We start from the raw sequence: 144,179 nt of genomic DNA, 5'->3' as shown, positions 1-144,179 counted from the left end.
TTTTCATTTTTGACCAGCAGTGGGCAGTCTTGGACCAGCTATCCTAAGATCAATCCTTAGGAAGCGATATCATGCTCAAGTATTCTGAAGTCCTTTCACCGCACAAAATTATCTCCCTCACTAATGAGGTATACTGAATTAATGCTAATAATTTAATGCTTGTAGTTAAAAAATCTCAAAAGCCAAACTTTAAAATAGCATCAATTACTCTAATATACTTTTATGAAAATATAATAATAATAATCAACACCTGTTGATTTCTTCTAAAAGAATCCCAACAAGGCTAACTGTTGACCTGATGTTTATTATATTACTGCATATTTACAATGATCTTATGAAACAAGGTAACATCTGGGTAGGAGAATCCAAAGGTATACCAACAAACCTTATTTAAAGGTGCAGAAGAGTACCATTAATGTACCATCAACAATCAAAATGATTTAATTTTCAAATTATTTGTCACTCATAAAGAAGATGAATGAGAAACATCAATGCTTTAAGTAACTGGTGTCAATTATTATACTGTAGAGTGAATCCAGATATAGTACAAGAAACTAAATCTACAGAAGTTTAGATACAAAATGGTCAGTAAAATGCATTGTTTTAAAGCAAAGTATAAGCTTTGGAATCTGACTGTATAAGGAATGCAGAGAGCAGCTTTCATCAAACATTTCACACAATGTCATCATTCATCACCACCTTAGGTGAACATCTTGTAAGTGGCATCTGATTAAAAATACATTAACAACAATAACATCACCTGCTAAACACAGCATCTTGGCAGCCCATCCAGCAAATCACCACGTGGATGCATCTCGTGACATTTCTGCATTAGAATTCCCACTGATTCACAAAAGTTACTCAGTGAGTGAGGGGGGAGTGTGGTGTGTGGGTATTTTTTAAGTTATTGTTTGAGGCCATTAGCCTCAGCTTTTATCCCAATCTGCTCCCTCCTCTCAGCCTGTCTGTCCAAGCTGGGGCTGAGGCCCCTGAGTGCTGCAGAGGGCAGTCGCGAAACCCCATTCATTGTCAGTGCTCCACTGTCTATAGGGCAGATATAGTCCGCAGATTCATCAGGTTTTCTCTTTCTCAGGTGACTGAATTGGGTGAAGCCCAGCTTCTTTGGCTGAAAACACAAAATAGCCCAACCCATTTATAAATCATGTTAATTTTGTGCTTAACAATCACAGTACATTTTGATTCTTAGTTTGCGTCTTTACCTTCACTTTAGCAGTGGTAGTTAAGGGAACGTGGCCTGTGGCGTTTCCATACTCTCGCTTCTCCTGTGTGGCCTGAGGCCCTACCAAGGCAGAGAAGGCAGTTGCGAGGTGACGACGGAGCAAAGTCTTTTGAGGAGGAATATTTAACAGCAGGGCCAAAGTCTCTGAGCTGAAGCGAGGCTCCAAGATCTATGGAAGAGTATGTTGACAGCAAATTAAGCGAACACATTTACTTCTCCAGGCATGTATTGTAAGCAGGCAACATCAGTATGCTGATAAAATTGCACTGAAGCTCAAAATTTACAGCACTTACAATCAGCCCACCATGAACACCGCTGCCCCGTAGATTAGGAGCATACTCAGCTAGATCCACTGCTCTTAGCCACTCCATCACGCGATGGTTAGACCACTGCACCACTTCTGAGGGAGTGGGCTGTTTCTGCAGAAAGGTGTGAATACCCATGTTAATTGGCATTAAACTCCCCTCCATCTCACTCCATGTCTTTGATCCTTTATTTAAATACACTAGAAGTGGACAGAATGAAGTTTAAACAGCACTAGGGATTTGGATGTAATTGTCTGAAAGGAAAAATGCTGTTTTTGGAAGCATTTAGCATCTGTCTGTCTGTCACCATCTTGTGGACAACTAATGTGATTACACCTGTTCGCCATCTAAGAGCAGTATCTCAGTAAAAACACTTCTCATAGAAATCTCCATGTGTATTTCTGTATTATATTACAGTCTCTCAACTTTGAATTTTAATATTTTGAATTTACAAACAAAGTGTAGTACAACATAAAACTGCTACATACAATACACCCAGGCACAATCCACCACTTTAGCTTCTACCTACTCCTCTCCATCTTGGCTTACCTCTTCCCCCGGCCTACGTCGAAGACAGTGGGGATTAAACTTGTTGGCATGAAGGACATGGATGGCACATTTAATGCTGAGATGATGAAGCTGGCTGGTGACCTTGAGAGTCAAGAGGTCATTCTGGGTGAACAGCAAAAGAACATCAATAAACTTACAAGTTCATAACATAATTTCATGTTTTTACATCATGTCTGAAATTTAAATAAATACATTTGCAGGCCTTCGCCTTAATAGAAAATGTTACCATGTATGCAAGATTAAGCCTTACCACTGTGAGGTATTGTATCATTCGACCATCAACTCTGGCCTCATGGAACTGGTCTTTATACTGAGGCAAACCAATGTCATCCAACCAGCCTAAAATGGGTGAAAAATCAGACAAACATTGACTTCACTCACTAAGCTGCTTCAGCTGTCAAAACATGATCCCTGTAACAGCTCAATTAAGATACAGTCCTGGTGTTGAATGCTGACTATATTTGCATTTCTTTCAAATACATTTCCATCTCACACATTACACCTCTTTGTTTGTTTTGTGTCATGAGAAGTCTCACTCTCTATGTGGAGATCTGATTCAAATGAGAACACACAGCATCAGAAGTTCAAAATGTTCCATGTGGAAAGAGTCTTACGGGTGACCCAGATGTGGTCCAGCTCCGATGATTTCTCTATAACTTTGGTGGTGAATGCCCTCAGAGCCAGCTGCAGCTTCTTCCTGTGCAATGGATTCTTCATACCCATCTCCTGAGTTCAGAAAGGACTGTTTATCACAATAAATCTAAACACTGGGGTAAATAATTAGTGGTTTACCCATACACCATGCAAGTTAATTCACACTGATAAACTTTTTAAGTGTATTTGATCTATAGGACTTAAACATATCAACAATATTGGCATTAACCATCCTGTTTTATTCTCTGACCTTCTCAAAGTCCTGAGGTGTTGCAGACAGTAGTGTCTGTCCATTTTCAACCCACTGTCTGGAGAGACTGACGTACTGGCCTAGTCCATAGTCCTCTAGCCAGCCACACACCTGCTCCTTGGTCCACTGGCTGAATGGAATATTCATATCACTGCCAAGAAAAAAAAAGAAACAAATTAGATGTTGAACTTGTTAATCTATAAAAAAAAAGGTAATGTTTTAAACTATTCACATATACTTAAAACAGTTTATTATGCTAAAAGAAGCCCTGTAGCCTTTTCTCATTTAGGAAATAGCGGAGGTGGGGATGAGGTGAAAGAACTAAACCAGACTATTTTTAAAGCAGCGAAGCAAAAGGGTGACCTCGCTGACAAACAGAGTACCGAAGACTACTAGACTACTAGATCAGATAGAGGCACACAGAGTTTTACCGTGCAGAGTCATATGATTCAGGGGTCCTGGTCAGTCTGGGTCCTGCTGTAGCACGCAGTCCCCCTCTTTTGAACTGACCGGCATCTGGATCTGCTGCCTGGAGCCCTCCAGACTGTGTTCTTCGAAGTCTGTATGGACAAGGATAAACTTTCTGGGGCTGCTTTCATTCTCAGAGTATAATAATCAAAAGACTGATCTGACACATTCACAAAATCCACTTCTTATCATCTATTTTTAATAAAAAAATAAATAGTATGATAAAAAAATATAGATGGTAATGGAAAATACTGTTACTTATTCTTTATTACTGAAATAGTAATTCATTACTCAACTCAATAATTCTGACAGTTATATTACAATGATTTTAAAGTCTTTTGTTCCACTTGGGAAATGTAGTAGCAGGGTAAATGTATTAGCAGAAGAATCATTTATTACATTATTATCATACACAAAATACACAAGCCACCAACTAATCCTCCAAACAAACATATATAATTCATGTTATTTGTACACAATTTATAAGTTACGTTATGCTATATACCATATGTTATTTAAACTCATGTATGTTATTAAAAACTGCCAGTCAAAGTTAGGCTATTGGCTGTCATTTTCTTCTTGTTTAAGTACTGATAATCTGTGTTGACATAATGTTGATGTAACAATCTATTTTACCACACTCACTTTCCCCAGAGTCTCTTGAAGCTCCTGTTATTCTTCATGTATTCTGGTGAGCCCACAGTTCGTTGGCCTGGCTGTGTACTTGCCCCAGAATGAGCAGGGGAATTATTGCTTGAAGTGCTGTCATCAACTTTCTCCAACTTTCCTTTAAGCAATTACAAAAAACATAGTCAGTGTAATACTACTAAGTACACATTTGTTAAATTGTTTGAGTGTGCTGCAGAGGGGTATATGGATTTTGCATAATTTTTATAGAGGGATCTGATAAGTTAAAAATGGCAGTTTACTCATAACAATTTTGAGCAGACAAAGCCCCAGTGTAATCTTGCCAAATTAGCCTCTCAGTAATGACGCCTTTGAAAAGATCTGATCTGTCTACACATGTAGTTTTCTGTGGTTGTGAACTGTTGGAGACTTGGTCTTGATGACTGATTAAAAAGCAGCCAGAAACTAAACAGCACACTAAGAGCTAAAGTTGCACACATGTGGCGGTCTGCCTTTTCACAATGCTCTATTCAGGAGAGGTAGCACAGGTTACAGACCATTGAGTTCAACAAATAATTCATTGGTTAATGTTCCATGAAAAAAGAAGGGGTTTAAGTTAAATTTTACAAGGTGTGATCTTTATGATACAGGCTGCAGTCAGTTTCTACTCTACAGCAGAGCTTGGCAGAGAGAAATCAGGGTGGGGCTCAAGTTAAAACTGGTCAGTGAAGTTGAGGAAGGGTGGAGCTGGGATGAATGTGGTCAATCAGAGCAAGAGAGAGGGCGTGTTTGGTGAGAAAGTCTATCCCATGATCCATCTGCTCTGTCAGGAGACTCTGCAATTAGTTGTGATCAAAGGTGTAGTGGCCATCTGGTCAAAGGAGAGCGGTTTTCTTCAAATATGAATACCACTTTTGCTCGTGAGAATTACTACCCTCACGACTATTCCACAGACGAAGTGAGTCTGATCCTACATCGGGGATTATTACTGTGCACTATCAATCATGTCATAAATAACATAGCCTGAGTTAATATGTCTGGGTTTACTTTGGCTGGAGTCTCCATCTTCGCTCCCATCTGGAGTCCTGTGGCTCTGGATTTCACCGCTGCTGCCTCCGATCCCATTTTGCTCTGACAGAGAGGAATTCACAGGCAACGTCTGACTTCTGGTGTCATCCAGACCATTCTGGAAAAATCACACAGATTTAAATAAAAAAGACAAGAAATTAGCAGAATAAACAAATTAGCTGTTATTATATGTACTATAGAGGTCATACAAATTAGTAAATGGGGAATTCTGTCACGCATCCATCATATAAGACACAGTACAGTGCTTATGTATATTGCAGAAAAAATAACAAGGGAAGTATTCAGGGGAGATAAAGGACAAATTCTTAGCGTATCAGATTTGTATGATGATTGAAAAGTACCTTTTGTGAAGGTCCATTTGTCAGGTCATTCATGCTACTTGACAGAGTCTGTGGTTCTGTTCTGAGAAGATAAAAGCACAATTATCTCAATAAAATCCGACTAAAAGACACTGGAGTCATCCACAGATGAATAGCTGCTTCAGTACCTAGAATCACTATCCTTCTGGACTGATAAAAGTGACGTTTGTTGGGAGGAGGAGCTGTTTGTGGAAACCTGTGATGGATAAAGATTACAGTTAGAGAAAGTAAAATGATATTTAAAGTCCTGCTCACTTAAACAGCAAACCTGAACTAGTATGAATGCAGTTAAAATAGTTTCTACCCACTTCAGACTTTACATCCTCGGATTTTGCACTGCCAGAGTCAGTATTCTTCATCAGCCCTTGCTCCTCCTCCTCACTGCTGCTTGAAGGAGTCCTGCCATTTGACAATGAACGAACAGCAGGTGGAGCTACAGTAACAAAGAGAGGGAATATTTTTTCCTCAACTCAGGCAGTAGTACACATTTCTGCCAAAGAGGGAAGTGTGGTGGCTTCCATTAAGCTCAAATGTTGTTGCTAAGATAATAGAATATATAGATAGAATATATTAAATGAAGGATAAAGGAGTGAATAAGGTAATTACCTTGCCTTGTGGTGTGAGTAACCTCTCTGAATTGCCTGCACTGATTAAGGAGCAGAGTGAGCTCTTCAATACGTCGGTCCTACAGAAAAGAGAGTAACAGGAGGTTCAAGGTCAACAAAACCCAATTAAGATGTTTATCAAAGGTTAGGAAACACATATGGACTATCTGCTTCAGTGTGCTACTGACCGATACGCCACATAACACGATCGTCTTTCACCATATGGCCTTTACATCAAAGTAATGGATAGGGAGGGGATTGACACGGGCCTGGCTGGAAATCTTAGTTGTGGTAACCAGCTGCGTAGAGTGTGTGTTTTTTGAAGTGGTGCCCATGCCTGGTTTCGCCATGGTTCTCTTAATGCAGCTCACTCCAAAATTAGGCTTGGCAGATCGAGGCCTACTTAAGTGTGGCTTTGCCTGAAATGGCTCGCCTTGGGGTGTGTGTACGTGTGTGTCTTCACTAGTGTGCCACATGTAGGGCTGTGTCTGTAAGTCTTTAAAGTCCAAGATTCTCTGGAAGGGAGAGTACAAAAGCCCCTCTGTACTATAAATGGTTGGAGGGTGGCGCCTCTAAGAAATGACAACATCTAAAAACAGTTACCCTCTAACCTTACAAACAGCAGCGATCATAGCACTTCTATACACATGCCAGTTAGACGCTTTACATCGTAGCAAACAATACACATGCCGCTCTATACTGCTTAATCACATACAGCTGTGCTGACCAGAAGGGGGAAGCATAGGTTTCCAGATTCCCGGTAACTTACCTTTTCATCGTTGGAAGCAACCAGTGATTTCATGCCACTCTTAAGCCTCTGCAGTTCCTGATCTATAAAGAGAAACCCCATACTGATTATTAATAGGCAGCTGCTCATGTCATATAAATTATTATTTTATGTGGACACATTTAAACACGTGGTTATTTAGAAAGAGCGGAAAGGCAAAAAATACATGCTAACTAGAGTGCCATCTAAACCATATATTTTTAGATTCACCAAAGCCCTTCTGATCCACCAATCATAGCTTTTTCCATGTCCGCTTTTACATATTTGGGCCAACGGTCCACAGACACTTCCTTTGTAACAACTGTAGGAATACAGGCAGCATTGCTGGTGAGTGACAGTGATTATACTGAGCAAGTGCCCCAGAGATGTGTTTATCTATGACAGACAAAATTAAGAATAAACAAGAGATTATGCTTCCAGGAATCCATAAAGACAAATGAAGCCAGAGGGGGGAGAAATAGCGTATCAAGTAATTTTGGAAACCAAGTGGTGATTGTCAAATCTGCCCCTAAGAGCAGAAGGAAACAAAAGATAATAGAATAAAGAGACATGTCTAGAGAAAGGAAATAAATGAAAAATCTAAAGTAGACATGGCCCATGGGTTTAAAATAATTTTCATTAAATGCTGTTCAGGCTTACATTTGGCGTTTAGCCTCTTCCTGTACATTTCCTCTGAGAGAGAGACAGACAGAGACCCACGATTAGACAGTTTATTAAGGGCCAAGGCAGAGTTTTCCCACAGCTGTTACTACAAGTTAATGAATGCAAATAGGAGTCATTAACTGTGTCACCCATCAGGATTGGTAACTCTCACAGTGAGAGGCTGTTGTTGGCAGGTTGTTCAAGGGCTTGAAGCTGGGTGCTTTGCTTACCTCTCTCTGAGCTCTCTGTGGATAGAGTGGGTCTGGCCAGCAGCTGAGTGTGCAAGCTCTCGATCTCAGCGTTCTTGCTGAGCAGGAGCTGCTGAAGGCTGCTGATCTCTGCCTGTGGGTGCCACACAGTGAGGAATCTTAGCAGAGAGGACACACAGTTCTGCACAGGCGTACTGTATGTGCCAACACGTCTGTTTGAACACGCACAGCTAAAAGCACTCTAACATTCACAAAAACAGGACATGTACATGCACCTTGATTTAAAAGTCCCAGCACATGTCCTCACTTGAAACCCAAACTGTGTAAGATCCACAGTCACCTATATATGAAACACCCACAATAAAGCACACAAATGGTCTCTGAATTTTAGAGAACCAAAATATTAGGCCACTTTATATAGTTTATAGTTTGTTTTGAAGTAAGTCACAGAGTATAAGGAAAAAACAGATGGTAATAAAGTTAGGCTCAGGCTGATCTATCCACCAGTGTGGTTTGTCTGTGTAGGAGAAAAGTGGAAGAAAAAATACACTTCTTGCCTCATATACTGCGTGGTACCTCTGTTTGACTTCATCAAAACTTTGCTTCCCACTGGTTTGTTTAAAAAGGTAGAGTATGCTACATAAAAAAAAAAAAAAATTATAATGTAGCTCAGATCCTGCCACATCAACATATGTCACCAATTATTTATGTCTGCATTTAGATTTCCCTCACTTGATTCAAAGAATATTTTCCTAATGATCTGGTGCCTGTAAGTGAGAATAACAAGAAAGGATATTTCTGATAAATTTAGAATTTGTTCATTTTTTAATTCTGGGTAAACATCCATTTGATAGAAAGTGATGAAGTTTAAAAACTAAAAATAAAGAGCTTCACACTGCACTACATCACACAACAAACCAGGTGGACCTCTTTTGTGAGCAACCAAAATGACTGAGGTAGACACTGTGAATAATGTTCATTTGACCCTCATGTTGTGACTGTTGGTCGACCAGGCAACACTTGTAGGTGTGTTAGTTTGTTAAAAGTGAATCAGCAGATGTGTCTGTTGAAATGGTACAGCACACTGAAATATAATGTAATATTATACTATCTAATATAATATAATATAATACATACACACAGACAGCTTTTATATCGGAAGGGAAAGAGCAAGTTGGTGATTTTGTCCTAAAGGAGGACAAGAGTCTCAGGAAAGTCTAAGACGTTAATGCCATGGGATCATAACAAAGTATGCAAGTATGACATTAAAAAAGGACTAAGCCATTATTAACTTTATTTCAGCAGTACTTTAAAACAGAAGGTTTAAAAAAAAAGCTCCCGGACTTCTTAAGAAAACATAGGTGTCCATGAATGAGAGCATGTGTGCAAAAGAAAATGACTCACTTAACTGGCTGGAACATCACATTGGACAGCATTTAGGAAAGTTGAGTGGACAGTTAGCAGTGGAATTTGGGCACTGGTGGTGTATTTCAAAGTCCAGACACCATGAAAATTAGAACTTTCTTTTACCTTTGTTGCTTTGAGTTTCTTCTCATATTGTAACTTCTGATCCTCCAGGTGCTCCACTTTGTCTTTAAGGATCCTGAGCTCCTTGAGTAAGCCCTTAAACATAACACATGAGAAAAAATCTGCCTGTTAATTTCAGCTGCAAACCTTCACTCTAACAGCAGGATTTAATAACAAGGTGAGGTTAGTAAATCTGCACTTAGTTCTTTCATAGCACATAACATATATAGTTACATGAAATAATAGAGTTAGATGAAATGCACCTAGATAGTAACTGTGTCACCCACTGATGCATAACAACTTTGCTGTACAGTGACATGGGGCTCTGCTGAGGATATCTGGTGAATCCATGTTTCATTTGCATTGGAATCAAAGGACTACACACACTAAAGTGAGACAACCCATGCTGCAGAAGTCATGCAGGCAGGCTGTGCCTACACTTTCTCCTCCACAGTGGTACTGTTGCTCTGCATCTGAGCTACCAAGCTCTTCCAGGCTGTGTGTGTTCCCATCAGGCCCATCTGGAGCCTCTTCTAGTTCGTGCATCACCCTTGAGGTTCTGTCACAGGGTGGCCCGGGGTTCGAGCCCTTGCCCCCAGTGGGCTCGGCGGGGCACACTGCTGAAGAGCTGCTGTCAGACGGCATCTCCGAGGCCTTTTTCTCCTGGATCTTGCTATTGATCTCCTTCTGAAACCTGCACATCTGCTCTTGAAGCTCACTAATGAAATTCACCACGGTCTGACAGATGCAGTGGGGGAGAAAGAATTGAGAGAAATGTTTAGAAAAAGGAGAGGAAATGTAGAGAATGTGTCTGTGCCTGTGTCTGTGTGTGAATACATCATAACAGAAATAACTTGTCAATCCAGTTTTTTCCCATCTACTTCATGTCTAGGTAATCTGATACTCCCCAACACAGTGTAGATTAGGTGTAGGTCTTGAGCCTGAATACATAAATATGATCATGAACCTGCATTAGAAACACAGATCCTGGGCTGGTCCCATTTACAGAAACACAGGGCCAGTTAGTTTCACGTGCTGTTTTGTATTTGTTCATTAATCTGAAATAACCCTTTGTTTACCATAACATGCATATCCAGTTTATTAACCGGGCTTTACAAATTGTTAGAGGGGTGAATAAGTTTGCCATCTTTTAGAGGTGATCAGTGTCTGTGTTCCTTCAGAAACAGTGTAAACAACAGCCAAGTTATGCTCGGACTGTGGACAGAGGAAGTCTCACTTGGGGTCCGGTACAGCGGATATGACAGATGATATGAAGTGCCTCCATGGCTAAATTTAACTATGAGCTTACTGGCTCCACAGTAAGGAGGCTTGCACACGTTGTATGTGTGTGTGTGTGTGTGTGTGTGCCAGTGTGCAAACATGCATATGTGTAGACATGTTTGTGTAGTAGAGGCAGCACGTGGGAGGCCAGTAAAGTGTTGAAAGCAGATTTTTCCTATTCTCCTTAAGTCCAAGCAGCTGTTGTAGGGAATGTTGGGTTTGTACCCATAATGAAAGCAGAATTAAGAAGTGCTGAAACACTGCCATCTACATAAACACACCTATGCTATTTCTTCCTACTTAGAAATATAGATCAAATCTCAAAGTTCTCAAACATATTCAAATTAATCTCTTTTTTTTCTTTTGATGTATTAATGCCAAATACTTTTGGAATTATGCATTCAGTCAGGAAGAGGCTCCTTTTTTCAGAATGGCCAACTCAACCTTTACCCACCACCAAGAACAAAATTCTCTGGGCTGAAGCCTACTCACACTCATATTTGGCCCACCATCCATCATGCCAGCTCCGCTACGCCTGAACTCTCTTAACCTGACGACACAAAGGCTCTTTGACCAGCAGTGTTTTGACAGTAACTACATACATTACAGTATCCTGTCTAGTAATAGCGCAGCTTTTCCTGCTTTCCCTTTCCCCAATTCATATGGTCACTAAAAGCCCAGGATGCCTGCTGGTAACCCAACACATCGGTCTTAAGCAAATACATGATTCAGTTTAAAATGACAAAAAATTTAAACACCCTGGAGACTTTTTTTCCTGCAGACTTTGCCCAGGAACAACAGAGCCAGGAGTTTGGTGAATGTTCCCCTACATCCATCCAGAAAGTGTTTATGGTCTTCCATAAAATCAGCAGCTGACTTCAAGGTTAGATCCATCAGAACACAAGGCAGATTTTTGTGTGTACCCTCGTCATTCCTGGCAGAGTTAGGTTCAAATTTCCAAAGACTGAAGCAAAACAGAAGTGTTCCGAAGGATTTTTGCTAAACTAATTCCTCCTTGCAGGCTTTCCTCACTGAAACCAACTAAGGTCATTTGGCCAGGAGCCTGTCACATTCACATAAATAAATATGCAAAGTTTAATTGTGAAATTATACTGAGAGTGAAATTAGTTATAGCTTAAACTTAGGAAAAAGAAAGTAACTGGTACCAATAAGGCAAGCTTGTTTTGATGGATACATAAGTAAATAAGTTCTGACAAATGAAACAACCAAACAATATCTACATACTGTAAATAAATACTTTCTGACCACAAGCACGTGTAACAGTCAGCTCTGTAAAAAGCCCTACCTCTGCTTTGTGCTGCCTTTCAGCCCCATGGCCCTGTTTTCCCTCCATGTCTGCCAGCTTTAGTTTCAGGTAGGACACCTCCCCCATAAGACTCAGCTTCTGGTTCTCCAGCGACGTCCTATGCAGGAGCTCCTGTCATCAACAACAACATACAGCAAGAACGTGAAGCAACACAGACAGTCATGTAGGCAAATACAAACACACATAAACACATTATCCTTTCAATCACACACAATACTCAGTACTCACTGATTAAAGACAACATTAGGTACGAGGCACAGCAAACTACCAGCTCTGTAATGACAGTCCCCTCAGACAAACCCACTGGTTTCAGACGCTGTTTGAGTGGCTAAATATACACAACCCATGACCACTATTTATAATGCCTATTTCACAGCTCACTCAAAGTACACAGCAGAGGGGGGGGGGGGTTGTGTGTGTGTGTGTGTGTGTGTGAAAGAGAGAGAGAGAGAGGTACCAGAAGCATGCAAAACATTCATAGAAAGAACATTTAAATAACTGTGACAGGTGCATTTTCCTGTCAGTGTCTGAACCTTTGCCAATCAAACCTGGTGCTGAGGGAGACTATATGGGTCTGCGATACAGTTCTGTGGCTGTGGTTCTGTATCTTTCTTCAACGGCTGTCAGCCTTGACAGTTAAACCAGGCTATGCCAGCAGATGTATTACTAATTTGGTTGATGTCAAGCAGGTGCTAAATCACTTAATGTCCAGAAATGAGCATCCGAGGCAGGCAAACAGTACGTATGGATCCATCCATTTAAAACTCAGGCTTCGGAAAATATGTGGACTTCTTCTAGTGTGCACATGGAAAATATTAGAGCTTTGTCACCAGGAAGAGATTTACGGCTCAGGTCCAAAGCCTCATAATGACCATGTCTCCAAGAAACCAGCCCTGCCTGCCCTTTGATACGCTGCACACATACAGCACTGCACGTAGAAGTAGACTCTGAGCATTAAGTTAACATCTCATCAGATAGCTAAACAACACATTCCTGGAATCCATGAATTTGTCAGAAAAGACTGCAACAGTCTACCCATTACTACACATGATAAGAATGAGATACCTGGTTCATCGTACTCCACTGTTTGCTTGTAGTAAAGGAAGAGTGAGTGTGTTTCCCTCATGGATGCAGTGGTTTCTTGTAGTTTCAGTAGATTAAAGTTTCATACATCCATTCCAATAAGTGTCCTTTGTACCGTTCTCCGTTGTGGATTTGAAGTCAAAAGCAAACAGCTGAAAGTTGTAGACATACACTTCTAACTTCTCTTAAAGGAGCACCACCCCTATTCTTTCTCCCTCCCATCTCTCCACCTTTTTCAGTTGTTCCTCCCTTCCTCGTTTGTCCCTCTCTCCCTCCTTCTGTTGTCCTCTCTTCCTCCCTCTCCCTCTTTTTCTCTCTCTTGCTGTGTACGTGAGCATGCAGGGCCTCAGTCATAGTGGTTACAGGTTGGGGGTGTGGCTAATGTTGCTGTAATCACCTGCCCAGACAGACCAGTCTGGGCCCTACATAAACCAAGCATACACTCTGAGACACTGTCTTGGAATGAGTCTGAGCGTCCAAAATATTGTGGTTGTCAAGGTTATGTGCAGCCAGATATGCTGGAATCTTAGAGAGGAATTTCTTCCCCAGGAAGCAGAACTCATCCTGAGCTACATACTGCAGTTTATTAGAAAAGATTGGATCTGCAGGAGGAGTCGCATTAAAAGATAGATGGAGAGTCTGGGGCCTTGTCACATCTCATTAACTGGAAAAACAATATTGATATAAAAGCCCTGGATGTCTCCTGGTGAAAGTCAGAGTTTCCTGACTTTGGTCCAGTAATACATCATGCATTTGGTACTGAGAAAGTCCAGCGTAAGATGTTTTGACTCAAAGTCAGCGAGGTCAGTGAAGCTGTGTACCTGCTGTAGCATCTCCTCTGTGGAGTTGAGTTTGTGCTGATGCTCCACCAGAGAACTCTCTAGATCGCTGATCTTCACCCCCTGAGCTTCCACCTGGTCTGTCAGCACACTCACCTGTGTGTATTTGTGTGTAGGGACAGAAAAATAGTAGAGTTGAGAATCCTTTTTTTTCCCACTCCAAACTGAGTAATAAAACTGTTTAATCATCAGTCTCACATTTTATAGCATAATTGCAGTTTCGGTCTTGCAAAATTCTTAAGGGCCTCAGATTTGCTCTGTTACCACAGAGTTTCTCACAACACATATTCATTAATATCAGCTATTTTCATTTAAACGCTCCTACTCCTTTTTGTTGAAATTTCTACATCTGTGCCAGATCAAACAGTGCAAACATTTCCTTTGAGAAGAAATGAATGATCCTTTGTGCCTCATCAGGTGTTTGCAACACTCCAGTGGCTCCAGCAGTGTCAGCAGAATGCAGGTTAAATGTAAATCTGTGGAGAAACTATTAAGGCCACATATTAACTAATCACATGCTTAAATGGCAGGCCCAGCCAGCCAGCTGGAGAGGATTTTCTAAAGGAATGTTTTATCTGAGGCCTAAAGTAACAAACAGGGCACCTGCTCCCACCCACACCTACATGTTAAAGCTCATGATGGTGCTAGCCTCAACCTGTCTGAGATAAGCACTAGTTCCTGAGAGCTACACACACCTACATGCGTATATACTTAGACAAACAAATCGCACAAAACAAGACATTCTAGTGTTGTTACAGCACCAAACCCACTTTATAACTGTTGCTTCACCCATGTGGTGGAAGAGAAGCAGGCGATTATGCAACATTTACAACACAATGCTCTGACCTACCTTTGCCCTCTCACCTTCCTTTCCTTGTCTTTTTCCTCTAACACTGTACTGTGATATGGGCACTGTTTAGAATAAGTTCCCACTAGCAGCATGGTGTCATATGTCCTCTTTTATTTGAGTAGGCTCACATCCAATGGAATGGATTCACCTTTATAAATGAATGTCCAGGCATGCTTCGGGCTAACTGATTAACCCACTACAATAACCTTTTAAAGGTCACATAAATCTTATACAAAAAGAGACAAACAAAGGCAAAATTGTTTTGTGTTCAACAAGATGCACCCAAACAAAAGAGAAACATATCCAGAGGAGTGTCTAAACTCACCTGCAGAATTAGTGACTCTTTGTCTCCCTCCAGACGTGATAACCGCTCCTGGTAGGATTCACTGTTGCCGTTTGACTGGAGGTTTACCTTCAGAATAAAGGTCAGCTATTAAGTTCAGTAAGTACACCGTTAATACAGAACAGTTGCCCAGTGGGTTGAATTTGGTTTTCTTCAGTGAAGTTGCAGCCTTGGACTCCAGACAGTACATTCACATGCATGTGCACATACACACATACAAATTACCTCTCAGACTCAAACTTCCTTTTGTGTCAGTCTGTAAGAGGTTTACAGGTCCTAATCCGGCATTAAAAGTTGTGTACAACATTTTATACTGGCTGATTAATGGAAAAAAATGTTGGGTGAAGTCTGAGCTCAGGGCTGCCTGTGTAGTCAGGGATATTTCAGAGCCATCAGTGTGCAAGGGAAGTAAAGTGCAACCAAATGAGCTCAAATTTCTCTGAAATCCAGGCTTTCAACCACAATCATGGAAACATTATATAGCCCAGCGTGCATCATCCTGAGCCAGCCAGCTCAAGTGGTTTGCAATAATTTAAAAATACCATTAAGCCTTTAATAGACTCTTTGCATCAGACTTTAAAAACACATAGGTCATGTGTTTTAACAATCTAATATTTGAATATATTGCAATTGCATAATTTAAGTGTTATGACAGATATTTTTAACTTTTAGTAATCACTAGCATTTGTGTCCCACACAAGTACCTCCTCCAGTCCACTTGATGTTTTTCTTAGTTCAGTATTTGGCAATAGCAGGTTTTGGCATAGTTGAACATTTCACTTAGTTCCTGCTGTGTGCTTAATTATTTCAAGCAAGCCTCGTCTTTTTTTCTCTTTCTTTTTTCTGCCAATCCAAACGTAGAGCCATTACCGCCACATTACTAGAGGCATATATCCAAAAGTACTTTTATTTCCAAAATTTTGGGGAGCGAATTTGCCAAAGTGCTTTGTGACTTCGACTATGATAATGTGACTAATCTCCCGTGAGGTTTAGGTCGAATGAGCAGCAATGAAATTGATCTTCAAGAGTTACACTGAATAATAAAACAGCAAAATAAAACTTCATGTATTGCAGTTCAATTAGAAATAACATTCATGGAAGAAATATTTCATTTGTGAAACTTCACATTTGAAATTGTTGTTGACGCTTTCAGAGACATTTTTGAAGCTCTAGTGTGTGGTGTTGTCACCCTGAAATGATGATGAAGGGTTTTTGCAGGGTTTTTGTATTGTATTGTATAACATAGTACAGGTGTTTCTATTTTTATTCATGTGTTTTTATATTTTATATCTCTGGTTCTTGTACAACACCTTTGTATTTTTGTTTAATAGTCTGTCATATCATCATATCTAGTAACAATTTTCTCCTTGTAGATTATCAGCTAATGGCAAACATGTCATCGCTGCAAATTTAAATCACTGTTGTAACAATGATTGACAAGTGTGTGCATGAAAAGGCTTCCTCTGTGGATAAAACCTAATGGAGGCAGTCAGGCCTAATGACTTCTTAATGGCAGCAAGATGGTATGTACTGTCCACAGACTCCCTATAGGTCCAAGTGGCAGGAAATGATCTCAACTAACATGTGTACCCATTTATCATTCTGCTCAAACACTTTAACCTTATGACCTATTTGTCAGACTTGTTGTGCATTCAACAAGTCACCCACGTGTCCCCACTAGTGATCCATTTAAACCAATGCTCTGGTCAGATGATAGATTAAATCTGGTTCCTTTATTTTATAGAGTTAACTCTGTTCAGTCAAGAGGAAAAATGATGTTGGCTTTAAGAATTTGATAGAATCTTAATTCTTAACATCTAGCCTAAAGCAAGACGTGCAGCCTTTCTGTAACATCTGAAATACACATGTTAATTAGCTGCTTATTTTCTTACATTAGTGTTTCCAGCCCACAAGGCGCTTGTATATCAGAGTACATGTTTTACATATTCTGCTGCACACCTCTTCAACTCACAAACAAAACACATCTTCCACCCAAATTATCTTCCATGGCAACTGTAATTATGCTGTAAAAGCAACAACACTGCAGGAGCAAAATAAACAAACAAGATCTTTTGTGCAGTTATGGTGCAGCATGAAGGTAGGACGAGTAGATGTGCAAGTGGAGAGTGTCTTACCTTTCTGAGCCAGGCAAAGTGTTTGTAGAAGTCAATGTCATACTCCATTCTGCAGGCCCATTGTACTGTAGGTCTGGCTCTTATTGTTAAATACTAGCAGAATTAAGCCCGTGCAATAAAGCATCCACAGCAAGACAAAAAAATTACTCTCAACCATGCAGCTCTCTCTGTCTCCCTGAATCCAACTCTCCTCCTTTTACAGACCCACCATACTGAAGTTGTAGAGCATGCAGGGAGGACCTTGGTCCGTGTGGTTTGGAGTCCAGGCCGCCTGAGACTTTTAGAGCTGTGCCGAGTAACTCAACTATGCCAGTTGGCTGTCCTCCCTTTCTTTCTTCTCTTCACTTTTTTCTACCTCTTTCTTACTCCCCCATTTTTTCTCTCTCCTGCTTCCTCTCTCAAGCACACTCAAACTGTTTCAGTATTTATTTACCACTATCTCTGCATGTTTGCTGAACCTCTTTATCATTCATCTTTTTCTGTCCTCCCTTTCTTTCTCCTGTACCTTTCTCCGTCTGCCTCGAGCCCGTTCTCTTGCTCTGTCTGAAGTACCTCTCAGTCAGGCTGATTTTGCGGGGCTTCCTAAAGGGGCACAGGGGAGAGGAAACTTTCAGCAGCACATGCTTGTCAGATGTGGTGCAGGGCAATAAGTCAGTAAAGACGACGCAGAATGGGAGGAGGAGGTGGAGGAGGAGATTCGAGGGCGAACGTGAGTGTAAAGTTGACAATATAAAATTTAAGTAGAAGTAGAGTAGAAGAGAGTAAATGCAGGTGGTAGGTAATCTGGATAACAAACAAACAGAGTACAGGAATAATGCAAGAGTATAAGAATGAAGGAAATAAGTGAGAGCAGGACAGTAAAATGGGGGTGCAACTGCTTGTGCTTTAAACAAGAGCTCTGGATCTCATTACCGGTGCAGTTTGCAATAGTTCCAGCTTCCAGCTCACTACTTCTTAGCAGACAGGAAAAAGCCCTCCAGATGTTGATGACCAGGATCAAAGGCCACTGTGTCACGCAACTAATAAAACCCATGGACTCTGTAGTAGTTGAGTGTAGTAAACTACAGAGGTAACTAACAGAACCCTTTCTCATATATTGGATTTTGGATATTTACAGCATTTTATAATCCTGTTATGGTCTGTCATCTATCCCTGTGTGAGTGTTGACAGCCTTCAGATGTGAGTGGAGCAGTACTCACCGCGTCTCTCTCCAGCCATTTTAGTATAATGTTTGCTGTATTGGTGGAGATTTGTTTTCTGAGAGAGTCCTGTCCTTCCTCACTCCCCTCGCCCTCCAGCACTGCCCTGAGGGCCTCAGTCAGCTGAAGGGCCTTGAGAGCAGGGTCCTTGGGTGGGGGAAGGGTCTGCTGTTGTGTACACTCCGAGGACTGGTAATCTTGGTCACCTAATTGCATAAGAGCACTGAACAGCCCTTCACTAAGTTTGCCTGGAGGAGAGAGCAACAGGAAATTAAAGGTACTGCACAACAGAAAAGTAATTCAGATGACTTGATTATTCTGACATCCTAACTTCTTGGTCATCAGTACTGAGAATACAGCTGATTAAGAGGTGACTGGCAGGCAAGAGCATAATAAGAACAGTTCCTGAAATGACCTCTTGAGGGCACTGTTGTGCTCCAGTGTGGCTTACTGGATGTAAATAGCATCAAATGGCCCTAGCACTGTACACTGTGGTTTCTGAAATCCACAAATTAGAGGTTCAACTTGTAGGTTACTGTAATTATTGTGTCTAAGTTACAGAAAGCATTTTTCATATATGCTATGTGAAGTTAAATCAAAGGTGCAGCAATGCAGTCAGGACACAATGTGGACATGTGGACATTTTGTATATGTATTTTCACCAACAGTGTGTGATTATTAGTTGCTATCGGTGATGTAGTTTCTCAGTAAAGTGTGGTAATGCTTGGGCTGTCACCTCTATTAATAGAACTTTCCCTCCTGACCTTGTGCAAAAACTCTGCTGTGGTTGCTGTTTAAAATGTATCACCTCTGCTAGAAAATACACAGGGAAGGCACTGAAAAGTAACTTGGAGTGTATGCAGTCAGTGCACTGTGGGAGATGTAAGCATAATGAGAAGCAATAAAAGTACAAAAAAAAAATGCATAACTGAGTGAGTGCCTGAGTTCAAAACACTCATCTAATCAAAAACCTGCTTACTACTGTTTCAGTAAAACTTCTCCAACTGATACAAAGTGGTGTCTCATCCTCAACAAGTGCCTTAGGAACTATGTTCTTTTCTAGCTCTTGTTCATAATTTATCCATCACAATTTAAATGATCTGTAGAATGTTTTTTGTTCTATATATATATATTGTGTATGTGTGTCTGTGTGTGTGTGAATCTCCCAAAGGGAGTCCATGTGGGTAGTGCCGGTTTTATGGAGGGCTGCAATTACAAACTGGGCAGTCTATTGAAGTTCTGATAATGAAGCAGAGAGTCTTACCAGCAATAATGTCGTCCATTTGCTCCAAGGCAGCCTCCAACATGTGGCTGGCATTCGACGCCATGGCAACACACTGTTTTATTAAGCAGCACTAGTAGATCCTCATTCACTGGTACGGAGAAGACGAAGTGTTAGCTGGTGGAATGAGAGGGAGAGATGTTCAGCAGAAAGACAGGACGTTGCAGACTACTCCCCTTCCTTGTTGCACTTAGGTCTACTTTTACACCAAAGCTACAACAGCTGTCCTGACATCTGAGTGACTTCCAAGTAAATAACCTCCAGAGTGTGGCTTTTGGGTTTAAACTCTCCTCTCATTTTGTGGCCAAAGCCTTACCCATTGTCAGTGCTGTTATCCACATGAGGCCGAAGCTCATATTTAGAATAGTTTGTTTCTTTGTTTCCTTAACTTTTCATTGTTTGTATATATTTTTCTCCCACACCACCTACATCTGTGAGCTAATTTTGATCTGTTGGTGTAAAAAACACAGTTGTTTTTTTTTTGTTTGTTTGTTTTGTTTTTTACACAGTTGGTGATAAAAAAACAACAAAGTTTTAGTAGAGCCACAGAGGTCACTTCAGCACATTGGACCATAGTAACCAAATTTTGATTGACGTTGATGACAGAGAACACACTTCATAATGATAAGCAATACACAATGAAGCTGGAAAAAGTAGCAGCTGACTGAGCAGTCGCACCCCATATATATATATATATATATATATATATATATATATATATATATAACCCAGGATGTACTGATATTGAGTATACTACCACGTTTTATTGCTGCTCTGTCCACAGTGAGTTCAGTTCCACAAACTAAAAATGAAGACTTATGTGTGTATGAAGAAGTGGTGTGATGTTACATTACATACAAGATTTAAAGCTGCCGTGTCGTAATACCTTATTAATGGAGAATCTATGGAGAAACATTATTTCTAACTCAAAAATGCTAATCCATAATTTCTACACACATGGCTACATATTTTACTGTAAACCCTAAAAACTCCATGGAAGTGCAAAATGTAAAGTAAAATAAGGAGAATTAGTCTACATAGTTATACTCAATCAATTTTATTTATGTTGAAAATATTAATCAGTTATTAATCTTTCATCTGTTATCCATTATCTTTTGGAGGGTGACTGTACAATTGCCACAGTATGTAATCTACTGTAGTTTTTTTCATCTAGTCTGAGTAATCTATTTGGCTGGTTTAACTGGTTCAGCACTTCGATTTACTACCTTACCTTTCATATTTTGTTTTAGTTCATCAACTGTGCTATATAGTCTGGCCAACAGGGTGCATCACAGGTCAAGGAAAAACTAGCATATCTCCATCCAGAGTTATCTGTCACACAGTAAGTTCACTACAAAAAACAATTAAACATAACTATTTGGCTGAAATGATTAAAAATAAGGTTTTGGAAATGTACTGTAGGATTCCAGTATGTTAGATAGTTTAACATCTGCTGGTGCTATTATGCTATTAGGGAGCATATTTCAAATATTCAAATTATTTGCAACCACTGCAGAACGCTGCAAAAAATAAAATAAAAATAAATAAATAATCATTGTTACTGGGAATGTGCATGTGCTGTACAACTATTAGTACTGCTATTAATAATATACTGTAACAATATATTTTTCAAACACAGTATGCACATGTAGCATTCACTATATAGATGTCTCTTGTCTATTAATCTCTCCACCTACAGTATCAATCTGTCCAGCCCTTTTTTTTGACCAAGCACCATGTGAAAGTACACTAAACTGCTGTTTCATATTTATTCACACTACAGTGCTATGCAGTTTTTGAATTCCCAGAGCACATACAGCTATTGGAAGCGAGGAGGTCAGAGCCCTGCCTTATGCTTTGTAAAGCTGAACAAACCCTGGTCACTTCCCTGATCAAATGATGTGCTCCCATCCAAATCCAGAGGACAGCAATAAAGAGAGAATAAAAAGTAGAAAACAGGTATTTAAAATCGCATAGACCAGGAAACATTTGTACCCTGCCATCAGGATTATGGGAGAGATGTTCCTGGTGCGCCTGTTCTGAATACAGACTTAAACATAAATAGTTTCAGAGTTTTAAAAAAGCCTCATGACCTTACCAAGTAACACATGGCAAGCTTTCATATAAGTCTGATCCTATGTATGTCTTTAGCTGTGGCTACAGTATGTATTTAACATATAGATATGTTACAGATATAAGATTTTGATGCATAATAGAAAGTATGGAAGTGCCACAGTTTTTTAATACTGATGCTTTTATACAAATACCCTGATAACACAGCATATATACACTATATTGTAGCATTAATTCATTTGTAGGTTTTCGTCTCTCTTCTTCAAAATGTTCCATTTGCTATTTAGTGTATTTTATACAGTCACTGCCAGATTTCATAGTTGGTAAAGTTCTCTTTCCTTTTCCTTAATCTATTAGTTCTTCTGTGTGCTTTGGCAGCTCAAATGTGTCAATGTCCTGCCAATAAAGAAAAAAAAAAAACTGCACTTGTGTGCCAGTGCATGCCAGAAAGAGAGACAGTGAGAGACAGATACCTGAGGCAGTGTGGTCAGGTGTGTTTATTCCAGGTTTTAGAAATATGAATAATATGAGTTCTAATATGAGTTCTGTTTGTTTCAGTTCTGTGACTTGATTTCAGGCCCTGTGCTTGAATAACCACAGTGACTAGCCAAACTGTAAAAGCTGTCATTTCTTAGTGTTGTGACAGTAGTGTCAAGATTTAGATGGAATATAGAATTACAAATAATTTAAAACATGAATTCTCATCATTTAGCCAACTTTAAACTATGTGTGCTACAGAAAATGACAGTCCCATATGTGTACTGTGTACTGTGGATTTGACACTGACCAAATGAGAGACACCGACCGTGGTCTCACCAGTATGTTCAGGCTAATGCAGTTTCTGCAGAGTGGAGAATCGATCGTCTTGAAGATGAGCTACCAAAGCATGGTCCGTCTAAGGATTGCTCTGAGCAGATCCTGTCCTGGTTGATGGGAACAATTATTGCACTGAGGGAGAGAGGGGAAATGCACAGTATGAGAGGTTACACTGGTTCCTAGTTTATATCCGTCACACTCACACAACACCAACATCACTGCAAGACACTAGAAAATGGAAAAGACAGCTCTTCCTGAGGATGAGATATGAGGAGAGACAGTCTCTTTCAGTCTTCCCAATCTCCCTTTTCTATCTTTTTGTTCTTTGTCCTCTTTCTGTTCCCTTGTTTCTTCTTTGTGAATAACTTAGCAGTGATGCAGTTGTAATTAAGTAAAAGGATTAGGGCCAGAAACTGTGATAAAACAGTGGTGATTTTTCTATTTTTTTCTAATTGAAGTTTCCATGTATAGATGACCCCGATACAGAAAAACAGTATATGGAATTTTAATGTGAGGTTCAGTCCACTGTATACTTTCTTCACATCAAAATATATGCATGCATGAACAAAATATAAAAATTGATGACCCTAGAATTAATTTTATAATCTCTTATCATTTAATGAGTCTGTTCAATGGCAGTGGTTTACAGTAGATCATACACACAGATGAATGAATACAGTTTTCCAGTGTGCTCTTGCTTTTATAGTCATCCGTTATGTCGATCCGATATGTCATGTTTCTGCTTAAATTAAGTGGATTCAACAATTGATGACTCTTCTCTGATTTGTTGTACTGTACTTTCTTGTAGTTTTATAATAATCAAGGTCGGTTTAATTGGTTCATGACTAGTATGGAGAGGCAGATTTATGATTTGAACTGAAGTGAATAGAGGCTGCGTAAGTTTGAGTACTTAGTGTCAGCTCATAAACAGTCAACCACAAATGGTCTTATAGAGCAAATGTGCACTCCAGGTTATTATACATGTATACAGGATACTGAAATATGCAGCCTGAGGGGCTGCACATCTGGAACAATACACCCCTCTTTTGCATCAACATCCACACACAATACAAAATATGTTCCTCTGGTTAATTCATGATTGTCATCTCAGACATTAAAGAAAATCTTTCCCAGCTGCACACAGACAGAATATGTTACATATGAGATGTGGATTCTCACAGTGTTATGATATAAACCAGTTTAAATATTGTATGTGTCCACAGTCTCCATTTCAGAAAAGTAATTAGACACTGACATAATCAGACTTGCATACCACAAGACAGAATTGAAATGCTAAGCACTGTAAGTGTGGATAACAAGACACTCAAAACCTCATCAAAATGAAGAGGCCATCCCAGCATGCAGCTGAAATTGTGATATACTGTCGCCTCTGTTACTAATGTTATTTACAGTTAATAGTTAATCACATCATTAAAGAATTTTGACCTCTGCTCTCTCAATTTCATTTTTATGCATACACAAAACATATTATCTATTTCACAGGTTTTGAAAAAGGCTGATAGCTGAAAACATAATGACCGTCTTGAAATTCAGCATAATTCAATAAAGGGAGGCAATTAAATTCTGTAGGATGTTTGTTTTGCTTGTTATACAGTGTTTTATCCATGCATTCTCTCTGTTTCAGTAGTCTACAATCCACAGGATTAACAGAGGTGGTTCCAGTAGCATTTACAGTGTGGGTTCAGTCTCTACATTAGCAGTAGAAACAGAGACACAGGGCAGTTGCAGCTCAGAAATATTTATGTTTTATGCTATAAGAGCTTTATGCCCTGGAGCAGCTTACAGAGGAGTGTAACATACAGTAACTAGGATGAGAATCTGCACCTCAGAATCTTGGACCACTTGGCTCACCTAAATATAGGTAGATATCTAAATTCAGCTGAGGGTGGAGAATCTAAGCCGATTGGAGATTTCAGGGTCTTATTCACATGTGAGGTTAAAAGGGAATAAGACTGAGCACTGGACAGGGTTCCTCAGCAGTAGTAGTCTGCCCAGGGTCCTGGACCCAGACCCTGAACAAAATACATACATACATTACATCTCCAGATCTATACCTGTGTTTACAGTGATGCTCTGATTATTAATCAGTTTTTCTTGTAGATGCTTTTCTATATAAAAACAGCAAAAACAACAAAGTTGTATTTCCAGTTGAAATACACGTAATTACATGCTCAAGGAAAGAAACAGCTGTCTGAATAATAGTGTTGACTCATCAATAACATTCTGCTCACTGTAAATTCTGTAATTCTCTAAAGTTTTGGCAAACTGCATGTTTTATCTACTGTATATTTTAAGAAAAATCTTTGTTTGGCTCAAGAAATGCTTGTAATTGCTTGTCTAGATCCACTGAGGAGAAACAGATTTTTACCCAAGTCCCAGCGGAGAATTCAACATCATCACAGCCATTTCCCATATGGAGATCCAGTAAAATTGGTTCTTTAAAGTTAAAGAGATATTAACATCCTATCCCACTTTGTTTAATTGTCCACAGGTACAAAGCACTACTCTCATGTCATACCCCTTTCAACCTGTTTATCTCTGCCTCTGTTTCACTTATTATTCAATCAACAGTTACATTAAAAAAGGTCTCAATGAGATTTAAAAGAAAGTCACAATCGGTAATAATCAATGTGCACAATCAGCCATGAATCCCTGATCAAAATCCCTCGCCTTGAAGAGCCTAACTAACACTGAAACATCAGCTATGAGCATAATGTGACGATCATAATGTCTGTGACAGTCATTGGTTAAATTTACAAGTGCACTCCTGTACCTTAAGGGTTGAAATGCCAACCATGAACATCAATGCACCCATTTTGACTCCAGCTGGGGACCTGTGTTGTAGCTCTCTTCTTTGTTTCCTGTCATCTCTCTCTCTCTTCTGTCTATAATAAATGCCATTATAAAGTACCCCACAAAATAACCATAACCTTGGTGCACTTGGTGAACACAAAGTCCACCACATAAACCCCGGTAAAACTACAACCTAAGATTTTTACACTTCCATTTTTGCATCGATTTAACAAATAAATACAGTTTCAAGAACTGCATTGCTAAACAGTTGTAACAGCAGAGCGTCTGCAAAACTCGACTTTGTTCATGCACTGTGGAAAGGGCCATACCTGACTGACCTGTTACCCAGCAATCTAACAACAGTGAGGCTTTCAGAGCATCACAAATATGCCTGTGTGCTGCTCCACCTGCTCCAAAGTCTGATGATAAGAATGATACTTTTGTCTTTTACTTTGCATCTTATACCTGTTTACAAGTTAGGTAAATGTAACAGGTCATCAGACTGTGCTCTGTAAACCTGTAGAGTATGGTTATTGAGGCTGTGTAGTATCTACACATAATTTTAACATAATTATTGTGAAACAAGTTACTCTTCCAGTCTACTAGTGTCTTCACATTAGAAGTGGTACTGTGGCTGCCCATAGAGTTGATTAGTATTATTCTAATTTGCTGATTACATACTTGTGGAAATTTAGTGCACAAATGCCTTTTTTAGATGGCTTCTCAGATCTAGAGTTGTTTCAGAATCGTTCCAGAACAGCATAAGAGGCTCCTCTGTGAAAAATAGATTTTAAAAAATTCAGAATCACAGTTGCAATAAACACACAAAATTAATTAATTTAGAATAAGTAGCCACACTTACTTTTCAATGATCTTATTCTTTGCCTATGTAAAGTAAATGTCAGACAGATAATTATATCACCAAGTAAGATGATTTGTGAAAAGTGTGCTCTCCCCTGCCTTGTTACCATCGGTCTGGCTGGATCACAGTACAGCCTACCAGAAATGTGTCATATACAGCGCCCACTAACAAGACCTTAACAAGCAACCCACACACCTCTGTCTCTGCAGTGACAACGCACACCCACCCTCCCTTTTCTCTCTCTTTTAGATGATCTTCCATCATGGTATACACAGAAGGTGGGTTATAATCAGGGGCAGAGTAAGTGAACAAGGTCATGGTTATTAACCAGATGGCAGCAACTGAAGGTTACAATAGTTGAAGGCACTAGGACACCCTTGACACTTACACTAAGGAGACCTGCATTATTCATCATTGGCCCCACAACATCAAACCATCCATAAAAAGCAGCCCTCATGGAATCCTGAGTGAGATAACTCATCAGTGAGAGTGACAGATGGAACAGTTTGGTGGTGAGGAAGACATTCATAAAGAAATGGTATTTTGTTTGTTTTGTCTGTATAATGACACACATTGTCAAACATCTGGAATACAACTGTGGTGTCTTAGAAGAGAAATACTGTTTTGAGCAGATGTCAACAAGGGATGGCATCACATCATCGCCAGTTGTGTTGACAAATTTCAAAGTTACAGATCGTAGATGGTGGGAGTGATGGCTGAAGGTTAGGAATGCTTGCTTGCATTTTTCTGAAAGTCCCCAAAGAAGTTAAAGCCAGTAAATGGTAACATATAAATGTGAGTAAAAATACTAACTCACAAGGTAGAGTATATACAGTATGTACAGCATACACAAAACAATTAACTGCTAATCAGCTAAAGAAAAGAATGATTGACAGAAGTCTCTCATGCTTTCAGTGTGTTTAATGACTGAGAGTTTGGTTTTTGAAGATCCTCACAGGTTTGTCCTGTGCTCTCAAAAATGTTGTACTTGATGCAGCAATATACAGCAAAGCTTCAAGCACTTCACGCTTTCCTTGATAGGCAAACTGTAGCAAACCATTTAACCGATTACAGTTTCTTTCAAGTGACTCAGAGCAATCTTGGCAAATGTCTTAACTATATGGAAATAACATGTTCTGGTATGTTCTGTTCATGCATAGATATGGGAGATTAAAAATGATAAAGCATATGATGAAATTGGTTTATACATGTAATGAATATCAATGAAGTACAAGGCATTATCAGATTCAGCTATTTATCAGCCTCCGCTCTTTTTATCCCGGTTTTGGTCCTCCTCTCTCTGACACCTTAACTTAGAAAGAAATAGTGTATCTATGTCCCCAAACATGAAAGCATACTCTCATAACTTAGGGTTAGGTTTTGAATATCTGAAATAAATAGTTTTTATCTGCTCTGAATATGGAAAGGGTCCAACCATGCCTTCAGCTTTTAACAAGTGTGAAGAGAGTACACAACAAAACCCCAATTTTTGACCTCCAGAGTGGTCTCTTATAGACTTAAGCTGTTGTAAGCTGTACACGTCAGTAGTCTGGCTCCATCATGTATATCAAACTTCTTACAGGAATCCACATGTAAGTCACTGCTTTAATTTCCAAAGACTTCTCTTACACGTTTCAAAGGAAGTTTGAGCTCCTCAAGTCAAACTTTGAACTAACCCACCTATCTCAATAAGTCCTTTCAGTTCCTGCATTTAAATCTCTTTTGATTTTCCTGTTCTTGTTTTTTCTCCACACATCCTGTAAATATTTTACTCTTCTTTTATTATTTTACTGATGCTCTTTTTAATGGACTTTACATTATATGCTAGTGCAACAAGATAAATGTGATAACAAAAGGGAAAATCTTGCTGTGACAAGAACTGGTTACAACCCACAGTAACAACGTCTGCCACAATTTGAAAGCATAGAACATATTTGTTTATATGGCTGTAATGTTTTGATGAAGAGGCTGTGAAAGTGGCAAATGGCTTACAGCATTTTAATGTCTTTTCCTACTGGCTATTTTGAAAATGCAATTACTTTGAGGATTGTGCTTACTGTAGCTTTCAGTTCTCCATTAAAACTGCATACACTATGCTGTATGTAGCCAAAACAATATAGTGTGTGCATGTTATAATAAATGAAAGGCATTTTATTGCAGTTAGAAAATTTTATTGTAGCTTCCACTCACCACCAGGGCTATAGCCTTTCACCAATACACAAGGCAAAGGAAACAGCAGAAGGCTAAATGCAACAACAGCATTGGCACAGTGGAGAGAAGTGCTGGCTGTAAGCCACTGAAGCAAATTAAGTGAGTAAGGAGCATGAGGGGAACTGAACTGTTCCAAATAGAAAAGAGGGAAAATATTAAAACAGGATAATGAAGTTGCAGGTAAATACGTTCCAACTTATCCACTGAGTCAGACAAGCTCCTGGATGCAAAGCGATTTCAGCAAACTTACAGTCACTTCCTGTTTTATGTGCAAAATAGAGCCACAGCACACACTGTACCCACCCATGGTTATCTGAAGGGTCATTCTGAATCCCACAGTTTACAGCTAACCAACTACTTGCCAAATTATGAGCAACACTTTTGACTGCTTCCAATCCACTGTCTAAAATTAAATCAATTGCTCACTGCAAAGGGAACCATTGCAAATGTGCAGTGTGATAAATGTTTAACTTTTGTTTAGTTTCTAATTTGGCAAAGGTTCATTTCAGAGCTGTGCCTACAGGCATTCATAATCTTCTTACACAAGCAGCCTTTCTTATGTGATTCAGAAATCCACTTGGCTGCATTTTTATGGATCATACTTCTGATTCACTAATCTTAAACAGTAATAGAACTGACATGCTACAAAATAAATCATAACTTTTAATATTGTTTTCTAACTTACGGTCCATATTTTATTGTTTCACAGATATTCTTGTTCACTGTATAGAACTGAAATCAGTTAAATTTATAATTAACTACCAGAAAATGAGGAGAAAGGTTATTGCACAATTAAACTGTATTGCACACAAGAATGGAGTGGGCAAAGATCAACAGTGTTTGTTTTTTATGGAATAATATTTATTGTTAACATTTAACATATTTTACTTACAGATACTTTGTCTAGAAATTAACTGTCACTGCACATCAACTGACAGAACAACACTTTGTATTCCCAAAATAGAAACAGAAACAAACAAACGAGGAGGAAGATATCCCATCAAACCATGACCTCATGCACCAATTCACCACCAAATTAAAAAACAGTATGGCAGTTCAACTGGTTGTAAGTACATTGTGCAAATACAGACTCACCTCATTAAAACAAGTAACAAGACTATGTAAAAAAACAGTAACTACTGTATAAACCCAGGAATAACACAGACTTAAAATGTCTGCATATGCCTGTTGTTTTTCTTATGGAACATTATAGAAAAGAAAACATCCATCTTTGCGGTCATTCAACATGCAACTGATCCAACTGAGCAGAGCTCAAGACAGTTTGTCTCTCTTTTCCATAGTAGTTTATGGATGTCTGCATTCTTCTTTTAGGACCATGTGTGTGCAGCACTCAGCAGCACTACTGTCCAAAGGTACAGCCGAGGCTTTGGGTTGATTGGTGCTCTCATGTGAATTGCTGCTCAAAGCTACGGAGAGGGAGGCGTCTTCAAAGAATTACAGGACCCTCCCTGGCTACTTCCTGTGGTCCCCTGGTACTGCAGAGCAGAATAAAGCAGAAACAATGGAATAATAGTGTTAAATGCACACACAAAAATATCCTATCTCAAACATTCATATAAACAGATATACAGTCAAATGAAACTGTTGTTTTTAAATCACAGCTTTTCATCTTGGAACCTCCAAACAAATGTACTAACCACCTACAGAGTTGAATGAATTGAACTGGGCAGTACAACAAACAGTGAATATCTCCCATTTCATTTTTTATTTTTGTGTGGTCAGTTTATTTATGTATTCTCTCCATTTTTTTAGAATACACTGCACGACTGTGACTGTTTTGTTGTTTGCCAACTGCAAGCAAAGGGATAAAAGCTTTTACAGACAAAGTGGCTTACTTGGCAAAAAAGCATGTAAATAGATCTGCATTTGAAACCTATCGGTGTGTTAGAGCTACAGTACTTTGCAGTTTAGGTGGTAGCATGAGGATGAAGGGCTTGTGAAGATAGTACAGCTTTGACTAAAATTACTTGGGAAGAAGTAAATAATAAATGTAGTTTCTTGAGGCCAATGAAGATTTCAAAGTACTACATACTCTAATAGCCCTGAAAGAGACATAACAAGCTCAATTTCCAGTTTTCCCTGACTCCCACTGTCTCTTTGTATTTTGAAGGCACAGACCTTTGATGTGCACACAAATACACACAATAAAGCCATTTTTCCAGGCTGAGTGCACAGGTCAGAGATACCATCCTTCAAATTCTCAGCATGATTTCCTCTTCTCTGCTGTCAGAATATCAGCTCTATAGTCTGTCTAACTCTGTGCCCCATTCACTCTCTAAAAAAAATATAATATTATATATATATATATATATATATATATATATAACAAGACTATGTAGGTTTGGACAGATATTTGGATAATTGCATTTATTTTATTTTATTTACCACATATTAAAAATGAGAACTGCGAGCTGAGAGCTGAGTTGGTTTTTGTGTAGGACCATGTACTCTAACATGCCTGGGGCTGATCACATCAGAGCATTGTCTACTTCATTGTCTCCCACTGCACTATCTAAAAAAAAAGAAGAAGAAAAAAAAAAGCAGATAAAGCATGGATATAAGTGAACTGGCACACCCTCAAAGATAAGGGGCCTGCAAGATAACTATGGGATTAAAACTGGCTTTTAGTCTCAAAAACAAACAAACAAAAAACACAAACAAATTTTACCCTAGGGACTGTGCAGCAGAAAAACAAGCCCATAGGTCGTCTGTGCAAGCAGCTAAGTACAACCCATAGTGATGTTTTATTGTTAGGTGACATCTAGCAGCCATAGAAATCATGACATGAGAGGAGGAAGTTAGGCTATATACAGCGGTGTAGTCTTGTGCAGGTATATGCTGTATAACTTAAAAACACTCCTGGATATCAACATAGGTTTGTGGTTTTCACATGAACAAGCTGAATTGGCTGAATCAGGTGCACGTCACTGTCGTCATATGGGCACTAATTTGGGAGACAGTATAGTAAACAGTATCACCCTTTCGAGGGAACAACTTTCTTTTCGCTGGAGATTATTAAATCAGATGTATAATTTTTCTGGGTGTTCCAGGCTATTTGTCAGCTCTGGCAGGAAATAATGGCTTATATCAAATAACATGTATTCTTTTTTCTTTCTTAATGGCTGGGCAATGATAAGCTTTATCACTCATTCATTTATGCTTTCTGGATTTTCTCTTCCAGCAGTCCTCTTTTTGCGATACAATCTTTTGTGTCACTTACACTTAATTTTATCACAGTTTGTTTGTCAGGAGTTGGTCTTTTTGACTCCAGTAATCCTCTTTTGTTAGAGTGCAATGTGGTAAAATTGCTGACAGCATACTATTATACATATAATTTACTGAATCCCCGTAATAGTCCTTCTGCATTTACCTTTATTCACCACAAAGCTAACTAAAGCCATATATCATTTTCTGGAAAGGTACAGTTTACATGCATTGGCTATTTCTAACAAGCCCTGCTTATAAAAGTTAAAATAAAATAAAATTGTATTAGAGTTGTACAGTGTTTCTCTCCTGACTGAAATGCTTCATTGCACAGGATGTGGTTGCAATAGCACCACATTACAACCAACTGCCAAATTTTTCACTATTCAGCCTGTTTCTGCCTGAGGACTGGAACCTGCAATTGTCAAACTCCATATCAGCTCGCTCTTTCGGCAGTGATCGCTTCAAATTATAGTTAGCAAAAACAAAAATATGTTCATGTTCAAAAACTGGGCATTCCTCATACATGCATGGAAACATACGTCACACCAATCACAGTAACATCACCTCACCTCAACAAGAGGATGCCAGTGGGCGACAGGTTTTCGGGGATATGTGAGCATTTCGCTCCAGTGGTCTCGACCGAGGCTGTCCGCATCATTGCCAACTCGACACACACCAATGACCTCATTATGGCCTACACTGTGGGCGCATGAGGGAGAGAGAAGGGAAAAAATTGTGATCACCACCAACCTTGCATTCCAAAAATAATGATGCATTACATCTTGAGCGTGGAAAGAGAAAAATAAACTGAGGCTGTCAGTCAGATCAGTCAGGACAAATCATTTCCTCCTTTTTGTCCTGCAGCAAGTATAGATTAAAAATGACAAAATAGTCTGTGACTTATATAAATGAATATGAAAAGTTTCTAACCGGTCATAGTCCATCACTGCAATCAAAAGGCTGATCTGCTCTATGTTTTCTGGAGGGACATCAAAGACAATGGCCTCATTATAGACTGGATTCAAAGTGTTCCTCTTTGTCGATGTCTTCCTCTTCTTCAGTCTCCGACCATCGCACATTAGAGAAACCTTCACGTATGGATCTATGAAAGAGAGGGAAACGGAATAGGAGGACATTCATTTTCATTCAGGTTACCAGTGAGACCTGTAGTTTTGGACAGTAGCAGTTTTTCTTTACCAGAAGCACCAGTGATATCCATGGCCTTGAGATTGCGGGCCTTTATCATGGTAATAGTCAATCTGCCTGCAGTAGGCAAGTAACAGAGGGAAAACATCAGGTCTCCAAGGTCCACATTATCCTGAAAGACAGCACAAAAGACGTTTACTTGACCATGAGTTTCATCTTGATGATATATTACTGGTCTTTGTCGTGCAAATATCTATTTTTTTTATATTGAGGAAAACAACTTGACAGTCATGCCATTATTTCTAGCAGTGCTGCTTTTCGTTACTGCACATTAGCCAAAGGTGAAGAATAGTGGCATGGCCATCTGACTTTTGGTTTCAGAGCTGAAACATTTTTTCCGTCAAGGAATACTCTCCACTGTCACATAGCTCTAATAAAAGCCTCCCACATTTCGCCCAACACAGAGACTTCTGTTCAGCTGCAGAGAGGCAGAAGCTCACTTATCACTTGCTCTTAAAATAACTCCACTAAAGAAGTGAGAACCAGGAAAGCACACAAACGTGTCTGGTGAAGACAACTCCTACAGTAGAATCTCTCGCTGATCTATTGGTATGTCAGGATGATTGTGTTGGGATTTTAAATCAGGAGTTGTGTGCTATTAACGTCCACTGTAATAATTTGTAAATTAATACTCAGGGAGTATAATCAGCGCATGAATATAAAACCTGACAACTAAGAATCCACGGTATTTCATTGATTTCATAGAGCTGCTTCGTTAATGGTGATTGTGATAATGGCATCTGCTTTTTTCCAATATATTGGTAAATTAAAGTCGATTGAAACCAGCCTTGTTTTGTTATAAAAACCCTGCATATGCAAATTCTCATTTACACACACTCTTTTTTGTGACTTCCTCTCAAAGGCAGATCAGTCTTTTCTACCATTTGTCAGCATTGCTAAGCATATTGTGCTCTTCTTTGATTTCTGTGTGTGTGTGTGTGTGTGTGTGTGTGTGTGTGTGTGTGTGTGTACGCGCGTGTGTGTGTGGGAGAAAGCAAGGGAGATATTGAGAGAGACACACAGAGAGAGAAAATAAGTTCAAGATTGTCCTCCTGAGACCTAAATTGCCTTGTATCTTCATGTGTGTCTTCTGTTACAATCATAGTCAAGTATTCAACAAGGCTGTGGTATAAGACATTTTAATTTGCATGATGGATTAACTGACAAGCCCTCCAGAAAATGCATTTCACATCTCAGAAGGAACTAGAGGGCTTAACATGCTCCATGGTCCATGGTCTTTGTGCACACACGAGATACAGGTGGGAAGAGAGAGATTAACGCTGCGTTTAATGTGCTCCAGGATGCCTCTTAGGGCAACAAATAGCGTTTATTACCTACAGGTCGAATGTTTCGCTGCACTGCGATTCTCGATAATTGGCTGTATCCCATATTTCACAAATGACACATACTGTACTTGCATATGTCATTGTGCATTAAAAGACAAAACCATCAATCGGAAATGATAAACAAAAACAAAAGCAAAACAAAACAAAAATAAGCCACATTCAACAATAATGAATTATATTGCTTTTGTTTATATTACCATTGCTATCCTCAAAGTCATAAAAATAACACACTCTCTTCCATCAATTTACAATCTGCTTCTACCACAGAGAAAAACAAGCCAAATCTGGCAATGAAACAACCCATATGGTCAATCCCACTGGCAATCATGGCTTAATGATAATCCTGTCATTTTTATCAATTAAGTAAATGAATCTGTACCGTGATTGTGACAAATGGACTCTGCTGCATTGGTTACAAAATGTCCTACTTCTGAACTGGTGTTCAAAGATGATTTGCTCGTTTATGAAGGCACATATATGTGTGGGGCATGTGTGCAAGTGTCTGGGAACAAGCATTAGTGCAAGTGTAAGAATCTGTGTGTACTCTGTGTGTGTGTGTCTGAACAGAGTGAGAATGTAGCGCTCCAGATACTGCAAATGTCTGATCCCCATCACCACCTGTCACATACTATTCTGTTCTAACTGGGTAACATTGACTAACAATCAATGATTAAGGGCAGAAGTGGCAGCACTGCCTCACACAACAACCACAAGTTGAGAGTTTACGCAGAAAATATCAATACTTTTGTCAATATCAATATTTCCCTCAAGTCTCTATTGGGTACACTGTTAGAACAGCTACCTGATTGTCATTTTATTAGCCTCTCCTCCTCACTCCTCACTGTAGACCTATAATCTGTTACCTTGTGGGAAATAAACAAAGACCTATTATGAACTAGTAGCTTGACCATTAAATTTATAAAGATTCAGGAGAGTTATTAGAATTATATTGTTTTTTGTTTTTTTGATTTTCTTAGAGCTATCTCAAAATTCTTAATTCTTTCTGGAGCCCATCAACACCATACTTATAATTCAAGTCAATATACTTCACATAAACTTTTTGGGATGTGCCATTTATTTTTGTCACTTTTATGTTCTCAAAACCCAGTTAAAATTTGTATCATGAAAGTGGGACGCAGCTGCTGACTTTGTGGATGCCAAGTGGGGTTATGATGGTGGTGAGGGGGATTATGTATATGTGACTTGTACTGTGTAAAGGGACAAGTTTGGCCTGGTTGGCCAAGAAATAACACTTCTAACTAAATTTCAGTGCAGTTAAGTGTGGTCTTATCAAGACTGTTGGAGGGATCCATGCAACTTTGCTTTCACCATTAACAGGCTGCACAAATATAGAAGCTGGGTAAAGCAGGTACATACAGTGTGTATGTGAGAGAAAGAGAGGGAGAGAAAGGCAAAGACAGACAGAGAGAGAGAGAAACAGGGAGAGGCAGAAAGCTTCTGGTCACCAGTATTTTTAGAGACCATGAGTAGGAAGCTGTTAATGGTCTCCAGCATACTGTATGTGAGATTTACAGTCTCATTAAACAATTGGCTGACAAGCTGATATCTGCTGCAATCAGTAGCCTACAGGATGGACAAGCACGTCACATATAATTATACATTTGAAAAACAACATCAATGTCCACATTTCAATAGAAAAAAGGGCAAGATAAAAAAAAGGTTACTATTCCTTTACCATGGACAGTTAATACAGCAAATACAGCAATCTTCACCTCACAATGCTGTAGTGGACAACAATATGGCCTCACAGCAAAGATGGCTCTGGGTTCGAACCTGCTGGCCGGATGAGGGCCTCTCTATGGTGTTGGCATGTTCTCCCTGTGCCTATGTGGGTCTCCTGTGGGCACTTTGGCTTCCTCCCACAGTCCAAAGATATTCAGGTTAGGTTAAGTGGCCACTCTAAATTCCCTGTAGGTGTGAATGTGAGTATGAATGGTTTGTCTCTATATGTTGGCCCAATGATAGACTGGCAACCTGTCCAGGTCATAAATGAGCTGCCTCCAATTGCTTGGCTTTTTCTGGGCCCGTTAGGAGTGTTCCCTTTGCAATTGTGCAGAGACCTGAGTCTGACCTAAAGCAGAGTATCCCCACCTTCATTATAATAAGAGGTGTGTGTTGTCAAGTACAACTCTATAGCTGGGTTATTTTGCCATACTATAGGACAAACATGATACATTTTATCAGTAAGGAAATACACTAGGCTAGGTAGCTAACCAAATTAGGCAGATTAGCCTGTGCAGAAAAAGGTGTGGTAGTGATTTGTAAGCCTGCAAGTGAGCAACCTGACAGGAGTCAGCAAGGGAACAAAATTTCCTTGGGCTAGTTATTTTCACAAACCTTCAGATTTTTAAGTGCTAAATTTGATTTCTGATTGTTCTGAAGTTTGACTGAAGTGTTTTACTGAAGTGAAGTGTGAAGTGTTTTACTACATCTAGTAGTTTTCAAAATACTAGTTTCAAAATCCTTAATTACTTGACATTACAAATGCACGAGTAATGCACAACCCAACCCTAACAAATATCCATGTACAAAAATCATTAAAACCTGACTGACTCCCTAATTCACACTGATGAGGCTAATGTTTTGTAATATGTAACCTTCAATTATCTCCCCATTTCAGGGGAAAATGTTATTCATTTCATTTCACATATAAATAATATATGTGGCTTTTTATCTAATTCATGTTTTTATTTCCTAACCTTAAGATTTTTTTTTCCTCTTTTCTAGATGATCATATTTCTTTACACAAATTTAACATGATCAGAATGTGTTGAGCAGATGCCTTTCAGATGTATTTCTGTTCTTGTTAACCAAGACTACCATCTGGCATGTATAACAAGATTCATACACAAAAATGATACACAATGGCACAGTTATTCTAAAAGAAAGCATGAATGACCATGAACACGAATTTGAAAATGAAATGAATTTGTTCTCTTATGTTATCAAAAGACCAAAGCAGAAAAACATGTTAACAAGTTTCAAGGTTTTAACAGGGTTTTTTTCTGTCTTTTCTCAGCTAAATTATATACATCACATTATAACAGTGGTTATATTTAGCCTGGATTGACAGGTGGATCAGTAAGGCACATAAATTCAGGTTACTAAGGTACAAAGCTCATTAAGATGAAATGGCTGCAGTGCAGACACATCATTTGCATATGCTGCAGGGAACAGAGCTGCAGGAGACAAGCCTGGACACCAACAGAGGCAGAGGATGCTTTGCTTATTAGGTACACAAGAGACAGACACACACAGACACAACACACATACAGCTGCTCAGCTCCCATGCTGCTCTCTGTACTGTACAACTGACTTAGTGTTTTCCCAAAGTCTGCTAGGTAGTTCCTTTTACAGTTCAGCAATTGTCAAGGATTTGTGAAAGAGTTGTCAACTTGGGTTCTGTTTTCATGGCTCCAGTTCCATTGGTTATAACATTGTGCTCACAAAAGATATTGCTGAGATTTCAGAACACTGCAACACTGCTAAAAATAGGCTCGACAGGGCAACAAACCCAAGCAGTCGGACAGGTTGTAAACAAACCCCACGTTAGTCAAACTTATTTAGAGGAGAAAACAGAGGTTATGATCCAAGCCGTCCATTGTGAGCATCCATCACAGTTTACACACCGTCCAACCATGGTTGTTGCCCCCACTGTACCTATTTTTAGCAGTGTTACCATCTTTCCACCAAGATCTAAGCAATTACTTTTGCAATTTACTTTGGTAAATAAAATTGCAGGCTGTGAAAATTTAACCTATGTTGTAAAAGAAATAGTCTCCTTTAACCAGGTCTGCCCCATTGATCTTGCTTCACTGACCTCTCTGGGATAAAATAAATTGTCAGTCACAATCAATAGCAAGGAGTCTTATTAATGCCACTTAAGCATGCCATGAAGAATGAGATCAATTGCACATTACAGCTAGTTTAGCACACACACTGAGATGCCTGTCAATGAAACAATCATGGGAAGCATACACCCATAAATATTTGCATACATTGTCTATGACACAATAGCTTTTGCTTTCAGGTATGTTATGTATCACTAACAGGGAACAGTCAAAAAAAAAAAAAAAAACTTTCCAAGGGGTTCTCACAGAAAGTAACAAGGGCTGGTAAAATGTAGTAATGGTGGCATTGATGACCTCCTACTAAAGTAAGACTCTCATGCTTAGGTCAGACACTCTCTAACACAAACATTTTGTTTGTACTTAATTTTTGTACTACATTATCTGGCCCTAGTGATCTTGGGAGAGCCAGCCAAAATGTCCACAATCCCTAGGAGTAAAACTCACATTGGTCCTCACAAAGACAGAGATACAACATCACAAACACACACACTCTGTCAATAAGGTAACATGGCAAAGGGCTTTAAATCTTGTTGACTTGAGGTAGTCTCACTCTGGATTTCATTTACATATATTTGAAAATGGATGGTCCCAGGATAGGACACTGAATTTAGATAAGTAGTGACAGATGCAGTAAACATGTTTCCTAATGAAAGTGTCTCCCTGTCTTTCAGCTGTAACAAGTGTCTGTAATGTGTTTAGTAATAATGGTTGTCACTAAAGGATGGAATTTTGTCAAACAGCAATCTCAGATATTATAGTATCTGCATCTGCACCTTTTCATTTTTTAACTACCACTCCTCCTACAATGTTTCTTGGCTACAGAGCAAAAAATTTTACAAATTGCTCAACAAAGAATGAAAAGGCAACAAAGCACATGTACAAAGAATATATATCTGTACAGGTACTGCAGGGGGTTTCTATTGATTAGTATTGATCAGATACCTTTCTTTTACTTTACTTTCTATCTCACAGCAGAAAGAGACAGAGCAAAGACATCAAGCGAAATCCTTTTTTTCAAAGTGAGACCTATTGAACATGCCTGTTAACTCATTTTTCTCTTGTTTGTTCAGAGCTGACAGCTCAGTGTACTTAAAAAGCAGACATTTTTATTTCATACTTTAGACTGTCAATGTGAGACACTACTGAAATGAAGGATTCAAATGTGGACTGGATATTTAGATCTCAGTAAAGTTGCAGCAAATCTGTCAGACTTAATAAAACACCTCTTCCCTTTTGTGGTTAAATTCAAAATTAATATTTAATATAGCACATCTGTCATTTTGAACTGAAATGCTGACTCACCGAGGAGACATACTGGATGTCCCGGCAGAGTTTCGTCTCCCTGGGGAAATCTGCCAGATCCAGGAAGTTGTCTACAACCACTTGGCCAATAATGTCATGGCGAGAAAAGCGGTCGAAGTCATAGACACTGAAATGCAGCTTGCGCGTTGGAAGCTCGGAGTACGCCACAGGAAACAGGAAGACCTCATCAAACACAGGGTTCAGCGTCTTGCGATGCACCTTGGTCTGGTGCTTGGTCTTGCGATCAGGCAGCAGGTAGATCTTAACATAAGGGTCAGAGGTACCAGAGAAGTCCTTAGCTGGGAGGTCCTCTGCTTTGTGGATCTTAACTATTAGCTGTTCCAGGTCACAGTCAAATTTGAGGATGAAGTGGAGGCGTCCACAGCCTCCTCCTCTGCGACTGCCTTCGTCTCCCTCGAGGGAGCGCTGTTTGTAGAGCTCTGGTTTGAGACGGCCGAGGCCCAGCCCCATTCCGGTGAGGGAGTCCTGCCTTTGGAACTGGGCCACGTTGAAGTCTGGGTTGGACAGGTTCATATGTCTGCGAATGGACCCTTGTCTGTGGGCAGAGGAAATCAACATCATTGGGTAGAATCAGAAAAGACATGTGGGCATTTATGTTTATTGCATTTATGTTTGTCTTGTTGTTATATACTAAACTGTGTTTTAGTTGCTTCACTCTATATATACCATAACCATAATTTTACTGTCATAAACACACACTTTCCCTAACTGTGAACACGCTCCAGTTGCCATGCAGAAATATTCTAAAGAGCAACAATCTGAAAAATGTTGGCATTAAACAATGTTTTGCAGAGTCATTTATTATTAATGTTTTGGTCTTGTAGTAGTGTTGAGAGCTATGCAGAACATTACTGATCAGTTCAAACATAAGTGAGCATGAGTCGGATGGAAGCAGAAATATAAAAAGTTTCCCAATGATTCTTCTTCCTAAGGCAAAGAAATCAAAGATCTCATACTGACCCAATTTCAGACATTGAGCGACCAGATGGCGGGGGCTCGGTGGTCTGTCTCTGCATACGAGGGTTAGTGTGAACCCCATTTTCCCGACTTTTATTCTGGGCATCCAGTGGGATGTCTGGAGATGTGTGGCTGATCTTCATAGCTGCCTCAGGCGTGGCCATGACCACAGGCGGTGGTGAGACGGGAGTCACCGGAGCCTCCACTGATACAACAGATGCCACTGGAGTGGGCTCTCTGGCGATGGAGCAGTGCGAGGACTCACGGCGGTTGTGCGTCGGGGGGTCCACGGCAGTGTAAACTGGCTGCCTGGGCACGGGCTGAGAGGGCAGAGGGCTCATGGTGGGGTTGAGGTGCCCGTGAGCCTCCTTGGTTGTGGGGGAAAGCCCGCGCTCCCTCCATGGTATCCAGCAGAGCTTCCAGGAGACAAAGAGGGAGACCCCAAACAAGGCCAAGCCACAAGCTGTCACTACCAGTGACAGCAGACTCACCGATATATCTGAGAAGGTGACAGGAGACACAGGAAATAAGGATGTGACTGTGAATTCAGCTTGCTTCCTGATTTGTGGTGGCTGTGGTGTCACATTAGAAGACTGTGTTAGGACAAATCATGCTTCCTTGCACTACCTTACCAAAAAACGTGATTTATTATAACTGTGGGGCTGGCTTTCTCCTTTTCTTTTCTATTGTTACAAAGAATCCCAGACAAAATTAATTAGGATGAATGACATTTATTTAATTAACCCCTGGAGCCTCATATCCCCCCCCCCACTCCCAAGTGGAGTGTCCCCCAGTCCTTCGCTGATAACAGCAGAGTAACACTGTGTTAAAACAAAAGTACTATCCTCCTGTTTATATATACACACATTGTAATACTGTAATACTGTACAGGGGCTGAACTGTTTCACAGCAATTTTGGGGAGGTGGATTGTTGAAGTAAACTGATGTTATAATATATGTCTCTGTACAGCTCTGTCTTATTGTGTAAATAAATGTTAAAGATGGCCAGCTCATCAACCTAGATAGGCATTAACACACAAATGGCAAAAAACTGAGAAATTCATGTCCAAGTAACCTTTAAAGTTGTCAGATTCAGAAGAGAAATTGTGTCTAACACAGAAATTCACAGAAACAAAACCTTGCCTGCCTGCCTGGTAAGAGCTGATAGCCACAGGTCTCCCCTGCTAAAGCAGTCATTATGCAAAGCACACACCAGCAAACTGAGGGTGTTTGCACTTTGGTAAAATTAAGGTTGTTGTTATTTAACCACAATTAATTCATAATAATAATAATTAAGCCCAACCACAAAGTCCTCTGTAGGGGTAGATTAACCAGACATTTTCCAGTAAAAATTCTACACTTACTTTCATGCACAACATAAATTTATGTTAATGTACTTGTGGGCAAGAGCAGAAACAGTGGCTGTGGGAGTATAAAAGTTTTACAGCAGTATCACACTGTAGGCCTTAGAGAAGTGAAGTAAGAGTTTATGGTTTCAAAGCACTCAGTATTCCTGCAGTGCATTTGTTTACACCATCACAGGGTGCACGAGTCACCGTGGAAAGTGAGGTGAGGTGTGGACCCAGAGAGTCATCAAGGGCTTTCTGAGTCATCTCTGCTCTCAATAAGTGGGTGACTTTCCCCGAAAGCATTCATTTTTTAAAAGATGAATCAAAGAAACTGCTAGAACACAACAGTGCTGAGGTTCAATCTGTGACTCAATGCAATAATAGCATGAATTTTGTGAACTTTTTACTAGTCAATGGATTTTTTTTCCTCCAGAACAAAGGTGATGCTACTTTGTGTTTAAGGCCAGTTAGAACCCAGGGAGATGCAGCTCCCTGTTATACCTCCTGTGAATAAACTCACGTTAAACTACATTAAGAGAAGAAAGAAGTGTTTCAATTAATGTAGCAAACTTGTTAAACATGTCATCAGATTAAAATCATGTTTATGAGCAGTTGTTATGAAATGAATTAAAGTCATGACATATCAAGCTGATGAAAGGATGTTTCTAAGATATTGTTTAAAGTTTTAATGTGGTGTGTTTTCTATGTTTGCAATCCTATGGTTTCATTAGAAGGTTAAGATTCAGAAGCAGTCCTGAACAGTCTTTTCATGAGCTACTCACATCAGCTAATAGACTTCATCAGTAAAGGTTAGGTTAGCATTTACAGGTCACATTATAATAAGGATGGAGTGCATGTATGAGATTAGTTTTTAGGACTGTCTCTCAGTATGTGTAATTATGTAATTATCAAAGGCATACACCTGCTATACGCTGTGCCCCCTCACTCTCTGTGCTCTTATGCGTGCTTCAGTTTTTATGAGGCAAAAAAATGATGATAACTGATGATTACTGTAATCACTCAAAAAACAAGATAACAGCAGAAAATTAATTCAGTTCGCAACATGACTAACCGTCAAAACAAAGTCTGGACATGAGCGATATGGTGTCTTACCGCTGAATCTTAATTAAATCTAATCTTATGCAGTACCTTTCACATACATCCACTACAACAAACACTTGCTTTGTAATTAGCAGATGATGATAATGTGGTAGAATAATAATTACTGTCGCAAATATTGTTCTGAACTTTAACAGGTCAGGCCAGCCCATCTGGTAGCCATTAGGAGCAAATGGTACTTGTATTGCTATGCACCCCTAAATTTGGTGCATGACATGTTATTAAAGAGAACGGTTGCTGCATCCTTGATGCGTCATGGCTTCATCAAGTGCATTTTATGGTTTATTTTTCATTTATTTTATGCCCTGTTCTTGTACTAAATTACAGGTCCAGATTTTTTCAATCTGTCTCAATATAAAAATCATATGCCTACACATTAGAAGAGTAATTGGTTCCCTCTGAACTGGCTTTGTACTACATTAGAAAAGATGGGTGATCCACAGTCCTCATTCTGTACAAAAATGCATTTTTGCAAGTTCCATGTTCAGTTCAACCAAACACGAGCCTGCATTATTCTGCATTAGTAAAATCAAATGTGTGTATTTCAGAGTTGCACTATTTGTAGTGTAAAATTCCATTTCCTTGCTGAACTGTGGTGTAGGGATAGCGACACAAAGAGGGAATTTTGCTCTACAGAGACTGTAAGTTTGGAAAGTAGCCACTTGATTTGTGTAGCTCAGATCATTGAAGCATTGCATTAGCTTTGTCTGAACTATATAATGCAGTTTTTATGGAGGAGGAGAGCAGAGTTGCAGTCATGTCACAATTAGTACGGACAGGAGGAATGACCACAGTGGCTAATAATTCTTTCCATGTTCATAGTGCATACAGGCATGTGAGTACTGTATGAGGACAGACTTCTAAACATATCTTATCAGTTCCCTCGCTGTCTTTTACCACAGTTTTTTGTAACTTTTGATTAATTAATGATGCTAAATTAATAGCCTCATATTAGCTACATAGCAAATTCACAGTCCATACAATATTGTACATCTTGTGGTAAATACTCATATGTTAAAATTTTCACCCAATCATTTGTGATCAATATTCATACTTATGGCACTGTAGGGTTTAGCAATTTTTTTTTCATGTTCTGTAATCACATTATTTATCTTCATAAAAATTATGTTTCTTGTGTTACATATTGATTGTTTTTTTATATTTTACTATGATGCCTTATAATGCTTACAAATCAAAATTTGTGTATTCCGGGGCAATTGAATAATGTTTTACTATAATGTGAATATGCATGTGCCGGAGGGAACTGTTGCTCAGCAACAACTGTTGTTGGAGAAGATGGTTTGAAGGTGGGAGGACAGGACAGACATTGTGGGTGAAGATTATATTTTATTTCTCGAGAAACCTGTCCAGTAATGGTTTATGTATTGTTGATCTACTGAACCTATTATAACAGTATACTTTATGTTAGTTACCCATTGTTATCCACTGTTAGTAACCCATACTGCACTGATTAACTTCCACCCAACTGCTGTAATGTGTAACTTTTATTTGTTGTTTTGAAATATGTCCGGCCTTTGAGGTAAATCTACTTTTTGACAAGTTCAGGCTTCTGCACAGTGTTTTTAATAGCATCAGTTTGCTCTGTACCCTGACCATGGCAATTTTTGGTTGTGCCTCGTTCTGTGCGAGGGCAGTGATTCTGACTTCACCAGTCTATGTGATGACAGTGCAACAGACTATTAATTGCCTGTAGTAATAAAGCAAAGGATTTTTTTTTCTGGTCCACCATGTAGTGTTTGCACAGTCAGTGTTGATGATGAAGATTTATCTAGATTAAAAAGAAATATTCCAAAGAAAAGTAATTAGTGTATAATCAGTGTGATTACTTTAATGATAGAAATTAGTAAAATTATGCCATTTCAGTTTTTAGAGACAGTAATAATTGCTTTTCATGAGTAACTGCCCTATCAGTGTTTAGCACAGCCTGTTGCTTTATTAGCCAAAAAATGTTAGGGATTTTATGAGAGATTCATACTGATATGGTTGAAAAAAGGTAATGATTATAATAATTATAATGAGCACCATAACAAGGTGATATCCTCCTAATGATTACCAGAATAAAGAATGTGCATAGATCATAACAGTAATGTTTTTTTTTTTTTTTGCATGGGCTGAAAAGCTTGCCATGTATCTTAGCTGACCTTATGAACAGCTATTAAATGAAACAACCAGTGGCCTGAAAAAATACAGTAGCAGTGGCAAATACTTTACATTAGTGACTGACTACATTATCACGCAACCAATAACACATATGTGCCTTGAGATGACTGTTGTTGTGATATGGCACTATATAAATAAAATTGAATTGAATATGTGTACATTAACTGTAACACAGTGATATGGTATATTTTAAAACAGGTAATAGGCAATAGAGCAATAGAGTATTACCACTTTGTGCTGTGGAGCTGTTTAGCATGTGAATTAGTCAAATGAGACAATACAGTACGTCACACTTACTCACTACAAATCTGAAAAATAATTTAGCATTCTTTTATTATATGTTATAGGTAAGGTAACCCATCCTCCAAATCTGACAGTGCTGCCTAATCCTGGACTGGCTTTGTGTGTGTGGGTGCTGTCACAAGACCACGCACAGCAACTCAGACAAACTGTCCTCTCTGCGCTCTGAGATTCTGTGAATACCAGAGTATGTGTGATTCGGGAGAATAATGTGGAGAAATTGAGGGACTCGCCATCTGAGGATACTGAGCCCACAGTCAGTTTGGCAGGCCGCCCGAGTGCTGCCTGGCGGAGAGGAATCTATAGACATCTGGAAGGATTCAGAGACTGCATCACAACAAATAGACTGGACCAAATTTAGAGCGCAGGACCTTCAAAGGTGCAATAGTGTAGGAAGCAACCAAGTGCAATATATGGAACTTCTACCTACTGAGATGTTATTCGCTTTGAACCTACCTCCGTAAGTGTAGACTGTATTTATATGATTACTGCTTAATTTAGTACAGTTAATATCAACACAGAGTACACAACATAGTACAGTATATTAGACGTGATGGTTCTGGCTGGTGGGCCCTGATTGCTGCTGGTTTCTATCTTCACACAATGTTAGTTGCGCTGATCTGGCTCCTGCTTTAGGAAACATTGCTAAATGTTGTCCAAATGTTGAGCTCTCAAAGAACAGTTCCAGTTTGGTAATACACTAATTTGCCCTCTTGCCAAATCTTAGATGAGACGATAGATACCACCCTCAGAAATGAAGCCACAGCCAGCACCCAGTCAGCATAGCTCAGCATAAAGACAAGAAACAAGGAGACAGAGCTAGCTTGCCTTTGTCCAAAAGGCACAAAATCCAACACATCTAAAGCTTATTAATGAAGACGTACACTATATACTGTATGATTGCAGAGTTGGTCACATGAGGAGAGTGACAATAAAGCATATTCATTAATTGTGTTCAATTATCTTGAACATCAGACTTCCATATTATTAAGTGTCAAGTCATAATTACGACATGGATGTTGCAGTGACTCCTGTTAAGCCAACTAGCTTCTGACTGTGGCTTCAAATTTAGCAAACAAATATGACTGTGGTATCTAGAGAGAGCACATAAAATGTCTAACTATCCCTTTAAATGTTATATAGTTTGATTACCATATGAAGAAGAGAGGAACATAACGATCCATCTTTATACTGTGTTTTCCAATTACTTGACTTATCTGATTACTCTGATTATCTTTGGTCTAACAGATATATCTGACAAGATCTGACAAGCTGTACCCTTAAGAAAGACACTGAATCCCAACAACTCTGGCCTACATGGTGTTGGACCAGCTCCCTGTCTCTCTTTTATGTTCTTCCTTTGTCATTCTGTCATGGATGTAGCCATTATGGTGGGTGATAGCCTACATGCCAGCTAGAACTTAAATTAAACCTCATATAGGCAAGCCATTCTGATAGCTATTCTCATACTGCACTGTGCTGAAGCAACTCCACTTGTGAGACTGACAAAGTGCAAGGGAAACAGCCAGGACAGGACTGGCCTATATGATGAATGAGGGGGAAGAGGAGAGAGCTGTGAGATTAGGGAATAGAGGAAATAACGAGGCAATAAGAAGGAAAATGTTGGAGAGGAGCGGAGTGGGAATTCACAAAGGGCTTTCATGGTGAATGGTGATAATTAATAGTAATGCAAACTAATGGAGGCAGAGTGAATTGAGTAGGTATGTTGAAGATTGCAGTAACTATGCTTTCTCACTCCTTCAAATTATCTGCCTTGCTTTTTCCTCTGCCCTCGCGCACACACACACACACACACACACACAGAGAGAGAGAGAGAGAGAGAGAGAGAGAGAGAGATTGCCATTCAGATGAATATGGTTATCTTAGGTGGTGGTGCTGATGAAAAGTGACTGTCACATTAATCCTTCACATGTGACTGAATGTCATTTTCTGCAATACAGTTATGTTGAGAAAGTTCGGGCATTTAATGTAGCCTGCGCAGGCTTTGGGTAAGACGAAGAATCAAATCTAAGGTAAACTTTCAAAGAAGTAGGATACAGGAAAGATGCCGCTATAGTAACTGCTACCGGCGAGCTCAGGTACAAGCGCAACTCATCCACAAGTGTAGCCGGTACATCCTATTGTATATGATGTGTCATTCACTGACCACAGGATATCACGGCTGGCATTTGTGCACAGGTGTCAAGAATGAACTGGACTAATACCACACATTTTGAATCTTGCAAAACGTGGATAAAGAATGTAAAATGTTGGATACAGAATCTGGCTCTCAGTAAAAAGAGGAGGCAGTTGCAGCCACGCTGCAAGGGAAATTACACAATTAAACGGGATAATTAGTGGGCTAATTAATATGAGGGCAAATGGTGCAGATCGAATTTCCAAACCAAAGATATTGGTTGTGAAAGCGTCCAAACCAGCCGCTGAGCCCACCGACTGAGTTTTATATGCAAAATGTTCAATAAAAAAAGTCACATGCACTTCAATCCGATGCGACCCTTGAATCAAGCGTACAAAATGCTGCCTCACCTGAATCCGTATAGCGTGGCCTGGCAAGGTCTCGGAAATAGTAGATAAAATCCAGGCAGTTTTCGTTCTGCACTTCCCCCTTCGAACAAAGATCTGACAGGAGTTCAAGTGCCTTTTGACAAATCTCGTCATCTCTGTCTCCAGGCATTTCCCACCAGCATCCTTATAAATGGAGGGTCTCTTAGGCACCACCACACCACTCCGCCCGCCTGACAGTCACCTATTCCACGCTGCTCGGCACGGTTTCTGGAGTCAACCACTCATCCAGCGGCACGCCTACCTACACGACGGAGTCGTCGGGAGACGCTCTGTGTTAGAAAGAGGGAAAAACACACGAGTCCAAAATTATCCGGAAAGCAAGTAGCCTTAACCACATGCGGGAAACAGGGAGTTTATATGAAACATTCAGTCAAACGGTCCCCTCACACTGCTGCTCTGGTTGAGAGCCACCGGTTGAATCCACGCGTCGCCACTGCGGCGCCGTGCGCTGTCCAAGGTCCTGAAATGTGTGCGCGCCTCAGAGCCGGACTCTCGCTACAGTGAATCTTTGCACCAGGCGCTGTGCTGTAGTCTAATGTCTTTATGCATTCAAGCGGTAACAAGCTCAGGGAAAGTTGAGAAACATGTCTTACTACCTGTAGCAAACGCCGATCACTTCTCTGCTAAGACGAACCTGGTGTGGTTTTACGTGCCAGCACGTGGCCAATCAGAGGATGACATGATTTTTTTTTTTTTTTCGTTGTGTGAAACCAGTTTCTTTTTTTTTTCCTTCTTTTTTTGAGGTAGAGGAAGCGAGGTACCACTCGAGATATCACAAATGTTGCAAAAATGTTGCATATGTTAGTTTAATGTAAATGAACTTAAAGGAGCCGCACCATTAAAATCCGCGTTGTGTCACTCCCCTGCTGAGAGAATTTCTTTCTTTTTTCCAGTGAGCTCTTCATGTCGTGGTCCTGCCAAGAGAGCCGCAGCTATGGATTCATCTGCAGTGACATCCATGATTTGTCTTGCCAAACACTGACTGAACTAATTGGAAATTAGGAACACGCGCGTCCACGCAGAGAGAGAGAGAGAGAGGGCGTTTGTTTATCTCCCTGTCTTTGTTTTTTATTGTTCCTAATCGTTTCTGGAGCGCTCTGGGCATAATTAGAATCAGCAATTCCATATATTTCTCATGGGACAATCAATGCCAATATTTCAAAGAGTGCGCGTTGTTGTACTGTCATTCCTGTCATTAAGTAGTCTTTCTGAAGGCACACAGTCAATTTCACCTTCACTGAGTTCATTTCAGTGATTGACAAGCCCAGTAATTATGCCATAGATTCTATGTAGTTTCAAGGTGCATACCATTACACTTGAGTGGAAAAAGTAATAGCCTGAGAGTGTGTGCCACACCAGACGTGAAACCAGGCAGTTTGGTGAATACAAAGACATATACTGAAGGCTAAACTATGTTAGAAGTATAGAAATCATGAATGAGTTTGCTTGGGGAAAAAAAGTAAGTTCAAAGAGGATGCCAATAGGGAACTGTGTAACAATTTCCACATGTTAATATGTTTTTATCGGTATATCAGAGCTTCAAGATCTCCCACATGTACTGGTAATTTCAAGAGGGACAAAAAGAGCATGAGACACTAAGAGAAAGAGATGAGGGGGATGAAAAAAATGACAGATAAATGGGCTTGCTGTGTTGGTGATTTTCATGCTTGTTCCACCAAGAACAAAGAGCCCAGCAGTCATCTTCCATCAAAGATAAACACAACTTCTAATGAGCTGTGCCCTGTGTGCGTTTATCAGCTGCTCTGCTGTCTTACAAATGGCGTGTTGTACTCTCCTACCTTGTAATAATGAGAACCTAGCAGGCATCCTAAAAGACTTCATCTCCACACAGCAGAACATGTGAATGTGGTTAGCATGTGATTTATGCAAAATACACTGGTCCTCTCTGAGCAGTTAAGGAGGTGGGAGTTTTGTGAGTGGAGAGACAAGTAGGGGATGGTAGCTAGGATGGCAGCAATGTGTGGTTGTTGTATGTGTGTGTGTGTGTGTGTGTGTGTGTGTGTGTTTTCCATTCAAAAAAAAAATGTTCACACGGCAGTAAGTCAGCTTTCTTGGTGTCCATGGCAACTGTAAAAGACAGAAGGCACTCTTCACCCGTTTCTTCTCTTCAACTCTCATTCTGTACGCCTCCCTCCTGCACACCGTCCATTAATGCTCTGGAATTCTTTTCTACTCCCATTCTCCCCTCTTTAGATTTTTATTAAAATATTTCTGTTCCTGGTTTTTACACTGTGACAACTCTTAACTCACTCTGGTTAATGTGAGATGAGGATTATGATCCAAATGAGGTGAAGGAAAAACACAATCAAAATCAAATCAAATAATAAATCATTAATTCATGGTGTGGCCAGAATTGAAAGAGATTATTCTCAAAGTGATTGGAGCAAGTCAATCAGTCATTCACTTAGTCTATCGGTGCATCTAATCCAATTTGGAGAACAAGGCTGTGACTTCCTCCACTGAAAGGGAAAGATTAATGAAAGAATGGCCCATTTTGGGACGAGAAACATCTTAGTCCTGGTTTGGATGGGCAATAAGTGGTGAGTCATCATCCTTTAATCAATGTCTGCAAGCTTTGCAGACATTTGCCATGTCACCAGAGTAAAAGCTTCCAAGAGTCAGAGCATAGCCTCCATGTTTGACGGTACAGTTAACCCACATCAACAGACACAGACTTCAAGCTCAGAACATGGATTGCTGGGAACACTCACTCACTCTCTCTCTCTCACACACACACACACATACTGCAATGTCTGTATTGAAAATAAAATAAGTTGTCCTATCCATGTACAACAGTTATACAAACAAAATGATTTTAAGGCTGTTGTCCAGTTCCACTTTTTATGTAATACTACATCTATAAGGTCACTGCAAATGCACCTGAAAATCATGACCCAGCAATGCATTTCTTTCTGACAGAAGTTTCTGTTTTCCCATGGGTCACCTCCACTCACCACTACCTCATTTAAAAAAATCCTGGAATCACCCCTGTTGAGAGACAGCAGCATATAGATGATATGGAAAACAATGTGACTAGATTACATCACCAAGAGATCTAATGTACAGGAAGAAGAGGAGAGGTCCCAGCACTGAGCCCTGTGGGATGCCAGTAATGAAGCTGCATTGGGTCTTTCTTTCCACATTACTTGTCATAAGAAACAAATGATGGCAGACTGAAGTTATTACCATACTGATTCACAGTTCTTCCAGGACAGATAGGAAAATCTGTTTGTTCAGTGTGTCCAAAGCAGCGGTGAGATCAGTACCACAACTGAGAACGAGGCCAGCTGTTCTAGGAGACTGAAGTACCTCCGTGGTTGGCTGTTTCTGTGAGAGAGCTGTTCTGAACCATGATTGGTTTGGACTCTTGAGACTGTGTACTCGATTTTCAAAGTGTACACACATAAATCTAGTGCAGAAGACAGAGCCTGCAGTTTGTTATGTAATATCACTCAAAATCTTCACTTGTAAAGACTTTGATAACTCTAATAACTGAAGATCCTAATGCCTGATGATTAAAATATTTCATCTGGTTAAAATATTCAGTTAAGAACAACCAACATCTAAAAAGTGCATCTTAAAAATGTGGCTTAAAACTGGATAGACAATTTTGACAATTTCTGGCAGACAACCACAACACTGTCACTTGCATGAAGGGGATATGATGCCATTTATAGGCAACCAAATAAAAAAGACCATTGCCTTGATTAAAATTACAGATTTCTCTAGTTTTGAAAATAGCTTGAAACATTTGGGATGATGTAAGAACACAACTCCTTAAAATATATGACATAGGTCCATTTGTTTTTAGACATTTAAATGCGGAAAAGTAACATATTATACCTTTAACACAATGGGTTTAGTGACCTCTCATTTTGCATTAGTGTTTGTTTGAATGCAAATGGAGCAGTTCCCTTGGTTTATCCCTACATAAATTCTAATTGATTTTTTTTGGCTGAGGACCTTCTGCACTGTGGGGTGTTTATTGTTTTATGGATCTGTCTTTCGTCCCATGTTTCCTGTGGCCATAGAAACTGTGGGAGTTTTTGCCTCTGGCTTTGCAATGCAGAGCAGATTATCTCAATAAAACTGTGCCTTGCCTCTGTTGCTGCAGAATCCGATTCATTCGTCTCAGGGCTTTGGTGCGTTGGTGGTAATGATCTCCTGAACATGTGTCTCACAGTGAATGAATCCCTGAGATGGAGATATCAAAAATGTTTTCTTTGGTTTCACTATGTTTAAAATAAAGAGGATCATCGTCAAAAAAAAGGTAAAAATCTCCCTGGTCCATTGTAATTACCAGCTTAATAGTGAATGTGTGTAGAATTAATTTTTGAATATAAAGTCAGTGCTTTCTAAATATAATGAACACTGGATTACAATAGTAAAAGGCAGTGGATGGAGTTTTCTGAAGTGCAGACATAGGAGGGAGAATAGGAAACACTGCTTTGACAAATGAATCCATCAACCACAGATAGGAGAGAACAGCATATATGTGACTAGATGAGTGCTGAAGCAATTCAGTGCTAGTTATTTTCCACAATATCTCACATCTGCTGCCCAAGCCTCAGCATTCTTTGAATCAAACAAAATGTGGTTCGTCGAAGCGCTGTGCAGAGAGGAGGATGGGATGGAATTCTCTCTCATCTCAATTGCTCTTTTTCTGCCTCTATTTTTCTCTAAAGCTAAAAGAGAGGCCTTGAGGCTTTGAGCAATGGGTCTCAAGAAAACAAAGGCACAAAGGCAAAGCCAATTTGAGATATTTTGGCGTGCGTGTGTGAGTGAGAGAGAGAGACAGTGTGTGAGAGAGAGTGGGAGATCACACTGTGTATATGAAGAACAGAATAATGTAGGGTGTTAGTGTGTGGGGGGAGGGGAAAAGAAGGAAAAACTGTAAGTAAGAGAAGAAAAACACACCCAGGCAATATAGAGAAACATGTAAAGCCAACAGAGGTTGCTCAGATTGGGATTGGTGTGCCATGCATTTATCATCCACAGATGACAACACTGCTACAAGAACTTGAAATCTAAAAATGTTAAAAATGTTTTTGATATATTTGCAGTTTATTTAGTAGTCTCCTGCTAAACAACATATGCTTTTTGGTTTAAATCTAAACAAATATTACAGAAACCAAAAAGTCCAAAATATTAACTTTGATGCTCATGTCAGTTAATTTGAAAGTAATTAGTGACGATGGTTATGGTGTGTAGAGTAAGAGGGTTTCTTTTCCATTTGAGTATTATACAACTGTTTCTCCCTCTGATAATAACACAACTGTGAGCCCAGCACAGTTGCTCTCTCGTTATAACTGATTAAAATATGATGAAATCTGACTCGGAAAGAGGGATCATTGTGGACCTATTAAAAATCTCAGGGCTGTGTTAACAGGACATTTTATATCCTCCCCTCTCCTCAGCCACTGAATTGGGTCAGAATCATTGTTTTGCATACCATCATAGCTGTGTATTTACACCTGTGTCTGTGATTTGGTCTGACTTCCGAGCCCCTCTTTGCCACAATGACCTCATACAGTATTTTGCAGAGCACATGCAACAGAGTCACCATACGTTTTCTTATGTATGTGCAACTTATGTAGCTGCTGAGGTGCTGAAAGGTCAAAATACATGTACGTTGATGCAACACTTAGCAGATTTATGAGACAAGACAGACACACTGCACTTTGTTAGACTGTTGCTCAGGTTTGTAGCAGGTTTTCAGCTCATGGGCGGGCAGTATCAGACAAACATAGCTCATGAGAGCTGAACATAGACAACATGCAGTCACAAAAGCTGATAATATGCAAGGTAATTAGAGACGCTCAAACACTAAGGCAGCTTATATGAGGTGATGAAGTCCCTCTGGAGAGAGATGCCTGTATATAGTTACATGTAACATAATGAGCCAGTGAGGGACAGCTGTGCAGGGAGCAGGTCACAAGGGTAATCAGTTGATGCGAAGCAGGTGTGCAGGAGAAGGAAAAACTTTTCAAAGAGGCCTAGTGGCCAGGTGGGGGACGGCCATAATGACACACAACTCAATGGGAGTGTACACGGGTGTCACCACAAAAGTTTGATATTTTGAACCTCAGCTTAACGGCTAGTAATATGCTTCCTAAGATACAATGCTTTGAATTGTTAATACCATTTACGAAAAAACACGCTGCCTGTGAAGTGACAAGTAAGGGGGAAAAAAAAAAAAAAAAAAACTCACAATTTCCCATCAGACACTGATACTACATAAGGAGATAACCAGGGAGCCTCCTAGACGAGCTCTCAGATGTCTCAGAATTGTCATGGCTGTCCAGAGGGAGGAAGAAAAGAACAGACAATCCAGCTGTGATGGGAACTGAGGACAGAAATCACAAGGAGCTGTAGTAAACTGAGTGTCTATCAGTGTGCAGTAATTTGGAATTTCACCAACTTTACTTATCCACCTTATTCCCAGTGTCATGATGCTTTGAATCGTGGGCATGACTTCCAATTATGATTGTCACTTACCTTCTAAGGTTAGCAATACATCATAGTTGTCTTCTTTTCTTTTCTTTTCTATTGGGGAGAGTAGATGATGTAGGAATCTGCCTATTACACCTTAAACAGGATAATGTGATCATACTTCTGCTTTCAGCCAGTGAGGGGAGGCAGGATGGGGGCACATGTTCATTAGTGAGCTTTACATGCAGGCAGATTCCTTTAGACAGAGCCAGGCTAACTGCGCTAAACTAAGCTGGTGGTGGCTTCATATTTACCATATAGACATGACTAGGAATATGTGGACAGAGCTTATCAACATCGTCAGTGTTGTCATTCCCAGTCTCGTGTAGTCACTGGATTTTTGCCACATGCTTTATAATCATTCCCCTTTTCTGTCTGACTGAGGCCAGTATATTTAATGCATTATGGCCTTTTTCAGAATTGTTGCTGCTTTTCCATGCAGATCAGACAACTTGTTGTGCAAAAGCTAATACATTAATTCAGTCACACTTCAGCATAAGATGGTACAAATGCCCTGAGCTGTTTTTCTTTGTTAGTGAACAATCCATACCACTGATTTCTCTTCCTTTAACTGCTTCATATCTAATGATAATCATAACCATAGAGCTTTGTAGAGAGAGAGACAAAAGGGAAAAGTTCCAGGGTATAAATTGTTTTTCATGCAGGACAAGAGTCAGTATTTACAAATCAGAAATTCACACTTTTATTTGAATAATTCTGTCTTGACCCCAGGATAAGCATGACCAAGTTGGGTCATTGCTTTTTACCCAGTGTAAAACATACTTGGCTCTAGTCCCCTGTGACCCTGAGGGAGACAAAGACTGTACCTGAAAAATGTATGGCAAGAATTAAACAGTTAATTAAACTATCTTGCTCACATCAAATGTAATCAGACTTGGCCTGGAGATTTCTTTTGGTTGTATAATAATCTGTATTGCTAGTTGCTTTACAAAGATACACTATAACCCCCCCTTAATACTGTATCCTTTACAAAAAGACCCCCCCCCCCCAATCTTCTGTTAAGTGATATGACCACTTCTGCATTCAGCCTCAAGGTATCAACTTACTGTCCTTTCCCTTTGTTGCTGAGCTAAGAGGAAAAGTCTTTGTTTCTCACGGGGTTTTGTGGCTTGCTAGGCCTGCAGGGAGAGAAAGACAGGAATATAACGCTGAGCTCAGCTTCTTCTACCTAGTAACCTGCTGTTAGTTGGTAATTATGCAACTTACTTGTAAGGACCAAAACATAAAGACACACGTTTCATACAGTGCAATGGTACAGAATAGTTTGCTGTGCCACATTATGAACATTAGAAGTAATTAACTCCTGTAAGATGTGAGCATGTGAGATAACTGTACTTATCTTAGTATTTATGCAGAAAAAAAGTCGATTTACAAAGACTTTAATGAGCAAATCTAGTATACAGTACATTTAAAGATGTGAGATGTAATATTCTGCTACAAGTAGAGATGCAGGTAGTTGATTGAATTCATCAAGTGATTTGAGTACCTCCCAGTCTTCAATTTTTGGTCATCTGATAATTAGTCCCTAATGAAAATTAAAGAAGAAAAAAGAGGACAAATAGCCTTCGGCTGTCATGTTTTCAGAATAGTAATTGTGATGCAGCAATAATAGATTCAGAGGAAAGATTCCACTCGGAGCAACCACTGGGTTGTATCAGTCCAGTCCCTTTTAGGAGTCTGCATCAACAACATACAATTTTGCTGTTGACCCTGAGAAGGTGTTAAATGATTAGATTACTAATAATTATTGCAAATGTGTAAATACTAATGAAACATTGTATTTTCATAATGTATGACAGGACAGATTTCTTGTGAGGATACTTTTATACTCATATTCACTACTGTCTGTCCCAGAGGACTAACAGATGTACAGTAATGATGAAGCCAGTGCACTGTGACACCTGCTGCTTTAGTAGCAGTACAGCCACTAGTGCACTAATGGTACATGGAAAATGCAGAGTTGTCAAACAGCCGAAGAATTGTTAAAGCAGCACCTACCACATAACTGCATCACTTTCCACCATTTCCACAGCTCTGTGCCATTATGTGTACGACAATCAGACCTGCATGTTCCCAAGTGTGCAACAAATTGTTCATTAAAAATACTAATAAAGAAAATCCAATCATCTGATCTGAAGATAAGTAGGGGTGGAGGCTATAGGAAAGACGAACAAAACGTCTGCTAATTAAAAAAAAAAAAAAAAAGCAATTAATTTCAGCCATGAAAGAATCAACTTTGAAAAGTTCAATGTTAACAGAACATAGAACCTCTCTACGTGCCTGAATGCAAAATAATGTGTGAATGATGCTGAAAATAATATCAGAGACACATGCAATTCTCTGTAACCACAGAGAATTGGATTAGATAGAATTAGATATTAGATATTACTCTCATTCCTTCTTGCTTTTTAAATTTCATTAACTGCTAGTGATGCACACGATCTCTGCTCTAGATTAGTGTCATGGGGTCATTTTTGACTTACAGTAGGTCAATCATGTAGAATTGCACCCACTGTGATAATTCAGCAATATGTAGGTTTACATAATTTAACTCAATACAATTCTTTATATAACTGCATGCTTCTGTCTGTGTGTGTGAGAAAGAGGACTGTAGTCTGTGTCTGTAACTGGGAGAAAACAGATGTTGGCTGCATTCACTCTGTGTCCTCCAACATTTCCTCTACATGGACATCAACCTCAAAGGCATTGTAAATGTCTGACTCTATCAAGGCAGAAGACATGAACGAAGACAAGCAAAGAAAAATGTCATCCCAGGAACAGCACAACTTCCTTTGGCTCTTGCCTGAACCTGTTTTTCTAACATAGTTCACATCTAACACAGCCATTTTGGTGCATTAGTAACACAGCAGCATGTATAGTATGTGGAATGAGACATGCTTTGAGGCTCCATATAATGCTCTCCAGCTCCCAAAGCAAGTATCATGCCATTGTCTCTGGTCAGTCTTATCTGAACGCATTGTTATCAGAAAATATTTTTTCCTGCATGATGAGATGAGATCAGCTCATGAACTGTGAGGAAAGATTTTGGTTTTCTCCCCCACAGCACTGATTTGTCTTACTTTCTGTGCACAAGATCTGAAAATTAGGACAAACTTTCCAAGACTCCCAAAACAGCAGCTACAGATTCTTCCATATTATTCTATTATAGTTAAACATCACTACAGCAGTTGCCAGACAATGCCAACGCAGGTGGCTGACACAGTGTTGGGGCAAAAATCTACTTTTGATAATTAAACACACACAGACGCAGAGCTAATTTACATAATAGTGCCACAGCAAGTTACAAACGTCTTGATTCTTGTTGTCGAAAGTCTTGTTATAATCTTAGGCTATCAGTATACACACCTCCCAGGAACAGTTATGTTGTACTCATGAGTGTATCACAGTTTCAGCATTTCTCAGTCTCAGTACTGTGTAAACATGGGGTACAAGGTAACAAAAATGCTTCCTAATATAATGCAGAGTAACATAATATTCCTTTGGTAGATCCCAAGAGGCAAACAAATTAACAATCAAACAACACCACAAATTATGGTCTCAAATTTTAGTCTAGCCCCATAAATAACAGGCCAAGAGGCTCAATAATATCTGCAGTTACAGCTAATGTAACCTAAAAGTCTCCAAAGTAAAGTACGCCTCCAGAGGCATTACTGTTGTGGAAATCATTATTTCTGCAGAAATCTGCACACACTGTTTATTAAACTATGTGTGTGGATTAGTACTATGTACAAAATATGACAGTTAATTAACAGCAAGACTGCTAAATGAGTACAAAGCCATTTCTGAGCACCGATCAATCTGCCAAGTCCTGAACGTGCAAGAAATAGGAGATGTATTCAACAACCTTGACACACACTGCATCCTGTCTGAAAACATAACACGTGCAGTCTGTGAAATCAAAGGTTTCACCAAACAACAACCTGGAGGGAAGCTTTGCACAGGGATCACCACATAAGTTGCACATATGAAAGACAACTAAAATTAGAAAGTTAGAAAGTCAAGTTGTTGTGCAGCCACCTTGTGGACTTACTGGAAAGTTAATGCCCCCCACCCCCACCCCCCCTAACAACAGCAGAAAGTAATATTACTTAGGGACTTAGGGAGACTCATCTGCCTGTCCGTCATCTCTACCTGTGTGATTGGCAGACTGCAAGCTGCTCAGGGAATGAGAAGTGTTGTGCTGCTAGACTGTGTGTTGCCTCAGGAGGGAGCCTCCCAGAGAGAGGTTAACACCTGCTAAACCTGCTGAGGCTTGTGGGAGGATGCTCCTATAAGAAGGATTTAGCTGAAAAAGAGAAAGATCAACAAAGGAACGCACACGTGCACACTCAGTTTCCAGCTCCAGTTTACGTATCTGGGCAAAGATAAATTGGTACTGGTATGAAATCAGGACTCAGTTTGAACAATTACTGACCTCTCTGTGTATGTGTTTTGTGCCATAAGATGTCAGTGTCATTCAGGGTCTTTGACTTAGTACCTTAAGCTCAGGCCAAAGCAGAAATCCTCAGAGGAGAGAAAAAAGCCTCGGAGCCAGACAATTTGCTCTTTTAACAGATTTCTTGGCCCAAGTCTACAATATACCTCTGTAATCACTAGCTCTGTGGCAGTTGTATACCAACACAGCGCAAAAATCAGTATGTTGAGTTTTCATATGACACCTGTTGATTGTAGAATATAAATTGCATAATTATATCACAGGGAAAATGATTTTGCCCTCATATTACCACTGTATGTGACACACTTTAACAAGTCGTTTATATTGCTGGTGTTTCTACACAGCCCCAGAGCTGTGAAATGGGATTCCTTTATTTGTAGACAATAAATTGAATTTACATTTGAAAGGGATGAGGCCATTTTGCAATGCTTAGTCGCTTTCTGTTTCATTTACCCATAAGGCACCAGGGAATGTCACTGCTTTGCATATCATTATTACAATTGGAATCACTTGGAAAATGCTAAATTGCTAGAAGTCACGTAGTCTGTAGAAGACTCCCTGATGTTCCATATTTGGTCATGGTACATTATAGCAATTAGAAAGAAAATAATTGGCATAAATGTGAGGAAATACTTGCAGATTCTCTTTGTCACAGTTTGATGAAACAATCAGGGAATCATTAAGGGCTTCTTTAGCAATATTTCCATCCTGAAGAAAAAAATAACTGTTGGCACCTGTAATTTCTTCTTGTTAATATCTAAGAAAACATACAAAAATATTAAATGCTCAAATTAAAACCCTCAGATGTTATATTCAATAGGAGGATGCTCAGACCTTGTTATTAGTGAGCATGGATACTTGTTAACCACACATAATAGTGCTGACATGTTTTGTGTGTAGCAGCTTTCGATTGATTGTCTTTGAGTGATATCCTTATCCTGAGGGCGGTTACTGGTGTGAACGATGTAGTATCTACCTTCTCTGTTAGTCTGACACAATCCCAGAGCGCAGGCAGGTTGGCTGCATCTTAGCGAGAAAGCTCTATAAGTAGACTCAGGGGAAAAGGGCAGAGCTAAGGTTCACATTTGTGTGTGTGTGTGTGTGTGTGTGTGTGTGTGTTTGTGTGTGCAAGCACTCATCTGTTTGTGTTAATGTGTGTACTTACGCTGTATAATGCATGTTTTCTGGACTCATATTATATTGAACATACAGAATGCACCCAGGGATGGTATGCTATTTCATTTTTGTGACTGTGTTACCATGTCAGTAATTATTTATCAGATTGAATCTGTGAAGCAGGATGAGTGTATTGCACATGTGTCCCTGGGGTTCAGTATGATGAGGGATACACAACAAGCTTTACAGACTCAATGTTCCAGACATGACAGTGGTGCAATTAGAGAATATACAACTATATGAAAGATGTGATTGAGTTATACATATTTAATTTGTTCATTATCAAGATTAAAAAAAAAAAAAAACAATCAGCTTTTGAGTGATGCTTCTTTAATGGTAAATTCTGACATGGCTGTTATATAATTGAATCACACATGTTCCCTCACAGCCTCCATGTGATTATCCGAGGCTTTCAGTTGTCAGATCCTCTGTCTGTTCCATCTTCCCATCATAAATCTGCCCGAGCTTCCACCAGATCAAGGTAGATTGAAGACCAGCAAACCACTTTCTGTGTCTTTCAGAGGGCAGGACAACCAACTAAGCTGAACCATTGCACCAAACCATCAACAGCCAATCTCGGAGAGCCGATGATGATGCCCCCCCGCACGGCCTGTTGCCGTGGTAACACTGCGGCAAGTACCTCTATAGCTCTTATGTCTCTGGTTATGGCTGTCAGTTTCCATTCTTAGGTGGAGGGATTGATCACTATTCTGCTCACCAAGTGTCGAATCAGAGTGGCACTGGTGCAGAACAGCTGTGAATGTCCTGTGCTGAGGCCGATTACCTGTTTCTTACTTGACAAACCACATGTGAGGGCATACCTGATGAATCTACTGATTCTTTCAGGGTGGAAAATTTGTGAAATGGGCCACGTGGACCTGCAGGAAATAACTAACCAGTCTCTTTGTGACTGTTGTCACTGCAAAGTTATAATTTCTTGCTCTATTTTCTGTCTGAATATTGCAATACAGTTTTTGTTTTAAATTTACAAGCAGAGAATAAGAGCATCCCCAGCGAGCATGCTTCAGTAAGTTGATCTTTTGGAAAAGCTGACATGTTTTGTAGCCAAAACTGTATAACTGGGGATCTACTGATTAAAAATGATTATTTTCTGGCTCCTTTACCTACTGGTACAGTTGAAATTGCTTAGCAACACAGAAGTAAGCCAATTAAGGAATGATATGTTTGGGGTATGGCTGTGAAGCACAATGTTATCATATGATAACAGTGTTAGTCACAAGGGCGGTAGAACCTGTTAAGATGCAAATAAGCATGACAAACAGCATAACTCTTTTCTAACCAGGAGAGAAAAACAGCCACAATACATCATTTTTGACAGGCAGCATCATATCACCATCACTGAGCTATATTAATAACATTATGTAATCATATTTTCTCAGTTCATTATAATATCATTTGACTCAATCCTCCAACTTTGATGACTGCAGAATTGAGGAAGTATTCCACGCACTTTGGAAGCTTTTCTGTGGTAGTGATGATATTCAGAGACCACTTGCTGCTTGTGTTGTTTACACTTGAAAAGGCATCTTTTCAACAGCAACACAATATTTCTCATAAGATAGAACAATCTGTTGTTTGGGTTGAGGTGCATGCTTCCAGTGTGCTCAGAAGATGCTCCGTGTCTGAATAATTAATTCCACCAATTCTACTGAAACCTTCTGGATCTCACACCATGGTCTGTGATTCAATTAAGTTCTCCTCGTGCTTCACACACTCTGATTATTATCAAAAAATAATTCCACAACACAGAAAATAGAGATTATAAGCTACCATATATTTATTACATTCAAGATAGATTACCTTGCTTCTGGTGTTCAGCTATAGTAGCATCCAAACATCACTATATTGACACATGATGTATTGTTCCCCTTTATTGAATATTGGACATAGATGGAGCAAAATGGATGTGTACGAGGGCCTGATTTACCCAGTTCACCCAGTTGCTTGAGTCTGCTTATTCTGAATATGACATAAACAAACACACATTGTCTGTATACAGTAAGGCATCAAGGCATCCTTTTTCCCATGCAAGCCTATAATGCCAAGTGATAACCAAGTCATAAAATAAAAATAGCCTGAAGCCTTTTGGTTAAAAGGAATAACACTAGAGCCAATTCAGGAGAAATAAACAGGATTTGAAGAAGCAAGAGTTATACAGCCTGCAGTAAAGAATTCCTTGGGGAGAGAGGGAGTGAGAGAGTCACAGAGAGAGAAAGGGAGAGAGAGCGAGAGAGAGTTTAAACGATGTGATATAACATTAGTAGGAACCATTACATGCTCTGCTGCTGCTCTGGGAGCCATTAGCTTGTATAAACAGGTCATTCCTCCACTGAGCTCTACTCATTGATTCGCAAATAATCTGTCTTTGCTCCTACTGCTCGCACTAGCTGAGCACAGTCTGGCCAGCTCTACCGTGCATGTCAGCGCTGCCAAAAATATTGTGGCTGTTGCATGATTTAGCACTTCCAACTGAATTATTAGCAGCACTGTTATTGTGTGCTTTTATTAATGCAGGTCATATCTGTGGTGGAGAATTAGTTTGGACAATAGGTGTCCCCAGGTGATGATGATGTAAGCTGTAAAGAGCTTCCTTACTGCTGCAACTGTAACACCATCACAGCACACTATATTTGAGGCCATGTGCTGCTTCAGGGCAGAAAAGCACACTGGAAGATCAGTTGATGTTGTGGGTCAACATATTACAAGAGGCAGTGTTTGTAGGTACATTTGCTCGTTCAAAACCTGTGTATGTCCTGGTTGATGCGATCTCCCACTCAGCACACATATGAGCTTTTTCCCCATTTGCTGGTGAAACCACAGATGGGAATTCAGTTTTTTTTAAAAGTACAAGAGACCGGGAGCCCACAAGAGGGAACAAGTGGGTTAGTGAGACAGCGAAACTAAACAGAAACTTCACTTTGTTCCTATTTTGTTGTGGTGGCTTATGAATTTAAGATAGCAGCAGGAAACTCTCAGCAACACTAACTTTCTGTCTTAAAGTCTGTTTTAAACATATAAACATATATATATATATATATATATGTGTGTGTGTGTGTGTGTGTGTGTGTGTGTGTGTGTGTATCAGCATATATATCAGCATAGAAAAGAGTAGATAGAGTTGGTTAGAGAGACAATTAAAAACTACACTGGAAATGTGTCCATTATAGATGGACAATACACAGCACCCTTATAAACCCACACTGACAGTTGGTCTGAATGGGTCAGTGCCTGCCATCTAACCTGGCCTCACAATCGTCCTCCTCTGAAGGCTAGTTGGACACTGCTTTGGTGAGCATGTGTTTTACAGGATAGAAATGTATAGACATGGGACTCACCTGGTTAAGCAGAATCCTTAATGCAGCAGCCTGGGTTTGACTTTTTTGTTAATATATATAAATATAAATATACACACATATCCTGTGGTGGCAAAGGCTGAGGAAGACATGTCAAAGTGGTGCATCTCGAGGTAGCACACATAGAGTGAGTACTGGATATACGCAGCATGTCGGTCCGGCCTGTGCTAACATCTTTAAGAGATAAGGCTTTGTTAAAACCTTGAGGTCTTAAAGCTTTTCTTGACTCTTGGCAACACTGTATGGAGTGAGACCTGCCAGAGTATTACCAGTAAAATAAATTTGCTTACAGTCAACCATATAACTTCACAAAATCCTTTTATATCCATCGCATGCACCCACAAAAATAATTAACCACAGAGGAGGTCAATGTTTTGTGTCTGATAGTCTGCAGAATATCTCAGAAGTTGTGTACAGACTTCCATGAAATTCAGTAGACAGACAGTCCTCAGGCAACGGAATAATTGATTCCATTTTGGTGGCGATCTGGATCTGGGATTTATATCCTGAGACAATTACCCTATTTAGCCATGACTATCAAAACTGTTGTCTTCATTTATCAAACTAACAGAGATATAGACATTAATCCAAATCCTAAGGGTATATTCCCAGGGTGAGCAAACTATTAAACCCAATATTTCAAAAATAGGAATTCTATCTACTGGTGCAGCCTCAAGTTAGAGAATTGTTCAGTGTTGGCGGAGCTTTTTGTTCTTGTGGTTCCTCCTAATTACCTGATTTTATATTTGTAATACTTTGGCTGACAACAATAAGAAAAGAGATGAGAACAGATGGGTGTGTGATGCTAGTTTTATCTGTGTCTCCCTCTGATTCACTGTGACCCAGACCAATCTGGAATCAACAGGACCAGTGAGAGAGGAAGGTTCAAGCTCTCTGTAGATGTAGCCACAGAAATATACTAGATACACACCCACGTATGGACACACCAACAAACAACAGCATAATCTCTATTTGGAAGCTGCTGTGAGGGAAAAATGTAAACAAATAAGGTTTGTGTAATTAGACACTACAGTGGATTATAGATTCATATCTAAAGAAAACAGCATGGGCTTAATTACTGATGTAACACATACTGGCATTATTTTTTAAGAAACATTACACTGCACCATGATCTCTGGCTCATTATATTCAGGGGCTGAAACTGCCATTTTTAATTACCGTAACATAAATTGTGGTCTCTGTTCAATATATCCAAGACATTTTTAATGTTGTTTACAGTTAGATAAATGATTGCAAGTTAAACTTGAATATGTAGTTGAAACTTTAGAGTTTGTCATCAGGTTTTTTTTTTATATATCGTCTAATGATTAACTGTTAAGCAATATGGACAGCTAGATTAAACCTGACATTAACCCCCAAAGAGTACACTGATCATCCAACGTCACGAGAGAAAATCATGTTTTTTGCTTGAGGTTTGTGTCTGTGACACTACTGATGAAATCAATCTCAACCTTAATTGAGAAATGTGTGAGCTATTTCTTTAAAGATCATATGGTAATTTAAGAGTGCTAACTATTGGGATGGCTGTGTTGTCATGGTAACAATGAGACCCTAAAGCAGAATTTTAACACTGCAAAGCATTCAGTTTACCACTGATATGTGGTCTGGCAGTGGAATACAACACACCTTTACAAATATTCTTATTATGCACAATTTTGATTTATGTGTTTTAAACAGAAATACACGGAAATGATAATTATATTCATTTTCACTCAGTTTTGTAATTAGCTAGATGAAATAAGTTGATGATCTACAGGGTTTCATAGTCTATATCTTAAGGTCAAAGTTTACATTTTCAATTTTACTTTCAAGTGCAGCCATTTCCATTCATGTTATTGCTGGTTGCTTGCCACCACTTTGCAGTATACACTGTATATACACAAGCCAACAGTGTGTGCATACATGCATGGTCAGGTATAAGAGGCAGAATTTGGACACCACCAGTGCAAGATTCCCATTAGTGCAGAAGAAATCTGACAATCCAACACACTACACCCTCAAGCTAATAAAGATTCTGGCACACAGAGTGAAAAACTATCCACCTACGTTTTCAAAATGTCCCATGGGGCATTAGGGCTATTCTAAAATAGAGCTCATCCCAGACATTTATCTTGTTGAAATTATAGCTCACAAAGACAAAGTGAGACAAGTATTAGAGTAAATTCAGAGAAGTGGCAGCAGAGAAACATAATTTGGGATTAAAACGCCTGAACTATTGAGCATGTTTGACAACAATCTTATATTATTCAATGTTCAGTTTTTCATTTGTGCTGTCACCAGCTGCAGCTTTAATTTTCAATGACAATCAGGCTCTACAGAAGCCTCATAGTGAGTCTCTATAGCCTTGCTGTGGAATGTCAGTCAATTTCAGATTACTACTCTGCGAATCCCTGCAAAATGCGTTTCCCCAGCAACGGGAAGATAACATTACAGGAAAATCATCTTGTGCTATCAGTGTAAAAGGGTTTTCCTACTCTTTGCCAGTTCTAGAAAGGGGTAACAGTAAGAGAGAGAAAAAAAGAGCAGGACAATGCAGAATAGCCATTTCAGTTTTGAAATTAAACATGCATAACACTAGAGCTAGATAATGAGCCATACCCATAGGGAGGCTATCTCTGCAGCCTGAGGCTGCAAACTTCACACAGCAAGGCCCCAGCTCTGCCATACGGAATATAATTGTTTATTCAACTAAATATTCTGAGTATACTCTAATGCTAACTGACATTTCACAGATTCCTCCTGTTCCATGTCTGGACATGTTATAAACTTAGGACAGTGATTGTTGCAGTGGTCTATAAATTTGTAGAAAACAGCCTTTGCAGGGCTAGCCACCATATTGATTTTCCCTCTGAGGTTTATTAGTTTATGAAATCCTATATTTCCTCTGTCTCTCTGCCCAGGCAGCGGAACTGCCTGTGAGGCCAATAAGGGAGCTATACTGTACCTGTATTTTCTTCCTCGTTTAAAAAACTGAAGGGCTGCTAAAATAGTTTTTATTTCCCTCTTTCTTTTTATGTTTTGTCAATGAATAGACTGACCATGTCCTATGTGCTCAGAGGCAAATCAAACCAAAGTGAACGGAATTTGCTAACTCAATCACCTGCCATCTCACTTTTACCCAGCATTTTCCTCTCATGCATCACTGCCTTCATAAAGTTAAACAAAATGTTGGCTGTCAAAATGAAAGAAAACAATAATAATTCACTTTATATAACCAAACCCCACTCTGTTGAGCTTCCCCCTGTCATTCAGAATAATTGAAAGGGAGACAGATGATTGTTGAAACTGCTCAACAAAAATTAGAGCTTGTCACATCATGAGACAGATGTCAAATCAGTGTGGGGCATGCCTGCAGTATCTGCCATGCAACAATTTAAGGACCAGACTTTGTTTAGACATTCAAAAAAAAAAAAGAAGATGTAATTAGTTGAAACAATATTGCTGATATATTCATTAGCATGTATATTATCATATATATAATACATATCAGATTACCAAAGTGGGAAAGGAGCAATTATATTAAGCTTAAATTCTTAAATTGCTTCATGATGATATTAGGTAATAGTTATATAATCATGCTGATGAGTGGACTGCCACATCCTGTAACTTGCACTGCTCTCAAAAACCAAACACATTTAGCTTCTTCATATTCAGTTATAGTAGACAAATGAATTCAATATAAATCATTAACACCCTCACCCAATTATACCTAAACATCATACAAATTCCTTTGAGATACTTTTTGGGAAGAACACACTTCAGTGTTTCAACTTTGATTCAGAGACAAAACCACCAAGGATTTATAGATGATCTACTTTCTTTCTCATTCCTTGTTCTTGAGGATCTTCTTTAGTTTAAATTTTTCCTCTGAACTCCTTGTATTGTACTAAGAACTGTCAGTCTTACCCCAATATCAGAAAGCCACACTTGTTCTTGCTTGGAATGCCAAAAAGCATAGTCGATGTAAGTGGTAACTGTTTAATACCCACCTCAACTTCTGATCAAGGAAGGAATTGAAAATAAAACCCTAGGGTGGCTGATGTTTTCAAAATGATGGTCTTTGGTATGCAAATCTGTAGTTACGATAAAGAGTTAAAACATGCAAAATCACAGTATGTTCCAGTGATCACATGCAGGAAGTTCTCTTAAGACCTTACCTCAAAAATTTCTTGGGACATGAGGAAAAATGGTAGAAACTTTGTGAGAGGAAATTCAGAGATATTTTCCCTTCTCCTGGGACAGTCTGGTGTGCAATAGGAGGCACAAGAAAAATGCAGGGAGGCAGGGAGGGCTAAATTGTTATCCACATTATCCACATATAGTGACATGGTGTGGATAAAACACCTCTCAGTGCAACACAATGTAACACGATATAACAATCAACAACCCCCAAAATGATCATAGTGTCAAACCAACTCCTCTCTTAAAAAGTTGGAACAGAAACTATAAATTAGAATCTTTCGAGTTTAAAGTTAGTGTTTATTGCGGGGCTGTAGTACTACACTGCATTAGCTTTTCTTGTTTGTGACTGGACAAATCCCAAGTCGATTGTTTATATGCATATGACGTCAGTGAAATGCAGCTGGACCTGGAAATTACGGGAAGGTTATTATTGAGTATCAAAAGTTGTTCGTAATATAAAAGGAGATTTCTTGTTGTGAAGACTGGCTGAGTGATGAGACATAAGGCGTTAAGGAGTTAATGTTTAGATTTGTGTTAGTGTTCAGTTGTCCAGTGTTACACTGGTGGCAGTGGCTTTGTGGACTGCTAACTTTGGAGTGAAGAGCTAAGTGCCTGTGCTACAACCAATGACTGTAGGCTACAACAGCACCCGCTTTTTCTCATCCTTACTGTGGACTGCTCCTGTTACCAGCTAAGGCTAAGCTTGTGACTTGGTGGATGCACTCGCTGGTGTCACAAGTGACACTCTGGACTCAGTTGGCTCAGTCTCAGTCAATTTAAGCTTTGCCCACAAGTCAAGTCAAGTCAATTTTATTTATATAGCGCCAATTCACAACAGAAGTTATCTCAAGGCACTGTATATATAGAGCAGGTCTAGACCATACTCTTTATACACAAGCCAATGACATATGCTTCTCAAATTGTTAGAAACGGTACTAAACTGCTGATTTGGGGCTAGGATTTTCTGGTTGCTAAGAGGAAAAGAAACATACAAATGTTCTTATAGTAGATGACAAAGTAGTGCCACTGGTTAGTCCACATCAGTATGTCCCTAAACTAACTAATGTTACAGTATCTTACAGTTCCAGCTATGTCAGTTATGGTCATCACTGCCAAACTAAATGTACCACCTAAAGGACTGGTCCCTCTTCACAGTGCAGGAATGTTTGAGCCACACTACACTAATCATTCACCTACTGGTTTTGTATGAACTGGCAAAAGCTGAACAGAGTTCCATCTATCTGAAAGTAGCTAATCCCTCTTGACCCTCCCTAAGGACATCATGTTACATTGTAGCAGTCTGATAGGAACTTATCATGCCACATCTGGCAGCAGCAAAGATGAGCACACTATGATGGAAAGTTCTGTCTGTAATGTCAACATTCAGATGCCTTTTATGTCCAAGCCACCTATGCTGCCTGATATTTCAAACCCTGACCTCACAAGTATGTAACATCAGAAACTGAAAGACACTTTAAATTCATTTTCAGATGTGTTCAGTCAACACTCACATGACTTTGGAAGGACACACACACTGGTCACACACAAAATTGCAACCAGCTCTGAAACTCCTATTTCAACCACCTCTCCTTCTATGAAAGCAGATATCCACAAAGCTCAGGATCTCACTGAGGACAGTACAAGCCCCTGTGGTCATAGTGAAAAAAGAGATGGCATATACAGATTTTGTGTTGATTTCAGAAAAAGCTGAACTCAGTTACCATCACTGATGCACATCCTCTCTCAGGAGTTGATGATAGTTTGGATGTCAGGTTCTTGGTTTTTCCCTCTGTTATGAACATGTGAAGTGGATGCTTCGCAAGTTGAAATGTATCCTGCAGACAGACCAAAAACAGCCTTTACAACAGGTGATGAAACTCAGTCCTAAGAAATGTCAGTTTTGCATATCTGCAGTCAAGTTTAGAGGGTAGTTGATGGACTGGCTGTGAACCCAGTCAGCAGCCACCATTTATGTGAGTAGCCCATTCCAAGATCACTTACCAATGTATCAGCTGTTCTGGGATCTTGCTCTTATTCTAGATGTTTTGCATTCACTCTTCACAGACTCTGACAAAAACATTTCATTTGAATGGACTGAAGAGAACTCAACTGAATTTTAGACACTAAAATATGCACTCACCACCGTCCCCAATGATGGCATTTACCCAACTTTCATCAGGCTATAGCTATGCAAGTAATGGTCTGACTTGCACAGATAAGAAATAGTCAACATATGACAGAGAACTCTGGGCTATTGTCTGGTCATAATTTCAGACACTGCTTGAGTTGTACACCATTTGTAATCATCACTGATCACCATCCACTCCAATCCAGTCACCAGAAGACTGGATGTCATGCATTACCCCACAGGATGACAAAGTCATTGGGCATTGGAGTTGGATCCGTATCACTGCACAGTAATACAGAGATGGAGAGAAACACAAATGCTGACATTAGAATTTCTCTCTTTCTTAGAATTTGTTCATCCTGAGTCCTGTGTGATTCATCTGTGACACACAACCTTGTTGCTAAAAGGGAATAATTACATTTTTGACATTCTCTTTAGGCTGTCTTTGAACAAAATTGTGTCTGTAGACTGTGCCCCTACAGTTACTACAGATGATCAGCAAAGACACACAGATTGGATCTCCATGAATCACTGAGATGTTACACGATCTAGAAGGTAAATGAATTGTATTAATAAACATAGCCGTGTGGTGTAGCCACTAGCCAGTATCTTAGATTACAATTGAATAAGGCAGACATGATTCTGATAACAAATGATATATGTAAACTTTGAATTAGGTGTACACAGTAAGTTCTCTGCAGTGGTGGTAGAAGTGTTCAGTTCACTGAATACAAGTAGAAGTACCAATACCACAATAATACAACAAAAAAAAAAAAATGTACTCCATTACATCTAAAAGTCCTGCATGAAAAGTCATCAGATAAATCTGACAGACGTCATGAGATGATTATTGGGACACAAAAGAAGAAAAACAAAGTTCTGATTCACAAATCTGTTTCAGTTTTTGGAATTTATCTTTAATCTTTAATTTTTGGTAAGATATTGGTTCATTTGAAGTTAAATAGAAAATAAGCTGTGTTTGGAGAGGAAAATCACTGTATTGTGAAGCTTTTAACAACTCTGACATCTGAAATGTGACCCTGACTACACACTGGTTTTTGTAAGATGTCATATTCCAAAAATGTTAGAAACCACTGGTTTAATCTGTAACAATGTGTTGTTTTTAAAAGCTTGTTATATTATCACTCTACCGCTATGTCCAATGTGGACATGGTTGTCCTACCTGTTATCAAATAAGTCAAGTCAGTAAACAAGTATGCATGGTAGTATCTTTCCACAGTTTAAAATGCTTTCTGTCATTCTCCATGGCAGTCACAGGTGACATTTCCATCAGGCAAGGCAAAAGGAGAAGCCCTTGTGCACCAGACACATCAGCTTTTCATACTCTCTACAGTAAAGAGCTCTCTTTCAAAGCAACTTGTTGAAAGTTAATCAGTCAGATGTTGGATGGATGGAGTTAATGTTAGCAAGCTAGGTAGTGAGCTAGCTAATTAATTCACTCAAGTGAAAGTAGCTGCCATCCGGTGTCGCAACAGACGGCAGCGGTTTAATGTAGCGTGACCTCCATAGACTGTATATATATTTTTATATACAGTCTATAGTGACTTCACAGGAGCAGTTGGTCAGATGATGCAAAGCAGAACATTGGAGTTGCTGGAATACCACTGCCTTGATCTGTTAATTGGTTTGTGTTGCTGTGTTTGTTTGTGCTATTACCTCTGTAAATGATCTGAATATGTCCTCCACCACTTAAAGCCACACACTACACAAACATGTATAGGCCTATCCAACTCCACTTTCCACAGCATTTGCTTTTGCCTCTTTAGTAACAAACGAATTTTGGTAATCAATAAAAGCTTCTTGTGATTGGTCTGATCCATTTGAGCAGCTATAAATGACGCAAGGCATGGGCAGAGGCCCTGTGCTTCTGCTTCCTGTGTAGAGAATCACTTCCAGATTGTAATGTTGTTTTTGTTGTTGTTTTCAGTTGCAGTGCTCTGACCTTCAGGGCCAGTGCATGTTTGATCAAGATGCAAAATTTAAAGTTGTACTATATTAGAGACAGATGATCCATGTTTGATGAGTTTTATAGATATTGTAAAACCTCTCATACATAAACCCACTGTATCCTGCTTCCACCGCAGTGTTGTGCCTGAAGCATTTTTGTAAAAAGGATAGGATGTTGCAATAACCTACAGTACATGAATCTTGCCTTCCAAAGATTTTGAGGCACAAAAAAACAGTCAATCAAAAAGGTGATGGATCCGCTGGATTCTAAAAGATGCTGCCTATCCCTTGTGGCAGCGATGTTTCAGTCACCCATCCCCAACATCATGGACCTTTTTTGTTTTTGTTTTTTTCTCACTGGAACTGAAACCTGAAGTTCAGTGAGAAACAGGATAAATGAGGAATAAGTTGGAGAGTTCAGCTTTTATGTCAGCAGTGTGGCCTGCCCCCAGAATATAAATATTCATAAATGTGTCCACAGACAGAGGAAGCTCATTATAATATCACAGAGACATGGAAGGGCTACTTGCATAACTGCATCTTTGAGTTGATTTCCAGTCTGAGTCTGATCTTCGTACTGCAGCTGGGCTACATAACCACCAGCCACTGCACTAGACTGGATGAGGTCTAGAGGGTTTTCTAATCAGACTACACACAAAGATAAACACACATACTTCAACCTTTTCTTTTTTTCTTTTTCTTTTCTTTTTTTTTTATTTGTAAACCATGCACCTCCTGTTACAGTCTGCAGAGTCATTTTGTGTTTTAACAGCTCAATCACGCCTGTAATAATTCCCCCTCCATGTTTCTATCGCCTGTGAAGTGTGTAGGCTTCCCCCATGTGTGGTTGTGTTGGCATGGAAACAGGAATGGCATTGTGATGTGTGTATTGAATTTTTCACCCCTGTCCCCTGAGCTCCACAGTGAGGAAAGCCTGACACTATCCCCTCCCCCCTCCAATTACACCAGAGAGGAGGGGTGGGGGCAGATTCTTTCATGGTTTCAGAGCCAGAACATGTATGTAAAAACTCCTTTGCTTTCCATCTCCAATCTGTGTGAGAGTGGACCTTCTCTGTGGAGTAACAAAACCTTTGAATGTGCTTCCGTTTGTGTCATTAGTGTAAAATTATTTTCTTGTTCCACCGCCTTTGACTGGAAATTGTACTCCTGTATGAATGATAAGGTGCTGCAAATGATCCTAATCAGTTTCAGGCAGTTTTCCAAGTGTTATTTGCATACCAAATCACCACACAAGGATAAATAAATGGATCTGTTATTTAGAATTTCTCCATTCCATTCATCACACTGCCCCCTTGTGGCTATTATGGATCTGTGATGAGAGGTTGTGCCAAGCAAAGGAATAAGTCAGCTGGTACAGCATGACACTGGAACAGGCAGCCTGAGGAATGAATTTCTTTATAAAATGCAAAGCTAGTTACCGCCATCTAGTGGCAGAAAAAGTTTAAACCACCACCTGCCCACATTACACCATAATCCCCCGCAAATAAAAAGACAGATCCAGGTGACAAGTTGTCACATTTACTTTTATTGTAAAGGTGATATTATTCCAAAATATTAATATGTTAGAGGAACAGAGATAAAGAAAAGGAAGGGAAGACATCTAGAAAACATCTACACAAGACTTTGGTAAGAATCTTGGGACACATTCTTATCAAAAAATTCCACAGCAAAAAAATAACAAAATCTTCTAATAATGCTCCAAATCATACAGATCTCAATCATGGTGACTCTACATGTACAACAATATAGCTGGGTAAAAAGTCAACTGGGCATTGTGTGTCCTAGAAACAACTGAACAATTGAAGGCATATAAAACACTGGAATGGCTGGGCACCTGTGCTTTAAAGTCTGGAATACACTGTACTCTACTTAAGGATACCACAAGATATAACAGTTCTTTATCTTATTATTAAATCAATTTATATTTCATAATTATATTTTTCAAGATATATTATACCACAACAAGTTTACAGTAATCTTGCAAAAGAGTCGTATGTATCAGAGCTAGTTTGAAAGCACAGATGAATCAGGCTAGTTTAAATCCAGAGAGATCTTGTAGTTCATCTTATCTTGACGACAACTGACCTGAGCTCTGGATTTAACCAATACAGATTCAAGTATGTGCCATTTCAGCCCTAAACAGAGTGCATTGGATCATTGTGCAACAGTGTGCCATGCCCTGTTCTCTTCCCAGCCCCCTCCACCCCCTTCCTCCTGTCCACATCAACCCCCATTCCCCTACTCCTTCCTAGCAGGGGTGCACATTACAAGCCCTGATCTCCTTCCTGTCCTTGCAGCTTGACAACTGGGCAGTCTTAAACTTTTGCTTCACCGTCATGAGCCGTTCTTGGATACCTCCACCACACAGCTTGGTACATTCTGTCCAACTCGACCACGGTCTCATTTTACAACCTAAAGAAAGAAATCAGGAAAAAGGAAGAGAGAAATTATGTGTATGCCTCTAATGTCTTTCTTTTTTAAAAATAATCTGTATGGTGTTTTAGTTCTGTATGAAACAAGGGCAGATACCAACCTGGGTGCTCAGAGGCGACCTCAACTCTGGCTTGTTTGCTCCTTCGCTTTTCACGCTGTTCAGTCTTGCGTTGTTTCCTCTCATTGCTGTTGGCCCGGTTGCACTTCCTGATCTTACACTTCTTCCTCTGGATGGTTTCAGGACAGGTGTCTCCTCCAAACTGCGGCTCCAGCTTCACCATGCGAGTCCGGATCGTATGACCCTTCCCACAGGACTTATTGCACTCTGACCACTCGGTCCACTCTGACATGACACAGTCTATGGCTGAGGAGGCCAAATTGGACAGAAAGAGACAGGTTCAGAGGAAGTTGTGGCAGAGTAGAAAACTGACCTAGGAGTTTTAAGTGATGAAACAGGAGGATAAACAGTGAAGACAAAGTAAGGTATAATGACTGATGCAGATGACACAGTCTTGATGAATCATACTTTGTGACTTTTTGATGCAATGTCCTGTGCACGATATGTCATGCATTATATATAAATCCTTGTCTAGGGAATTTAGTGCATTTTATCTCAGATTATACAGTGGCACCTCAGAGAATACTCTTCTGTTTTGCCAGAGGGTGTGATTTGTTTTCACATAACTACATGTTTCTTATGTAGCATCCTGCTGTTAACTCATAAAAACTGACGTGAAGAAAATACATAAAATATGTATATCAGTAATTGTATGCCCTTTTGGACAAAAAACATATTAGATTGTGTTTCTCCTGGCAGGTTCACAGTTTTTGGTTGGTTTGGCAACAGCTTCTCCTGCCTCCTGGTGTAGTCAAGTATTATTTATCTCAAGATAGTTGGATAAAGACAGCAACACATTTCTATTTAAAGAGAACTGTACTGCTTAAAAATAAGCCTCTGTTTAATGCCTTGTTTTTTGATAACAACGCAGCTCCTCGTGGAAAATCAGTTGCATGATTTAACAGAGAAAAACAAAGACAGTTAATAAAACATATATCCAAACCAATACAGTTTTTCTTCAAAGCCAATACAATACTTTTTTTTTTTAAATAAAAAACACACAGATCCTGTGAACTTGTTTTTCAGGGAATTGTGTAGTGAGCAAGTCATTTTACATTCCTTTCAATGAGGTCTGCAAGCTCTCACTAATCTCAAAATGTTTAATTAAAAATAATTAATTATATTAAATGACTGTTTTCATCCCTTCTTAATGCTAAGCCTCTCATTAAAAACTTTTCATGTCTGTTGAGTCATCTGCTGTACTTGACAGGAGTTTTAATTCCAGCTACAATGTAAATACAGCACATGAACTCATCTGTTACCTCTCGTATACACTACCAAGATAAAGTCAAAATTACTGTCAATTTGGAAGAGGTGCATAGGACAGAGGTAGTTGACTTCCTTTCTCTGCCCTGTGTGTACATCAGCATCAAGACACCAGGTTGCGTAATGAAATCATTACTTTCCATAAATTATATAAGTGAATAGAGGTACGGCATGCAGGCACATAGATAGGGATGGTTATTACTTACGACACTCTGGTAGCATGCACTTTTCCACCTGCTCCAACTCTTCTGTGCACTCTCCCAGCTCCACGGGGGACTTGAGCATGCGCTGTCGTGTCCTCAAACCCTTCCCGCACGTCACGCTGCAGTCGCTCCAGTCAGACCATGGGGTCAGCATGCATGGAATCGTGTCTATGTACAACAGGAGTCTCTCAGTAACAAATATGTCTAGTAAATTGACATAATATGATAGTATAAAATGGTCATATATGTGTTAAACATCTAGACTAGAATGGAACAGATCAGATTAGGATTGTGTTTTGATTTTCCTTCAAATTATACTGTTAAAGAGTAAAATCTGAAATAAATGTTCTTCGTTACTTGTTTTCAAATCACACAATTGCTACAAGTGAACCATTTGTAAGATTGTCTTACAGGGCTACTTAAAGCGATCTGCAGTTAGGCTACGGCCTGCTTTTGCTCTGTTGCTTAATGGGACAATTTTGTAGATTTCTAGTGTAGGAGGTGTCAGGATAGTTGTGGTCCTGAAAATGCTGCTACTCACGACATTCTGGCATCATGCACTTCTCCACTTCTAACACCTCTGCCCCACAAATGGAGCCATCTGCAGGAGGCATCTTCACCATGCGCTCTCTCCTCTTCATGCCAAGACCACAAGTAGCACTGCAGACATCCCATTCACCCCACTCTGTAACCAGGCAACTGCTGGGAGCTAATGCCAAAAGGAAAGGCAGGGTGAACCTACAGTGCTATTTACTGTACATTAAAGCTATAGTGTGTCAGTGGAGAAGTTTGACAAATGGAACGAAGAAGGGAAAACCTACAGCATTCCTCATTAACCACACAGTTTTCTGTCTCCTCTGTGGGCAGGGTGCAGACTGAGCCATCGTCGGGGAACTGCTTAACGTACCGCTCCCGGGAACGTGTGCCCATTCCACAGGACATGCTACATGGAGACCAGGTGATCCACTCTGACATCATACAGGTGGAAGCATCTACAGAGTCAGAGGCCAAAGGGGAAGATGTCAGCAAGCTTCAAGAGAGGTCAGTGATTTTGGTAACTGACAAAGATGAACTATAACAGCTTTCAACAGCTTGTTGCATTGGTAAATCGTTCTCTATTTGCTGCACCAGGGTGCAACACAGAGCTTGTTTTGTCATTTTCAGAGTTGTTGAGCAGCTCTGGGTATTGATATACGGGTTATCAATACTCGTCAGTGTTCAGCACACACAAAATTTTGTTGTCTTATTGGGTTGAACTTTGTGGAACTGCTCTATCCTGTTTTCAGTTGTGTTTGTTGTTGTCTGAGTCTGATATGCAGTCAATGGCTGTGAGATTCCTCTGTTACCTTTATAGCGTGCGCCATGTTGTGTACTGCTGTAGCGCCTTACCACATGAAGCTTTGTTGTTGCTGTGGTCAACACTGATGTTATTTGCATCTAACTAGATTTCTGCGAGACAAATCACTGGTGATTTTTTTGTCATTATCTGACATTTTCTGAAACTTTAAGTGCTTCACACAGTACTCATGTATTCCTAAAGTATATATACTGTAGATACATTACCTGTTTAGATGTATATAAGAATAGACTACCTTTTATTGAACCAAATTAAACTTAAGACATTAATTAAACTTAAAACATTAATTGTTCTTGCACAAAATAAACATACATACCCTTCTAAGTTATTTACAGATGATGGTTCAAGCATACAGTGACACCTCATTGACTAAGATAATTGCTTTTCTATGCTACTGTCATTACTTTACTATTTTTTTTACTTATTACACAATACTCATGTGTTCTTCTTATTTTACCTACACAAACATTTGAGCAGGAAAGCAAGGTCAAGTAGTGATACACAGCTGCAAGTTCTGCTCAAAAAAGCAGTGGTTACTAAAGAGAAAACAGAGACTGTAGTTTTTCGTCTAGGAGGAAAGAAACTTTGCTCGCAATTAACAGTGCTATCTTAGCAAATTAAAAAAGCACAGGAAAGAAATGTTGGTGTGATCATTAGATCATTGACTACAATCTAACTTTCCAGCTGCATATAAGGAATGTAAATGAAACAGCACACTAATTTCTAAACATACAAAAAAGTAACATCTACTACCTGAGATATAGAGACGATTGTGCTAGCTTTAAACAGCCCACTGACTAAAACTTTCTCCCACAAATCCCTGGTAGAGCCGTCAGATCTCTCTACTGCACATTGAGATCTAGGGACAGAAAATCTCACTAAAACACTCACCATGCAACAACACTGCCATTCCACTGCCTTCGTTATTTTGAGTTAATAAACATTTCCTTTTTGACTCTGATGGACTGTCTAAGTTGGTTGTGATACCCCTCTAACTGATATTGTCTCTTAATGTAAAGCTTTGAGCTACACATCTTGTATAGATGGTGCCGTGTAACAAATAATAATAATAACAGTACATACTAATCTGTATTTGATATTGTTTAGTGAATCCAGTCTGCTCATCTGTTTGTTTTGAGAGCTCTAATGCTTTTTACACTCTTCTTCATCATGTGTTTGATCCTAATTGAAACAACACACAGTCACAGCTACAAGAAGGCAGGGATGCAATTAGTGTAAGCTTATGAAAAATGTCCAGGTTCTGCAACACATAAATCAACAGATTTTCTTTCTTGTCAACACACATGTGGGGAACAGACGGGGAACAGGAAAAAATAAGTCTTAGATGTAGGGGATTATCTACTCTCATTTATGCTTGTTATTTTAAATTAGGGAACACATGCAACTCAAATGAATGTCATTGCCAGCTCTTCTTCACTTTTCTGTTTAGCGCCACCTGCAAGAATGATGATAGTGTGAACAAAAAGTCTGGTTTACCTAACAATACAGATAAAACTATTTCTCCTGTTTCTCTTCTCAGAAAAGGTTGTTGGCTGAGAGTGTGACCTCTTACATACAAAAGAATTACACAGACAGAAGAATGAATTTTAACTAATAATGAAGCTCCTGCTGTAATCTAACCAGTAATTGGGGCTCAGTAGTTTGTCACTGTATGCATGCTATATATCCAGGGGTGAAAATTCAAGATTGTAGGCAAAAGCATGGTGAAATTCTACAACTCTACTAAGCCCAATATTATAAATAAATTCATGTTCAAGTTTGTTGAGAGAAACTATGCTCTCACGCCACATACAAAGTTACATATTCATGTGATTTTGTTATCATTCAATTATTAGTATAGCATTTCACAGACAGCAAACTAGCATCTTTTAGATCTATGTTATAATTGCAAAATGTCCACCAATACCCAATAGCAACAGATGGCACAACTTTTGAGTATTAAAAGATCTGTTCACCCAAACACTGTTCCTCACAGTAATCTGCAGATTGTGCACACTACACCCACCAGCTGTCTCTCTCTGAGCAGTAATGGCTGTACACGCTGGCAAGATGAACATTTGTGATGACATGAAACTACATATCAGCATACACCTTGTACCCTTGTTGTGACAGATCAGATAGTGAGGGGCATTGTACAATAGTCTGTGAAAAGTCAAGAGTAAAAGGGTAAAAAAAAATCTGGAAAAAAAATCAGCAATTATTATTTGGACATGTAACTGGTAATTGATTAATAAAGACCCATAATTACTAATTTTAATAATTTTGAGAGTGTTACACATGACCCAGTATAACTTCAGCTCATGCAGGGGGTTAAAGCTGTCACTGATAAATACTAAGACAGTGACATTAATTGTTGTGTTGGCTCTGTGCTCCAGTTCACAGGACAGCAAAGTTGAATTTCCAGCTTTCATCTTTAATTTGAGGGTGTTTACAGATCAGATAAGATGAACGACGTAGGAATTACAGCCAATTTTAATCATAGACATCCATAGTTACAGTATGCCAAGATGTTATTTTCATGCCGTTGATGTGTGAGGGCAGTCTGCCAGGCTACACTGAGGGAGGACGACAGTGTGCATGTGTTACGGGCACCCACAGAAGGAGGCAGGAGTTACTTACCCAGCACATGTAATTGAAATAGCTAAGCAGTAGGGTTTGGCAAAGGAACAAGTACACTAGGTGTGAGGCTGAATCTATGACTGACGGAATTTTTTTGGCTGATTCTCAAACACTATTTATTTGACTCCTTTTTTAAAATCCCATTTTATTTCATTCTATTTCATTTTCTATATTTTTTCTTGGTTGATTTTATTTAACTCTAGTGCTGAAGTGTTTTAATCTTTTCCCCTGTAAAGCATTTAAATTATTTATGTTAAATGTTTATTATAAAACATCCATATTTGAATCATAAACTGACTGACCCCAAGGAGAGAGAAAAGATACATAAAGGCAGGAAATGAAAAAAGAGAAAATAAACCTTGAACCACCAGCAGACATTATTTCCTGAGTGAATTGCTGTTAACATCTCAGGAAATATATTTAACGGCCTCATGCAATTTAATTTGACTTGCCATTAAATTTAAAAGGCTGCCATACAAACAAAGTGCTCTCCTTCACCTCTATTCTGTTCTAATTTAATAGCTGCAGTAGAATGGTACCTTGGATATTATCGATGGCCCTACAACAAAGGCTGGTTTTAAAACATGCCCTCACTTTTTAGGTTGTCACATTAATGGATGCAGTAACCCTAAAACTTCAATAAAAATTATCAAAGAGATTAAAAATCCTCATAAAGGGACTTTAGTGGATGCTGAACCTTTAGAAAACACTAATTAATACAGACTTCTTTTACGTCATCATCTGTAAAAAGGTTTTTGCTTTCCTGGCAAACACTGTGACCTTTGGTCTTAAGATAGATACTCACCCTCATCACTGCATCCAGGACCCATGCAAGGCTCAAAATCCTGGGTGTGGGGGCAGGGAACACTGAGGTCCAACTGGGCCTTCAGCATTCTCTGCCTCATCCGCTTGCCCTTTTCACAAGTGGCTGAGCTGCAGGCGGACCATGGAGACCAGTTGGAGTAGATGCACGTCTCTGGGGTATCATCTGCAGGATGGTAAAGGGAAACAAGATATATAATGATATAGTATAACAGCATACCGCTGTTAACTATTCTTTAATGTTGTGTAAAAGCAAGGAAGAGAAAAATAGAAACTGGATCCAGACCTTCCTCTTTCTCCTCCTGGGCAATATCTGCTACAATATCATCCACATTATCCGGCACAATGTTGCACTGTTCGCCCTGTGGACACACAGATAAACAGGGATGTCGCAACAACACTCCACGGCTCTGCATTTGTTTCTGCTTTCTCATAATCCATCTATTTGCCTCTGAGAGCTACTGTATCAGAAAGACTGGCAGCGAAGTCCCCACATCTGCCTCTAGATGCCACTAAAGGATTGCTAACTTTTTATCCCTTTCTGGTTTGCAGCCAGAGTTTCCCCACCGATCAAATTATAATTATAAAAAGTTTATATTTCATAGAGAGTGAATTTCAATACCTGTCATAAATGTTTTAATTCACTTGTTTGTTTGTTTTTTTTTTCAATGCTTTGCTCAGTTTTCTTTTAGTAGTTGCATCACATCACATCTAGGGTATCATGTAATTTAATATTCTTGGTATATGTAAACTTTGATACTGACAGTGATGGGTCAAAATATTACCTAATGTAGCACTATGAGACTAATTTAGTGGTTATTAGCACAACGTTTTAAGTGAAGAAATATGAATATTCCATTTTTACAATTATACCTTTCTGTACCTACTCTGACATAGAGTTTTTGAAATTTGACCAACAACTGACATTTGATGTATTTTACAAGTTTATATTTCATTTCTGTTCAGATTGGAATTCAGCAGAATTGCTGACAGGAATCCCAAAGGGTATGGACTTTTTTCACCAACTGCTCTGTTGATGGATAGTGACAAAGAAAAGGTTTCCCTCCCTCCCTGTTTCTGCTTTTGAAACATTTAAAGGCATTTCTACTTACTCTACAATAATGGCGCGTGGCATCTTAACATCTGGCATCTTTTAATCTGTTCAGATTCTATGTCAGTCATATTTGCCTTATTAATCAGTCTAGCAGAGAATCGATAAGGGCTGAGCGTGAACTCAGAATGCATACAGAGGAGGCAGAGAGCTGAGATGAAGGTAGAGGGAGATCACCTCAAAATACAAATAAAGCAAAGGAATCAGTGAGTGGAAGAAGTAGAAAAAACAACTTGCTCAGAAAAATTTAAAATAGAAACTCAGTGCCTTTTCTTTTTGTTTATTGCTTGTCGTGAAGCAGTTGGCACTGTCCTGTGCTGTTATTTGCACAATACATGTAAAGAGAACAAACATAAGAGTTATTAATTGTGTGACCATCTGATCATTTATCTTTATCTGATAAAATATACTGTCATAATGACATTGCCTGCATCATCATCATTATCCAATCAAAGCTGACAAGTATTTGTATTTAGACTAAGATCTGACTGACTGGTATGAGAGCAGACTGACCTTTCTGGCGATGCGTTCCACCACTACCCTGGCCACAGGAGTGATAGCGCCCCCCTCAGGATCATAAAAAGGGCTCTGAGGATGATCCAGACTGGTCAGGGGACGGATCTTGTCCTGGGGAACGGTGGGCTTGTTGGGAGACTAAAAGGAGCCCACAGAAAGACAAAGAAAGAGATAAAAGCACATGGGCCATAAAGCCATCGAGCACAAAGTCACTCAAAGTTACCCAAGTCACACAAAGGACGACTCTCAGTCGGAAAGCAGCTGTGGAGGAGCACTGTAGTTTATATGGGAGATGCTCTTATTAGTCAACAGTAAAGGTCTGCCAGCATGGGGTTGATAGAAGCACCACCGCCAGAGGCTGTCTGGAGACAGAAGACCAGCTCATCATTCACCCCCCACTGTGGCCACCCAGGAAAAAAAAAAAAAAAAAAAAAAACACAGGGTGAGAGTGCTACTGTTTGTGTTTGTGAGAGAGAGAGAGAGGAAGACAGGGAGAGGGCTAACGAGTGGCCACTAATTAAAAGATACAGTAAAAGTAATGGCACAAAGCAGGGATCTCATTACTCTGTTACAAGCTTGTGCCTTTAACAACTCTGTAACAAAGAGCCAAAGTCCCACCCCACCACCAGAATAGCCACTGTTTCACTATTCTCCTCTGTGCAATGTATTTTTGGACAGAGGGTTTCTTTCACTGATTTTTCGGCAAAGCTCTAACTTGATACTTGGATGTTCTATCCTTATTCTTCACTAAATGGCTTGTGCAGTTTTAACAAAGATATGGCAATATTCATTTAACATGTACATCTTTTAGATTTTAATTGTGCACAACTTGTAGGAGTCTCTTTGTTTTATTGAAAATTGTGTATGTGGGCAAACTGAGCATTACAGTGTAAACCTGAGATTCAAATTACTCTACACCACATGCTGCAGGCAACTATAGCAGGAACACTTGATACATGATGATTCTCAGGCAGGTTCTCAGATTATAAGGAGAAAAGACTTTTTTCTCTGATTTCTGGGTGGGTTAACTACTCCAGATGAAAGCATAAGTCACAGAGATGTGAATCATATCTGCATGTACAGATTTGACAATGAAAAAGTATGATTCTGGCACTAATTGCAGCAATCTGGCACTGAGGGTTTCTAAGTACCTTAATTGCCTCCATGAGCTGTGTCATGGCCACTGCTGCAGCTCTAACTGCTGGCTGTGTTGATAAGTGGACCAAATCAATGGGTCAAACTACAATAATTAACTTCCCGTTGTTTTGAGAAGACCTGTCCCTTTCACCTTACGTATCCTTGCCTTACCTCTCTTCTGTCTCCAATTCGCCTCAGAAAACCCCTGCTGTACACAATTCATATTCTGCACTTTCTGTTTACTCAGATTACTTCAGATGTTTTCCTGTGGCATGTTTTTGCTGTTAAGGCTTATAGAAGTGTCGAAAAATGAATGTATCAGACTATACAGCAGATTGAGTTTGCGATTAAAAAATAGAAAATACTAGTGGAAGGAACACACTCCCTTCGTCTCAAGCTCCTAACAGAGGAGATACTGTAGTGAGTTGAGTCATAATAGTCTAAGTTAAACAGAACACAAATTGAAAGTCCCTCAATATTCCTGCTGCCCTTACAGTCCAGTTTGATTTAGTACATGTGAGCCACAAAGTCTCTGTGAGTGTGTGTGTGTGTGTGCATGGGTGGGTGAGAGAGAGAGCAAAAAAGAGAGGAAGAAAAAGAGGAAGAGTGAAATTATTCCTGAAGCCGGCCAAAACAAGCAAGAGAGCACAGTTCAGTGGGTTCATCTGTGGAGCTCTGAGGGATCAGCCAAAGGTTTCACACATGTAGTCATAGAGTTCGCTCAAACATGTGCACACACAGTCTAATCTGTTAGTGCTGACTGGAGACACTGAGCACGCAGCAGACAGCACCTCAGGGGGAAGGCGGAGAGGGAAGACGTTTTAGGCTGTTAAAGGAGAATTGGATGGGTGATGACACCTGAATTGTTGCAAACGGGTAGTATGTGAACAGGTGAGAGAGGGGCTGATGGTGAATGTAAGCAGACAGGCAGATGAAGAGGAAGAGGTTGGTATAATGACAAGGTCAAAATGTGAGTGTGAAGGGAACACTGAGCTGATGATGAGAGTGAAGAGGAAGGTTATCCAGGGGGTAAAAGGTGGAGAGGATAACAGTTTGCAGAGGGCTATGATTGCTATGGGGCTGTGGAATTGTAACCTGAGTTGAGTCACATGTTCAGTACACGAGGGACACTGCTGTTGGTTTTAAACAATTATGACAGAGACTTCCTTCTCTCCACATTTTTTAAATTAAAATCACAAAATATTTGAATGACTATTGACAAGTAATATGCAAAATATACTTTTTAATTCTTATGATTATAAACAGTCTGAGGCCTTTCCAATGACTCCACTGAGGAGGTTTCTGGTTCAACTTCACCTACTTCCAAGGTGCAGGGAGAAGGGAAAAAGTCTAAAGAGGTCAAAACTCCAGCAACACTTGTAGTATATACAGAACAACTATATTGTTAGACCAACACATTTTGGCTTGTAGCCTTCATCAAGGTCATTCCTGATGATGATGATGATGATGATGACAATGAAACTTGTTGGTCTAACAATAAAGTTGTTCTATATATATTTTGAGTGTTGCTGGAGTTTTGGCCTCTTTAGATATACCCTGTGGTAAAAGGATATTTGAGTGAGAGAGTGTTTGCTTTCTTCACCACAAATACTGGAAATTAAAACCAGTTCTTGACCAATGTCTCACCCTATGAATTTGAAAAAGATAGAGCAGCCATTGTATATAACACAAACACATATGACAAAGAATGAAGATACATTCCAGATTTGTTTTACTATCAGAATGTGTGTTTGGGAGCAAATTGCCAAGGGGACCTAAGGCGTTATTTAGTTTAATTAATATGAAAATGCTTACTGACCTCATATGTCACTCCACTGTCAGTGCCTGCATCCCATGGGATCAGGTCCTGGACCACCCTCTGGGCCCAACCGCACTCCTTGGTACACAAGTCCTCAGCAGACAGACCCACATTCCAGTCTGGACTGGGCCCCAACATAGTCAGGAAGGACATGAGGTGACGGGTTCGGTCCACTGAGAATTCAGCCGAAGGGGCAGCCCGTCTGAGGAAAGAGCAAGAATGAGGCTTGAGTGAATAAAAGCAGTTCATAAGTATGAGTAAGAATGAGAAACGATGTTGGCTGCATCTCAACTGACAAGTGGGAACTTCTGCCAGATGTGACTCATAAAATGTGTCCTTCAGAAGACCTGAGGCTAGGCTCCACCTGCTCCACCTTAAACGAGACATCTAGCCTGAACAAAACCAAACCTAATGATGCACTTGGTCATTAGTCACACATTTCCAATTTTGACAGTCCTGAAATGGCCAACAAAGTGTAAACACAGGAAGGAAAACGAGGATGCTTTTCTGAAAACCTTTTTGTAGTGACGTCAGCCTGGCACCTATGATCAGGCTATCACAGAGTTCATAGTGGGAGAGAGAAAAAAAACATGAACTTGTACCAGGAACTGCACCAAGGTAAAAGTCACTGAGAATCATGACCTGAACCCCCATCTGCTATCCGACATATCTCCCCAACATCCAGTGATAAGAAGCAGATATAGAACTCCTCCCAAACCAGGGTCAAAGGTCACATGGCCAGCTCAGAAGAATAAACTGAACACCCTGAATGAACATCCTCCAAATCTTCATTAGATGCAACAAACTTTGTCTCTGCATTAAACTGTGCTTTTATCAAGAAAATAACATGGAAAGAACTATGCAGACGCAACCAGGGTCTTCTTCTTTATCTTTCTCTGCACCAGATCTTGTAAATGACATCACATACCAATGTTATCTATACCAATACTGCCCACGCTTCTACTTACTTTGAAACTATATGAAATAATTGTCTAACCATTCTGCAAAACAAATCATTTTATTGATCAAATGTTTACAAGTAGTTTGGTGAAAATCATAATTTTCTACGATATTCCTGGGCTGAGATGGTAATATGAGGAATTATTTCAAATATCTGTCATGGAACCATACCATGCCATCTATTGATCACATTTAAGTTTTATAATGCTCCTCACAGTTATTTGAGTCAAGCAAAGTCAAGTTAAGCCAAAGGAACAAAAGTATCTGAATACTCTGAATACTTTTTGATAATCCTGTGTTTTTATCCTGAAGATTTTTAACCATTTTAGAGTCATTCTGACTGACACCAGCCTCCTCTAAAGCTATCCAGCAAACGTTAAGTACATTGGGGGTTTATTTTTACTCAACACGCGAAAGAGGCCGGCAGATCACACAACCGCCTGCAGAGAAGCCTGCTCTAAGTTTGCCGAGACAGAAAGTCTGTGAGTAAACTCAACTAAAGCTGAACCGCTGAGAATCCAGAAACTGTGATAACTGAAGGCACGGCCTCCAGGAGAATCCACCTGGAAGGATCTGCATTTGAACAAGTTTATTATAGCCAATACAGTCCAATAAAATATGCCTAGATTGGTCCAGATATCGATCTTTAGGATTGGCTTGGAACATCTACACACACCTACACACCTTATAAGTGATAACTCTGTTGGTCTTCAGCATTTACAGTACAATAGGCTTAGACAGTATATCTGGGTCACTGACTCAAGGGAACTGCAGTTGTTTAGTTGGCATATTGTAGACCGCATCTATCTCCTCACCACGTTTGCAGGAGACAAACACACCCCTGGCCATCTGTCTTGACCAGTGACTGACAGCTAAACCAATTACAAGAATTTTCCCAGCCAATACAAGATTAATTAGGAGTGAGAAGATTCTTGTCGTAACACCAACAATTAGCCAGTGATTCCTTTTCAGCTGTCATCACGCCCATAGAAATCCATTTGACTTGAGCCAACTCGATTGTTCCCTTGTGCCATCTACTAATGATGGCCTCTGAGGATGTGAAATGGCCCTTATCCCCTGGGAACACACAACTTTGACTCGACTCTCCTGGGCCTGTGCTCAGTGAGCACTTGCAAGTCTGAGGTTTATCTCAGACAGCCACCTGGGCACAACAGAAAGGTAAAGCATAATTGACAGAAAAGGAGAGACAGAGTAAGTCTGGTAGCAAATGAGGAAGGGATTAATCACCCTAGATAACCCCAGTGAAATGCTTTTGTTATTCCAAAATGTTACTGGTTTATAAATGTGTGCAGGTGTATATTTGGAGAGGTGTTGATAAGAATGTTAGTAGGTGTCATAATGTCGTTACATGGATATTTGGCACTAATCATTCCTTATCTTACATTTGAGTGTTTACATTTGTGGGTGACAAATCTGTGTTTTCTGATGGTTAAAGGTTTGACATGTAAATTTTTCCCACTATATAGCAGACATTAGCATTAACAGCTGTTGACTTACCAAGAAGTTAGAATACATCTTCTGAGCAGGTCTACTTCCTCATCCTCTTATGTTGGACTAAGGGCAGATTGGACGCTACAATGACTCACTATTGCAAAGTGATATTGTGAAATGGAATGGAACATGCCTCGATAGTTAGCATGCTAACTTCAGTAGAAGAGGTGATAGAAGCAAAGCAAGAGTTAACATTGGCTTTGCTTTCCACCACTGGAGACAGCTTTTGACATGTAAAGGAATGAAGGAATAAACTCTTTCTGCTTTAACAACCCCAAATTAACTGGCTTTGCAGTATTCATGGCATCTATTGAAAAGGCATGATTGTGTTTCATGTTAGTATGCAAAAATACTTGGTCACACAATTGATAGTAGAACAGATGTTAGCCCAGAAGTGAGGCAAGACTTGCTACACTACCATACCACACCATACACTCATATAAACTATAGTTATCAACCTCTAAAAGTAGTTAAAAGTAGTTCTAAGAGTGACAGAAATAAAGAAGGCAGCTCATTAACAGTTGTATCCTTGTCTTCAAACACTCCCTATTTCACACCGTTGACAGCCAGCTTTTTTCCTTCTTCTTTTTTTAAGCTGTTAATCAAATGTAACCCACAGAACACCAAAGTATTCCTCTGGTTATTAGGAAGACACCTGACAAGAGAAAGTGGAGGTAAGGAGACAACAAGAAGCCAGCTGAGCATCATGGGGGTTCTGTAGTTGTCATGGATGTAACCATTTTCAACCGGTATGAAGTAGGAAAAGTGGCATAGAGAGGGGATGAACTAATGAAGAGAAATATAGAGAGGAAACTAAAGGAGGAAGATACAGTAGTGCGATGTATCTTGTGTAATTTGGTAGAGAGTGGGAGGATACTGTGAAACAGAGAGTCTGAGGTAGTTTTTCTTCAGAATCTGTGTGAGGGCTTGAGGCTGATCTATTTTATTACAGTGTAAGTAAAACAGGTTGAGTAACTGTTTTTCGTGTGTCTGTGTGAGAATCTGGTGCTTATTTGTGGGTGATTGGGTGTGAGTTTTTGAGAGAGGATGCCATTTTCTTTAATACTAACCAGTGTTTTTGCATTGTGGGTTTATACTGTACAAAAATAAGCAGAGTAGACTTGTCTTTCACTTACTGTAGGGAGGAGACAGTTTTAATGTTAGAGATCATACTATACAATGTTGAAAACACTTGTTTATTAAATTCAGATTGGTGCCTCAAGTAAGCCTCACAAACATGCAAAACCTCTGAAGTACTGGTAGTCTGTTTTAGATGCAGTATCCAGTTTCCATACTAGAGCTGTAGTAGCTGGATTGGTATTATCAGTACATACCTGCTGCCTACTGATATTGTCAGTCTTTTACTGTGTAGGAAGTCGGTGACATAACTAAAATGTAAATGTCAAGTTCTGAATAAAATTCCTGTCCCCTTCTTTAAATAATGCAACACCATGCAATACCTGAAACAGTATCTCCTCTTCCTCTGTGTTTAGATGATGAAGAAGATGATTCAACTTCAGCCTCTCCCTCCTCTCCTGAGGTACTACTTTAGACAGTCATTTAGACAGATGTCAGAACACACCATGCTTTGTGTCAGAATAATGACAGGTTGAAGGGAGCCAAAGCAGGGTGACTGCACTGCCCTGACTTTCAATGAGGCTCCAACTGGGTCTTTTCAACCCAAAAATGATTTATAAATTTATTTGTGTCTTTAAAGAATACAGTATTATTTCCTTCTTAGTTAAGTTAGCTGCCCACCAGACATACAGGAAGTCAGGCATTTCAAAACAGCATCTATTGAAGTCCCTCACACACAGGGTGATGAGTTTCATCAGTCCTTGTTCCTTACAGTTTGGCTCACAGTGTGGACAGGAAAAAAGCATTTTCATGTACAGCAGAAAAAAAACCCAAAAACTTTTGTATGTTTGCTCCTTTAGCTAAACTGCCAGTCTGACTGCATCTTGGGTCTCACCTGCTCCTACTGCAGCGAACAGTGCTATTTTGAAGAAACAAGACAAGAACAATAACTGCCTGAGACACCTATGTGGTCAGGAAGCCATGATAGATTGTGACATTTACTGGTTGCTTCAACTGCAGTATTTGAAGATCACTGACTTTTAAGACCACAGGCTGAGAGCCATTTGTATAGGATGAAAGAGAAAATATCAGTTCTTAAAAATACAGGAGCATGACATCAGCTTTTAAACTGAAAAACTTTGTTGCACAAGTAATTTATGCATAATAAGGCTGCAAAATGATATGGTACAGGAAGGACTACTTGTATCAAGTCTTAAATGTGAAAGTTATCAGTTAGCTCAGCTGGTCTGGTACATGAAGACACTGTGGAAAGGGCTTGCTTAACAAAATAAAAGCAATTTTGCAGTGTGGTGCCCAAGTGGTTACAGCTTTAATGGCCTAACATAGACTGCAAAGGTTTGTTTATTTACCAAAAGCCCAGTGATCCTTGTATGTATGAAAATATTCTAGGATCTGTCTGATATACTTTCTTTTCTGGAATATACATTCTTACCAAATGTACTTCTTTTTCCCTATTACAGTATGTATTAGGTCTCAGAAGAGCCACTGCCACAGACATACTGCTGTGATATGTGTGATAATGGCCATCATCTCTTCAGCCTCATTCTATTCTCATATCCCACCTCTACTCTCCATCTACTTTGTTTCTGCTGTGTCCTTGTTACAGCAATCACATTGCTCTTTATAGTCAAATGAAATTGAAAGGTTGGTTTAAGGGGAGCTATTTCATTTTACAGAATGAGGTTCCAGTACATATACCGGTTCTTAGCCCCATAGTTGACCTAAAAATAAGCACCATAGTGTAATTCCAGCCAGTCTTCTCAGAAGGTTTATTTAATAACTTCCTTATATTTTCCTCCTTTCTCTCCCCTACCAGTTTCTTTCTCCTCCTGTCTCTCATCCTCACATTTGTCAGTGCAAGCAGTTTAGAGGCTTTCACTGACTTGAAAAACTGGAGATCATTTAGTAACTGAGAGAAAAAGTGTCTTATATTCCCTCTCTATACAGACATACCTGTGCAGCTGAAAAAGCATAAGAAACAAACAAGCATATTTACACTGTATTACACAAACACCCTCATGCAGCTATGAAACATGCTAAATATGCATTTTTCATACAGCTCATATGTAAAGCTAATCAAGTCTCTAAAGACTCTAAAAGTGCATCCTTCCGTCCTCCATGTAGTTATCAATATAAAATGTATTTTCCTTTTCCTGCTCCAAACCAGTGTGATTGATCTGACACACTCCTGCATGTGCTGTACATAATCACTGCATGAAACAATTAATTGGTTGCACATACAGCACAGAGTAAGCTAATTACCCCTCATGGATATCATTACTTCTATTCCTGGCTGCGTTCTCCCCTTCGGAGACTAAACCCATGGCCCTCACCAAGGCCCTGCGGTTGAGGAAACAACACAGAACAGGCCTTTACCACTGAACTTCTCCTGTGCAAAACTGAGCCTACAAGCTTCTTGTTGTTCTCATGAATAAGACATTAAATGGCTCCTGTGAATTTAGGATTAAACACTGTAAGCATGTTGTAGCTGGCAGTTTCAGGGCATCTTTGAGCTGGGTTTTCACTGATCAGCAAGCTCTCGGTCCAACTTTGGATACTGCATGTTCTGACACCTTAAACCCTTAGAATCTGTTACATATGTGATTTAATTCCTGTTAAGTGGTTGTACCAGTGGTTGAGAATGTTTCAGCTCTTTAACTACAAATTGTGGATGCTTTATACTGTACATCTGTGAACCGTTTTTAAAGGCTGTAATATTCCTGGATTGATATCCTACCTTGCAGGCTTTAATATGCAATAAAAAAAGCTTGCAGAGATTTAATAATTCTTGAAATAGGTAATCCATCACAGCAGACATACAATATCTCCTAAAGAGCATGCAGGTAATTTCCTGTGTCCTAAAATGTAAAGAGCACATTAGCTTGAAGATTTAGTAAGACCTCAAATTTAAACATGTCAACCACAACAGTCAAATTAAGATAGCAGGGGCATATCATTGATCCTTTACAGAGTTGCTTCAGAGTGATTAAAGCTCAGCCTGTTACAAATTTCACACAGGTTATAACCATAACTTTTTACTTGACTTTTAAGTTCTACACCATCAGTCCTGATACATCCTTGTGTCCAATTTATCCATCCGTGTTGTGTAAAAAATAAGTAACTGGTCCTATTCCCATCTGTACTGCACAAAGTGTGATCATTTAAAAGAATTCATTTTCCATGAAACATTTTGGTGTACAGATTATCAAGAGTTGGATTGATTGCTTAATTGTGATGTGTTGACATTTGCCAGCTTTGTCTCAAAATCCTGGAGCAGGAAGCAAGATGAGCCATTAGTATTTGTTCTGATTTCTACAGAATGATCACAATGTATTACTTACACATTAAGTGGTTGCCAGGCCGGCCACTGTGCTTTCATTTTGATGACTGTCAGGACCTCGTCACCCTGCAGGAGAGAGACAGACAAAAGACAAAAAAAACTCAATCTCTGGAAATAATCACCACTTCACTATAGAACCATCACACATCACAGATTAATGATTAAAAAGGATCAATATGGAAGGATTTTTCCATTTCCACACTTCTTTGATTAATATATGAAATAATTATGGTTCGTGGATGAAGGCGGTGTGTGTGGTCAAAGGCTGTATGCTGTAAAATGCACTGCCAACTGGAACTGGAGGAAAGATTTACATTTAAATGGAAATATGACCCAGAGGATTAAAGAGAACCCAAAACTAAATGTTCTCAACAGAGGATGAGTGAGGACTTTTCAACAAAATCCTCACATAAACATCAGAATCAGTCATAAACGCTTTTAGGCATGTGGTTTCTGTTACGATACTCGATACTAGATTAAATTTGAAATAACAGCTATGACACACTTTGCCAACAAAATGTTACTTCAAGAAAAGCTAAACATTCAAGCTTATGTCACATAACTTACCAAAACTCTACCTAGAGCTAGTACAGATACTTCCTGGGGACAGGGAGGTGGCCTCAGTTACAAGACACCAGGGGTCTTTCACAGACGCTAAAGCATAACTGGAAAATAAATTCAACTTTGCATCAGATGGCTGCCACTGATGCCACACAGGAAAAAATGACTCAAGATGCTCTCAAGTTGACAGATCAGTGACGTTGCCCTGTCTGTGTGCAGTGCTCCCTGCCACTAATGTTGACAGTCATAAACGCAAACTGTAAATGGCTCCATTTCCCTTGCCAGTCATGTCCCTGACTACTACAAAGAATTCCACATGGGTGCATCCTGGTGAAATGTTTTGGCAATAGAAGACATTATGGTGTCAAGAAAGTGTTTCAAACAATTTCTATTTGCGCTTGATGTTTTGTTTCTCCCATGTCTCTGATTTAGCTTGGAAGTTCAAATATAAAATGGGTTAATTAAAATGGGCTACTTTTCATGCAAATGAATAGTTATAAGTGAGTAATCTAAGTCTTTCCAGAAATGTGCTTAAATGTCGCAGCAGTTGACCACAGGAACTCTACTTCCTATGGCCAGTATATGGTCAGAAAAAAAACTGCTGTCCTTGTAAGCAAAATGTCAGCATCCCCATGTCCTGCGCTGTGTTATTGAATTTCTTTACAGCAAATCTGACAGACTGATAATAAGCATAGCAGACTAATCCTATTTCAGATTCAAGGATGTTACTGATGGGCTGTGCCTGTGCTATGACTTCAAATATTATACACTTATCCTCTTTGTGGGTGTTTTCACAACTATGCTTAGAGTAGCTGTACACTTTCGAGTAAACACTTCAGTCAGTCTTAAAATCATACTTAGGGAGGCACTTGCTAACTTAAAATGAAAAGCTGAGAGTATACTGACAAATGAGAAGATGAAAAACAAGTCGACTCTACTTTTGGTTCTGGGTGTCAGGTGAATTCTGAAAAAAATGTTTGTTCTTCCACACAAAGAAACATTTCTTTTCTTTGAAGATACACTAGTTAAGTGTAGTTTGTACCATAAGACCTGTGACAGTAATGCAGCTTCTTGAGTTACTGCAGGTAAATATACAGAAAGAAAGAGCTTGCCTATTTTTGTTTTTCCCAGACCATCTCTCCTAAATGTGATCTAGGACAGAGGTTTTCACCATCCAATTTCCCCAGCAGAGAGGAGCTTGGAAATGTGGGTCTGATGAGGAATAGAGCTAGCAAATATTGCTATGAGACCTTTAGAGAAACAGATATCTCACAACTGGCAGCATCCAAGACGGTGACAAGAATCACTAGTGAGCGAGCCAAAAAAAGACCCAAGCCCACAATTTAGTCTTTTGGCAGCCTTTTGCAGAACAAATTGAACTGTCAAGATGCGCCTCATAACCACTGAAAAGGGCACATTTCATGTTGTGCACCTGCAACCCCAGAGACAACACAACCGTTTTCTTGGTCTCTCTCTCCTCAGTTTATTTTTCTCTATTTCTCTTTGGAAAATCAGAAAGAAACTCTACCTGCATGGCTATACATGCAGTGGGTATAATTCTTGAATCAGCTTCCTAAAATGTTACCTAATTGGCATGATTGTGCTTTAAAGGTGAGAAAAGATGGGGGAAATGTGTTTGTCCACCATAAAGTGATTAGAAAATATGAAAGTGGAGAACAGTGTGTGGACATTAAAGTGGTGCCACTCTCTCCTTCGTGGATAAGAATATTTGTTTCTTTTTAGGAGAGGACAGTCTGGACTCTCTCCATTCTGAAGTGGCGGTAAATCACTGCTGCTGAGGACACTGCTTTTAACAGAATCAGAGGAGCTGATATGATTGGATATAATTGATGCCATGCTTTTAACCATTCATAAGTTATCAGCAGGCACACTGTGTGCCTCTGGTCATGGAAATATCACAAGAACACAGCAAAATACAGCCCCAAAACTAGTAAAAGTCAAATTTTAAAATCACTTGAAAATATTAATGCATTTTGTATCTATAATGATGATAACATATTTTCCTTAATAACACCAAGTTTTCTTTACTGTGTATAAAACAAGGTACATAGTAGAATCTCACTCATTCCCTTCAGCCATAATTGAGTCTTCAGTCATCTGTAGAAAGTCTCTGTAGGATCAATACAGAGGATATGATCCAATATTTCTCATCATCGCTTACTAATTACCAGAAACCCATTACTTAGTATCTCCTGAGAGATTTTGACGGAATGGATAAGTTTCATAATTAAATGCAAACTTGTCAGTACAGTGTCTGTAAGTTAGCCTGAGGCATATCTGCCCCTGGATAAAGCACCATGCATTTTTTATTCCCTTATAATTGACATCATCAGTGACCTCCTCCTCTGGTGAAGATGGATTTAGAGCATCAAAAATGTCATCCCTAATTCATGCTAAAATGTACTACTACTACTCTAAGTTAACAGTCATATTTCATGTTCTACAGTTGCACAGTGAGACACACAGACACAAGATAACTTGTGAGACACTAGGTTCAGACTCACTAGGTTTGTGCTGCGAGGGCAATTTGTGTTTGGAATTTATTTCAGATTTTTTTGCACCTCTGTTGCTTGAGCTGAGCTTTTCATCTTAGTCACTAAAAAATCATGCAAATCAAGAACATTACACAAGCAAATAGCCTCCTTCATCACCAAAAGCACAACTTGCAAGCTTCAGCTAGAATATTAATTTACCAAGTCAGGGACCCTTACACCCTAATGGACTGCTTTTGACAGAGATATGAATTGCTCTCTGTATAACACAGATCCTCAGACATCCCCCCATCTTTCTTGGTATTCCTCTAATAGAAAACATGTATGATGTTTATTGTGTTATTTCCTTTATTTGAAAAGAATTTTTTTTTCACATTCACGTAAGACAATAAAATGAAACATGTGATTAAGTGTTTCTGTTCTACATTTCTAATGCATATACATTCCCACAGATGTATTTTATTTCTTGCGTTTACACAATTCATGTTTGGTGATTCCTCTAGCCCTCCTTGAAGGCTTGTTATGCTTTGTGTCTGCAGAAAGATACAGTATGTTGACAACTCACCAGATTGCCATGAAATTGGTGAAGACACTCATTGTACCTAGTGAATGATTTCTGATGAGTCCAGTGCACCCTGACCTTTTATCTGACAACAGTTTCAGGCTACTGATCATTGATATGCAGACAGGGCTTCTGTGAGTAGTTATTTAGATTGAAACAAATGTTAACTTTTCAGGAACAAAGAAGAGTCTTGTTCTTAGCTTCCCATCCATGCATTTAAACTTTACTGACTTCAACAACTAAAAGAACTGCTGTGCCATGTAACTCTTGACATAAATTTGTTCAAAATGGTCCATTTTATTAAAAAACGTTTCTATGTTGCAAGCAACTAAACTGATAAAATAATCAGTATAAATCTAAATGTAACAGCACACATATGCATCATCAAAACAGGTACAAAAAGGTTATTTTCAGATTTTTGTTTGCCTATGTTGCAGTTTGACTTGAAGGTTTAAATCAGTATCTTCCTCCATTTATGATAATAATGAAATAAAAAATATATATTTTCACTAATAACATTTAATTGAGTCGCTCTCCTCTCATGTGCATACAACTGTAAACCTTTTCTCTTTTTGACTAAAGACAGAGAGTAACATATTTTGGCTGTGTCCGTCCATTCGAGACAAACGCAGCCATAAATAAACTTGCTTTTACCACTTCACACAACTTTGGCCTCAGGTTTAATGACTGGTAGCACAGAGATTTATTGGCTTAATGACAAAATGTGTAACAGATCATTACCTCAGCACAGAATCCCCAAACTCTTGCTTTTCTCAATTAACAAGTATAACTGTGCCTGCATCCATTCTCTAGTTAAACCACTAGTATGCCAGAGTGAAATGTCAACTTATGATGAACTGATGTCACTGACAGGAAGAAGAAACTTGCTGCTTGCTTTTTAAAGGGTTAGCACCCCAGAATGACACATGCAACATTCAAGAGAAATGTACCACTTTTGCAAATTTACTGTCGAGGCAGCAGGCATCTGAGCGGGAGCAGAACTGATCATCATGGATCAGTTTGACTTGCTGTCAGCTACTTACATGTACTTTCAGAACATCAGCCAAAAATGTGGGGACTAAACATATTTTAAACTTTCTTTAATAGGTGAAGTTTACATTCACATAACATGATATTACAGCCAGTATATCTAGAAGTACAGGTACTGTGGTCTTTTTGATCAAATTTATTATCTATGTTATAATTTGTATCATTTTACACATATACCAAAGGAAGGCCTTTCAACACAAATTAGTAACATTAGTAACAATCTTCTTTAAAGCACAAAACGTATTGGCTGAAACAGTTAAGCTGCTAGAACGGTACACAATGTTTTTTTTTTCCCTTATTGCAGAAGAAACCTTGTTTTCCTGTCCAGTGCACATATCATGGTTTCTCATGCTGCTACAAGAACAAAACTACAAGAGGCATGGTCTCTAACCATTGCATGTCTCATCCTCTTTTCATTTACAACCACAGAGGGAGGTGTGGTACATAATAATAAATTCCTGGAACCATACCTCTGCCTGCAACATAATTTGCCTATAAATTCAGCTGCAAAATTTAATTGTGGTTTCTTTTTTTCCATCATCTTGTTTTAATTTTAGTTCCTGTTTTGATAAATTGTTTTGCTAAATGTGTTTCCTGTTTTGCTATTTTCTTAAATTTTGTACTGTTGCTTTATCAATTTGTTTTATTGAATGCATTTTTGCATAGTAGGGCCACCATATTTTTCTGTTTTTAGAGCAGTAACTGAAGGATCCACTGGTAAGCTGTTAATTAGACAACTTGCACCACTAATTAAAGTCATCCCACTGGCAGAATTATTTCTAAATGCACTCCCTGCTTTTCTTCATGTGTATGTCAAAGGCAGGCAGAGAGGGATAACATTTCAAAGATGGTGTGTAAGCAAGCCTTCTGCTGTTCAAATGGAGTATATTTTCACTAATGACAGAGATGTCTAAAGCTGAACCCTATTAGAAATGTAACTTGTCCCTTGCTTCTCCTGCCAAATATATACAGAAGTTAGCTTTTCAGAGAGCCTGTCATTTCCCTCTACTAATTTAATATTGAGCAAAAGCAAATCCATAATTCTGTTGTATCCTGTAGGATGGCAGCTAGGGGACAACCACTCAGAAACTCATTAGAAGCCTCAAGAAACCCCCCCCCCCCCCTTTTTTGGAATTTAGTAGAGCAAGGGATTAGCTACTAATAACCCCACATACAGTACTGCTTCCCACTGCTTTTACATTTCCAGATTCCAGTTTCAGTGTTTTCTCATTTTAATTGAACTACCCACTTAAATCATTATTTATGCTGACTAAGTATCATGACCATAAGTCCCGTTGAGCTCTGTCAAAACCAGTGCTGCCTCAAAATATATTGCAGTCAGTCAAAAAATAATGCTGATTTCTTGCTATCTTGAGTAGATGCATTTAGGACATAATTTGTTTTCATCACTTGTGCAGCACCATAGGACTAAATAAATGAAAACTGGCACATTACAGTTGATGCCTTTCCTTCTGTTCATGTTTTGTTGTTTTTCTCCGAGCACTCTGATGCTACCTTTGACAGAAGATCATTAGCACTGCATTTTCACAGTCTACAAGATGAGACTTTCAAACGAAGCTGAGAACAGTTTGCCTATTTTGTCTAAAAGGCTTTCACTCTTTTGTCATTCCACTAAGAATCACCATTACTTTTTACAATTTGCCTATCCAAAAGGAACGCAAACTTGTTTTTGTAATGAGTCATACTGTATTGGTGCATCATGTTGTGCATCACAATCCTCCTGCCATTAATCACTGTCAGACCACAGCAGCCTGGCATATCTGCCCAGCTGGACAAACACTGTGGCACAAAACACAGTACAAAGTGTGACTTATTAAAATATTCCATACAATAACCCAACATCTGCTCCAAATCAATCTCACCATAGTCCAGTGAAGCAAGGGCACATTTATCAATGTCAGGCTAGCAATTTATTCTTCCTTTTTTTAATCCATAAGAAGAACTCTAATGAACTGGACATACGGTGTCTGAGCAGTAAAATACATTCATTGAGCACCTTATTAGCATCACCATACTAACACTGGTCAGCGTGTGCAGATTTGCCAGCTGCACACTCATGTTGCAAATCCCTCATCTACCACATCCCAAAGGTGTTCTACTGGATTCAGATCTAGTGACAGAGAAGGCGGCTGAAGTACACTGAACTCATTAACATGTTCATGAAACCAGTTTGAGACGACTTTTGCTTTGTGACATGGTACATTATCGCGCTGGAAGCAACCATTAGAAGACGGTAAATTGTGGCCATAAAGGGAAGCACATAGTCAGCACCGACACACAGATAGACTGGGGCATTCATAGATGGATTTTTTTATTATTATTTTTTTTTTGTTGTTAATTCGTAAAGCACACATCTGCACACTGTGGTTCAACTGATCTGTGCACAGTATGAATACTTAATTTTTCCCTGAGGGAGTCATCCCAATGGGATCAATAAAGTCTGTCTAAGTCTAAGAATACAGTATTTAATATTTAAATAAATGTGCAGATGCTTGTCAAGCAGTTTATTCTGAAGGAAAATGACAGAAGCAAAAACGGGAACAAAATACTGCTGTACAGGTAGCCCATATATGAGTAAATCTAAATTCCAGAAATCAGTAAAGAACAGTAATCCAGCTGTGCCTTCATCATCAGAAACAGGTGTTGCTTCAGTTACCAGTTCTGAGGGAAGAACACCTTATTTCACCAAGAACATGGTCCCTCGATTCCTCTCTCCTTGCATCTTTTCATTACATCTTTCCGTGCATCTTCAGTGGGAGCCACTAAGATGTAAGGAAAATGTACAAGTGAGGGAAATGTGGATGCTATTAAGGGGATTGGGGTGTATCCTGTGAGTTGATTTTTATAGGCTACATTTAATTATTTTTTTTATCTTAACAGTAATCATGTTTTTCAGTAATCACATTTCAGAAGAGTGTCATTTTGATACATGCTTATTTGCAACTGAGAACTGAACTGTGTGCTTTTTCTGCAACAACTAGCATAGATCTTGCCTGAGGGCAGAGTATTCAAGGCAGCATTCAGACATTGCAGCAGGTCATGGTCAATTGCTGTTTAGAATGTGAATGGAAGATGGAATCAATATCAACCAAGAATAGTGTCACTGAGTGTCAGTGTTAGACATCATACTGTGATCAAATTATTCTGCGGTATCTCGGAAATGCAAGATAGCATGATAGTATTGTGAGTTATGATTCCCAAACCTGTGGTTTCTTTGGAAAACGCTTTGTTTTCATCCTAACTTTACATCATTTTACTTCTTAATTTGAAGTTGGAGGATGGTTTTTGTTCTGATTTAATCTTCAAGACTGCAGTTTCTGAATCAATATATGGTTCTCCAGCATGCAGACAACTCACAAGGACACTAATGAATATTTACATCAGTCTTATCAGTGCATTAATGCAGAATTAGGCTTCTCCGTAATTTGTATTTGATTTCGCTCTTGACCCGTTAAATAGCAACATTATGTGCTGGAAATGAGCCCATTGTCAGAGGCCCCTGAACCTCACAGGCCAAGTCTATCCTGCTGAGGTGGAATTGACCTGTCGCAGTCCCTCACACTGAGGAGATCATCCATGAAATTGGCTCAAGGCGAGCTAAGGGTATAGTCTTTAAATACTGCCGAAGTAATACTCAAGTAGTACACGGTTCTCCCATTGGCACAAAAAATCTTAGCAACCCTAACGTCTTTTCTTTCTCTTCCATTACCAGGACAACAGTGCAGGGTGGTTATTCTTCATGCCCACAGGGAACCTTTGTGCTTCTCAGGCAAGACCTTGCTTCACAGTAATGAGGTGGAACATCTTAATGTAGGATTTATTACAGGGAAACGTTTCTTTTTGCATGGTTCAACTATGCCCCTCTGGTCTGGCTCTTGCAGTATTTTCTCCTGCTTAATTTACTTATGAATGACTGGTTTTGTTGAGATGTTAATGGTGAAAGTCAAAGTGAGTTTGTGATTAGCATAATGTTTTTCATATAGTGAATTTATGGAGGTGGCCAACCCCCAACCCCCCAAGATTTTTGTTTGTCCTTTGATGTCATTTATAAAAAACAAAAAAGTCTGCATGAAATTAAAGTTCCAAGTGTGGATGACTTGAAATATCTGCCCAAATTGTACACTAATACAGGACAAATTACTGTGATTGCTTGTGAATGCAATGCTGCTTGGCAGTCGCCCCTCAGGTGCCAGATTTCAGAGCCTAGACCACCAAAAATAAACTCAACCTGCAAGGAAACACTGATACACGTGTTGTGTTGTCTCTAGTGCAGGGGCTGTGTGGGGAAAAAACAGAGGCTGTATAGCTTGGGAATATATTCTTGTCTGTTTCCATGTAAAGCAATGAATACTTATGCATGTCCATATATGTGATATGTGTCTGTGTGCATGTTGATCTGTGCTGCACCTGAGCTTTTTTATTGACAGTGTGATGTGATTACATACCTGCTCATGCATTAAGTGGCTTTCAAATGCCAACCTGGTCATACACTGTAAGTGATTCTGAACATCTGTGCATATCTATGTTTGCGCATGTGTGCGTTTTTGTGTTTGTGTGAGCAGCACTGACACTAACACAAGCACTCTATGTGCAGCGTCAATTATTGTGGTGGATCACAGAAGGCTCACGGCTGTTGTCAGGCAAATGGACTCATTTCAACCATATTTTCAAAATGAGGCATAGCTGCTATGCTCTTACCCTCACTATCTGGCAATATGTTGTCATATGATCATTTATTGGTCTACAGTCATTTCAGTGTTGAAGTTAAAGCTTTTGTTTTCATGATTATTATATAAATTTAAACACAACATCAAACTAAGTATGAATAATTGCTACAGTTGGTGGACAATCAAACCACAAAGACACGTCTTATATTATGTTGTAAATTACCAGTTTTTCTGGTGAACCTGTGTAACCTAATCTAATCAAATACAACAGTCCTGCATTAGATCTGATCTTTGTTGGGTGTAGCTGATATAGTATCAGAGGTGTTGACTGAACTGTATGCATTTTTTGGAGGTGGTTTATTCTGATTTCATATTGTTTTGGCTACCAGCATTTTCACTAAAAAAGTCAACAAAATATGTAATTTTCCCAGGGGTGCCCAAATGTTTGCATAAAACTGCATAACAGAGGGTATACAGAACACACACAAACAGAACAATCCAACATATTGTTAGCAAACACTAAAGGTTCAACAACAAAATATAAAGTAATACTACCAGAAATTATGATTTATCAGGGCTAATGAAGTGGGAGGAGTGAGCTGATGGTGTTCATCCCATGTTTTATATTCTAGTCTTACTTTTATGATGCCATTTTATGACCTAGATTTTTGGTTTTAGTTTTATTTTGTTGTGCACTTCTATTTTGTAACTTCTTGGTCAGAGGTGCAGCACACTTTGAAAGTTGGTCATCCATGTGTCTAGCACTCATTGGATAACTCATTCAGGATTCAGATTCTTATTGTAGACTATGTAGGATGTGTTTTTTCTACATTCTGTAAATCACTCTGATGAAGGCCCTGTGTCAATGAATAAGATTCCCCCAGTTAGTCAACTAAGTCAACCAAAGTAATGTTTTTTCCACACAGTTTCTACAAACAGTATGCTACAAAAGGAATACACACTGCCTTCACATCACAGCTACAAGAAGAAGCACAATCCTCCCTCTGTGGAGCTGCCTCTCCATGGGGCAAAGGGTGTTACAGTTTCGTGTTTTTCCATTTTGATTTGTTATGGTTATTTTATAGTTGCAGTATCTTGGAAAGAAATGTCATTGTTAATGCTTGTTTCTTTCCACTTTACTGATATCTTTTAATGTGATACTAGTTTGAAATTCCTCCTAAGCAGGGGCACAGGTAGAATGGTTATGACCCCTAAGCAATTATCAGTGCCTGGATTCACAGAATGACATTTTGTGATTTCTCACAACTTGAAATGTGTTTTGCCTATACTCACTGATCCAGCTGCAGCAAAAACAGAAGTGTGAGAAAATGACAATATGTGAGAACACATTGAGGGATTTGAGAGGATTTATTCTGCAAGCTTACAATTTCCTAAAGAAATTTCTTCATGACTTCAAATATACTGATAAATGGATAACTGCCCAAACTTCATCCAACAGACTAATGGACAGACCGACTGATAGAAAGGTAAATACTAATGACAGATACAACTTACAGCCCCTACATGTTTCTGTTTTGGTAGCTTCTTACTGGTAGCATCCAAAAAGACTAGAAGAGTAGAAGAGTGTTTTTGGATACGTCTCAAATACTCTCTCATACACACACTACTTTTTAACATCACAATTATCTGACAGATGCTGGATTGAAATGCATATTCTTTACACATCTTAAAATATAATGTCATAATTTTGAACCTTTTAATCATAATCACAATTTTAACATTTTTTCTCTTGAAACTCCCTCTTCCAACCGTCATCCTGCAACTTACAATACAGACTGTCTGTCAGATCCTCTGCAAATTTGCTTTTGTGGCTCTGAATTTGATGGTGAGGAACACTGGTAGTTTAGATAAGGAAGCAGAGACAGAGACAGGAAAAGAACGGACTATTAAAGAGATGAATGCCTCAGGCAGCAAAAGATGACAGTTTTCTTTCATGCTTTTGTCTTCTTAGAGAGTCATTAGTATCACAAGTGTAGATGATCACTGGAATTACTGAAGCAGTTTTACCCCTCCTGGAAAAAACATCTGGGGAGTCATAATGAATAACAGTTTGAAGCCCCCTTTTCATATTCCCGAACAAACGCATCTCAGTTTAGTACATAGCTGAGATGAGCATAGCCGGCCGCACTAAAGATGTAGAGCAGAAGAAAAGTAAGGAAAAGAGCATAGTTAGTTTTATTTATCTCTTGAAGTTACTAGTGAGAGAAAATAGGAGCCTGCAGAGAGACTGATCACTCTTAAAGCCTGTAGGTAGAAATCAATTGGATGTGAGAAGATGAAGGCGTGCATATAGACCGTAAGTATATAAGTATTGAATAATGCAGAGACTTATATGCACATTAAAGATGTTCTTGCTTAGAGTTTTGAAGTTGACAGGTCTCAGATTAAATATACATACCTACATACATATTCTGTTTAACAAGGCAAACAATTCCTTCAAAGAAAAGCAGCATTAATTACAGTTACATGTTGCGCCATTGAATTACTCAATGACACCTTTTAGAGTTTGCGGGATTCCACTCTAAGGGCCACTCTACCTCTTCTCCAACAGTCATACCAGATACTGGTCCCTAAGCAGACCTTTACATGGTTTTATATAACTAATAAGACTTGTTAAGTGCTTTACAAATTGGCAGACATTAAAAAAGGAGATGAAGCATGAATGTAAAGGAGCAATAAAATTTTAAATAACAGCAAGAGCTTATATAAGACATGCATTTCAGACATAGTGAATGTGCCGTGAATGGGTAAGTTTTAAGCTCAGAAACTCAGTAAGACAGTAAGACTTCACGATGAGAGACTGCAGCATTGTAGACAAACTGGGAAACACTCTATGTGTGCCTGAACTAAATAAATTCTGCTTAACATGAAGAAATCTGATATTTGTGAAAAGCTAATTATTTGGATTTTAATTAGAATGCCTGCAAATAAGTAAAGCTACATTAGCTTTGTTAAAGCTTTACCTTAACAAGGGCACATTTTCTGGCATTCAATATGCAGACATTGGGCTAGAATATACAAGGTATGGCTATTAAATAATGAGACTAATGCTGTAATTCAGTTTTATTGAACATAAACATTTTTCAATGTCCTTCTCCTTCAACACTGCAATTTGTTTTTGGGCCAGAAACTGCTTTACCAAGAGCGCAGTGTGAGCTGGCGCGTTGTCTTTAGCAAAGAATGAAATCATTTTTCCACAATTGTGATCTCTTTCTTCTGACTTTTTCTCACTGTTTTTTTTCTTTATCAATGGAGACCATTTCTGCTCTCATTCTTACAGAGTCGTCGATCATTTCGAACGATTTGTTCAATTTGTTGAATGTTATCAGAAGTTTTTGATGTGTATGGGCGCTCAGAACATTTATCATCTTGGACATCCTCTCTGCCTTCACTAAATCTTTTGTGCCATTCAAACACACGTGCACGTGACATGCAGTGCTGTTTTGGTCAATTTCACCAAAAATTTCAAGTTAATGCGTTGCTTGCGTTACTTTTACGCTAATCATTTTCCGACGCCTTGCACACATGCACATTTCAATCAGTAGCTAGCAGTGAACTAAAGACGTCACTTATTGGAAACTTACAGCAGTTGTGTTGTGTTGAATAGCCAGCCTTTTATATATAACACTTGGTGTGACTGTGAGCCAGTTGGTTTTATCCTTCATAGGTGCAGTCTTGTTATTTAATAGCCATACCTCGTACATATGTGGGCATCTAAATGTTTACTGAAATGGTGTTCATCATTGTTCTGCATAAGCTATGATCCCCTCTAAGCTCTTTATACAAACAGAAAGCACAGGCTAAAATCACAACAGGAAAATGACATCCTTGGGGAAAAAATGAGCCAATAGTAATGCGTTGATGATGAACAAGCATTAATTTGCAGTCTTTAAATGGATGTGACCAGTCTCATCAACCAAAGCTGAGAGCTGCAACAGAACATAACTGGCAAGCAGCACTGTCAGGGAGTGCATTTTGCTTAACGTTACATAGAGTTTTGACACCTAAACAAACATACTGCTCTGCTATTTCTGGCAGTGGCTGTCTGCTTTGTATGTTATGAATTTGACTAGATTATATATGAATGTGGACCAAAAGCACAAATCAAGTCCTCCTAAAAAAAAAAAAAAAAAAAGAACAGGAAGAATTCAAAATATAGCTTAATTAAAAACATAATTGGATTAAGACTACACTGAACCTAAAGGCTTTCTTCTTTAATGAATACAAGCATCCCTCTGTTCTGGGAATGACTCCACTGAGGTCTTTACAATACATAGTTTTTACAACACAAGCCAGTCCGTTGTATATTTCTGTATATACACACAAAACACTATGTATTGTAAAAAGCTCAGTGAAGTTGTTTCCAGAACAGAGGGCTGCTTGTATCCATTAGAGGAGACACATCATGCAGTGTAGATGACATACTCTCTTGTCTTGGAGGGAAAAGATTCATATTGCATGAATAATTTCCATCTAGTTCTGACAAGCGCAGTGAACCTTCATTTGCGATGCTTGATTTAGCATTTGTAATTCCCTGTTAGGCAAGAAACGGCATTTAAAATGGCATCATTGCAAATAAGAAATGGTTAGGAACAGAGTCACAGTGTTAATATGGTTTAATATTGCCTGCTTGCTCCACTGACTTTTAGAATGGTTTAATATGAATATGGGTGGGAAGGAAGCCATACAGTTATCTATGTGCTGTCACACAGAATGAACAAAACCTGTTAACAAACCATCAAACACCTGCTACAACCAGTTAACTACCTTAAATCTGCACTGGTTTAAGCAGCAATACTACAAGCATAATGTCAAAGATTGAATGCACATGGTTTACATCTCAATTACAACCAATGTCATAAGTGCAGATTTGGATGTAGGAAGATAAAGTTGCTTATACATTTGTGCTGAACAAAATTAAGTTTGCTGACTACGAATTTCCCAGGCTGATCAGTAAGAGCAAGAAAAGGAACCTGAGTTTAATGAGATTTAGACACAGGGAGGGATCGTTGTGGTTACAACAACAAATGCATTTGTTGGGAACATTTGGGAACAATTGTGGTCATGCTTGACAAAAAAAAAAAAAAAAAAGACATTGACTGTCAGCTGGAAACAGGGAACAAACAGCAGTGTCCCGATGTTTTGTCACCCCATCCATCCATCCATCCCAACCTCCTGGACTCTTTCACTGTATAACAACCTGACTTCCTCCTATGCTCCAGCCATAATTACTACTGTTAAAGGGCTTTGGCGCTTGAACATAAATATCACAAGAATATCATTGCAGGGCACTTGCTGAAATGACTGATGCTGCTGTTCTTCTTGGGATTACAATCTTTAACACCTCATCATTAAATGCAATGATATAAAACAGACATAAAACCAGATCTAAAACTACCTTGGACTGCAAACATGGATGCCCAACACACTTAAGCCCAGCAAAAACTTCTTCATGCATATAACATCACAATAAAGCTTGTAAGACTTTCATACATTCAACAGATTCATTCAAACTTAAGAGAACAGTTAACTACCACTTAACGGCCATAACTGTACATCACTTCAAAATTAGGGCACCTTGACTTTGATACTTTCTCTGTGTGTGTGTGTGTGAGAAGCATGTTTGATATTGTGTATTTAAATTTTGATCAGCATTAACAAGGTCCAAGGAATGCATCTGGCAACCATGAAATATTCATTTTGAACAGAGACTCTTTAGGGTTGAGTTTTCATTAAACAGTGTTGATGATAATGTGTCCCTGAGTTTTTGCTCCAGAAGATGAGGTAGCACAGATCACCAGGTTCCCAATGCAAATAAAACTGTATTAGAATCTTTCATGCCAACAAAGCTAGTCTGATACTGCAGCAAAAGCAAGCGAGAAGCTAGAAATTGCCTATATCATTCACACAGTCTCTGGTGAAAAATGATACTAATGGCTATTCCCGGCTCCTAGCGACTATTGCTAACAACATGAGGGCGGTAACATCCCTTCACTCAGTGCAATGGCAGGAAGACCTGCACGTGGCCCAGTAACAGCTGGAGAGTTTGCCTTTTCCGACCCCTTTGGAATATCAACCGCAGCACATACTTGTATAATCATCATACTAAAAAGATCATTAGTGCAAATTACCATGCAAATACCTCCATTATTTTTTCACTTCATTAATATTACCAGGAAACCTTATTTCCTGAGTGCAAAACTATGCAGATAAGTCATTCATATGCTTTGTCATGGCTATATCAAAGCAACCTGACACTGAAGATTGTGGCATGGAAATGTGCAATAAATAGAAGGAGGAGAGTGAATTTCTACTTTATCTTCTGGTGACTTAATGTGAAAGCAGATTGTGAGATGCTGAACAAGCATTTTCTGAGCACTGCAATTAGCAACTTAAAACTACTAAATACCCCTTTGCTTATTTCATGATTGCATAACTTGCTTGCTAGTTGCTATTTTCAATATGTGTCAGAAGGATTCCGCTCAGCTTAATGATGCCAGAATACTTTATTCTATATTCATAGTGGTCAAACTATTCCCTGGGACATGACAATTATGTGAAATTAAGAGCCATTTTCTGCCTGCGAGCCAAAGCCCCACTTGGTCTAAAGGAGCCTTTACCCTGGGTGAGATAGGAGTTCCTCTGATGTTGTAATCAAAGTTCTGCTCAGGAATCTCTGATCTGTCTGTCCCAGCACGTACTCCAAACTATTAATAGACATAAAAAAAATTGCTTCGAAATTCCAATGGGATGCAAGCTGCCTGTTATCAGTGCATGGCGTAAAGGCTTACACAGCCTTCAGGTGTTAATTAAATCTCCACTGACATTCCCATATCCTGCCCTGCAGAATAAGCTGCAGTTCAGATACTGCATAGGTGAAGTCACTTCAGTCACACCAATCTTGCTCAAAACAGGGGCAGGAGAACATCCCGCAGGCGAGGGAGGAAACGTGGTGACAAGAGAATCTTCCATGCTTAAGGCAGATGAGTTTGTAAGCGCTGACTACTCCTCTAGAGAGCCGTGAATTGATTTGCTGACCGTGGCTGTCCTCGGTGGCAATCTCTGAGCCTTGCAGTGCAGTCTGGAAGCCCATAGTGCTGCCTGGCACACTCATTCATCAAGCAGCCTGAGCCACCATATAGGCAACTCCAGCAGACCTGGGCCCAGGGCTGGGGGATATTATTAGAGATGAATTGAGGTAACTGCCTTTGATGACCCAGTTCAGGCTGTCTGTCGCTCTCTAAGCTTTTTCTTCCATTTTACTAACTTTCATTCTCAGTTCCAGAATCCTTGCTCTGTAAGGAGGTCAGCGGTCATTGAGGCTAGATGTGCTGCAGTGCAGAGTGTGTGATGATCCTGAAACTACCACAGCTAGTGAGAAAACTCTACCAACTCAGGCTGATCTGGGAATTTTCCAATGAAATCCACATGCATTTATCAGATATGCATACAATATCAGACGCAACTTATACATCCTTACTGACTGCACTGTATCACACAGAGTTATGCACCAGATTACATAATTCAGTCCAAAACTCACAAGAGACATTAACTCAGAATTACCTCCAAGGGTAACAAACAAAAACATGCTAAAGGCAAAACAGTGCTTCACATACACGCACAGTATGCAAGACTACAGGAACTGACAGAGCTACATCTAAATGTAGGATATATAATGTATATGTGTCCATTTGCGATAACACACAGCATATAAGGGATTTGTCATTTTTAATAGCCAAAATTTGATCATCTCCTCCAGATATCCTAAAAATTAAACAAGATACACCACAAAGTACAGTCTGTAAAGGAGTTTAGCTTACACTGTATTTACAAAGCAGCATTTCAATACGCTGCTACATGGTCTGGCCAGTTTCACTCCCCTTTAAGTCCACCAGCCAGCCTGAGCTGATAACATAAATGTTCTGCTTTTCTTAGTTCTCTCTACAGGCAGAGAAGAATCATATCCACAGAGTAACTATTATTAGTGTTTGTGTGCAGCGCCTGCACACACACACACACACACACACACACACAGAGTAATGAGCTTTTTAATGCATTTGAGGCAAAATAATGCAACATTAGAAATGAATGATGCTGCACTAAAAGTAATGGAATAAGCAATAACCTGGAATTAGCAAATGCTGTAGCAGTACAAAAATAGTGTTTGTGCATAATAAATCACAGGCATCTCCCTGAATCTCATGAAAAGCTATTGTAAACTATAAATAGTGATGGTAACAGATGATAATAGTGTTTACAATAGACAAACGTAATGTTGGCTAGAATGTGCTTACACGCAGTGCTTCACAGTCCTTATCCCTTACAACGTCTCTGTTGCACTATCGATACAAATCTTATGAGGTATGAAACTGTATCGCACTTGTGTTTGATTTGAGTGTCAGAGGTATATAGGATCATGTCTATATGCTCTGCTCTCCTATGTCCTTGACTGTCTATCACATCCTGTCTCCTTCATCTGTTTGCGCCTTGGAAGACAGACTCCAGGTCCCCAACCCACCAAATGATATGGAGATTGCATTGAATGGGTAAGGGTGGTGGTGGTGGTTGAGGGGGGGACCCTCAGAGCCATGGTCTCATTTACATAGAGATTTATAATGAAGGGTTATTGTATTTAGCTGGCTTTGATCTGATAAAGATCTAGAAAAATAAGAAGTCTCTATTCCATATCACTAAAGTTCATCCTAGAGAATCAGATTTTGTAACATGAAGTAACAGTTACAGTTCTATACAGGTTCTGTTATGACCTCTCAATATGTCACCTTAATTTGCCACTGCAAAAACCAAATGTTACAGTAAACCACACTGGCAGCAGGACTTAACAGATGGGGTGGAATAGAAATGCACTGAGTAATACTTTCCTTCATTAACACCCATTTACAGTTGAGTAAGCATGTGAGAGGTGTATGGTCTCATGCATATGTTCACACCACCCTGCTGCTCAGTTATTGTTACGTATGCTCAGCAGAAACACTTTCTCTCACTCTCTTTTCCATTCCATCTCCACTTCTTCGTTCACTTCTTCCACTTGTGTGTGTTCTCCACTTGCAAGCTAAAAGTTTTGCCACAGAGCAACAGAACAAACAAACAAACTGACAGTGACACATTAAATATGAGCTCTGATGTTAAACTCATGAATAAACAAACTGAAAAGCACTCGTGCAGATAAACACATGAAACACTGCATGAGCGGTATTAATAGCCCTGATTTATAACTGATTAAAAGGGGAAAGATTTCCCTTAGAGACTACAGATACAATGCTGGCTCAAAACATTTCAGTGTTTAGCATAAATTAGAATTTTAATTTCCCCAAACTCTGTCATCTCACACTCACAGGAACAGACAAATATTCAGAGTCAAAAGTTCTGACATATTCAAATAAGACAAATTAGGCAAATGTTTAATCTTTGAATGCTATGATGCTCTGACAGGATTGACTGGAGCAGCGTCCGGTCCTCTCTGCTTTGCATGCTACCACTCCTCTTTATTCTATTCAGCTCTCTGGACACTGGGGTGGCTTTATCAAAGCTGCCTCTGGCCAAGATGTCTGAGATTCCAGAATAATCCAGCTTTTATCCCTGTGACTGTGTATGTAGCTGTGAGTCCTGAGCCAACCAGCTGCACCAAGGACCGGGTTAAGTCAACATTAAGGCAGGCACACACACACACACACACACACACACACACACAGATGTTAGACACATGCAAACACATGTACATGAAAACCAAATCATACACTATTCAGAGACAAATTCCACCGACATGAAAACACCTGCATGGGAGGCCATTAAGATCTGTGTCCTCTTAATGATGAGGTCACACATTTCTCTCTCTGACTAATTCATTATGAGAAAAATAAAGAACCCTCTCATATGCCCACACTGTGTGCAAGTGCACACTCACGCACATACACAAAGCATATTGGCTAACTCTACCTCACTGCATTTCAGAATGTGCTTGCCTCTGGCTGTGCTGCTCGATTTCGGCAATCATAATAACAGTCCTGGGAACCAAGGCAGGCATTAAGGTTTTTGAGAGCTTTGTTTTTCCCAAACAGGAATATCTCTGCTGGCCTCATAAAGCTGACTTGACAGGCCAAGAGAGGACTGCCAGCCAAAATTAAAGAATTATTCTCTCCTAAACACTGGTGTTTTTTCTAAACTAGGAGCCAAGAAGATACACAGAAAACAGAACAGAAGAGTGATGTAATTCAATTCAATTCAATTTTATTTATATAGTAGAGAATAGCGAGAGAAGAACATAGCATAACACTGGTTCCATATAAAACGTAAGGTAACGCCAATAATACAGTAGTAGTAATGATAATAGTGATAATTAAAGTATTAACTGCTAACATAGCAATACAACTAATAGCAGTATAAGTAATTTCTAAATGTAGCAAGGGAGAAGTGGCCATGGTGAGGAGTAGAGGGAATGTCTGCATTCTCTTACACAAACTGGGGGTTTGGCATGATCCGCCATGGCTTGGCAACATTGGATGCAAAGCTAGGGTCAAGACTTTATCCTCTGGGAGGCCTCTTTATAGCTAATTGGAATCCCACTGTGGCAAAAACCTGACCTCATGAAGCAACACAAGCACAGAGAGATACATAAGGAATACATGACAAGCATGAATGATAAGCTGAGAGAATAAAAAACAATGAAAAGCAGAAAAGGAGCCTGCATCATATGTGTGAATTATCATGTCAACATCTCCTGAATCCAACCCTGCTGTGTCTAGAGGAGCATGTTGAAGAGAGTTACCTAGTGGGTCACCGCTACTGCACTATGACAAAAGAGGCAATATATCATTTATCACTTCAGTCAAACAAAACTAAAATCTTGCTGGCATATGCATGCCCAAAAGGAACAAATGGACAAGCATTATTTTGCACATTAAAAAAATAACAGTTTTTACTGTTTGTGAGGCACTAAAAGATAATACATGTTGCCATTTCAGAATGTTTAACATCGCTTAATCCACATTAAAATTGAAAGATAGTTACTCCTCTGGCAAAGATTCAGTATATGGCCTCCTTTAAGACATTGTGATGCTTTTCTTCTCTGTGTGTGTCATTATATTCTAACATGGCTGAGAAAGGATTTAAGCTAAGAGGCACTCAAGAGGACAAGTCTGAACCGCTGTGAATCCAAACAGCGTTTAAACCCCCAGCCCCTACATAACCTGACCCCTTTCAGCAAGCCACTTGTCCTCCTGTGCCATTGACTTCATACAATAGAGAATATAGCAAAATGCCTCCTGCATGAGTATACCGTCTCATAAAAACATTTCCGTCATCGCAATCATCTCGACTGGTGTTAAAACAGCACGGCGTACTTTCTGAGTAATCGTGACCTAGACCCTTTCATAGAACATAAAAGCAAGCGAATTTCATTGATGTATCATACATGCTTGCGTGCTGCACAGACCGCCAGATATACACCCAGGCTCAAGATAATTAGTTAGCTCAGGAATTAATCAAATGTGGGGGGTTGAAACACCAATTCTGAATGACATCAAGGTGAAGAACAGTTTGATCTCTTGCTGTTTGATGAAAGATTGGATCTTAAAAAGACATTACAAAACTTAATGATGCAAGAAAATCACTGAGCCTGAGTCATTCAGTCTTCTCTAATCTGTTGGCCTTATACAGGTCTTATAGGCAGGAGGCATGTGCAGTGACAAAATAAATAAATAAATAAATAAATAATTACAATCGCTCATTATCAAAATGTCAACTATTAAGTGTTTACTTAGTCAGGGAACAAAGTGCTTTTGCAACCTGAATCTGAATTGTGCTCATGTCATGTATTTCTTTACTCAACTGTGCACTCATTGGAATGAATGGAGTGAAGTTGCTTACCACACTTTTAAGCAATAACATAACTGTGTCTTTTCAAGATAGTGTGTTAAGTGTGCCATCAGTTCGACAATGACAAAGATGAAACCCAGCTATGACATTAGTAGATGGTCTCAAAGGACACTGGGATGAAACCCTCAGGCAGCAATAACAAGAAAAATAAATCAGCAACAGTTGATGTTATCAAATAAAATAAATAATAAAATTCAATGTGATTAAATGAAATTCCTTCCCACTAACCTTCTAATCTCAGAGGATCAATACAATAGACAGAAGCTCTGGTCCCTGACGGCATTTGTCCAGACGCAAAAAAAACTCTGACAAGGTTTATCACTAGTCAATGCTGCCACCAGAGAAAATTAAAAGTGTACCAAAAGACACACAGGGAATACAGATTTCAGTGCAGTGAAAGTGGATGTGAAGTCATTCTTTGTAAACAAAGAGAAACACACATACACACCTGCTCATTCAGAGAGAGTCAGGGACCCAAAGGAACCTGCATATCTATTATTCTCCACCCACGCTCCTGACTGCAGGCCTCCCACTTACAGATGGCAGACCTTACTGTTCTCACCAGAACTGAACTGCAAAATTACCATTTGAATCCTTGCAAGGTGCATGGAAAAAGGAGCAGAGGGAGGAACATGAACAACAAGCTGCTATTTTATTCCATAATACCTGTTGTTCTTTTGCTTGTCACGCAAACTAAATGTGCGAGTCAGCTCTGAAGCTCCTTGAAGACTGTGAAAAAACATTCCTCAACCTGTTAATTTGGCTGTGATACCAGTAGCAATCAGCATCACAATTTAAAAAAACTTTTATATGAATACTACTCAGAAATATCCTGTACTGACTTCTTACATTCAGAAGGGAATCTACCAGGAGTCACTGGGATGGTCCATGAAAGTTATTACCTGCACACGAATCCTTGCACAAATGAAAAAGATGCCAGACAATAAAAGCTGTATCAAGTGACACGGATCTGTACTTCCTGTCATTTATCTGTAATGTCTCTTTTTGACTCCATCCCAAGATGCGTTGTGTCTCTCTTCTGTGGCACAGCTGTGGAGCTGAGGATAATAGAGGATTCCGTAAGCGCCCGTACTGTGCAATAATGAAAAACGCCCCATGCTGCGAGAGGAAATAGAAGATTTCATAATCCGTCTGAGGCCTTGGCCCTGGTCGCTGGTCCATGGAGACAGTCTCATTAAACTTCTCATTAGTGACACACTGAGCTTCTGCAGTGACTGAATGCATATACAAATCACCTCAGACATGAAAGGAGGGGACAACAACAACGGACTCAGGCTGCATCCCCACGCTGCCAAGTCCTCTGATAAGAGCATTTGTACTTGGCAAATGGAACAGTATTGCACATCTGTTTACAGTCTGGCAAGACAATTTGAAAAGAAAAAAAAGGGGTCCCTGATTACTCTCTGTAAGTCACCTTCTCAAACTACTGTATGTACTAAACCTCAAGACACTCTCCGAGGGGTAGATTAAACACATATAAATCTGATCTGCATCTTTAGTGACAGGCTATCATAGATCAAATCAAAGCACCCTCTCCTGTGAATGTGAACTGCAATTTTATGCTGTTCATTTCAATACATGAATTCTTAAAAGGGTAGTAATGGTCACACTTATGATCTCAGTCCGTTTCACTGTGATGAGTGTCACAGTGTTATGATTGCTTGCACTCAGTGGTCCTGAGACTGTGTGGGTGAAAGCTGTGTTTGAAGGCTCTGACATGCAATCATGTTTTTATCATGTTTTTATTACCGGCCGGTCACATCATAACCACAGAAAATGAGCGTGCAGAGTATCCTGTATGTGCAGGATGGACAAATAAAATTCAGCAAATTGCACGTGTCATATCCTTACTCCTCATTTTAATGTATGTAAATTGTATTTTAAGAAATCTAAGGACATACAAAATACTACCACTGTCTGTAGTTTTGCAGTTTAATAAAGCTCCAATTCTAAAGATGTCTTTATTCCCCAGAGGACAGACACATGTAAATTTTTTCCCACCATACATCTGATGAGCAATGGCAGCAAGACAGATGGTACAACACACCCCTGTCCCTGCTCTGAAAGGGTAACAAACTCTGATATAAAATAAAGCCATCACACTCTGAATTGACATGAGCGGGATAAAGAGGGCTCTGCGTGTCTGTGTGTGTGCACATTGTTTGCGCTGTCTGCATGCCTGTTTGGCTCTGCAAATGGAACTTTGTATGAACACTCTGATCAGCGCGCCTCTTGGCTGGAGTGGAGCCTGGCTATGAATATCAATTTTGCATTCATTACTAGTTGCCCCAGCCCACCCCACCCCACCCTCAAGCCAGCGCTCCCCACCTCGGCTCCCCACCTGACATAAAGCGAATCAGCTTTCTGTTTGTGTCAGCGTTTACCAAGGAGCTCTGCACAGCTCAAAAGAGGGAGCCTCCTTCACCCTGCCTCCCTACCTCAAGGGCATCGACAGACTCTCTGTGCTGTGCGACTTGTAGAGAAGTGAATATAATGAGTGAGTAGGGTAGTTGTCAGAGGTAATAAAACCTTTTTTTAGCTTCTGGTCATCAAAAGCAGCTGTGTGAATGTCAACCGCAAAGAATCCATAGGTCTTGTGAGGCAAAGTGACGCGACAAAAGCTCAGTGTGATTGCTTATTTACGGACAGCCTAACACACATAGATATCAAACGCACTAACACAAGCATAAATTGCACTAAGTATTGAAAAAGGCTGACTATTCATTAGCTTTTTTCAGGCAGTGAATAATTCCATGCAGCTTAGTAACAGACCAATCAGGGTTTATATTGATCGCTTGTGTAATCATCACCCTGTATTCTTGTGTCAGCCAATCCCACTCTACTACTGAGCAATTATTCTTGACAACCACAGCTTGAGCCACGCCACACTTGGTGATGACATGATCGCAGGTGGTGAGGAAAATGTCTCATTTTGTCCCATTCAATCATTTCACTGTACTGTACAATTTTACTGTACAATACAGCTATTTTCTGTCCTGTTCATAATTCTCAACCTGCCTAGAGAAAGCAGAGGGTTATCCATCTTGGCTGGTTTATGGGACTGATCTCTGCGTCGGCATATGTGATTGACTGTGTGGGTAAAAGAATTCTTTTTCGTGTGTTCCAGAAATAATTGCAAGTTAACTGCAAACAGAACAACATCAACTGTACTGGTCAAGCAAATCTCATGCCATTTCACTCTCACCCCTAAGCATAGAAAGAAACTCATCTAATGATCCGGGCTGAGAGATAAGACTGATACAAAAAAAAAAAAAAAAAAAAACAGTGTGTGCTGTAATAGCAGTGGGAAAGCAGCAATGACACAGAGACCCCATTGCTCACACTATGCTCTCATTATCTACTGTGACTCCAGGTCTTCAATATTAGCCAACAATAAGCACTCTGCAGGACCATCTGCTCTGCCAGCAAGGGTTATTTTAAGACTGAGAGAGACAGCTATGGAGAAGAAGGAAAGAAGAAAGATATACCAAGCTATTCGTGGAAATAATAAAGAGAAGAGAGGCCAAGGAGGGGTAGAGAGCATGAGAGGTGGAGTACAAGAAATATATAAAAATCACAATTTAATATGTAACAGAAAGGTGAAAGCTGTGAGTGGCAGTTTAGAAGTGAAATTAGAGAAAATGCCCTTTGGGCACTATAGGGAAGACAACTCAACCTAGTTGGAATCAATCGTGATTTAACTGAGCTGATGATGGAAATAACAGCTACCTCCTGTGACAAAGCACCTCCTGAGCATTATTACAGTCATGTCTGATCAAAAATGAAACTGATAGAAGAAGAAATTAATTCTGGTGAGAGAGGTCTCATTTCATGGCACACCACAAAGTTCCTTCTATCCTCTTCTTTTCACATCTAAACCTACAAAAGTACTCCCCCTGCGTACTGGTGAAGTGTACACAGTAGATGCAGTGGAAGGCTAAGAATAGCGTAGATGCTTGAAAGCACTAATCAAACTGGACAACAATGTCAAAGCAATTCATCCCACACCGAACTCAGGTGTGCACATCCTGGAACATCCTCTGAGGCCCCTGTGTCGTTACACAACTCATTTCTTATCAGTTTAATCAAGGTAAAAAAAAAAGCAAGCTGAATATTTGTATCAATTAACTCATGCATTTGTTAAATACACATTTCTTGAAAAAATGCTGCTTCCTATACAAGCAGTGGAGAATCTTACCTTCTGTCTGATCTCCTCCTCCATTTTGACTGGGGAGCCCAGCTCGGCTACCTGTTTAACCCCTTCGCTGGCAAAGCCGCCATATTCCCACAGCACGTAGTTCTTGGAGTGGGATGCACCAATTATGGCTGACCAGTGATTGGCACGACCTGGTGAAGTCAGACAACAAAACACTTAATTAGTTTGACCGTCTCAGCCTGTTCCCTCAAGTTACAGTATCTCTGCATCATTCAATTGGCAAATAATTTATTGCCCCTGTTCCAGTTCCAGTAGAGGTGGTAATAATTATACATCAATTGATTGGTCCATCAGTCAGACTGACTGTCAGACTGACGGTCCAGGCACCTCTTTTGATGCAGCATAATCTCTATAATGAGTATATGTGATTTGTTTCAGTCTAAAAATGATTCCGTGTAGCTGCAAACCACCTACAGAGTATTACTAAATTTTATGCTCCCGCATAATCCTTTCATTCTCTCTATCTATCTCTGTCACTCAGGGCAAAGGTGTGTGTGCCCAAGTGACATCCAGAAAAGGGGCTAGTGGAGCTCTATATCTGCCTATAGACCTGTAAGCATACAATAGCACAGTGGTAGCATCTATGATAATCCATCAGAGGTGACATGCACAAGCTAAAACAAACTTGAGCCTTACATAATTAACTTTGAGACAGTGGAAGGAAAAGCCCTGCAGTGGTCTCCACTGTTGTGTAAGGAATAATAAGGCACGGAGTACAGCTGTTCATCTAGCACTGATGGGCTCCCTGTTGATGTTTGCAGGGTCATTTTTGGAGTATCCTAACCATCTCACTGTGGGCCCTCAGTGGTCTGACATGGCTACCGCAACAGCAGAGAAACTGGTTGTTTCATACGCCTTTATTACCCCACTAACTGTCATATTATTCCCTTGCCTAGCATGTTATTATGTACATGAACTGGAATGACATCCAGCTTCATCACCCTGAGAGCACAATGATGATTTTATAGCCCCAATCAACATGAAATGCATCCTCGAGTCCTGGGGAGTCTCCAATTCCCAGTTCTGAAGACATAAAATTCAGTCGCTTTTCAAGGGCTGCTCATCAATTTGAAAGAGTATTATGGTGCTACATAGTGGAATCCTTTACAACTTCACCATTTGTCTGAACTCTATTATACCACCTACTTAGTCAAGGTGAGGTTCAGTCAAATAGGCCATAGGTCTGGCTCTCGTCTTTACTCCCTAAATAGAGTCCTTACTCTGCAGTTCTGTAAGTCACCCCTTCTCAGCCCTCTGCTGGTTCCCAGTGTGAGTCTTAACAAAGATTAATCTCCCTCACAATCTAATACCTGTGTTTGCAGTATTCTTGTAATAGTATATTGTGCAACCTTAAATAGTACTTCATGGGATCTTGCAGTAATGGCAAATGTTAATGTTGGACCACTTTCACACAAGACCTTTGTTTTTTGACTTATTACTTCTACAAAATTATATTTCACAGAGGTCTGGTGTAAGAATAGCTAGATGGATGACTGTGTGAAAACAATGGTTGTATCAGCTCTCTGTCTATGGTGATGGACTGGCTGCTGTTTAATGAGTCAGAAAGATGAAGCCCTTTGGCGACTGACACGTTTTGCATTTCTCAGGTGCTACTGTCAAGGTTTGTTGTAGAGACCCTGATATATTAAGCCTGGCATAACCTTGATTTACATGTTTTCCATCTTGCACTAAATGTTGTTATTAAACAAACAAGGTTATTGAACATGTCAAGCACACACTGCAGTTCTGCATCTTAAGTGGACAAAATTCTCTATAAACCTCACTTTGTTTTTGATGAGGCTATGGTTTGGGTTATGATTTTGATTAATATGGAATTTCTACTTTCTTTGGGTTTGACTCCTCTCTCCTCTCTGGATGCAGCACCTTAAGGTTCAATGCTAAGTCTTTTTTTTTCTTGAATGTGCTAATTTAATGCAACAACAGAGGACATCTCCTGTTCTTTAGATGATTACACTTACTTAAACTGTAACCTCCATTAACTATCCTAAGTATAAAATGTCTAATAATTTGTAGAATTCTGAGAAAACAAATAAGCAAAAACGAAAGTTGCTGTTTTTGACTTTGAGCATGTTTTCATTTGTATTCAACCTGTCCTTCCTTGCAATGAGCCCACCTTGGGGAACCTAACAGCATGAGCCTTAATTTGCAGTGAGCAACACAAGTATCCATGTTTGCTTTTTCCATTTAAGGAACGTGAATTAGATTGATATTATGCATTCATTTCATCTTGCCATGAAAACGTGAGGTCTCTAATATCTGTTTTCCTATTCTTACCGTGGAAAGATACAATGGCTGGAGCATATTCAAAATGCTGCAGCAAAGTTTTTCTCCTTTTTTTTTTTTTTTACCATATTTTCACTGATTACTTTTAAAGCTTATATGACATGGCCCCAAATAGTTTTTCTGAACTTTAAATGACACTGCAAGCATGCACAGAGTCTTCTAACCCTTCCAGTGTCACAGTTAAAGAATAATGATGGCCACAATTTGGAATGACCTGCCTGAGGAGCATGGACTAGTGATGTCAATATCATCTCCTAGGGCCTGTTCTGAATACGTTTTTAGCAGTGAAAGATGCTTTTTTTTTTTTTTTCAAAATCCTCCTCCTCACTTACAAAGCCGTTAATGGTCAGGCACCATCATACCTCAAATATCTCATAGTCCCCTACAATCCTACTAGGACACTGTGCTCCCAGAATGTTGGTTTACTGGTGGTTCCCAGAGTTTCCAGGAGTTGAATGGGAGGCAGAGCCTTCAGTTATCAGGCTCCTCTACTGTGGAACCTTCTTCCAGTTTCAGTCTGGGGGGCAGACACCCTCTGTACCTTTAAGAGTAGGCTTAGAACTTTCCTTTTTGATAAAGTTTATAGTTAGGGTTAGCTCAGGCTTCCCTTAGTTATGCTGCTATAGGCCTCAACTGCCATGAGATCTACCATGATGCAATGAGCCTCTCTCTCTCTCTCTCTCCATCACTATGGATTCATCCCATAAATACATGTTACTAACTCAGTATCTTCCCTTTCCTGTAGTATTGTGCTCTTCCGTCTCTCTCTCCTCTTCTGTCTCTTTCTGAGTCTGATCTGTGATGACAAGTCTCCTGCTCCTCCTACAACTCCACTCAACACCTGCTGCTAGAATTAGAAATTACTTATACTGCTATTAGTTGTATTGCTATATTAGCAGGTAATACTCTAATTATCACTACTATCATTACTACTGCTGTATTATTGGCGTCACCTTACATTTTATATGGAGCCTGTGTTATGCTATGTTCTTCTCCCACTATTCTCTACCCCCCACCCCCCTCACCCCTCTCTCCTTCATAACCACCCAGCGAGTCTGGTTCTGCTTGAGGTTTCTGCCTCTTAAAGGAAGTTTTTCCTTGCCACTGTCTCCTAGTGCTGCTCATGGTGGGATCTGTTGGGTCTCTCTCTGTAAATACTTATTTTATAGAGTGTGGTCTAGACCTGCTCTATATGAAAAGTACCTTGAGATGACTTTTGTTGTGATTTGGCGCTATATAAATAAAATTGAACTGAATTGAACTGAATTGAATTTTTCTTATTGCTGCCAGTGGTAAATGGTTAAAAGCTTCTGTGCTCTAAGTGTATTATCTACCTAGCAGTTTATTTGGAAGCAACTGGAGAGCTCCAACCTGAAAAATGGTCAACTGAGGAGAGGTTAGTGGTGGCTGACTCTGCTCGGGTTGTGTCTCAAATATATGTTTTGGTTCCACTGTATGAGTTGAGTGATTGATAGCAGGTTCCTGTTTTTTTTTCCATCCATCCATCCATCTATCCATCCATCTATCCACAATGAGCCCAATCTTTAGCTGGGGAATGATATGAAGAATTTCAACAGTAGATACAAATCCGCAAAGCTCTACCTTTTCAGATACTGAATGGCTATGTGAAGCACAACAAGAACTATAAAATTCAAGTTTGTTTGAAATCTTTTGGATGTTTGGACTCAAAGTAAGAATAAATGTTTCACTTCAGTTGTTTGAGCTTTAAAGGTCCTATGAAAGCAACTTTATGAAATGGTTCACAGAAAGGTTTACAGAGGCAGAGTATGCTATTTCTCTTCTTTCACTACCAGCCCTACCAATCCAATCAGAAACAGAGGGTGCTGGATGGAGTAAAGAGACAGAAGATGGAGGGCAGCTGTTATTTTGGTGTCTATGTTTTCAGTCTGGACTTCAATATATTGCTTCCCTTGTGTAAGAGGAAATTGATTATGATGGGGCACTTTTTTATTTGTTCAATATAGGATTGTTAAACTCACTACACTTTTCTCTCTCTCTCTCTCTCTCTCTCTCGCCAGGTAACCCCATAAAAACATCTTTGTTGACAACCAGGCCATTCTCCTCTCTCTATGTCCGAGTTAGCTGCAGTCGCTTGGGTTGAATAGCCATGCACCGCTGCATGACTTACAATGGGGACAATAGGGAGAAAGAAAATAGAACTGTCAAGGTTATCATGTAGGTAGTGAAAAAAATAAATAAATAAAAAAGCTCCTGTTGGCCTGTTTTACAGTGAATTTTTGGTCTCAGAATGTGTGTCACCAAAGTGGTCTAAGGCTCCTGTACTTGAAGGACATATGTTAAAAATAGAAGGATGACATGTGACTGAGTGGCATGTCTCAGGTAGTAAAAACTGCCAAAGTAGCTTTCTACAAAAAGGCATGATATATATAAGGACAGATTATCATGTGTTTACTGTATTGTATTAAGTGAATAATATTGTCCAGTGCAATATGTACAGTTTTGTGTTAACTTGTTACCTATGATATGACTTTGGGCAAGGAGAGTCGGGATGAAGCAGAAAGCACACAGCTTGCCCTTTCCTCTTTTAAGTTGATCTATCTGTGAGGTGTCTGTGCTTGTTTATGTGTGTGTGAGTGAGTCACATACCAACTACTCCCTCCATAAGACAGTAAATTAGGGCTCTGTTCGATCTCAGGGTTTATCTTACTCCACTCTAATCAGTATATTGATCTGACCGGCGAGAGCCTGATTTAGACAAGAGAGCCGGTGTAATCCTTAAGTCCATTCACTTCCTGATAGTGTGGCTCAAGGTTATACACACATCACACCCAAGTGTACTATTGTAGCTCACCACCCACCTGACAATTGCAAGCCACATAAGGGAACCACCCACATGTGGGGAACATATCCTGTAGTTTTTCGGGCTATAACACCATGGTCAAGATTAGAGGATGAGCTGCCCATATTCATCATAATGAATATGTCAGCCAGTGAAAAGGTGATGCACATTTATGTGTTTTTAATAGTATTTGGAAAACAGTGGGGGACTATGGCATGGTAGTCTTTGGAATAAACCACAACTGGCTTTGGCCACACAGGCAGTATCTCTTAGCCAGACCAATTCACTACTGCTGTTTTATGACAGTAAAACAAAAATAAAATGGTATATCACCAGATGTATTCTTAAAATGTGAGAGGTGTCATGAAGGAAGATCAGAGGAGTTTGTGCTTACGAGGATAGTCTTTGGGATGAATCTTCTCCGACCAGTTCCCATAGAAGGTAACTCTGTACTTTGCAGTCCCACAGGCACAACAGTCGAGCAGAGGTTTATCTGTAGCATCTCCGTACAGGGATTCTGTACAGAAATGAGGAGAGGGCACAGGAGTGAAAAAGAAAATTAGCAAGAGAGAGAACACTGTGAGACAGGCATTGAGAGATTGCTCATTAGTATAAGGAGCAGATGAGAGTGGTGCCCATCATACAGGAGATGGGTGGTTTAAGAAAGTGGAGAGTTGGGGGGAGGAGGGGAGGGAGGGCATGAGTAAAGGGTGATGATGTGCAGCACGGTTCCTTTGATCTGTTGCTCAGTGTGGCATCCAATGTCATGCACAGCCAGGGGGATCACACTCATTTACAATCATTCACATGCCAGAGCATATCAGCAGAGAGGAATGTCCCTGCATCAAAATCAAGAATGAAAGAAAATAGAGTAAAAGAAGACAGACAAAAAAGAGACTCAGTGGGGAGCGAAATAGAATACCAGCAGGGAGATTGAAGGAACAGGAAATTCATGGTAAATTATTTATTCCATGTCAATAAAAGAAGCCTACCTTTCTCACACATTCGCTTGGTGAGTGAACCTTCATCCTGGAAATAGATTGTCCTCCTCTGCACAATGCTTGCCCTATACAGTGGGAACAAGAAGAGAGATAGGTGCAGTGAGAAGTGAGGATTGTTGGGGGTAGCACCAAGTTCAAATGTAGGCATGGGGGCAAAAGTAAGAGTGAATGTCACAACAGGAAAAAAAACTAGAAAATGTGCATTTGGAGAGGCTATTAGGTTTTAAAAAGAAAGAGAAGACAACAGAGAGCAACAAATGTGGAAAATCTAGGCTTTTAAGGTCTGATAGAGTCTGAACAGATTATTGTGGCAGATGGAACAGGTGCAGAGTTATTCATAATCATCTTCCTGTTTTTTCAGAAGACTCCTAAAAGCAGGTATCAGAGCCCACGGGGAAATTGCTAAATCAGGCTGTCTTTCAGACAGCATTCAGTGTCTCATACAAAGACCACAAAAGGCATGCATCAGTATTAAGATACACACGCACATAGAAGGGAGAGGTTGAAAAGCTGAGGGAAAACTGAAAGAGAGGAAGACAGCAACTAAAAGAGTAATTTTTGCACTGAAGAAAGTCCCCAAGGCACAGAAATGCACAGACGCACTATATACCAGGCTATGCACTGAGTCGATAAGAACAGAAATCCAACAGAAAATCCTCCCCAGAATGTGAGGCAGAGGGGAGCTTCTCTAGATTGAGCTGTCTAAGGGGCTTGTTCCACTGGCTGGTGGGGTACACAGGTCTGAGAGGGGGCTTGGCATGTAAATCAGCCACAAACAAACCTTTTCAGAGGCCAGCAGACTTAAGAAAACAACAACAGACAACAAGCCTCCAGGCACCTAACTTCCTCACAAACACCCGCCTTATAAACCAGCTACGGCTGTAGGAAGGTTTCCATGGTGATAAAACCCAACAATGAGGTGCTGGATGGAGGTGCTGGGGCAAGGTTTAATCCAGGTGGGCCCTGTCCAGCTGGACTGTTTGGATACCATTTATTCTGGAGTACCAAACTAAGCTGAGCTGATACTAGAACTGGTCTCTCACTGCAAGAAAATACATGGAAACAGAAAGTGTGCATTGACCAAGAATATTTCTATACACCTCACTTCATTCCCAATTTTGCAGGGAAATTTTACACTGATATGGGCCAATTATGTAAATGGCCCCATATATCTCCCCAGGCTCCCAAGATTTTATAAGAGATGGCTTATTGGCTTGAGGAAAGGCTTTTGCCAAGTCCACATCTCAACTGCATCAGTGAATGACAGTGAAATACCTGTTTTAACATAACAATGGGCCTCATGCAAGAACCTTTTAGTATTTTTCTCTGTGAGGTTTGCTCATACAAGTGTTCCAAGTCAGATTCACACACAAAAGTGTCAGACATTGTTCATTTCAGCCTGATGAATGCCACCTGCTCTGTTCCATTTGTGGATAAGTGTCATTCACAAAAATGTACCCAAAGAGTAAAAAGATGAATTTCACACTGTGTAACTTTTGTACTGGGGGACTGGAACAACAAGCTGCCAAAGACATGTCATCAGAGCTGTGTTGCACTGTAAGAGCAATAAGGAGAGGTTGGTTTGACAAGAAGTTGAATGCTAATGAACATCTTGATAAAGCAAAGTGACTGAGGGGACAAAGGTGGCTGAGGGGACAGACCAGTAATGCAGGTAGGTTACTAGATGAGAAAATGTTAGCCTAAACAGTATGTGATGCAACAGCTTATCCAGGACAGAGACCTACATAAAGACCCAGAGGCAGCTGTTGGAGTTGGAGGAATTTCCTAGCAGCTACTTAAATATAGAAGATGCCAAAATATGCCACTAAAAAGACACATATAAAAAAAACTTCTCTGTAAATTGGCAACAATGATAATAACTGTGGACAAATCTAAAGGCATCAAACTAATTCTTGATCTCAATCTAACAAGTGTTTTACCTCCTTGTGAAGAAACTGCAGGCTAACTGTTCATGATTCATAGCACAAGTCTGACAAAATTTGTTGATTGCCATAATATCTTTTAAAGCACTCATACGTGGCACTTAAAAACTAATGTGCTCGTATGAGTGGTTCTTGCATGAGGTCCATTGTGCATAATGATCAATTGCTTTGGTTATTTGTCCATGTCTCCGTGGTGCCAGTGAATGGTAGTTAAACACCTACTAACATCACACAGTCTATTCTCCTCGTACTTCGAAGCTTCGTTTACCCTTTAAAAGTAAGAAGAGTGAGAGAGAAATGGACAGAAAGGAAAATAACAAAAGTTCAGAGAGCAAAAGATCAGCCTTCGACAAAATAGAGGAAACAAGAGGTAATCATTGCAAAACTGCCATTTCAAACAGAGACGGTCAAGACAGGTTATATCCTGCACACTGAGTGGAGGAAAAAGATGGACTTATACAAGAGTCTAGAGAGACAAGGTCTCATACTCACTACTGCATCCTGATCACAGTCTCTTATACTCTCCACCAAACTTTTCTACATAAACCCCTACCCTTACACAATGTATGAGAATGTATGAGAGAATGAGAGGAGCAACGTGTGTGAAACAATAATAGTATACCAGATTGACAGTATGTGCAAGAGACAAAGAAAGTATATGTGATAGAGATAAGTTGCATGCATTAAGAAATGTTTGAAGGAAACAGAAGTAAAACTGATAATAGTGACTTGGAGTCTTTTACAAGAAGATGAGACAGTAATTAAAAAAAAAAAGATGAAAATAGTACTAACTTCAAATCACCATCTTGAGATAAAAGCTCCATCATACACTAATACACACTATATTTTCAGTCTCACTCAAACATATCATTAATTTTCTCATACACATCACTATTGTGTCTCACTTTGTGAAATTATGTTGACGTGTGTGTGCAAGTGTGATTTATGTCCAAAATGGCCTCCAATAACATGGATGAAATGATTCAAGGTAAGCGACACCACCAGCACATCTCTAATTGTTCACGCTTTAATTCAATCTCATCCCAATTTCACATATCTCCCTGAGAGAGAGGAGCACACTCTGCCTCACTGCTTGCCCACTTTCCTGGGCTGGCCAGACAATCAAGTAGAGTAATGCTTATTTAACATCCAATTTAAATTCTATCTCACTTTGCCGGATCCACACCACCGCCGATCCCAATCACCCCAAAAGTGCACTGATTTGAGTGTGTGTGTGTGTGTGTGTGTGTGTGTGTGTGTTTTATTTCTGTATGTATGAGAGCTTAACAAAAAGAGAAAGAGAAGAGAGTGAGAAAGATAAAAAAAGAGCGAGATAGATTTTCTGAGCCAATAGATGTGTAAAAGAAGAAAATAAACTATCATTTTGTTCTCTCTGCTCTTGCTACAGCCAAAGATTAAGTAATTTTCATTTCCTTCTATCTGCTCCCGCTACAACCAGAGATTAAATTAATTCATTTTGTTTCTTCTGCTTTAACAGAACTTACAAAAAAACAACTCAGAGATAATACATAAATCCACTGCACAGAAGCAAATGTATTTACATGTAATTTCTATGGGTCTGACTGTGGTGTCCTGAAGTCCTCCTTGATCTGTCCTATCATTGTGCTGACAGAAATAAACAGCTTCTGACAGCTGTGTGAGGTTGTGACATTCATCTGATCACTGATACACTGTCTCACTCAGACAGCCCATCAAAGCACTACCCTCCATATCGCAAGTCAGAGGGAGATGACAAATAAATTGCTTCCCACCTACAAATGGAAAGATAAAAGATAGAGGCAACTTCAATGGTGACTGCAATATATGGATTATATTCTGATATGACTCACTCTGGCTCTGTGGAACAACCAGGATGGAGCTAACCACAAGGATTCAGCTGTGACAGTAACTCTCGACTAAAGTTTCCGCTTCTGTCATCAGACAACTGCAGATCAAGCAAGATTTTATCATCAAGTGGCCCCTGATGGGCAGAAAGGAAGCCAATTATTTCAAATCCAATCAGACATAAAAGCTAAACTTCTAATTTAGAACAGAGGTGGGTGAGAATATAGACAAAATCCATCATTGTTAGGGGTGCTTGCTGTGAGGGAAGTTGTGCTTTCACTGTTAGAGCTGATATTGCATAGAGAATAATCACAGCAGAAGTTAGTGAAGCAGAGATGGAGAGGTTAAAATAGAAAGTTAGGGGCATTTTACATTTTACAGTCAATCATTTACTATATTCAGCTTTATTGTCATTCTACAGAAGTACAATGAAAATATATATACAAAATGGGAAATAAGCAGCGTATAAAGGTAGGAGTGCAAAAAAATGTAATATATATACAAAAGGTAAAAGACAATAAATAACACCAAACTAAACAGCAACCTTTTCACTGACTTGTTCTGGTTAAAATGTTCAAGTTTGTTACACTTCTGACTTCTCAGATATGGTTCCATTTTGGATCTGATTCCAGATTGGAAAAATACCTTGATTCCTTAAGCAGATTCCTTATCAAATGTTTATCTCTCCTTGCTTTTTTCATCTGCAAAGAGGGAAATATTCAAGTAGCAACTTCTTATTTAAAGCCAGTGCTGACTGCCACTTTCACCGATTAACATGACAAAGGTGACCAACATTAGATACTAGCAACAGAAGCTAAGTAATGACAAAAATCTGTGTTTTCATGGCTAATGTGCTCTTGCAAGCTGTTGCCAGGGATTTCCCACCATCATAAAACTAAGGCACAGCAGAAAAACATTATTGCAGATGGAACAAACTATACTGAGGGTTCTTTACAGCTTTGGAGAGGAAGGATAATGTATTGGCCCAAATAAATAAGCATTTTTTCTAGAAATTAGGTTAGAAGAAGTGGGGGCCGTCTCATATTTCAGGGCAAGATAATTACATTTTCATTACATTAGATATTTTTTTGTGTGTATGTGGAGAGAATACCATTGTAACTATGGTTTTTCAAAAAGTGGTTTTTACGTTCCATTATAGGTTGTTTGTAGCCTTAATGTTGCTAGGCTAGTAAGTGTTTTTTAGTCCATTTACAGTGTCTTTCATTTTCTCAGTTTAACTTGCAGGATTTTCTGAAGACTGGTGTAATGTGTTTTGCTGCCACAGAGGAAATAAACCCATGACGAGTGAAAACAAGTTCATAGCGTTTTTAGTACAGAAATGAACCAGGGAGAAAATCTGTCAGCCAAGAATTACAGCCGTCACACATGATTAGCTCAAAAAGAGAGTTTTAAAAATGCTCATACATTAATTAAGCTGCCCCTAAAAACTGTGGTGTTTTAGATGGATTTCTACTGATTTTAAAAGGAAGCTGAGCCTAATTAGATCTGATCAGGAATCTGAAAGGAACTGGTTTCCAAAAGCAGATTTGATAGTGGATTTGACCACACCTAACATCACCATGGTCTTGTCTGGAGTACACTCTGTTGCATCTCTATCAACACCCAACAGAGATGTCAAAGTGTACTGAACACACCCTGAATAAACATCTACATCACTGCAGGAAAACAGTGCTGAGTTAAGTTCCACAACACCCACCAAGACATCAATGTACAGAATATATTTTCACAAAACAAGTGTGGGGTACGAGCAAGAGAGACAGATTGAAGGAAACCTTGGCATGATTTGATTCTACCACGTAAGAAAGCTGAAAATAACTGGATTCGATGGTGGGACTTTGAAACTCAGTGCTCCGAGTTGAGGAGTTTGAATGAGCATCCTTGCCTGACCCTATCATCACAGACCAACCTTAGATGAAACCAAACCACCGAGCTCAGTCTTTCCATCTAAAAGACAGCAACTGCCCATCAATTATACTGCAGCTAACCACTCGGGAGGAGCAAGATTCCTGGGATAACATGTGAGTCACGGGAGCTTTTTAACCGACACACACACACGTCTCTCTCTCTCACACACACACACACACTTTTAATTTCATGGCCAGATGTTGTTTTTTTTTAAATAACCGTGATATTTTACAGGGAGGCAGACTGATGGGCACAGGCATAGCTCTTTTGGGATATGAAATGAAATTAAAAACAAACATTTACCCTGCCCCTGGTGGTAATGAAACTGTCCTCTCTAAGCCAATGTATAATAGGATAGAATTAGCTATCATTTCATATGTGTATGTTGTTTCTTTCTATGCATATTTGTTGACTGTATAGTATGTACCTATGTTTCTCTGCTGGTATGGGCTATACAATAACACAGTTATGATGTACACGAGTGTGTCCCCCTCTGAACAGTTTTCATCTAAAAAGCTCTGCACTTGTCAGGTAGTTACAGGAGTTGCACATCTTCAATCAATAAGACTTTATTAAAACTTTAGTTGTGTTGTAGCTCAGGGGCAAACAAAAACCTTGTCATCTTTATGACTGTCAGGTACAAGTACAGGGAAGAACAATGGCAAATATCCACTGCAAGCCTGTAATCATGATTTTCAGAGGCATCTCTTTTGAACAGCAAGCTCTCTCATTCTCACCCTCCCCCACCGACTGTGCGCTAGTATTACAGCCACATCTCCGCACTTTCAAGTATCTCTTTCTAGGTTGTGCACTCTGTCACACTTTCAACTTTCTCCTCTATCCGTGTGCTTAACTGAAAACAATCCTGCCATCGTCCCATTGGTCTCTACGAGGAGAGCAGATATGAGGTAAAACATAACCTGCTGTGAGAATAGTATGACAACACCACAGTGAAGATGAAAACAAAGCGGCGAGGGATGACAAAAGAGGGGAGGGGAGAGAGGGAGCGAGGAGCAGTAAGAAAGAATGACAGACAGAGTAAAGGAAAGCTCAGAGGTTATTGAAGGGGCAGGTCATGAAGACATTCCAGAAAGATAGAGATGAGGGAAATAAAACACAGAGATGTAGGAAAGGGAAACTTATCACTCTCTGTAGCAATCACATAATAACATGCATTCCTAAAAAATGCAACCTTTTTAATCTTCTCTTTGTGCATAAGAACAGCGGAGATGCAGACCATTCAGCAGGGAAACCGACTGGATACATAAACAGTTAAATAATGCATTGATCAGAGGGCCTTGTGAGTCACAGTCCCCCAGTATCTGTCCACCTCCTGTACTCTCATTATTTCCCCACAGAAAAGGATTAATAAACAGATTTCTCCATGATCTTTCTTGAGCTGAACATGACTACGCTTCTGTATAAAAGCAAGCCCAGAGGACATGCACCAGAAGAATTGATTGGTGTCAGTCAATTGTAGCTTAACTTTGCAGGGTTACTGTACACATGGACTTGATACATAGTGGAAGCTGAACACTATACATAAAATGATTAAAACTCTGAATGAGTTCAGAACAATGAAAAACATTGTGTTAAAAAAAACAAATGCTTAAAAACATTCAACTATGTCAACCTCTCCCTCGTTTCGAAACTAACTGTTAGCACTATCAATTTAAGTTCTAAAATATCTGCAAGAATTTAAAAAGAATATATAATTACTATATACAATCTATGTTTTTAGTGTCCCCTGTACTAACTTGTGGCTAAATTTCCTTGCTAATTAATGGAATTATGTGGGGATTCAAAAGGAGTGGACCTGAAATTCGGAGCCTAGTCGCAACAGAAAATTGCAGAGCAGCAAAACATAGTTATTAAGCCTGTCACATCAGTATAGCTGCACTGCAAAGCACAGTAAGTACACATATCGCTCAGTCTTATGTTAAAATTGAGTGCATGCTATGCCATCCTTTAAATGGATTTTTTTGTTCTGCCAGAGAAGAACTGCATTAAACTGAACAAGCGTCCTCTATTTTTGACTACTGTATCTATTTTGATTAAAGTATAATCAGCCCTCCATGAGTTAGCAAAGTCAAATCAACTTCACTGTCAAAAGTTCACCAAAGTCAGGGCAGGAGACTGCCAAACCGCCATGGATGTTATCCAGATCATACTTTAAAAAAAAAACAAAAAAACAATGAAATGTTTTTTACCTTCTCACAAAGCAACAAAAGCTGTAACAAATATTAACTTAAAACAGTGTCTGCTATTAAATGTATTACAATGCGAACAAAAATTCACAAGACATGCGGTTGGCTCTTTAGAGGGTAGAAAAAAACACATATATTAATCAGCAGGAGTCAATCACAAATCAAATCTACTCCACTTTACATACAAGACCAGACTTGTAGACCAAGCTTGTATCTCATATCATCCATTCATCTGAAGGCAGTGATGCAGGGTGAAAAAATCCCATATTAAGAATTTGATAGGAAGGGGGCAGTCCCCACTCTACACATTACCAGACCTCTCATAAAAATAATGAATTACAGTTCACCTAGTACAAGTACCCGTTAATCTGAAATAAAAATATATAATTTATGAATTATTCCTCCATCTCTAGGGTATAGTGTGTCTCTGAGCATTTGAGCTGAGGACTCGCCTCTACTGGGCGGGCTCAGCATCAGTAACAGTGCGTAGTACATACTTGAGGACGACACAACCAGAGCCACTCGGGGGCGCAGTCCAAAACACCTGGATGCTGGTGCGTCTGCGAGGAGTGCTCTCTGTCACTGCAGGGGGGCAGTTGGTCATAAACTGTGTTTCCTCCTCATCAATTATCTGTAAACACACACACAAGGAGATTAATGATGAATACAGAAAAGACTCAAAAGCACTTGAAACATCTGCATGTGATTTTACTCATTAGGCGATCACTGTCAGCTCAAGTGCCTATAAACATAATTAGCAACTGAAACTGACAATAATTACACATTTTCAGGACACATCAAAGGATTTAACACAAATAAAAAAAAAATAGAAAACCTGAAAGTTGGGCTATTATTATTATTAATTAGAGTTAAGGTAGAAATAAATCATGTGAATGGTTTAACCATTTGTGGTAGTCTGCTGTTTAAAGCTTATTTAACATTGGTGCAACAAACACATCAAACTAAGCAGCAACTGCATTGAACTGACCACAGGTGTCTCACATGCAATGGTTCAAACAACAGTGAGTGTAGGATTGTGGGAATTAAAGAAGTGGTTCTCATTCTTGGGTTTAGGAGCCTTCTAATCTGGTCTGATTCAAATGAAACAATCTTTTAGAAGCTTAGAGGGAAAATCGCTGCTCATCACTCAGAAAAATGTAATATTTGACAAGGGGTCACAAGTAGAAGCTTCTCCTTTTTATGAGGTCACGAGCCAAAATGGTTGGGAACCAGAGTGAGGGAAATAGAAAAGTCAACTGTCAGATGGTTGTGGCTGCAAGCCAAGCGAGATTTTCCTCATTTCAGTCCTTATGAAACTGTCAGTGTATTGGAGACATGGACACAATCTTCTTCAGACCGTGCAGCACAGTATAACACAACTTGTTCAGACATTAAACACCAAACAGGAAGGTGATTAATCCAGTGTAGTAAATGGGTGTCATGTTGCACTCTTTTGCCACTTTCCTTATTGTCAGCCTCTTGAGCATTGAGTTGGCATCTACATGAAACTGTCATAAAGCCAATTAAATTGAATTCATCAGTAACTGGATCAATCAGCCTAGATGCCTAATAATCCCGCTATTGCTGTAGGCAACATAAAATAAAGTCCCCAGATTCTTTGGTTCAAATTGAAGGGTCCAAATGCATGCTGCCCTCTCCACTCAGGTGCACACCTGAGATACTACGCACCTCATTGATTTTAACTGGACGGAAAATTAGCAAAGTGGGTTGCAGCCAGTGAGCTAATATTCACTGCCCAGAGACCAAGGATCTGTTTGATAGGAAGTGACATCAGGGCAGTAAAGACGGGGAACTTTCTCACTCCATAAAGCTGTCAGCAGAGAATTTCCTTTGTCATGCCATGTTATGAATGAGTTCCCTCTGAAAGTGGATTGTGTGTGGATGTGCATGCCTCTGTGTGTGTGTGTGTGTGTGTGAGTGTCAGAGAGAGAGACAGAGAGAGTAAGAAGGGGAGCCTGGGAGCTGTGTGTGTGTGTGATTTGTGTATATGTAGCCTATCTCTGTTTGACGGATTATACACCCCCCCTCCCTCCATGTTCCCATGGTTTCTAACAGGCATCCTGGGTTGGCCTGGCTGAACTGCTACACATGTTAAAACCAGTGAAGTCTCATGGGAACGCATTTAACACCATCTGCAAAAAGAAGCAACCAATTTGCTGCAAAGTGACCTATGACCCGTTTCTTCTCCTACGTGTATTATTCCAAGTTTTCAAACCAAGTTCCAAGTTTTCTACCAACAAACAGAAGCTGAGTGTTTGGAAAAGAGAAAAAAAATGTGACACTTAACTGGAAAAGTTGTGTTGTGTTTCTGGGTCTACGCCAGGAGCTGCTGGTCAGAACCAAACAATACCATGTCTTGCATAGAGGTTAAGTGTCAGACATCTTTGTTGTTCTTATATCAGATCATGCTTGCAGAATTATAATATGGAGATGATTCACCCACGGTGTCTATGTTATGTCTGTGTCTATGAGTATGCCATACGTTGCACTCAAAGTGGATTTCACCCCTCACGTAGCTGCGTAACAATTTGCCTTTTCTTGTTCTATCGTCTCACCCTGCTGAGAAGTAATGTCTCATCAGACACGGCCAGCACTGTGGGTTTACACTCTTGCCAACAAAACACTCACACATACACATACACACACAGAGGCAGCTGACCTCCCCAGAGAGCTCAATAAAAGTGCTTTTCATCAAGTCGGGAGCTGTCCTGAGACGGCTGAGATGTAGCACACCAGCAGATTTCAAATGAGCTGTATGTTAAATAAAGCCTGACGTCTTCTGTTTGCCGCTTCTTTTCTCTTTCTATTCTCTCAATGCCTGGAGGCCGGCCCACCCAGAGCTCTTTCAGAATGGAGGAATGGTGCGTGTGTGTCTGTGTGTGTGCGTGTTTTTTTTGACATAAAAGAACATGAAAGACTAACTGAGCAGGTGATGATAGGGGGATATCTCTTTAGACAGCCGTTTATTTTTACTGCGCTGTCACATGCTGCTTGTGACTAGACAGGAGGCCATCTGCAGCTGTGAAAGAGACCTTCAGCTTCTTAAAACCTAGCAGGGGTCCAATCAAAGGCAGGTTCCAGAAATGGCATATCCATTGTTTTTACTTTTGATGACAACATCTAAAGGCTAAGGTCACACATCTATCTATCTATCTATCTATCTAACACATCTTCCTCTGTGCACTCCATGCTCAGTCTCATCCATGTGTGGAGCAAAGTGACTTGCTGATGTAGTGTTTCCCCCTCTTTGCTCTTGATGTTTAGCGCCCTGTCACACCATACCACGCTCTGCCATATGGCTGTGGAGCACACTCAAAACTGGCACTAAATAATAGCAGCATGAAATCAATTGCAAGGACAAATAAAACAAAAAAAAACCCTGCTGATGATAACATTGGGTAATGAGAAGTGAGGTGCACACAGGACAAAAAATAAAACATTCCTGTTTTTATGTCCTCTCGTATTCAAGGCTCAGGTTCACAGAGAGTGGCACAGCGTGGCAATAACTATGATCAGAGCAGCCTGAGGGCTGCTGCGCAAACCTCCCTGTGTACTGTACTACAGGTTCAATAAAATAATAGGGTTTTATGTAGGAAGCAACTGAAGCTGACAGGTTCACAAGAGGCTGAAAAAGAAAGCTCCACACATGCTGTTAAACCCATTTAACAACTGCTCCTTTACATGGTCTGCTCTAAGAAAACATAGGATTTCTAGTTCTGGGCAGGAATGCCAGTTTGGCTTAGGTTTAAACTAGGTGCCTATATGTGTGCCTTTCATTTTCTTAGTAGGACACTGTATCGTGGTATACCAGCTTTACTGTTGTTAACTATATTCCAGTATTTCTCTAATACTTGGGCATTTGATAAAGCTAGAACCACTTCCTTAGTTGTTTTCAAATCCTTTAAAAAAAACAGGATGTCATCTTTCTTCACTGTAAGCTCTATGAATTTCTTCAAATTGCAGCCTTGACTTGGATGAAATAAACATTGGCAGGACATAGTGGGCTAAAAGGCATAAGAGCAGAACGAGAACCAGTGAAGAGGAATGAATTTAAAGGTTATGAATGTAATATTACGCTTAGGTTTCACAGTTTTTTCACCTCACAATATAGTTCTTCACTGTCAGTGTGTTGTAACAGAACCTTCTCCCTTCAAGTCGACTTCTCACACTGCATTATAATTACAAAAGGCCTCACATATTTGGCCACTATCACGTGCGTAACAGCACCAGTTTCCTTGCCATCGCTCTTCCTTTCGCACTCTCTGCCCCGCTCCGTTCTCTCCCCTCCTTCCTGCAGTACTCCAGCTGGACCTGCCTGTATAAAATGCTAATTAGCCTATTAACTACACCAACTGCACACTTCCTACATACGTGAACTGTCCGCCTGCATGTGAGGGCACAACTCCTCAAATTCCACACAAGTACTTTCTCAGCCTGGCGAGGCACAGCTACATGGAGCCGAGCTGCGAGTATGCTCTTTTCATATATGCTGTATCAAGCCTATTAGAGGAGGTGAGGTGAGAATAATCACGCTTTGACAGGTGAAGACAGGAAGACTGTGCAAAGGAAAAAAATGTCAAGACCTCCCCTCCCAACTCTGTAAGATTAGTCTATTTTTTCCTCTCTTTTCACACAGGTCTCACACTGTGCTTGTGCTGCAAACCAGAGGAAGGATGGTATTGATATTACGGTAAAGCCAGGTGTAGTTACCTGCTGGTTTGCCATCTTTTATGGATGATGAGTTTTAAATTAAATTAAAAAAATAAATAAATAACACCAGGGTTTATCTACAGGTATGTGAGACAAGGGTGAGTGCTGTCTAATTATTTACCATTTAACAGCACTGTGATAACTGAGAAAAAAAGAAGGAAAACAGTACCAACAGTTGTATTTTTAGCACTACCTCACCTGAAAATTTCCAGTGTAGTCCTCGTCCTTGCCTCCATCTGTGCCCTCCTTCAGGGCAATAAGAGTGAACCCTCTAAAGTAGGAGGGGCTGGATGCAATCAGAGTCACTAGATGGAAGCAAACAAGAGAGACAGCAGGCATCAATCCACTGAGAAAAGAGAAAGCTGAACAATAATCCTGTTCTCCAAACAGGAGACTAAAGTGGGCCTCACTAACAAGCTGACTGGAAGTGATGCTCTTCAGTGTTGAGCTCTGGTGGATAAAGGGTAAAACATTTTGATACAACTGTATTTTTTCCACAACTAAATGCTTCACTTGTTCTAAGGATGTAGTTCAGATAACAGTAATTAAAATGGTTCGTTCTCAGCCTAGACGTTAAAGACAGTGTTTCTGTTCACTTTGCAGTTCAAAAGAACATGAAAGAATCTTCATTCACTTTGAGGAAAATTTACTTCACAACTTTATCAGCATCTTGAGATAAGACTGAGACTTCAAAATGACTAATTTCCAGTACAGGTGATGGATTTTAATTGGAAAAAAAAGTGATTTCCTGATCAACACTTCCAAGTTAATTCTCTTACACTATCTGAATGATATAAAACTACTGCTGATTAAAGCAGAAAAGAATGAAACAGAATGGCGTGAGCCTTTGAGATTGGCAGAGCAGATGGTACATGTTCATTAACTGCACCCAAAAACTTTCATTTCTGACAAACACAATGAAATCATAAATCAGAGGCTGTTGGCTTTTTAGGAAACTGGTATGATTATGAAAGAGAAAACCACAAAGTAAGAAAGATACAGCTCTAACATACCCTATTGAATCTGTACCATTAGGTTGAGAGTAAAGTTATATCACATTTGGCTTTTGATAGTTAAAATGCATTTCCTTATTTGGATGCAGGATATTTTGGGGGCAGAAACTCTAGAGATAAGCCAAAAGTAAACTATATAGCAACTATTTTTATGTTTGCATAGCCTACTGCCTACAGACTGGCGTTTATCTGACAATGCGCAGATAGTGCCAAACCAAAGCACTGCGCGCAAATCTCGCAGACGAACACCAACCTCTGTATGTGCTTCCTGGCTGATAGTTCTCCGGGTCTCCCTCGACGCGGAGGCGAAATTCGTGGTTCCCCTCTTTGCGATTGCTCTGAGCCTGTAATATCCGACTACAATACCCGTCCGTCTTCCCGACTCTCTCCGAGGGCTCCTCGGTGAACGCAAACGCATTGCACGCCGCGGTGGAGACGAAGCAGAGCAGGAGCATAACGCGTGAATGCAGCCCGGTTGGTGTCATCGTGTCTGGCTTTCCGTCAGCCAAGTTGATGCGCGGAGATGAAAGAAATTTTGTCAGGTGTGTGTGGAGGAGGGGGGGGGGAGAAGGAGAAACCTTTGTTTCAGCTTCCTGCCTCACTCCTAAATGTGAACCCAACTTGCCAGCTGCTGAAGTAGACTTTTGCTCCACTAGGAGGGTAGATCCATCCCGGTGTGAATGAAAGAGAGAGAGAGGGAGAGAACTGGCTGGGATGTGCTGTGCAGTCGCTCTGCGAGAGCTGCACACACTGCGCGCCGCTGGTTAGACTGAACACAGGATAGCAGGAGGTCCGGGGAAAAATGACCAAGCGAGGAAAGAGCAGTGTGTGGCTGTCTCCACGGCCGTAGCTATTTACAAACCGACGAGGTGAAGAAAAACCAACAGACTGAGAACACAGACAAACATTCCGACCAGTGAGTGCAGAGAGAAAGGCAACGTGTTTGACATACTTGGACTGAACTCAGCGCACTGTGTGTGTGTGTGTGCGTGTGCGTGCGTGTCCTCACTCAAGTGCCTTAAGAAAGACAGGAACACACAGAGAGACACACAAAGAAATTAATAACGCTTGCTAAACGGTTGTCTAGGTGACAAATTAAACAAGCTTTAGTCACATGTGAAAGCTGAATTCATTAGCTGGTCGATGACTCCTTTGTTCTGTTTTCCTGGTGCACAAACGTTAACTGACGATATTTCAACACATGCACAGAGGTGGTACCAGTGCGTGAGCTTCTGATTTCTGATTTAACGCATCAGTAAGGGCTGTCAGTATAAAAAGGTAAATATGTACTGAGGTCACATCCCAGTTAAGTGGGGTTTAAAATGTTTGGGACTGAAGGGAAAGCCTAGATTGTCATCAAAACTAGGAATGAGATTTTCTTTTTTCATTACTCTACGGACCTATTAATCCTTCTAAATAACATTTGAAAAACATATACTAACCTGAAGACATGTTGGTCTAAATGTCTCTCCCATGCTGTGCTGAACCTATTAGCCACACATGCAGCACCTAATAAAGTTGTTATGACAGCACTTTGGTCTAGAGTAAAATATCTTATCCACTACTCACTGGATTCCCTTGACATGTTATACAGACATTCATGCTGCCCAGAGGATGAAGTCCCCTGACTTTGGTGATCCCCTGACTTCTCCTCTAGATCCACCATGAGGTTCACATTTGTGGATTTAGTGGAATGTGTCAACTATTGGATGGATTTTCATGAAATCTGGTGCACATATTCATGTCTCCCCTCAGGTTAAATTGCAGTGACTTTGGTGATCTTCTGACTTCTTATCTATAGCCACCATATGGTTGAAATTTACAATTTATCCAGAGCCACATACTTGGTTTGTTACCAAATAAGTGCAAAATTTAAAAGTTATGCTGGAATTGGAGAACAGCACCAGTATAACATTTATTTTTTTGTTTCTAATAGGCAGTACCACATACATATAGATTACACTGTATACATTTTAATCCATACATCTGGCAGACAAATTTGTCCAAAGAGCACTAACAAAATTACTTATGGGGTAAGTCTACAAGGGAGCAGACACTAATAATACTTGATGCTGAGTATTAACATGAAATAATCAGGTTGTATTTTTACTTGTTTTATTATTGAAGCCCTGCAAGTAAAAACAAAAAGCGTACAATTTGAATTGTATAGTCTGAGAGTTCCACGGAGCTTGGATGCATTATCGTGCCATTTTGGCACTTGTGTGACTTGTGTGATTATTTTCATATTTGGCATCCAAATCTGCATGAGAATTATATTAGCTTAGCTGAAACTCATATTCTTTAATGATCCTTTACCCAGTTGTGTTGATGGCCTTTTTCTGAATGTCTATCTATATCAAGCTTGAGGTTCTGAGTGAGAGAGCTAGGGTTTTGAGAGCACTCACTCTTTGTCAAGCCAATAAAAAAAAACTCAGTGTTCAAACATTTTTAAGGTGAATTTGAACTTGAGTTGGTTTTCTGTGATTCTTGAATAAAATATCAGCTCTAGCATGCTCATTTGTCTGCTCTCTGCTTTTCTATTTCTTCTACCCTGTTCAGACTCTTTCTTAGCACACATGCTTGTCCACTCACCGTTAGACTTTTGTAATCAGAATCAGTAGTCAGTAATCAGAATGTCAATAGAGTTCAACTACTGCTCATGATTACCGCAAAGTGCTCTCCACCAGGGAAAGTGTGGTCCTGTGGTCCAGGTATGATGTAATTTATTTAATTTATTTATAAGTGATGAAGAATACAAGTTTTTTCAAGTAACATTTAATCAAGACAATGGTGCACATTTGGCTGTGCTTTTCTATTATATATTATTCTGAAAACATAGGGGTGTTTGGACCAAACCATGGCAGAAAAAAACTACCTTACAGGAGAGTAATCACTTTTTAATTTGTCCTGTGGTTCACTTATTTCTCATTAATGGCTAAAAATAAAATATAAAATAAAAAACCTTTCTTGTTGCATCGTAAACTTCTTTTCTGCCTTCTCCTTCTCATTTCCTTTGTTCTTCTAAAGCGTATCAGATTTGAAGGTTGCCTGTTTAACATGAGCTCTCCAGTCAGTGGCATAAAAACATGACATGTTATGCAGCAACAACACAACACTGGGTGTGATGTGATAAACTGTAACATGTTGATGTAATCCCTCTTGTTTCATGGCCTCTTAATCTTGCTCAGGTGGTAGGCAGCATTTTATCCTTTGTGACATTTTCTTGCAACACCCCCAGAGTTTATTTCAGTCTTCAAAAGGGTCAGCAGGCATGTAATGAGAATGTAACCACTTCTGATGGGCACTGACAAATGGAGAGTGGCTATGCTCTGTGCGCCTACCGCTGGGTTGATGGATGGACAATGCGGGAGGGAAAGAACAGAGTCTGGATAGCAGAGCACTGCACCAGCAGGTGTCATGAAAGCATTTTGTCTCACAGCCCTGCTGAGTTGAGTATCCTCACCACCTTCAGTCCTCAGGTTACTTTCTGCCTTTTACAAGATATACTATACATAAAAATATCTGCAAGATCCCTACATTCCCTTGTTGCAATGGAAATACAAAGCTGAGGGAAAATGTAGACTTGTGAAACTATGTTCTCAAAGAGAAAAAAAACATGTTTCAGTGGCTTCAGAGAGACACATTATTGTGTTGTAGATTTAATCTAAAATGAATAAAATTCCCATTTTTGCTCATTAATCTACACCCAGTAAGCCATAATAACAAAGTGAAGACAGAAATTAGAAATTCTTGTGAATGTATTAAAAATCCAAAACTGAAATGCTCTAAAGCAGCATGTGACCATTGGATCTTTCTGCTTCGAATTCCCAAACCAGCCAATACAATTTGAGTGGTGAAGTTGAATGAGTTATGAGCCGTCATTCCCTAAACAACTATTCTTGAGTTGCCCTTGAGCGGGGCACTTGGCCCCCACTAGCTCCAGGGGAGCTACTCAGAGGCAACAGTAGGAGACTGTGAATGCACTGTGTCACTACCAGGTATGTGTGTGTGCAACCAGGGATGTGAAAGACAGCAGTGCTTAAAATAGGATTCACTTTTAGCTGACCTTTTTAGACCAAGAGAAGTTATTTAAATGTCATTATATTAAAACTGATTTCTATTCCATTGGATGAAACAAAAGTAACTACACATGTGGTCTGTGAATGTGGTGGTGTCAGCACATGAGGTTGTTACTGTTGGTCTAGACACCCACTGTGTGTTTTCCTCTGTAGTGACGCCATGGTCTGCAAGTTTCTTCTGAAGTGGTCTCTTCTACTGCCACATCTAAGGGATCAAATCATTGAATGGGTTTCCAACAGGAGCTCTGCAAAACAATACTGATTTTAATCCTTACACATGACCTCCTTAAAAACCCTTAGCTTTCTTTCACGTAAAGAGTTTTGATTTGTCCAATTTGCTTTTTCTTACTGATCACAATATAAAACACATGTTATACTTCAGGCAAGAGTTCCACCACACTTTATGAAATATGCTTATTTGCTTTCTTGCTAAGAGTTAGGTGAAATGATTCATATGACTCTGATGTCTCTATTAAATATAAGGCTACAGCCAGCAGGCTAGCTTAGCTTAGCACAAAGACTGAAAACAGGGGAAATAGCTGACTGGCTCTGTCCAAAGGGAGCAAAATCCACCTACCAGCACATCGGATCTTGTTTCTTTAATCCATACAAAAACCTAAGTGAAGAGTTGACATTATGCCATTGTATAGGGATTATGTGCAGGACTATTTCTTGGCTCTGAGTAGTCACCAGCCTTCTCTAGTACTGTGCCTAGCCAAGAAATAGTCCTGCACATAACCCGTCCCCCTCCACTGAAAAAAACATTTTATTGTTCAAACTGTTTCCATACTTTGTGCTAAGATAAGCTAAGAAGTTGCCAATAGTAGCTCCATATTTAATGGAAAATGTCAAGGTAATATCTGTCTTTTCTTCCAAGGATGCCTATTCACTTTGGCAAATACTATTTCCAAAAATATCAAATCTATTCCATTAAGCATGCTGTTAAATATTAATTTAGCATCTGTCTGTTCACATGCAAGTTCATGCAACACTGTGCTAGTTGTGTGTTAGCAAGAGTATAAGGTACTGTATATCCACATGAGCAAAATCTAATAATTATCCCCTCTTTCTCCACACATCTCTGAATTTCTCAACTCCTGCACAAGCCTTTGAAAAATCCCCTGTGCTTTGTTGTTTCCTGAGAGGAATGGAGGTCAAGCGGGAAAATCATATTAGGTTCTCATTTGATCGTGGTGGAGCAGGAGAGCCTGCTCATTAAGCAGCCAAGCCCCCCGCTGCTGAGTCATTAAGGCCATATTTACCATGCAATAGCACTATATGCAGAAAACCTGAGAAGATCTATTATGCTTTTTCCACTTAATTTGAAGGAGAAAGAGAAGTAGTTTGAGGATGCAGACAGTAAAGGAGAAAGAAAATGTATTTAACTCCTGTCAGGCTGTAGTCCTTGAGCATTAATCCCAATATGAGCTCTATGTATTATGTGTTGCCAATACATTTCAGTTATATATTTCAGATCAGTAGACTGAAAACTAATGAGACAGTGACTGACATAACCTGAACTTTAGTGCATTAATGATCCTTGATGTATATGTGTAACAGGCTCTGCTATCACTCAGCACAGTTCAGCAACTATGGTCTGCAGACAGAGTTAATGTCTTTATTTCCACCGTGGCTTCACGCATCCAGGCCCCCATCTACTGCTTTGGAGGTAATGCATTTTGATGTCCGTCTAAAAGCCTGAGTGAAACATGTGCTGTTGGGAGGCCAGTGAGCGTACGGGGGCTATCACAAATGATTACAGTCAGACAGAGGGTGACGGGGATCGCCAGGTGCTGGGGCCTGCTGAGGCATTACTTATTGAATCCTGTCTTTAGCTCTTAGGAGACCCAGGCCATATCTAAATGGCTTTGAGGAAATCACATACCCTGTCAGAAAGTATTAAGTTTCTGTCTCAGAAACAGACGGTTTTGGCCAAAGATTGCCACTAGTCTTTGGGAGGCGAAATACAGTGTTAAGCTGCTGAAGTCTGGCTCAGTGAAACATAATGTTCATTTAGACAATTATACATAAAATCTGGAGACTACAACAGGATATTCAAATAGTCCATTATAAGTGTATTCTCAAAACAGTTAGCACAGGTATCTAGTGAGTTTCTTAGACAATGCTTTTCTTCACAAGTCAAGAAAAAAATAATAATAATAATCCTCTCACAACAAGTATTAATCAAGATCCTGATACTGGCTTCCAAAATGATCATCTGCAATATTAGCATGCTTGACTCATAGAAAACAGCTGCTTATCATATCAAGTGCAGCCAACGCCACTATGCATGCACCCTGCAAATGGGCAAAACGAAAATCTAATGGAGCCTGGAGCAGAAGGCAAAGAGCTAATCCAATGAAACCGATCATCATCAGTTGTTTGGAAGTACATTTTAGGGTGAACGATGTTCAGCAAGAACAAATCATAGGCAAGGAATGCATGAGACTCATGTCTGCGCCACAAAGTAACACAACCAACCTGATTAACCACTTGAAGAAAACACCACCAACTGCAGTAGGATGAATGCATGAAGGCTAAGAAAGCCAAGATCCTTGTCCAGCATCAACTCATCCATACTAGTGACATTTTACAGCACATCACCATATCCATCCAGCTCCCAAAGACAAAGAGATAATCAATGCAAGGACATTTCATTCAGCCAGAGGTATGTGTCCA

At 39.6% G+C, this 144,179-nt stretch overlaps 3 protein-coding genes across 9 annotated transcripts; all 3 read right to left on the bottom strand.

The window, feature by feature from the left end:
* Window positions 1-284: 284 nt before the first annotated feature.
* ppfibp2a (PPFIA binding protein 2a) lies at window positions 285-17,717 on the bottom strand. Of its 5 annotated transcripts, XM_018668033.2 has the most exons (23): window positions 17,191-17,717; window positions 15,038-15,124; window positions 13,845-13,958; window positions 11,920-12,051; window positions 9,771-10,070; window positions 9,336-9,428; window positions 7,827-7,938; window positions 7,594-7,626; window positions 6,937-6,998; window positions 6,169-6,247; window positions 5,871-5,995; window positions 5,691-5,758; window positions 5,545-5,605; window positions 5,162-5,300; window positions 4,133-4,274; window positions 3,451-3,579; window positions 3,020-3,170; window positions 2,730-2,841; window positions 2,366-2,454; window positions 2,095-2,217; window positions 1,534-1,659; window positions 1,221-1,409; window positions 285-1,126 (listed from the first exon to the last, which is right to left on the bottom strand). In XM_018668033.2, the coding sequence occupies exons 1-23, from the start codon at window positions 17,236-17,238 to the stop codon at window positions 905-907; spliced, it is 2,736 nt and encodes a 911-aa protein (XP_018523549.1). In that variant the 5' UTR covers window positions 17,239-17,717; the 3' UTR covers window positions 285-904. The 5 variants fall into 5 exon arrangements, with proteins under 5 accessions (XP_018523549.1, XP_050933758.1, XP_018523552.1 ...); XM_051077801.1 differs by lacking the exons at window positions 7,594-7,626; window positions 9,771-10,070 and having other exon boundaries at window positions 17,191-17,712; XM_018668036.2 differs by lacking the exons at window positions 13,845-13,958; window positions 15,038-15,124; window positions 17,191-17,717 and adding an exon at window positions 13,006-13,273.
* Window positions 17,718-28,396: 10,679 nt separating this feature from the next.
* syt9a (synaptotagmin IXa) lies at window positions 28,397-48,876 on the bottom strand. 3 transcript variants are annotated; one of them, XM_018668066.2, is made up of 8 exons: window positions 48,302-48,876; window positions 47,876-48,183; window positions 40,383-40,878; window positions 39,402-39,957; window positions 32,873-32,993; window positions 32,606-32,777; window positions 32,245-32,374; window positions 28,397-29,943 (listed from the first exon to the last, which is right to left on the bottom strand). In XM_018668066.2, exons 2-8 carry the CDS (start codon window positions 48,021-48,023, stop codon window positions 29,875-29,877), a joined length of 1,692 nt encoding a protein of 563 aa, XP_018523582.1. In that variant the 5' UTR covers window positions 48,024-48,183; window positions 48,302-48,876; the 3' UTR covers window positions 28,397-29,874. The 3 variants fall into 3 exon arrangements, with proteins under 3 accessions (XP_018523582.1, XP_050933740.1, XP_050933745.1); XM_051077783.1 differs by having other exon boundaries at window positions 47,876-48,876; XM_051077788.1 differs by lacking the exon at window positions 28,397-29,943 and having other exon boundaries at window positions 32,236-32,374; window positions 47,876-48,876.
* A 24,403-nt stretch (window positions 48,877-73,279) lies between these two features.
* On the bottom strand, window positions 73,280-138,609 carry spon1a (spondin 1a). Its single transcript, XM_018668053.2, has 16 exons — window positions 137,675-138,609; window positions 136,607-136,713; window positions 132,175-132,308; window positions 123,748-123,821; window positions 123,150-123,272; window positions 117,613-117,761; window positions 92,108-92,172; window positions 85,197-85,398; window positions 82,238-82,378; window positions 80,900-80,975; window positions 80,597-80,779; window positions 76,616-76,786; window positions 76,336-76,503; window positions 75,798-75,962; window positions 74,308-74,571; window positions 73,280-74,186 (listed from the first exon to the last, which is right to left on the bottom strand). Exons 1-16 carry the CDS (start codon window positions 137,904-137,906, stop codon window positions 74,023-74,025), a joined length of 2,418 nt encoding a protein of 805 aa, XP_018523569.1. The 5' UTR covers window positions 137,907-138,609; the 3' UTR covers window positions 73,280-74,022.
* Between the last annotated feature and the right edge of the window lie 5,570 nt (window positions 138,610-144,179).

The sequence above is a fragment of the Lates calcarifer genome, linkage group LG2 (assembly GCF_001640805.2).
Source record: "Lates calcarifer isolate ASB-BC8 linkage group LG2, TLL_Latcal_v3, whole genome shotgun sequence".
NCBI lineage: Eukaryota > Metazoa > Chordata > Actinopteri > Centropomidae > Lates > Lates calcarifer.
This window is presented reverse-complemented; position numbering and strand designations above follow the sequence as displayed.

Bases quoted from the DNA above. Each gene is read 5' to 3' on its own strand.
- syt9a (XM_051077783.1), bottom strand. From the start codon at position 48,023: ATGCCTGGAGACAGAGATGACGAGATTTGTCAAAAGGCACTTGAACTC. The intron at 39,958-40,382 runs GTCAGTATGAGA...CTCTGCCCACAG, and splicing joins CGCTCAATGTCTGAAATTGG to ACAAGGGTCCATTCGCAGAC. The intron at 32,375-32,605 runs GTTAGAAACTTT...ATGCGCCCACAG, and splicing joins GCAGTGATGGACTATGACCG to TGTAGGCCATAATGAGGTCA.
- ppfibp2a (XM_018668033.2), bottom strand. From the start codon at position 17,238: ATGGAGTATGACATTGACTTCTACAAACACTTTGCCTGGCTCAGAAAG. The intron at 7,939-9,335 runs GTAAAAGAAAGT...TGGCACCCACAG, and splicing joins AGAAACTCAAAGCAACAAAG to GCAGAGATCAGCAGCCTTCA. The intron at 2,842-3,019 runs GTCAGAGAATAA...TTCTGAACTCAG, and splicing joins CACCTCAGGACTTTGAGAAG to GAGATGGGTATGAAGAATCC.
- spon1a (XM_018668053.2), bottom strand. From the start codon at position 137,906: ATGACACCAACCGGGCTGCATTCACGCGTTATGCTCCTGCTCTGCTTC. The intron at 117,762-123,149 runs GTAAGCACAAAC...TGACTTCACCAG, and splicing joins TCATCCCAAAGACTATCCTC to GTCGTGCCAATCACTGGTCA. The intron at 80,976-82,237 runs GTCAGTCTGCTC...GTGTGTCCACAG, and splicing joins TGGAACGCATCGCCAGAAAG to GGCGAACAGTGCAACATTGT.